General features: G+C 41.2%; 7 protein-coding genes and 1 long non-coding RNA gene across 17 annotated transcripts; 7 read left to right on the top strand and 1 right to left on the bottom strand.

Moving 5' to 3' along the window:
- Positions 1-2,100: 2,100 nt before the first annotated feature.
- On the top strand, positions 2,101-4,740 carry LOC105020185 (arg8-vasotocin receptor). Its single transcript, XM_010886971.4, has 2 exons — positions 2,101-3,288; positions 4,092-4,740. Exons 1-2 carry the CDS (start codon positions 2,286-2,288, stop codon positions 4,394-4,396), a joined length of 1,308 nt encoding a protein of 435 aa, XP_010885273.3. The 5' UTR covers positions 2,101-2,285; the 3' UTR covers positions 4,397-4,740.
- Positions 4,741-33,415: 28,675 nt separating this feature from the next.
- LOC105020184 (acyl-coenzyme A thioesterase 1-like) lies at positions 33,416-47,140 on the top strand. The gene is made up of 11 exons (XM_029116914.2): positions 33,416-33,683; positions 33,890-34,089; positions 41,706-41,805; positions 41,926-42,116; positions 42,802-42,965; positions 43,767-43,886; positions 43,975-44,057; positions 44,162-44,255; positions 45,969-46,043; positions 46,137-46,278; positions 46,612-47,140. The coding sequence occupies exons 1-11, from the start codon at positions 33,577-33,579 to the stop codon at positions 46,740-46,742; spliced, it is 1,407 nt and encodes a 468-aa protein (XP_028972747.2). The 5' UTR covers positions 33,416-33,576; the 3' UTR covers positions 46,743-47,140.
- Positions 47,141-50,794: 3,654 nt separating this feature from the next.
- LOC105010136 (peroxisomal succinyl-coenzyme A thioesterase-like) lies at positions 50,795-66,378 on the top strand. 5 transcript variants are annotated; one of them, XM_029117044.2, is made up of 11 exons: positions 50,798-51,098; positions 51,249-51,448; positions 54,292-54,391; positions 55,898-56,088; positions 56,299-56,459; positions 56,992-57,111; positions 57,201-57,283; positions 57,777-57,870; positions 58,822-58,902; positions 58,995-59,136; positions 65,857-66,378. In XM_029117044.2, the coding sequence occupies exons 1-11, from the start codon at positions 50,992-50,994 to the stop codon at positions 65,985-65,987; spliced, it is 1,410 nt and encodes a 469-aa protein (XP_028972877.2). In that variant the 5' UTR covers positions 50,798-50,991; the 3' UTR covers positions 65,988-66,378. The 5 variants fall into 5 exon arrangements, with proteins under 5 accessions (XP_034145925.1, XP_034145926.1, XP_028972877.2 ...); XM_034290034.1 differs by having other exon boundaries at positions 50,795-51,098; positions 55,898-56,459; XM_034290035.1 differs by lacking the exon at positions 56,992-57,111 and having other exon boundaries at positions 50,796-51,098; positions 55,898-56,459.
- Positions 66,379-71,741: 5,363 nt separating this feature from the next.
- On the top strand, positions 71,742-83,006 carry LOC105010081 (peroxisomal succinyl-coenzyme A thioesterase-like). 2 transcript variants are annotated; one of them, XM_029117042.2, is made up of 11 exons: positions 71,742-71,879; positions 72,240-72,439; positions 72,753-72,852; positions 72,974-73,164; positions 74,141-74,304; positions 75,033-75,152; positions 75,235-75,314; positions 75,517-75,610; positions 80,534-80,614; positions 80,705-80,846; positions 81,759-83,006. In XM_029117042.2, the coding sequence occupies exons 1-11, from the start codon at positions 71,854-71,856 to the stop codon at positions 81,887-81,889; spliced, it is 1,329 nt and encodes a 442-aa protein (XP_028972875.2). In that variant the 5' UTR covers positions 71,742-71,853; the 3' UTR covers positions 81,890-83,006. The 2 variants fall into 2 exon arrangements, with proteins under 2 accessions (XP_028972875.2, XP_010867766.4); XM_010869464.5 differs by having other exon boundaries at positions 71,771-71,916.
- An 8,034-nt stretch (positions 83,007-91,040) lies between these two features.
- LOC105010427 (acyl-coenzyme A thioesterase 1-like) lies at positions 91,041-96,398 on the top strand. Its single transcript, XM_029117046.2, has 9 exons — positions 91,041-91,371; positions 91,503-91,693; positions 92,379-92,542; positions 93,306-93,425; positions 93,514-93,596; positions 93,701-93,794; positions 95,193-95,267; positions 95,358-95,499; positions 95,833-96,398. Exons 1-9 carry the CDS (start codon positions 91,241-91,243, stop codon positions 95,925-95,927), a joined length of 1,095 nt encoding a protein of 364 aa, XP_028972879.2. The 5' UTR covers positions 91,041-91,240; the 3' UTR covers positions 95,928-96,398.
- Positions 96,309-97,001, bottom strand: LOC114830138. The gene is made up of 3 exons (XR_003777865.2): positions 96,865-97,001; positions 96,751-96,783; positions 96,309-96,389 (listed from the first exon to the last, which is right to left on the bottom strand). It is a non-coding gene; the product is annotated as an uncharacterized LOC114830138 (long non-coding RNA).
- A 3,488-nt stretch (positions 97,002-100,489) lies between these two features.
- On the top strand, positions 100,490-110,007 carry LOC114830145 (bile acid-CoA:amino acid N-acyltransferase-like). 2 transcript variants are annotated; one of them, XM_029117097.2, is made up of 11 exons: positions 100,490-100,753; positions 101,106-101,305; positions 104,005-104,104; positions 104,227-104,417; positions 104,627-104,787; positions 105,317-105,436; positions 105,526-105,608; positions 106,083-106,176; positions 107,346-107,426; positions 107,519-107,660; positions 109,496-110,007. In XM_029117097.2, the coding sequence occupies exons 1-11, from the start codon at positions 100,647-100,649 to the stop codon at positions 109,624-109,626; spliced, it is 1,410 nt and encodes a 469-aa protein (XP_028972930.2). In that variant the 5' UTR covers positions 100,490-100,646; the 3' UTR covers positions 109,627-110,007. The 2 variants fall into 2 exon arrangements, with proteins under 2 accessions (XP_028972930.2, XP_028972931.2); XM_029117098.2 differs by lacking the exon at positions 105,317-105,436.
- Positions 110,008-116,669: 6,662 nt separating this feature from the next.
- LOC105007959 (acyl-coenzyme A thioesterase 1-like) lies at positions 116,670-137,340 on the top strand. 4 transcript variants are annotated; one of them, XM_010867105.4, is made up of 11 exons: positions 122,761-123,196; positions 123,329-123,528; positions 126,810-126,909; positions 127,032-127,222; positions 129,606-129,769; positions 130,494-130,613; positions 130,696-130,778; positions 132,444-132,537; positions 134,765-134,845; positions 134,938-135,079; positions 136,954-137,340. In XM_010867105.4, exons 1-11 carry the CDS (start codon positions 123,177-123,179, stop codon positions 137,082-137,084), a joined length of 1,326 nt encoding a protein of 441 aa, XP_010865407.1. In that variant the 5' UTR covers positions 122,761-123,176; the 3' UTR covers positions 137,085-137,340. The 4 variants fall into 4 exon arrangements, with proteins under 4 accessions (XP_028972933.1, XP_028972932.1, XP_010865407.1 ...); XM_020042912.3 differs by having other exon boundaries at positions 127,032-127,231; XM_029117100.2 differs by lacking the exons at positions 122,761-123,196; positions 123,329-123,528 and adding an exon at positions 116,670-116,863.
- The last annotated feature ends 6,839 nt before the right edge of the window (positions 137,341-144,179 follow it).

The raw sequence follows: 144,179 nt of genomic DNA, 5'->3' as shown, positions 1-144,179 counted from the left end.
GACAAACTGACCAGGGATAATTTTCACTGAACAGAGGAAAGCAGGGGAGACAGGACACGTGTCCTGTATGTCTCTACTTGTTATCTGTCAACTTTTACTGACTTTTCCCATATTAATGACATTGAATTCCTGAATAAGACTCTCAGTGTACTCGGGACAGTTGATATGTCGAGACGTGTCTTCTGAAGCCTATCCGATGCTGATATGTTTCTGTTCACACTGCTCAATCAAATAGGATGTCTGGAACCAGAATCCTTGTGCACTGGAAGGAATGCCCTCTCCAGACTTCTACCATGATTGAGCTCACCCAAGTTGCTGGAGCTCGACTAGGCAGTCATATTCAAATTCTAAATCTCTAAACCCGGACGGGTACTGGCAAATTGCAATGTCCTCAACAGGACGTCACAAAGTTGTTCTATGGCTTCACACCAGTGTTGGCATTGTACATACAATAAATGTTTGGACACACCTACTAAATCAAAGGCATTTCTTTATTTTTAGTATTTTCCACACTGTAGAGTAATTGTAAAGACATGACATCAAAACTATGAAATAACATATGGAATCATCTAGAAGCTTAAAACGTGTGTTAAACAAATCAAAATACATTTATTTTTTAAATTCTTCAAAGTAGCCAAACATTTGCCTTGCTGACAGCTTTGCACACTCTTGACATTCTCTAGAAGAATATCTGTCTGTCATCACCCCCCCCACACACACACACACACACACACACACACACAGACACCTTGTGTCCTTGTGTACTGGATAAGATTGAATAATAAATCTGAGGTTTGGGTTAATCCTTATTTACCATACATTTAAAACATATTTGTCCTTGTGTACTGGATTGGAGCTACGTTTACAGTGTCTAAAACATTTATCTACACTCCATGGCATTTTATAGTCTACTTAATAGTAGGTGTGACATATAAGGCTTTCCTGCATTGTGTTGTGACCACCTATGTGCTATCTGCTGTGGTTTCTAATGCATTCCCCAGGGACCCTGGGTAGATGTGATTGGTGCCGTATTACAGAAACTCCAACAAGTCCATGTTGATTATCATGCAAGAAACATTATCCCGAAGGGGATCATGAGAGGTCCCTGCCCCCCGGTAAACCTGCATTATTTAAATCCTGGTTGAGGTATCCCACCATGTGCTTCAAATGTGGCAGTGCAAATTGTCTCAGCAACATTGGTTTGTGGGGTTGGTGTCAGACAAAGTGTACCTTGCCACTTTGCACTCTAGACACTCCCTGTGATAGGTCAGTATGCTTAATCCGGGTTGTATGCCAGTGATCGCATTGTCCTCCATGTGTGTAGGTGCTGGAAAGTACTTCTTGGTTGAATGAGCAGTGTGATTAGAAGCAGAACAGCTTGATTAGATGAAACTCATGTCCTGATCTCCAACTTTACCTGCTGGGAGTTAAAAGTTTATCAAAATGGCCAGGAAAAATATGGAAATAATGCCATTGCATTAATGCATGCAAACACCCTCCAAACACAGAGAAAAAGGGCAATAATTAAATTAAGTTTGCTCTTTTAATATTAGTATTGCACTTACAACATAAAAAGTGAGGTCATACTGTATGAAATAATATTATGTAATATAAATATTTTATGGTCCTCACAATGTGAAGAAGCCCCTCTGGCTGAGATGTGTATGATAAACATCTTAGAAAAGCATGAGAGCACCTTTATCATCAATCTCATCTAATAGACAAAATAGAGCAACCTTACATGGACAAAAAGCTGTTTCTACTTTCACTCCTCATTTCAAAAAGTATTCCTAGGCATAATAATGAAAAAAATATCATAACCAGCACAGTGTTAAATGCTCAAAGCCTGTTATTTGGGGTTGCAGTACATCGCATAGATATAAATGGTAAAACGTGATAACTGTGGAGATGACCCTATTTACTTGAGTCTTTCGAAAAAGTTACATATGCAAATGTTTTCATAATGTTCTTTTTCACTCTGGTTTGTTTTTGTGTCCAAACTGTTTAGGGGCGTTAGTGGAGGCGGTGTCGGGGTCACGCGAGGCTTTATGATAAATAGTTAGAGGCGACTGTGCGCAGATGCAGAATCTAATCGTGAAATGCTTCACACCAGCGCAAAGCCAACCCTACTATGTGTGTCCGTGTTCCACGAGACGGGTAATAGATGCTGGCAGACTTCAGAAATGGGTTGAATTCAAAACGCACTTACACTTTACCGATGCAGCGAGGTCAATGCAACTCGGATCATATTGGCTAACCGTCCAGGCACCAACTTGTATCTGTGCATGGACCAGTTTTGGGGAGCCATGCACTTATCTGGGGAAGCGCTTTTGGCTGCAGAAAGCTCAATCAGTCCCATGCCTTACAATTGGACGATAAGTTTAAAACCCACGAGCCAGTCCGGGATGATAAAGTCCCACGGGAACACGACCAGCGGTTTTGGAAACTTCAGCGACCCGTTTGGCCGGGACGAGGAGGTTGCTAAGATGGAGATTACCTTGCTTAGCGTGACCTTTGTTGTAGCTGTGGTGGGGAACCTGAGCGTCCTGCTGGCCATGTACACAAGCCGACGGAAGCCCTCGCGCATGCATCTGTTCATGAAGCACCTGAGCCTCGCGGACCTAGTGGTTGCTTTTTTCCAGGTGCTGCCGCAGCTCTGCTGGGAGATCACATTCCGCTTCTACGGACCAGACTTCCTGTGCCGCATTGTCAAGCATCTGCAAGTGCAAGGGATGTTCGCGTCCACTTACATGATGGTGATGATGACGTTGGACCGCTACATCGCCATCTGCCACCCGATGCAAACACTTCACCAGCCCACACAGCGGGCTTACATAATGATTGGGACCACTTGGTTGTGTAGTCTTGCTCTGAGCATGCCCCAGTATTTTATATTCTCCCTGAGCGAGGTCCATCCAGGCTCGGGCGTGTACGACTGTTGGGGACACTTCATCCAGCCGTGGGGTGTGCGCGCATATGTCACCTGGATCACCGTCGGCATTTTCCTGGTTCCTGTGGTGGTGCTCGTGCTCTGCTATGGCTTAATCTGCCTAACCATCTGGCGAAACATCAAGTATAAGACACGAAAGGGCAGTAGCGGTGTGGCACTTTCGTCCAAGAACCGGTTGCTGGAAAAAACTTCGGTCAGCAGCATCAGCACAATCTCACGCGCCAAGCTTCGTACAGTGAAAATGACATTCGTGATTGTGCTGGCATATGTGGTGTGCTGGACTCCGTTTTTTACGGTGCAGATGTGGTCAGTGTGGGACAAAAGTTTCTCCTGGGATGGTAAGTGTAATATTTGCGCTCTCAACTTTAAGTGCCAGCTCGAACTTGCCATTTTTTGCGCTGCTGTAAAAGGTGGACACAAGCTTTGTCTCACCCTTCGTATTAAGTATGTTAAGCACCACTTTATCCCAGATCAATTATTGCTTGCTATGACATATTTTTAACTGGCACTGCGAATAGTAGAGAGCTGGGTTAAATATAGTGTTCACACTGGTATTAACGCGCACTAAAATATTTGTTTCAACAATTTTTTTATCAGTTCTGGGAATCTTAGTTAAACTCGCAATAAATCGACTTAATGAGATATTTATAATGACTTTAGTGATCGGACAGTGCCCTCTATAGAAAACCCGCGTATACGACTAGAAAGGGTTATAAACGGGTTCTTCAGATGTCCCCATAAAATAAAAAGGTTATCCAGTTAATATTTTCTGGTTCCATAAAGAACTAATTCCAGAGAGGATTCTATATGAAACCCAAAATAGTACTACATGGAACCAAAACTGTTTCTTCCGCGGAGAGAGCCGAATAACCCTTTCTATTTTTCTATAAGTGTAGCTAATTCACCTAAATATATCCAAATAAAAGGGTTAAACTAGTGCCATATTAGTCAGCTGTTCGCACAGCGTGGTGGAAACAACTATATGATCTGCAAACGTTAAATAAACTGTATTTTCGCAGACCACGTAATAACGACTTGCCGAGGCTATTGAGAATACCTATAATAAGTTAATAAACCGAACAAGCTTGATGAACACGTCATTAAATGAACGACACTCCTGTCATTCCATCTCCCTCTCCAGACTCCGAGAACACTGCTGTCAACCTCTCGGCTCTGCTGGCGAGTCTGAATAGCTGCTGTAACCCGTGGATCTACATGATCTTCAGCGGGCACCTTCTCTCTGACACTGTCCTCTGTCTGCCGTGCTGCCGGACGCTGCGCCACAGGTTTGGACATCAGGATTCGGACAGCAGCATCCGCCACACCACACTACTTACCCGAGTAACACCCTCGGCCCAACCCCAGCGGAGCTTCGAGCAAAGCTCCTGCAGAGACTGCATGAATCACTCCGCTAGAAACTGTCAACCAATCCCCGTGGAGCTTTGACTGCGCGACGGTAATCAAGTTCCATGTGGTTCCGCTTATGCACTATAGGCTATTATAGTGACGGGATTGTGTTTATGGGGAGGCTTAATGGAAACAACATGAATTATACTGTTTTCCATCTCTGATGGATTTGTGTTTCCGCATCCGCATCAATCATTTAGGAGAGATGTGGTAGGCTACAACTGTGTAGGCGCATTGTCTGTATCTTGTCTACTTGTTGAACGTATAAACAGACACATTTAGGACATCGTTTAGCACAGAGAGATCTTTATGCTTAAGGTTCAGTGGCATGCAGTGATATCCGACCCCGTTTCCAAAAATGCTGGTACGCTGTGTAAAATGCAAATAAAAACCGAATGCAATGATGTACAAATTATTTATCCCAAACTGAAAATAGTACAAAGACAACATATCAAATGGTGAAACTGAGACATTCTAGGGTTTTTGGAAAAATACATGCCCATTTTTGAATTTGATGCCAGCAACATGTTTCAAAAAAGTTGGGATAGGGTCATCTTTACCACTGTGTTGCATCACCTTTTTTTTAACAGCACTCTTTGGGAAGTTTGGGAAGTGTGGAGACCAATTGCTGTAGTTTTGAAAGTAGAATGTTGTCTCATTCTTGCTTGAAATAGGATTGCAGCTGCTCAAAAGTTCAGCTGTATTTGTCACCTCATAAAGCGCCAAATGTTTTCAATAAGGGGGCAGTTCTGGACTGCAGACAGGCTAGTTTACCACCTGGGCTCTTACTACAGAGCCATGCTTTTGTGATGCGTGCAGATTGAGGTTTGGCATTGTCCTGCTGAAATAAGCAAGGCCTTCCCTCAAAGATATGTTTTTGTCGGAATGGCTGCATATGTTGCTCCAAAACCTGTATATATTGTTCTGCATTTATGGTGCCTTCACAAAAGTGCAAGTCACCCATGCCATGTGCGCTAATGCACCCCCATACCATCATGGATGCTGGCTTTTGCCCTGTGCGCTGATAAAAAGCCAGATGGTCCTTCTCTTTAGCCCGGAGGACGTAGTGTCCATGATTCCTAAAATAATCTCACATTTTGAATCGTCAGACCACAGAACAGTTTTCCACTTCACTCAGTCCAGCTAAAATGAGCTCAGGCCCAGAGAAGGCACTGGCATTTCTGGATGTTGTGTATGTATGGTTTCTTCTTTGCATGGTAGAGTTTTCACTTGTATTTGTGAATGCTACAACGTACTGTGTTCACAGACAATGATTTTTGGAAGTGTTCCTGAGCCCATGCAGTGATGTCCACTACAGAATCATGTCTGTTTTTATTGCAGTGAGGGCCCAACGATCACAGCCATCCAATATTGGTTTTTGCTCTTACACCTTGTGTACAGAGATTACTCCAGATTCTCTGAATCTTTTAATGATATTTTGTACCGTAGATGATGAGATCCCCAAACTCTTTGCAATTTAAGTTGTGATACGTTATTCTTGAATTGTGCCAATATTTGCAGTCTTTTGCAGAGTGGTTAACCCCTCCCCATCCTCACTTCTGACAGGCCCATCCTCCCTGGAATGATCTTTTAATACCCAATCATGTTACTGACCTGCTGCCAATTGACCTAATTAATTGTGTGATATTACATTAGGTTTAGTTTTTAGCTTTGCACATTTCCATTCTTTTGGTGCCTCTGTCCCAGCATTTTTTTAAACATGTTGCTGGTATCAAATTGAAAATGAGCATGTATTTTCCAAAAAACAATAACATTTCTCAGTTTCAACATTACATATGTTGTCTTGGTACTATTTTCTACTGCATATAGGGTTTAAATGATTTGCACATCATTGCTTTCTGTGTTTCTTTACATTCTACACAGCATCCCAACCCTTTCGGAAACGGGATTGCACCAATGGTAGCAAGAACAATGATGTCGTAATTGGAGGTTGACTGTGAGTTAATGATCGTCTTGGTAATGTTTACAGTAAATGTTGTCCATAGAATATTCATAGCAAAATGTTTTATTTAGGGGGGGGGGGGTTCTATATTGGCATCCACCTCCCCCTCCCTCATCACTCCCATGCTCTGCTGCTAAAGGAACCATCTGGCCCCAACTCCTACTCAAGCCAACTAGTCAATCTTTGTGAAGTAGGCATGGTGTTTTCTTCACTGAGTCTCCATCATCCCTTAAGGGTGTTCAGTTGGAGAGTTGATGAGCTTTCTTATTCTGTGGGGAATGTGGAGGCGGCAGACGAGCCATTGGGTTCCAGTCCATTCTAGATACATTTTTGTTAAAAGCTGCGCATTGACGTTTGATGTTGTTGTGAACATATAGGATATTTGAAGTGCACAGTATATTAAAATAATCTGTATTTCCTTTGCATTTCATGGTGCCACCAAAATGGCACCACTTTCATGTGTACATATTGCTTTTGAGTTTGCATGACATTACGCTGTAAAGATATGGAAATATAATGTAATCTGGCATGGGGCTGTGTGTTTTCATGCCCTAAACTTGGGCATATACCAGTTATTTTAAACACCACTGTACGCAATGACACAGTATATTATTTCAATAACAGTAATGTACAGATGGACGACAAAATGAAAGAAAATACCTGAATACATTAGAACATAAGAATGCCAATGCTTCCATACAGGTGTACTGCTTGATATGATTATGCAGTTAACATCCTCAAAATGCTGAGCAGGCCCAGTTGACCTCGATTTATGATCACAGTGGCAAAAGGGAAAGGATCTAAATGACTGTGAAAGAAGGTTCATTATTGGGGAACGGATTGAGCTTCAGTGACAAAATGCTCAACTGATTAGTAGTTCAAGTAAGAACAATGGCTAAAATGACATTTGTGTTTAGATCTTTGGGAAAGACATCGGTAAATAGGGTTGGAAATTGTGGTCAAACGTACACAGCGATGAGCGTGAATGTTTGTGTATTACTGCTATATGTGTGGGAAAATAGAAGAGCAATTAGTTCCCAGGTGACTGAGAATGTCAGTGATGGATGTGATCAGACTGTCAGCAGGAACAGTTTGTGGGGAACTACACAGAAAGGGATATTATAGTAGGGTTGCAAAAGCCCCTCATTAAAACAAAAACAAATGAACATTTGAGTGTTCACTGGTGCAAAAACCCCTAAGCATTGGTCTACAGAGATGTGGAAACAAGTGAAAAGGTCACATGAGTCATCCTTCATCATCCTGTCAACAAGTAGGCTCTATAATGCTGTGGGGGGTGTTTTCCTGGCATGGTTTGGTTCCATTTCTCCCCTTAGAGGGAAGTATCACTGCAAATCCTTACAAGGTGATTCTGAGTGATCACCTTTACCCTGTGGTAAAACATTTTCTATCCTGATGGGATTGGTCTCTTTCAAAATGACAATGCCACCATCCAAAGGGCATGAGGGGTCACTGAATGGTTTGATGAGAATGAAAACGATATGAATCTTATGCTTTGGCCTTCACAGTCAACAGATCTCAGCCCAATTGAACACTTATGAAAGATTAATCAAAACACCAAATGAGGTAATGTATTTTGCTAGAATGATGTCCCATCCCTCCCGTAGAGTCACAGAGACTCGTAGAATCAATGCCAAGGCACATTCAAGCTGTTCTGGTATTTCATGGCCCAACATCTTACTTAGAGACTTCATGCTGGTTTTTCCATTAATTTGTCACCCATATGTACATTACACTATTAGATCAATCTGTTATCCCCAACCAATTGGATAGATAAGGTACAAGATGTAGGAAAGGTGGGACTGAGGATGAAGCTCTAAAAGTCTAAAACAACTTTTCGGGCTTCCAATGGTTCCCAAAGTAAAGGCTGTCCTTGGTCTCTCTCACACACATGTACAGTAGGATACTCTATAGAGATACTTCTTGCTGGGGAGTTTTTTTGTTTTTCTTTCTTCCAAATGAAGGAGGAGGTCTGGATGGAAAAAGTATAAAACTGGACAATTCCATATCCTTTCACTGCAGTGGCCAAATTAATGTACTAAATCTAGAGCTATGTCAAAAGCACTGGCTGAAACCAAAGGAGCTCTGGCTAATGCAACCCAAGAGCAGAGGGACACATGTCTGGTCAGAAAGGGCAACGCTTGTAAAGGCTGTTGTTAAACATCAGAAAATGGGTCCTTTAACATAGAGACAGTTAGAGCAGGTTATGATATAAGAAAAAAAGAGACAGTCAGAAAGACGGGCAGGAGACAGAGTGAGAGGCACTGGCCCAGTTCCTGGAGACACGGGTGTACAGCATTGTCTGTCAGGGTGGATGTCTCCTGGGAATAGACGGTACGTTCTTCTAGGAGGCCAAAGAGAACAGGACAGGACAGGAAGAGGAAGTAAATTTTTCCGGAGAAAGGAAGGGCAGATATTAGAGATGGAATGGTCCCAAATGTTAAAATGGAAACACTTTAACAGTAAAGACCTTAAGGGTGGAGTTACATCCTGCATAGGACCAAAGTGGCCTATATCTGGCCGTGAGGCCATCTTTTTAATTGGTCTATACATCTCCTTCGCTTTCCAGGCCACTTCAGTTGTCTTCATGAGTCTACAGTCATTTTTTCCCATAAGACCTCCCCCTTCTCTCTATAGCTAGTCTTTCATTCTAACCATTCCACACAGTTTTTCGATCTTCCTGTGTTTTTGATTCATTGTTGTTTTGAGTAAGGAGACCTGTAAATCAGTGGTAACTTGTCCTTTCAGTGATTAAAGCCTAAAGACTAAAAGGCCTAAGGCCAAGATTAAAACTTTTCCCCACATCAAGATTAAGAAAAATGTTATTAACAGTAATTAGCTAAATCCGCGGATCTGGTTGTTTTATCTGGCCCAATGCCTAGGATATACAGACTTCATACCAGCCTGCCCCATGTTAGCTACGACATATGTACAAGCATTGCAACAGTATGTAGTGCGACACATCCTAAACTAGATCCTGAGGACGCCAAAAGATGTATATAGTGTACTGTTTCCCCTCCTGGGTACCCGAACTTGATGGTGAGTTCATTAATTAATCTGTGAAGTGCTGATGCAAAATATGCTCTTAAAACATGTTACAGAAACTTTGTATTTCAAAAATTGTTTGAATGGGGTGATGGCCTGCAACACCCGCTATATATTATTTAAGATAAGTTCTCACTCAGAGTTCCAGGTTCTGTTACATCCTCTAATGCTAGTGGTCTGGTTGCATCAATGATAATGTTTGTTTCCTTGCTAGTTTTCTCTATGTCTGACCCTCCTAGGGAGGCTTTCCTAGCCAGTATGTGTTAGCACTTGTTGCTTGCTCTTTGGGTTTTTAGGCTGGGTATCTGTAAAAGCACCTTGTGACAACTACTGATGTAAAAAGGGCTTTATAAAATACATTTTATTGATAGATTTTTCTTGATAAAAGCATATAGATGGGGCAACAATGTTGTTGGGTAGCATGCTTCATTTGTTATCTGTCCACCAAATAATTTTTTTAATTTGGATGCACTGTTGGTTTTGGACCAAGGAGAGCAAGCAAGGGATACATGACTTCAGGATCAGGTAGGACGCTACCCAATAAAAGAAGTATGGACAACAGTCTAAAAAGACAATCTTAACACCTAGCTTATAGCAAGTTAAGTTATCTATTTTCTTTTTTTGCTAGCATAAGCTAAGCATCAATGACAAAACATATTCTAATAGCCAAATCGACAATGAACTTCAATGCTGTGCATAATTCCCCTGATATATGGTTGTAGATAACATATCTATCCACCTTCTTTTTAAGTAAGTAATGCATCAGGTAATAATTTAATAAAGATGCGTGTTGAACAGTAGCCTAACATAGCAATTATTCTTAGTGCCTTGATCAAGAACACAAAGTCAAGAGATGAAAGATCTATTTCAGAGATCAGCAACCTTCTACCAGGCTTCAAATGGATGCTGGTGGTTAGTGTGGTCATTTGAGGTCTTAAATGTAAGGGCTGTGTTTAATGCACTCACTTTGAAAACCTTTTTTGTTCCAAGTCAAGCACTGATTCCACCCCTTATAAACACATAAGTTCCCCAGGACTGGCATAGAAGAGTCTAAGAGGTTTGGGAAATACTAATCAAACGGGACAGGACTGAAATGAAGCTCTTTCCAGAGAAGCATTCATCTTGTCTGGCTACCCAAATATCTGCTTTGGCCCGTGATGACATCGCTACCCATGGACGGCAGCTTCTCCGCAGCGAGTCAAGATCTGAGTACATTTCTTTACTATTCCCACCATTCTAATTGGTCCCAGAAACAAATTAGTTGAGTCGTCAAGCTTGCCTCTGTCCCCATTAAGGTGTTATTACAGGGGTTGTTCCTGTTATTCTAGTGCTTTGGATTATACATTGATATGAGTTTAAAGAGCCTTTCAGGGGTTATGAAGGGTAGTCTACTGCAGAGGGAAGATTTAGTGAACATTTTTAGAAAGCAGAAATGCTAACCTTTTCAGGAAAATATTTTCAGTCTTTTAAGTAAATTGAGTTTTTGGCCAGAGAGGTCAAGCAACGTACAGCTGATCGAGTCTCACATGTGGTAGACATATTGTTGAGTTCAGTGTTGCTGGTGAATATGTGTGCGTGGGTGTTTGTGTGTGCTAATGCTTTAGGATGGATGGCAGAAAAAGAAGGTTAATTAGATCCAGGGCTGCCTTTGGCGACTCAGGGCCTCGGGAGCTCTTCATCCTCCACTCAGAACAAACAGTGCATATCCTCAGTACATGTGTCTTATTTAGTAAAACACTTCCTTATATAGATGGAACATAAAACACCCCATCTTCAACAACAACTTGAAAAATGTTGCTAGTATAAATAGGAGTCTAATGCTTTCCTTCTTTTTCTTTTGTTCACAAATACCAGTTTCTTTCACCTCTCTTTTATCTATTCTGATAAAAAAAAATCAAAAGGCAAGTACCATATTCCTTGTAAAATCTCCTGTATTTATTACTTTACATGGGTTTAATAAAAAAATACTGAAATAAAGTATTTGAACATTTGGAACACCCAGGTACACCCAGGTATTTGAAAATACTTTTGACAACAATTTAGTAGAATACATGAATAAAAGTAATTGGTTTGTTATTGAAAAATGTTGGTAATTGAATGCTGGTATGGTATAATCTAATTACCGTAGACTGATTGCTTCCTGTGTGGGTGTCAATCACCAACAAATGAGGCTGCCAGAGAAGATTTCCTCTCAACTGGTCACTAATAAACTCAACGGGTCCTGGGTGGAAACTAGCCATCTCCGAACCATGTAATTCTAAGCATGACCTGTCGTAACCTGCCACTAGTACTGCATAGGGGTGACTTGAGTTTGATTTGGGTATCGGCCAGAAAATCTGACTGTGGTCACCTTTGGCATGCACTGTGAAGAAAAATCCCATCAATCTACGGTAAAAATCTGACAATAATAAACAATTATACAAAAAAAGAAAATAAATAGCACATTTGAAAAGTGCAATTTTTGAATGGAGACTGACACAATACCAGGTTACAGGCAGAGCACCCCTTTCACCCGCATATGTCTATAGTATATCATAGCAAATACAAGTCTTCACTCATGTGGCTGGCACGCACACAAAAAAATTAATTCCAAAAGGCACATTTTCAACTTTTACCAACACATAATGTACTGCATCCTTCTCTGAGTCTTAGGAAATAATAATCTACTTCCAGGTTTTTGATGTGTGTAAATTAGTCCTTTCCTTAAAATGTTCATAAAGGATCAAATGTTCACTAAACTAAGAAAAACATCTCAGGGCTTCCATAAGACTGAAACCCTCTGAACTGAATGCTTTGAAGAAGAGCGGGTCTTAGGACATGAAGCACATTGTTGGTAGATTTCTGTGTATGCATTTAAATATCAAACATCAACAGCTGCCACACAACCTGGCAGTATTAAGTATTATAATGTGCAATTTTTTCCAGATGTGAGCTTTCAGATAACTCCTTTACAGTGTGTTTGTGTGTGTAATGTAATATCAAATACTGATCATCAAGTTATGTGTGAGGGGTTCATTATGAAGGAGATGTCAGAAGTACAATTTATTTGACCATATAGGGTGGTCCAGTGATTTCAGCCAGTGTACATGTACTGCTGTAGACTGAGTTCAAATCTGGAATAATTCTATTTCAGTGAAATCTATCTTTCACTATTTTCCTGTACAATATATATCTTAAATTAACAATAATGATAAAATGAAACCTTTCTTATATTTTATTTCATTTATCTAGAAATATAATGCTTCTAATTTAAATAAAATTAAAATACTTCAACATGTTATGTAACTATAAATATGTGTGTTACTGAAGATAATGTTAGGGTCTTCATAACACATTCCCATGGTATTGAGAGCTGCAGTGTTTTGTACTGCTGTACCCCCACTGTCCTTTCAGCAATGGTATTACTGCACACTCTGCTGTTTTATTGAAGAGACTTAACAGATTTGGAATTTGATGTTTAAGTATGTTACCCCCCAGTGTAAGTAATCCTCTAATGAAAATGCTTGCCTGCTAATGTGTGCATAATATTTGTAACAGACGTTTCAAACAACAATAATATTCCCAGCTAAGAGCTATGAATTTCAAGGGCCAAATGAGAATCCAAGGTACATAAAAACACACTAATTCATTAGAAAAACTGTATTCATGTTGGGTTATAGTGGCTGTTAAATGAATTGAACCATGGATTATATTCATTTTTTTACTAATGCAGTGAATGAACTGAGAATTATGTCTATTCAATCCTTCATAGTTTTGTTACGACTGAGTTCTCTTCATTCAGGTTTGACCACCACCTCCCTCTGGTGGTGAAAGACAGGATTGCACTGTCTGGTCTGCTTTTGCTGTGTGTGTATAGTGAGTGTTTTTGATTAGGCTTATCAGTGTCAAAACTGTGTGTATTCCATCCAGGTGCTGTGTGTGTGCCAATGGGAGTCATGTCCACTGTACTGGGTGTTATTCGGCATTTGAGTGTGAATCCATCTGTCAGAAGTCAGCATGTTTTTGTTTCACATTGAATAGATACAGGTTTTTGCCATTTCCAGAAGAAGTCTTCCTCATGGATGGAATAACCGCAGAAAAAATTTTTTTTTGACTAAAGAATTATATTTTGTTGGTTGTAGCGATTATAAAACCCTATTTCAATAAGAGGTTGTTTGGTGTGTAGAGATAATTCAGCCTGTTCTAACCAAACCTGGAGAGAAAGTAGATACTGTACATGTCAACACACAGACAACCAAATACTGTGAAGAAATGTAAGCTATTGAGTTCTTTCATCAGCCAAACAGTTTCACTCATGACCCAATGTCACATTTCAGATTCTATATAACCAACATAAGGATCAAGTCTCATGAAAATACACAGAATGAGTAGTTTAAATCTGTGCATTTGAGACTGTGTTGCAATTTTCACAAAGTAGTGATGATTTGCTATGCACTGGTTCCTTTGTATCCCCCCTCAAAGGGTTGTGGCCTTGACCACACAGGTTTGGTGACGTTCTAACGGTCTTGTTATACTCTTTATAGTCACGCAGCATTACACACATGGCCCACAATCACTGAAGCTCCTTATACCTTCAGTGGTTACATTGTTCCCTGTTGGGACAGCATGTCTGGTCAGGACAGATGACAGGATAGTAGAGATGTGGGATCCCTGTCTCCATTAACAATGGCATGCTTGTTGCATTTATGGATCACTGCACTGTGTGTGCTGTTTATTTCCCCAGGTTTCTAAAACCAGGCACTGATCTCCTCTTGAGGGGAACTTCTTCCATTGGGCCCGGGAGTGAGATGTAGACCTAATGACCTAATGACCTAATCTGACCTCTTACAATCTGACCTAAAATGACCTCTTACAAACAGCACAACATTTATTTATTTTTATTTTTTCTATGTTTTTTGCATAATTCCATAATATAAATGTTAAAAGTGAGGCTTTTGTTTTGTAGAACAAGTTATAGATATGATTAAGTTGGACAAAATTTATTTTGTATGCTTATTTGTAAAATAATTCCTAAAAAGCACCCTGTTCAGCTTGTCTGAAGCTTGAGCAATATCTCACAAAAGAATGGATAGGCGTACCTAATTATATGACGTGCAGTTTATGTCTGATTTGGAGATTAGACACATACAAAAGCAACTCGTAAATGTAATGACAGATTTGTAAATTCTAATTTCAGGTGCATTTTATTAATTAAAAAAGGACTATGAACGGCAAGTCGCGTATGGCCCTAGTTGATGTGTTTATTGAACGCTGTATCCACTTGGTGGAACTCACCCTCTGGAACTCACTCATCCACCATGCAGGATACTCCCAGCAAGTAATTAGGCCATTAGCCCTGATCAACAGCAAGCTGTTCAGGATGCCATTGTAGGGATAACTGATTTGAAGCTAAAATATAAAATCTACTATAGGAAAATACAAGACCTGCTGAGTAGTATCTGAATGTTTACCTTTTGAAGTTTTACAAATGCTTGTTATTTAAAAAAGATACAATTTTGAACCTTTTATTATGAAATTCAAGATTTTTTTAAAAGTAAGAAAAATTATTACATCTGTGTAAAATGTAACTAATGTGTGTTAAATTTATGTAATGAAAGTAATCCTTAAAATAAATACAAGTGGATGTAGTCCTTGTGCATTTGTAACAGAAAGTCACGCTGAAGTTTACATATTATGCCAAACATTGAAATTACATACCTTTGTGTTTCGGGTAGAATAAAAATCTAACAATGACAGAGTACCATGTGTTTTGTAGAATATAAACAGTGGCCTTCGAAAGTATTCACCCCGCTTATATTTGTAGATGTTATTTTTCACTTTGATATTTAATGGACTGTGTTGATCAGTGGCTAAAACTCATTATTAAATACATTTGATTTGTAACACAATGTGATAAAGTCAAAGGGTGAATACATTTGAGAGCAACTTTACATGGATATTTGACAACTGAAATAATAAATAAATAGATCATACAGGGTAGGTATCTCAAATTATTTTGTGTGTGTGTTTTCCGATTTTCAATGTCATTGTCTAAAACTCGCTGTTCACACCTTATTGTGATATAAACTATTTGCATTCTTGATATCAACATTTCACATTCTTGATACCAACAATTGAATTCTTGATATCAGAAATGTAATTCTTGATATCAAGAATTATTTACAGGTGCAATTTCATTCTTGATATCAACCTCACACACTGTAGTGGGATGTGAAGGTTACAGCTCAGACTGTACTGACACATGAATATTCTAAAGAGGGTGTGGCAGAGTGTGTGTCTGTAAGGATTTTACCAAAAATAAAGGGGTACTCCACCAAGAGATGATTCTACCCCATTTCTACTCTCTTTTGGTACCAATAAACTCATCCAGACAGTTTTTACATTTTCTTCTGTCTAAATATACGTTCAATTTCAACATGCTAACAATTCGAAAAACTATCTAGATGAGTTTATTGGCTCCAAACTAAAATGAAAGAGGTAGAATCATGCTGCCACTAAACTGTTTTTTAAAAGGATATATAAAAACAGGAGGCACCAGGAGGGCATTTTCTACCATAGAGGCATCCCATGAAGGCACATTGTCTTGCATGTAGGAGTATGTAGAGGCCAACACATTTTCTAGCATGTTTGGTAGCCTACATGGTACTGCATCACATGATCTCCATTGGAAGGTCACCCATTAGGACACTTAATCACATTTCCTCACACATAGGCGCACCCATGAGTACACTGCATAACATTTTCTATACTGGAGGGGCACCCAGAGAGAACTTGACATTTTCTCCACTGGAAGGGCACCCAGAGGGCACTTCATCACATTATTTTGCATAGAAGGGCACCTTGGAGGACACTCTACCACATTACCTCACATACATGGGGCTCCATTAGTGCACTGCATCATGTTTTCTCCACTGGAAGGGCACCCAGAGGGCACTTATTCATGTTGGTTTTTAACATAAGAACACATTTGAGGGAACCACATTTCCTCACAAACACCCTAGAGGGCCCTGCATCACAATTTCTCTTATGGAAGGGTGCCCATTAAGGCACTACATCACGATTTCTGGCATGTTGAGGCACCCTAGAGGGCACTTTATCACATTTTCTTCCAAACTGGGTCACTGTAGAGAGCACTTGATCATGTTTTATCTACCATAGGGGCATCCAAGAGGGCACTTTGGCTGCATTTTGTTTCTAGCATGGGGCAGTTTTAGTTTAGGCTAACTATAACGTAGCTACAGAATGTTGTAGCCAGCAAAGTGTTTGTCTATCCTCACCCAAAAAGCATGCATGGATGCGTACTTCGAACATCAGCCAGAAACAAGTTGCAATATAACCATGAACAGTTTTATTTTAGGCTACCTATAACGTAGGTACTGAAGTTTATAGCCAGGGAAGTTTTTGTCTATCTGGAACAAATCCTAATGCGTAATTTGTTTTGACTGTGAGGATATTCGAATGCAGGATTTATAGTTTGCAGGTCCGCTTCTCTATCCACTACGTTATTTAACAAGGGTCAGTCAGTCAGACAGAGACATTCGCTCTTCTCTGCCAGCTCCGCTTACAAGTGTCTGGCAAAAACACAACACTATGTATACATTCTATGGAACTGTATACACACGAATTCCATGTGTTGCACTGGCAACATACGGCTCAAGAAGCTGACAAAATACATTATTCCCTCTGCTGAGAATCTGTAAAGATACTCATCAGAGAAAGTCAACAGGTTTTGTCGGCCTCTAAATATTCTTGCTTTTATAAGAGACCCTCTCACTATCCCTGCAAAGAGCTCCATAGGATATTGTGGGTGATTCTCTGAGACTGGTGCCTTCTGGGTCATATATTTTTTTTAATAACTCAAATAATTGTATTTCTGATCACTACATCTGATAGTGGACTAGTTAAACCTTTGAGAAAATATATTTTCCCACCTCAGGTATGAAATCCCTTTCATTAATAAGCATTTCTTTCTCACTAAAAGTCATTTTGAGTTCAACCCCATCACAACTTGGACCCTGAGTGAATATGATTTGAACAAATATTGAAGTCAATTCTTGTAGATCCTTAATAATAAGAGGTCCCTTGTTTAAAATCACTGACTCTAAGTATGATTTTTATTTTAAAATACTCACCATTTGAGTATGCCAAAGCAGGTCATGAGAACTTTATCTGACATCGGCCTTCATATTTTATCAGAAATATGCATTAACATAAGGATTTGATTAGACTTTCATATTTTTTTCTGATAATCCTGTAAATTGTACACACACTTCAACATACATGAACCTCATATTTCTTCTTATCATCAAAACAGACCAGCACTCAGCATGACAGGGTTGAAAATGATGACAGGGTTAAATGGACAATCCATTTTTCAATGTGGTATCATTAATTTACCTGTGAAATTAATGATATAACATGCAATAAAATGTTAACTGAATTTTGTTAACAGTTGACAGAGGGCAACAATCAGATTTTAAAACTGTCATATGAAAAAACATGAAACAATCAAAACGTATTCAACATTCAATTAAAAACATCAAGCATAAATTAATCACAGATATAAATGGAATGGATCTGTCCATATGGTCTGCAGTTAAATAATACCTTATAAAATTTAGAGCACAGGCTACTTTGAAGAAAACTAACTTGCTTGAATCTAATTTTAATTAAAACTAGTATTCAGCAGGGTACATAACATTGAACTTTAAAAACGTGACTGTAAAGTATTGATTCATACATGGAGATTCATTATAATTTGCTGATCGCTGGAACCTCTTTCTGAGTTCATGTTTGAGTTGGGTTATTTCTTTGTACATTTGTATCTTGCTCTTTCGGGATTGTTTCTTGCCCTCCAAATGTTGCCTAAAACAAAACAAGGCAATAAATAATCACCAAAACTGCAAACAACTTATAAGAATCTCACATGGACAAACACCTATACACCTACATATACAGTATAATGTATGTACACTTAATCACACCCTAATAAAATAGCTTATTATACTTTCCAAATTTATCCAAGTAACCTCTAACAACCGACTTTGAGGAGGCAGATCTGGGTTGCTCTGCATATTGATTATCTGGAATTATGGAGGGGAGTTTATATTCCTAAAAGCATCCCTTAACTTCTGTCTTTTTTTTTAGCATTTCTCCAACTCTTGCGCTTATGACCTTTAGCTCTATCACTTAGATCCCTGATGTTTTTCTTTTTCCCTGACTCAGTGTCCCTTTTCCACCTCTCACGCTCACTCCTGAGATATTTTTCCCTCCTCTCCGGGTCTGCATTCCTTCTTGCCCTGTACTCTCTTTGCCTCTCTGCTGCTGTTTTTGCCATTGTGATGTCTGAAAATTTTGAACATCAAATAGCATTAAGTATTATTTCAGACAGATAAAATCAAAGTCTACAATTAATTAATCTACTAAGAGGTGTCACATTCAACCCTTTTACAACTATTCAACAAAAAATTGACAGGGGTGAATGTGACAGGGTTGAAGTTTTTGGCTAAATGTAGCCATAGCTCCATATTTAGCAAGGACAGTAGCACCACATGGCATTTAGGACATCATAACATTTTAATATTTTGCAACACTGCTATTTAATTTTCCTGAACAATTGTTTACTATCAATTATTCATATAACATAGTTGAAATTTTAAGCCTGAAAATATAAATCTGACCATAAAAACAATGAAATATAGGTAAGAAAAGATACTGACACTTGCCTTTCTTTGCAGCATGTTCTTCAAAAGACTTGTGTGATGTCACATCATCAAAGTTGAAGTCACATGGACTGATTTTTCAATCATTTAAAATCGAGAATTGTTTGGTCAGTAGACAGTGCTTTTATGTGAGTTATATCTCGAATATAACCTGCCCCGGAGCAGGATAGGTGTGCAGTATAATCCCAGAAAACACGTTACGTAACCACGACCAACCGTGACGTGGTAGATTGGTCATGTCGTGACATTACCTTCTTACAACTTTGTGGCAATGTTGTCCGAATGTAATTGCATGACCACATCTTCCTCACCTGCTCAGGACATCGCAGAAACGTAATTAAATGACGTGACTGACAATATAAAAACGTACGTAGTTTGGTTACGATCTTACGTAACTACAACTGGAAAAGTTAAACGCCTATATTTTCGTTGCTACAGCGTACATTCCTTACGATGTCATTATTTGCCACGACATCGGAAACCATGTTCCAAATATTTCAGAGTTCAGCTGAAGAAACGTTAATACTTAAATACACGCAATCGCTCAATTCAAAGCCTAATCTCTCACAATACCAGATGGAAGGCATACACAAATTAACTGCACGCACGGAAGAGCCGCAGCTCGAGGGTCCCGCCATGTCTTTGCTGTAGTAAATGTACTCCTAAATAGTCATGAGAAGCAATTACATTATCGCGGTGGCTGTATACTTCTGATGTGTTAAACTATATTCATCTTTTTTACTCCAGTTTAAGATAATTCTGGTTTAGTCGTGTCTGTGGGTTTTCACAAGTACTCTTTTACTCTGGTTAGCCCAATAGATAGTGCTTAAGTTTCAGTCGCTATCATATAATGTATAGTTTTTTCTATTTAGAAATGATGTAATCATTTATGTTAACCTTTCAAACTACAGCAAAGTATTTTTCTAATCTAGCAGTTTTCTAATTTAGAAATGGCTACTGTTCGTACCATGGCTCAGCACCTGTGCCCACTTCCACCAGAGCCACCAATCCTCCTCATTTACAACATCGAAGTGGGTCTCCTGCAAAAACAGGACATCTAAATGTTTGTTTGACATACTCCCCCAACAGACCCCTCTTTTCCTGGTCTCTGGTGCCATTTATATTAAGAGAGCCAACCCGCAGAGCCTCCATGAAAAAAGAGAGAAAATGGAGCAAGAACCAACCCCAGTAGTGAGAACCAAAACACCAACATGTTGGAAGAAACCAAGCCATTTAAGCTGTATCAGAAGGCAAGCCCTTTCACACCGCAGTGAACCATTTCTTCAACCGGAAATGTTTCTTAGGTGAGAGGACACCCAGGCCCTCAGTCCTCATAGCCTTTTGCACTAACCTCACAAATCAGTCAGGAAAATGGGACTCCAGAACTACCTTCTTCTTACCCTTAGTATCAGACAAAAACTCAGACAGCCCCCTTACCCGTGTAAGTAGGGCCTTCAACCTGACTGGCTGGTAGCACTGAACTCAGAGAGCAGTCAGAGAAGGACATCTCACACTCCCCTTCACCCGAATCCCATACCTCCTCTTCTCCCTGACCCAACACCGTACTGACCAACACCCTTTTCTTACCCAGGCTCTGCTCCCCAATGTCAGGTGAAATACCCAGGGACTCCAACATCTCCTCCACCACACCTTTCTTCACACCCTTTTTCCTCCTTGGAGCGATCCGCTCCACAACACCACCAACTGGCTTGTGAAGGCCACCCTCACTCACACCCTCCACTAACACAGCATCCACACCACACCACTATATGATTTTAATATTTAAAAGTTGCCATAGCAATACAGATTTGGAGAAATTGTGGTTTATTGCCATAATATACCATGATTTGAAGTATCAAAATAGGAATGCAAACATAGGTGTGTTATAAACATTTCACCCTGGAAGATCATGATTCATCTTACTGAGGTCATCCTGTGAAGGTTTTTAAGTATAATATTAGCTGTCGTGTTATGTTATTGAAAAACAGTTATGTACTGAATGTTCTGCCAGAATATCCTGTCACAGCGTGTCCTGCCAGAGGAATGCAATACAAAGTAATAAATATTTCCAGGGCACCTCATGTACTTTTGGGATAACAGCGACCTGGATGACGTTGGGACTGGACCATTTGGCCAAGCTGAGTTTGACTCCTGATAAGGGTTTATCTGTGTATAGCCCAAAGTTATAAAGGGTTAATAAAGGGGGGTTCACACATCTAATGGATGAAACCACACCCTTTTTTAGTCACTTGACCCTTTTTGTGTACAGGTATGAAAGCCAAACAACAGCCCAAAACTATTGGAAGTCAAGTGAGGCAGCTGTGCATGGCTATTTTACAAACTGATTTGAAGAAAGTAATCCTTTCTACTGCTTGCAAGACCAGAACTAAAAGGACTAGGCCACAAAGCACTTTTCTTCACCAGTGTTATAATTGACAAAATCTAGGCCAAAAAATACAGTATAGGCTGTTTCTGAAGACCCAACAGATTCTCCAATCAAGTCTTATCAGAGCAGCTTTTTAGGCTGTTACCAAAATTCTGTGTCCATTCACAGGTACAAGACACACCACCCTTACGGTTCCAGGTACATGACACACCAACCTAACGTCTCACCGACAGACTGGAAAAAAAAATTACATTTGATGCCAATGCTAACTCATCTCTCTTTTGGCATTGAGATGTCAATGGTAATGTGAGCAATATTTTTAGAGTATTTCTCTAAGTCTGCGTTAACTGATCATCTCCAAATGACTCCTGTCTGTTGCATTTGTCTTGGATCCTTCTCCTGGCGCAGCCGCACCCCCGATAGCTACGCCAGTGGATGTTTTTAAGCAATTTAAAGCCATTTCAACACTGCCAATATTTAATGTGGTCTATTTGTAAGTAACACCTAAATGCATTTATTCAATTTGTGCTTACTGGACATGTTGAAATTGGACCTGCATTATAGCCATTAGAAAAAAGGCTGAGGGCTGAAAAACAGAATATGTAGAAATGCTCTCAGTCAAAACAGGTCGGGGTCCACTACCACCACCACCACAGTGAGGCTGTAGAGATGCCTTCAGTCAAAACAGTGGGGAACCTATTGCTGAAAGCATCTCTGGGAGAAGCTCATCAGACCCAACTACCCCCTGGACACAAGGGCCTTGCTAAGAGGTTAGTCATTCAAATGAATGTTATTTGTACATTCATTCTTTTGCCAGTGTTAGCTCAGTGATGCCCACTCATTCGGCTTAGACACAAATTGGCACACTGATTTTCTTGCAGTGTTACAATTCTTTGTTGGCCTACCTGCACAATTAATACTGGCTATGAGTTATATTTTAAGATAAAACGTATGGAGAAAACTCTATCTAATACTAATACAAAATATAAAAGTTATATATTTCATTCCCTCCAGCAGACACAGTAGGTGTAAAAATATATTCTTATAACTTTCTTTGAAAATACTTAGAACAGTGTCCTCTGGAATAATGAACAAACAAAATAACATTATGGATTTATGATCACCAAAATAATAATAATGAGTCTATATGTGGTCATTGTCTATAACATGTCTATAACATTTTAAGGAACTATTGTGGTCCTTGGGCTCCTAGTTTCACTAGGGTATTTAAATTAGGTAATAGGCATGTAAAATCAATTTGTTGTATTCTCTTTGGAAGGGTTGCCAGAAATAAAAAGCTTGTATTGAGAGGAAACCAGTGGCTGGTATTTGCTAAATGGCACTTGGAAATGGGTGTTATTGTTAGATGGGGAAACATTTTTGCTCTTTGGTCACGCACACCAGCAGTGGGTTTTGCTTTGGATGTGTATGCAGAAAAGAACCTCATACCGTGAGTAAAATATGTGGGTTTGAGGTTTGATGTTATGGTGCTGTTTTGCTTCCACTTGGAGGCCTAGTTACGGTCAACAGCATCATGAACTCTACTTGGAAGTACAAGGACATTTTGCCCCAAAACATGACTACAAGTGGATCTTCAAGTAACACCAATCACCCCAAATCCTCAAAGAAATTGGATATTGGTCAAATTCTTTGCAATGGTCAGCATCCAGCATTGAATAACATTTAAAACCTGATCCTAAGATCTAATAGATCTCAAAGGATTCTGAATGTAGGAATGATTTAAGGTGTTCTCCAATTTGCCATTATCCTTGCAAGAGGAGAAGAAAAGTACAAAAAAACAGGGTGCCAAGGGTGAGAAATAAATGGGTGATACATTAATAACAAATAATATATTTGAGCTGGAGGAAGTGTCTGGGGAGAGGGAAGTCTGGGCATCTCTGCTTAGACTGCTGCCCCCGCGACCCGGCCCCAGATGAAGCGGAAGAAGATGAATATTTTATTATTTATGTTATTAATGTATAATATATTATTATACATTAATAACATAAATCATGTTGAATATGTTATTAACATGAACATTTTACTAATATATTCAGCATGTTCCAAAATTACTGTCTGTGAACGATCTTTGAAAGGTCATGCACTCCTATAATCTTCAACAATTAATTGTATTTATCATTGAGGAAAATGCCATGGTCAGGTTTTGTTTGCACAGAAAGGTACAAGGGGCATGGGAGAAGAGATTTGAGATCTCACTGGTTTTCATATCGAAATCCAGAGCTGTGCAAACTATTTCTTATTGCAATAAATTACAATGATGTAGGAGAATCCTTGGAGCAATGATTATAACTTGCTAATAACTAGGCATTTGTCTTGCTAACTTGGACATGCACTTTCTGTTAAAGGTGCCCTATGCAAGTTGGAGACACAGGGTGGAGACACTTTCTGCTTGCAGGCTGCAGTCTGACAGCTGAGACGACAGGGTGGATTGAAGTGCAACATGCATTCAGTAATCTTTTATACTAGTAACCTCCAATTGTCAGTGCTGGTGCAGTGGGGTCGAAGGGGCACTTTTCATAACTACGGAATACAGAATTAACATAAACTGCTAAACTGATCACAGTGTCATCTGGACTACCCGTTGACATATTTCAAAGACTCGTTGGTAGCTCGTTGACAGGGGTAAAATTATATGCGTGTTTTGACCAGCTTGCACAAGGCTAAATTTAGCTAAAAAGGCTATCCCAGCTAACAAGGAATGTAACTGAAACATTTGTTTTACCTCTTTCAGAGGTACTGAATGTCGCAGCCTTTTCGGGACATTACAGGTACATTCATAACTTCCCCTTAAGGTCTTTCAGAGGTAAGGAATGTTACCAGCCTTTTCGGGACATTACAGGTACATTCATAACATTCCCTTAAGGTCTTTCAGAGGTACTGAATGTCACAGTCTTTTCAGGACGTTACATGTACATCCATAACATTCCCTTATGGTCTTTCAGATGGACTGAATGTACAGCCTTTTTGGGACGTTATAGGTACATTCATGACGTTCCCCTAAGGTCTTTCAGAGGTACTGAATGTCACAGCCTTTTCGGGACATTACAGGTACATTCATAACATTCCCTTAAGGTCTTTCAGAGGTACTGAATGTCACAGTCTTTTCAGGACGTTACATGTACATCCATAACATTCCCTTATGGTCTTTCAGATGGACTGAATGTACAGCCTTTTTGGGACGTTATAGGTACATTCATGACGTTCCCCTAAGGTCTTTCAGAGGTACTGAATGTCACTGCCTTTTTAGGATGAACATTTTGAACAACCTATTTTTACTGAGTGCACTCCCCTACAGATTTAGTTTTCTGAAGGGCAGTAGTTCCGCTATATTTGACACTATATTCCCATACATGACACCTAGCATCGAACCGTGTGTCAAACCAGGATGTCCCCAAACTGACCAATGGCGGACATCAGTGGACATAACCTAATCTTCAAGAATCTTCATTTTGTAAAATAGTGTTAGGGTTATTGTCTCCAAGATGACCTATTTTTGTTATGGGGGGAGCCGCAAGTGGGCCCAAGTGCATGACACCAGACACAATCAAAGAAACACAAAGGGTGTTTTAATGGTGGCTGGGATGGAAGGACCGTGGCCAGGCCGGAGGGGTTGGGCCTGGGCAGGCAGGTAGGTAGGTAGGGCGAGGCAGACAGGACAGCAGGTAGGCAGAGCAGGTGTCTGACAGGCAGGCAGGTGGAGGTGTTTGGAGGCAGGATAAGGTGGATCTTGGTAACGGGGATTAAACAGGGTTAGTAGGAAGGAACAACTAAACTGGGTGCTCAAACTATGGTTTGGAGCGGCCGTGAACGTTACTACCTAGTAGTGAATAACAACGATCTAGCTCCGGACGGACAGAAACCAGAGTGTATATATAGGCAGGCTGATGAGGGAATGAATAGCAGGTGTAGAGACTTGAGGGGCAGTGGGGGAAAGACCCACATACACAGACAGACAGGAGAGAGAGAAAGCATGGCCCGGAATGCAAACATAGGTGTGTTAGAAACATTTCACCCTGGAAGATCATGATTCCTCTTACTGAGGTCTTCCTGTGAAGACTAGAGTTTTTAAGTATAATATTAGCTGTCTTGTTATGTTATTGAAAAACAGTTATGTACTGAATGTCCTGCCAGAATATCCTGTCACAGCGTGTCCTGCCAGAGGAATGCAACACAAAGTAATAAATGTTTCCAGGGCACCTCATGTACTTTTGGGAAGATGGCATTAGCCATCTTCCATGTCCCAACCAGATCTTTCCTAAGCCAAGCTCAGAGAGAGTTTCAGGCAATGATATTTCTATCTTTGTGAACACAGCGGTGAGGCAGTGACAGACTGTGCCAAGTGCAACGCTGAAGGAGAGTTCAAGGCTGGCCCAAAGGACCTGAACTCAATGGATAACAGGGACCTGTTTGATGGATGATGTTGGGACTGGACCATTTTGACCATTTGGGACTGGACCATATCTGGGCATAGCCCAAAGTAATAAAGGGTTAATAAAGGGGGGTTCACACATCTAATGGATGAAACCAGACCCACTTTTTAGTCACTTGACCCCATTTATGTACAGGTATGAAAACCAAACAACAGCCCAAAACTATTGGAAGTCAAGTGAGGCGGCTGTGCATGGCTATCTTACCAACTGATTTGAAGAAAGAAATCCTTTCTACTGCTTGCAAGACCAGAACTAAAAGGACAAGGCCACAAAGCACTTTTTTTCACCCACGCTATAATTGACTAAATGTAGGCCAAAATATACCTGAAGTATAGGCTGTTTCTGAAGACCCAACAGATTCTCCAATCAAGTCTTATCAGAGCAGCTTTTTAGGCTGTTACCAAAATTCTGTGTCCATTCACAGGTACAAGACACACCACCCTTACGGTTCCAGGTACATGACACACCAACCTAACGTCTCACCGACAGACTGGAAAAAAAAATTACATTTGATGCCAATGCTAACTCATCTCTCTTTTGGCATTGAGATGTCAATGGTAATGTGAGCAATATTTTTAGAGTATTTCTTTTTAGTCTGCGTTAACTGATCATCTCCAAATGACTCCTGTCTGTTGCATTTGTCTTGGATCCTTCTCCTGGCGCAGCCGCACCCCCGATAGCTACACCAGTGGATGTTTTTAAGTAATTTAAAGCCATTTCAACACTGCCAGTATTTAATGTGGTGTATTTGTAAGTAACACCTAAATGCATTTATTCATTCAAGTCTCCAAATTTGTGCTTACTGGACATGTTGGAATTGGACTTGCATTATAGCCATTAGAAAAAAGGCTGAGGGCTGAAAAACAGAATATGTAGAAATGCTCTCAGTCAAAACAGGTCGGGGTCCACTACCACCACCACAGTGAGGCTGTAGAGATGCGACCTATTGCTGAAAGCATCTCTGGGAGAAGCTCATCAGACCCAACTACCCCCTGGACACAAGGGCCTTGCTAAGAGGTTAGTCATTCAAATGAATGTTATGTGTACATTCATTCTTTTGCCAGTGTTAGCTCAGTGATGCCCACTCATTCGGCTTAGACACAAATTGGCACACTGATTTTCTTGCAGCGTTACAATTCTTTGTTGGCCTACCTGCACAATTAATACTGGCTATGAGTTATATTTTAAGATAAAACGTATGGAGAAAACTCTATCTAATACTAATACAAAATATAAAAGTTATATATTTCATTCCCTCCAGCAGACACAGTAGGTGTAAAAATATATTCTTATAACTTTCTTTGAAAATACTTAGAACAGTGTCCTCTGGAATAATGAACAAACAAAATAACATTATGGATTTATGATCACCAAAATAATAATAATGAGTCTATATGTGGTCATTGTCTATAACATGTCTATAACATTTTACGGAACTATTGTGGTCATTGGGCTCCTAGTTTCACTAGGGTATTTAAATTAGGTAATAGGCATGTAAAATCAATTTGTTGTATTCTATTTGGAAGGGTTGCCAGAAATAAAAAGCTTGTATTGAGAGGAAACCAGTGGCTGGTATTTGCTAAATGGCACTTGGAAATGGGTGTTATTGTTAGATGGGGAAAATGTTTTGCCCACTACACGCACACGAGCAGTGGGTTTGGTGTTGAAAGGAAGGATGTGTATGCAGAAAAGAACCTCATACCGTGAGTAAAATATATGGGTTTGAGGTTTGATGTTATGGTGCTGTTTTGCTTCCACTTGGAAGCCTAGTTACAGCATCATGAACTCTACTTGGATTTACAAGGACATTTTGCTCCAAAACCTTACTACAAGTGGATCTTCCAGTAAGACAGTGACTCCAATCACCCAAAATCCTCAAAGAAATTGGAAATTGGTCACAGTTTTTGCAATGGTCAGTATATCCAGCCTAGAATAACATTTAAAACCTGATCCTAAGATCTAATTGATCTCAAAGGATTTAAAAGGTCATGCACTATGTGGGTTTGAGGTTTGATGTTATGGTGCTGTTTTGCTTCCACTTGGAGGCCTAGTTACGGTCAACAGCATCATGAACTCTACTTGGAAGTACAAGGACATTTTGCCCCAAAACATGACTACAAGTGGATCTTCAAGTAACACCAATCACCCCAAATCCTCAAAGAAATTGGATATTGGTCAAATTCTTTGCAATGGTCAGCATCCAGCATTGAATAACATTTAAAACCTGATCCTAAGATCTAATAGATCTCAAAGGATTCTGAATGTAGGAATGATTTAAGGTGTTCTCCAATTTGCCATTATCCTTGCAAGAGGAGAAGAAAAGTACAAAAAACCAGGGTGCCAAGGGTGAGAAATAAATGGGTGATACATTAATAACAAATAATATATTTGAGCTGGAGGAAGTGTCTGGGGAGAGGGAAGTCTGGGCATCTCTGCTTAGACTGCTGCCCCCGCGACCCGGCCCCGGATGAAGCGGAAGAAGATGAATATTTTATTATTTATGTTATTAATGTATAATATATTATTATACATTAATAACATAAATCATGTTGAATATGTTATTAACATGAACATTTTACTAATATATTCAGCATGTTCCAAAATTACTGTCTGTGAACGATCTTTGAAAGGTCATGCACTCCTATAATCTTCAACAATTAATTGTATTCATTGATGAGAATGCCACGGTCAGGTTTTGTTTGCACAGAAAAGTACAAGGCATGGGAGAGGAGATTTGGGGTTTCACTTCTTTTCATATCATAATCCAGAGCTATGCAAACTATTTCTTATTGCAATAAATTGCAATGATGTAGGAGAATCATTGGAGCAATGATTGGAGCAATAACTAGCTAATAACTAGGCATTTGTCTTGCTAACTTGGACATACACTTTATGTTAAAAGTGCCCAATGCAAGTTTGCGCCGCCTTTTGGCATTGACTTTCAGGGTCTATTACGCTGGTTTGCGCTACCTAATGTAGTTTGATTGACAGCTTTGCCTGCAGGTGGGTGGAAACACTTTCTGCTTGCAGGCTGCAGTCTGACAGCTGAGACCGCAGGTTGGATTGAAGTGCAACATGCATTCAGTAATCTTTTATACTAGTAATCTCCAATTGTCAGTGCTGGTGCAGTGAACACCTACAATCGTTTTGAGGGAGTCGAAGGGGCACTTTTCATAACTACGGAATACAGAATTAACATAAACCACTAAACTGATCACAGTGTCATCTGGACTACCCGTTGCCATATTTCAAAGACTCGTTGGTAGCTCGTTGACAGGGGTAAAATGATATGTGTGTTTTGACCAGCTTGCACAAGGCTAAATTTAGCTAAAAAGGCTATGTATTTGTTTCTTCCGCAATAGTTACTTATGCATTATGTTTGTGTAACAACTCACAATGCGAGTTATTTTTTGTTTGTCTTTTGAAGAGAACACCACAAATGTTAGCTAGGTTGTTACTGTATTCTCCAGCATGGAATCAAGGAACTTCAGAGAAACGTAAAACGTATCTCCACTAATCAAAATAAAAAAAACAAGAACATTGATTTCGGATTAGGATTTATGTGACAACTAAGATTATCTCATCTTACTCCATGGAATGGAGACGCTCTCTTTGCTTCATTTCTTATTAATTAGCGATCTCCTCTGGTGGTAAAGCCCACATCTGCCACTGCTTCTTCAAAAATATTGGCCATTTTTGTAACTTTCAGTGTACCAGCACTTAAAGCCTGTCATAGGCCCTCACCACACACACCTTCACGGATGTACCTGCCTATGAACGTCCCGGGCTTGTACATTTTACTTGCCACCAAGGTAGTGGGGATAATGTCAGTCATGACACTGCCAGATATTATTTTTTATTGTTTGCTGATGATATATAAGGGACATTATCGGATATTGTGATATGGAAAATGCTGCATAAGGCATCTTTTAATGTAGTTTCTAGTATGCCTGATTATACATATTTTTAGGCCTAATAAATTCCTTTGAATTGCCACTGTGTATGAAATGTGCTATACAAAAAAAACTTGCCTTGTCTCACACACTTGTTTGCTAATGTTAGGCATCTACCTTTTTGAGAGCTGGTCCCTAAGGTCTAGAACTTCTTTTCCAATTTATTTTTGGAAATTGTAAATGTCTCCAGCGCCTCAGGAGTTATGAGGGGGGTGAATCTGGATGATCAACCACACATCTTGGAGCAAGTTCAGCTTCAGGGTCTGGGTCATTCATGTTCTCCAACATTGGCAGCAGTAGTTCTCACTCGCTACAACAAAAGCATTCAGTTTCAGTTGGTATTAAATTGTTCCACAACTACACCACCAATCTCTGGATATTCTGGGCAAGGGTTGGGGATTAACTGGTTCACTATTGCTCCCCCTGCTGTCCGACCCCCTATCTGGTCAATTCTTCCTCTGTGTACTCAAACAAGTAAGGCTCTATCCCCAGAAAAAAGTATTCTTCTTGGTGATATTCAGAGTCAGACATGATACATGTATTTTCCTTTCTCTCTCAAGCAAATAACGTTTCACTGTCCTAGGTGAATATCAACGACGGAATAGGAAACTTGCATTCTAGCTAGTGAATGCTATCTTTTGCTTACTGTAACGTATACACTTCCTCTTCCCAGAAGAACCCACAGATTGATACAATTGTGAACAAAACTGACAAGTAAACACAGGAAGATTTGATTTATATTGGAACATTTTAAACTTTATTTTGAGGAATACAACATTGTCATGTTCTTTCCAAAACACAGCTAGTCATGTTTTGGAGCAGTTTTCCACTTGCAATGCAGCTTTAAGCGGGATGCACCGTTTCCATTCATGAATTTGGACTATGCTAATAATGCTAATTACAGACTGGGACAGAGCTGAATAATGGATTGTTTTGAGAAATGACCCTATGTGTCTTCAGGAACAAATCACTTATATCCAAATATGAATCTGGCTGAACTATACCTTAAAAAATCAAATATCTAACACACTATGATGGTTAGAGGACCTGGTAAGAGTTGAGTTGGAGCCGGGTGATCCTGGTCTTGTATGGGTTAAGGAGGAGCCGAGAGGCCCTGCTGTGGGTTGAGTTGGAGCCTTGGTAGTCAGGGGGCAGTTGATGGGCAGTAGATTATCCAAGGAGCCTCTGATGATTATTAGCCATCAGGGTGCCTTGTAAGCCAAGGCCCCATTTGCCCAGTCCATAATCCGGCCCTAGATGTAGCACATGCAATTTTCAGTGTATGTAAAACTATAGTATCTCGAGCTGGAAGTAAAGCAAAACATTTTAATACCACAAACTTAATAAAGCATTTGAAAGTATATCACCTTGAGGAGCATCGTCACTATGCAAAGCTGGCTCAAGTCTTGAGAGGCAAGACAGCAGCCCCAGCAGATGCCACCATGGCTCAGCCAACAGTACAGGAAACTATACAGAAAACCCATGGCTGTGACAGTCAAAAAGCCAAAGCCATCACAAAAGAGAAAGTGTTTATTGGACTTGATGACCAACCCTTTAGTGTGGTCGAGGACCTAGGTTTCTGCAAATGGAGCCTTTCTGCAGTCTCCCCAAGAATCTCACTGTCCTTTCAGCAATGGTCTTACAGCACATACAGATTTGGAATATTGTGTAAGTATGTAACACACACATTTTAGTAAACGCTAGCCTGCTGGTGTGAACTTGAAAACTTTCCTCCTGGTATGATTGAATAAGAGGTCTCACCGTCAGTGCAAGGCCATCACCTGAACTGCTGTAGCTTACAAAAACGTAAAATGCATGGGTTTTTAGTTGTAGAATCAGTTATTTTTGATTTTGCAACTACCACCTGTAGTTCAATACATGTATTAATGTGAGTGAAATCCAGTTCCTGGTTTTAGGAGAAACGGAAATTAATACACAAGTAGGCAGGAAAGCAGAATGTATGCTTAAACTACAGACCAAATGTCAGAACGTCTGGAACTCCTTTATTGTGAGCAATTACATTGAAGATCAACATTACACCAGCAGAGATTAAATGTATTAACAGTATACATTAATCATTACGTCAGTCTTAACTGTCACACTGCAAAAAAATCCCACATGAGTATGGGTAAAATCAACAAAAACGTATCCTCTTCTTGAGGCACAAAGCACTATATTCATTATATCGATTAATTAAGAACATCAGCAGAATGCTTCCAAATTTCTCCATAGACTGTCAGGGCCTGGCCACTGGCCTTCTGCTTCAGATTTTTGCATCTGGCTTCCTTCCTGTACACGCATGTTTAAACGTGTAAATATCTTTAATGTGTGCATAATATTTTGCAACAGTTGTTTCAAACAACAAAAAATCCAGTAATGTTGGATTATAATGTCTGTTCAAAGAATTTAACCATGAATTCCAGTTTTATTTTACTATTGGGGTCATTGAACTGAAAATTAAATTGACATTCAATTGTGTCCTTCATAGATTTGTTGCTACTGAGTTCTCTTCATTCATTTACTCCCTCTCCATTGTGATTTTATGTTGCTTACCCAAAGAGATGCTTGGTTGTGCCGTGAATATTATTGAAAATGGGCCGGGAATTAAGGCAGCAGCTCATGTTTTTTATGTAGCAGCCTAAACCCTGATGCTGACAATCAGGTCAAAACCCCTTTCCATAGTCACTTGGGGGTATGAATTACCACGTCACATTTGAAGACCATTAATGTTCTGCTAGCAGTAGGATAATATGCTGGCAGCCTGAAACGCAGTGGATGTTTAAATAAAATACTTAATTTCAATGTATTGCAAGGTGTATAATTAATTATAAAGATATTTAATTGTAGCTGCTAGTGTATCATCTAAAATGATTTAGATGAAACACTATGTGTCATAGAAGTCTATGCAAATGTCCACATACCGGAAAAACTGTGTGAAGTGGAACATTGTAGGCTATTTGAGAAATGATCAGGACGTTGTGTAGAATCTATCCACAGTGTCATTTCATGGGGCAATACAGATTATATATCTAGCAGCACATTTTAACCTGCCAACTCCATTAGCCCCAATGCAATACTATAAAAGCCACCTCTCTCAACATTGATTTGTACGATTCCAAACAGAAACTACATAATGAAGATGAAGGAACATTCAAAGCAAACCCAGAATAAGGTTTTAAAAGCACCAATTATGCCAATGAAGTGAGTGGTTTGAATGTGCTGCTAGATGTATCATTTGTACATTTGATATGACATACAGATTCTACGGACCTTACTGAATTTTTCCACCTCACATATGTTTCCCTCAATGAGCCAATTTTCCATTTTTCTGGACAACATTTATATATTTTTTTGATTAATTAATGTTTGCTGTAGCCTTAAAACACCTTTGGTTTGAGTTGAGTGTCTTCAGAATTAATCATACACTTTGCAATGCATTAACATGGGGGCTTTTATATTGAAGGTGTCGACATTCCCATACGATGGTGACGTCATCCATTCATCATCCATCGAGAAATATAGATAGACAGACTCAAGCAAGCAGCTGGTTTAGTGCGTACATTTTTGTCGACTAATTAAGGGACCGCTGTGTCGGTATTGATTTATTACATGTTTAGCAAAAAAAATATTTTTTCTTCATAGGTTAACATTTATTTTGTCTTCATAGCACATTTAAAAGTGATGCAGGGGGCCAGGTGTCTCTTTAGTTACACGAGAATTGCCGCACGCACTTCATTCTTTCCTTCAAGAGTAAACGTATCTTCTTTCACCTGTATCAACCCAAAACGGTAAACGAAGCAGTAGCAGTATGTTATTTACAAATAAATCTGTGTATTTAGTGTAATTTAGTGTAATCTTGTTTGATACGTGCAATGAGAGTAGCAGTTAAGTTGTTCTGTCGTCCGGAATTTTAAAAGGTCAAGGACAGTATATGTAACCGATACCACTACAGTCTTCTTTACCAAAGTTTTGTTGTTTCTGCTTCATTCGGCAGTTCTTCCACCACAGCACCTATGTTCCCGCTTTTGTCAGTAAAGCCCACGCGAGGACTTGTGGATGAGAAGATCCAGGTGTTTGTTAGTAATTTACCTCCCCGGTTCGCGGTGACGCTACATTCCCTCCATCACTCCGAGGACGATTACTACTGGGAGGCGTTTGGTCATTACAACACTGACGAACTAGGCAACGTAACAGGTAAGGTGACTGATTCTTTTGTTGAACCTTCGCACTTCTGCATGTAAAACTATGGAATCCGTTACATTTGAGGGCCTGAAGATCACAGCCATCCAATATTGGTTTTTGGCCTTGTCCCTTGAATACAAAGATTTCTCACTTTTAGTGACATTATGTATCTTAGATGATGAGATCCCCAAACTTTTTGCAACTTTATGTTGAGAAACATTATTCTTAAATTGTTGCACTATTTGCCTGTGCTGTCTTTCACAGAGTGGTGAACCCCTCCCCATCCTCACTTCTGACAGTCCCATCCTCTCTTTTAATACCCAATCATGTTAATAACCTTTTACCAATTGACCTAATTTGTTGTGTGATATTCCACCAGGTTTCGTTTTTTAGCATTACAGAACTTCTCCAGTCTTTTGTTTGCCTCTGTCCCAACTTTTCTGAATTTGGTGGCATCAAATTCAAAGTGGGCATATTTTTCAATAAACAATAAAATGTCAGAGTTTTATCATTTGATATGTTGTCTTTGTACTATTTACTATTGAACATGGGGTTTAAATGATTTGCACATCATTGAGTTCAGTTTTTCATTTACATTTTACACAGCGTCCCAACTTTTTTGGAAACAGTCCCATTCCTAAAAAACAAGATTATTTCAGCCAGTGTTGCCTTATGCGCATCAGGTGGTTTCATAGCTGGCTAAAATGAAAAATGATAAATATATGATATTGCAGTAATTTCAGAAGTTCAAATAATGACATTTTAGGTAGTATCAAGACTTTGTTGGAAACGAGAGGCTAACTTAATTGGCACATCCCCTACCCATGTATTTTTGCTTTTAGTTGAACTAGACTTCCAGTGTTACATTGTTTCTCTTTTTGTCTTAGTTTCTGTTTTGTTATATCTTAGTTCTTTAGAAGTCCTCTGTTCTTCCTGTGCCTGTGTCCTGCCTCCTGTTTCAGTGTTACATACTAAAGTACAACTGGTTTTAGAGGTATATGTCATCTGAATAGGAATAAATTCAAAACTTAATTAAGCGACAGAGCTGTAATAAGACAACTATTTTGGGATAAAAGTGAAGTAATTTAGAAGAAATAAGAAGTGTAGCCTCCTGAGAGGTAAAGGAACACACCACAAATGTTAATAGATCTCAAGCTTAAATTGTGACCTATTAAATTGCTGTATAGAAGGGTAAATGATTGTACAATCAGGGTTATTCAGAATGGCAAGTCATATGGATAGTGAACTATTCAAAAAACAGACATTTAGAATTATAAATTCATGTGAAATCAGTAAAATTAAAACCAACAGTCATAACGAGTGTACGTTGGACAAGGAAGTTCACTGACCAAATGCGAAATCCTTTGCTGCAACTGGAGCACTTAAGTATCCTTTTACATCCATCTTCCTTGTTGTGTCTTAACCAGAAAAGGAACCTGGCAAGCCTGGTTCAGCCGGTCCACAATTAAATGTGATGTTGCCCAGTTGCCCTCACTTGATTTGAACCTGGGTCTCCCAGAGGAGATGCTGTATCTTTAACCACAATGCCATGGAGCTACATGTTTGCAGGGTGTTGGTATAGCGTCTTGACATTAGATCATTTTGTCATGCATTAATGTCACACCAAGTTTGAATATTTCGCTTTCACCATTAAGCATTGTGTTAAACTGACTAACGTTTCTTATTAAGTTTACTTCCACAAATAGAATCTATGAACTGTATGGCTTTTTGCCACTGGCCGTTTTAACAGCTTATTAACCAGTAATAGGCTTACTAGTATCTAATTTACTACTTGGAATACTCATAAGAATTGAGCAATTGTTAGCGGGACTGAAGATGAACTTTACCCTGCCAAAGCTATTTATTTTCATGGCACAACAACAGCGCTTGACAATAGCAATTGGAATAGTCATAAGAATTGAGCAGGTGCTAGCGAGACTGAAGATGAACTTTACAAGGCCAGAGCTATTTCATGGCACAACAATGTTTGTTTTTCTTTCATTTGTGAATGACATTGATACAATAGCTATCAATATAGGTGACAGTAACTTACTTTTTCGTCAAGTGACAAGACGAGAGAATCGTGGAAACCCCTACTCTTTTACTGGCCAAGCGATTGTGGTGTAGCCTATATTTCCCAAAAAAGCATGCATTGATGGGGGGAACAAAGATCTTTTTTTCTTGACTTAATGCACATGATGTTACGCCTGTGTCCTGCCTCCTCCCTCAAATGTTACACTGTTCCATCTTTCTGGCATCTTGACGATTTAAGAGATTTTTACCCTATAATGTTTGTTTAGAAAACTAAGATGTGATATAAGCTTTTAATATTTAAACTTGGCCATAGCAATCCAGAGTGGAAATTGTATTATTACCATAATGTACCTTGATATTGAAGAATCAAACCAGGAATGCAAACATGTTGATGTATGTTATAAACATTTCACACTCAAGGGTCATGATTCACCTTACTGAGGTCAACCTGTGAGGGGGGATGTTTTAGTATTAGCTGTCTGGTTATGTTACAATAAACAAATGACATACTGAATGTCCTGCCTGAAATGTCCTATCATAGTGTGTCCTGCCAGCAGACACGGCTAAGTAAAAAGTAAACACCTTTCCAAAGGACCGCATGTTCTCCTGGAAAGATGGCCGATTGCCAACATCCATCTCAGCCAAAGGAGCTTAACTCCATGAACTGGCAGATGCCTGTTTGAAGAATGACATTTTGTTATAATTTGCTCTGACAATTTATCAGTGTAGCATTGACATATTGTTCTGGAACAACGAGCAAACCATAAAATAACATTCTCCTATTACTGGATTTACCATCTCCAAAAACATGACAGAGAACAGACTAGAGGATTCGAAGTATGCATCCGTGCATGCTTTCTGGGGTAATATACAGTTGTGCTCAAAAGTTTGCATACCCTTGGAAAATCTGTAATTTATGTACCATTTGTAAATAAAACATGAGTGAAACAAGATCAATTATCATGTTTTAATCCTTGAAGTTACATCTACTCCTCACATTTTGTTTAGATTCTGGAATTTGTTTAATTTCATGTATTCACATGACGACGACAAAGAGGCAACGGTATTGACAGTTAAGTAATGTTAAGGCTAGCTAGCAAAAAGGCTAACATTATCTCAGTTACACAAAAGTAAACCATGATGTATGCTTTAACATTACAATAACCTGTGCTAATAAGTACGACCTAAATAAACAAATGTAGTGACTTATTTATGTGCGGAGCAAGTAATATTTCTTTTTTAATCTTTTACCACAAAAGCTGTCGAGTGATGTCCAAAAAGTGTTCAGGTGTATTCTCCCACTCGGAGGTCAGAACTTTCCCACTTCCCAATTGCTCATGAAAGCACCTTCAAAAACTGAGAGGTTTGATTAAGTTTAGCACTAAGTCTGATATCTGTCGATACCTAGCTAGCTTGCCTACCTGCATGTAGTCCGTTCTCTGCGGTTGTTCTCAGTTGCGAACTACAAACAAACATACAAACAAAAAAAACGATGGCTGACCGGGAGATTTTGACAGTAGCAGGGACACAAAGGCCATGGGGCCATGGGGCATTCACGGCCAGAGCAAAGGGCTACGACGGCCAATTCCTATGCTGATGGAAATTCTTTAGTCATTTTGCATGAACCGCAGGTTTGAGATCTCCCCAGAGTGGCTCGATGATTTTATGGTCAGGAGCCTGTGATAGCCGCTCCAGAACCTTCACCCTTTTCTGCTGTAACCACAGGAGGGTCAACTTGGCCTTATGCTTAGTGTCACTGTCGTGTTGGAAAGTCAGAGTGCGTCCCATGCGCTGCTTTCATGCAGAAGAATGCAAATTGTCTGCCAGTTTTTTCTGATAACATGCTGCATTCATTTTGCCATAAATTTTCACAAGATTCCCGTGCCTTTAGAGCTCATACCTCCTAATCATCAGTGAGCCACCACCTTGCTTTACAGTGGGGATGGCCTTGTTGACCCCTCACCAAATAGCGCTTATGGTTGTGACCATAAAGCTCTATTTTGGTCTCGTCACTCCAAATTACAGTGTGCCAGAAGCTGTGAGGCATGTCAAGGTGTTTTCAGGCATATTGTAACCAGGCTTATTTGTGGCATTGGCACAGTAAAGGCTTCTTTCTGGCAACTCGACCAGGCAGCTCATTTTTGTTAAGGTATTGTGCTCCTTGAAACAACCACACCGTCTTTTTCCAGAGCAGCCTTTATTTCTCCTAAGGTTACCTGCAGGTTTTTCTTTGTATCCCGAACAATTCTTCTGGCAGTTCTGGCTGAAATCTTTCTTGGTCTACCTAACCTTGGCTAGATTAACTATATTGCTTATACATTTCAATTATGTCTTTTATTGTGATAAAGAAAATCTGAGCGCTGCCAGCATAATATCCTGCCGCTAAAATAATGCCAATGAAGCCTTGAATGGCCATTTTCGTCAAGTGAAAAGATGAGAATCGTGGAAACCACCAGTAGTAGTCGCAATACTGTATAACCGTGAACAGTTTGTTTTAGGCTTACTGTAATGTAGCTACTGAATTGTAGCCAGCTAGGTTTTTGTCTATCCTGAGCCAAAAAGCATGCCCGGATGCATACTTCGAAAATCCACAAGAAATAGTTGTACTATAACCGTAAACAGTTTTATTGTGGCCCGCAATTCAGATTAATAAATATCACCGTCCTCAACTTGGGTCTCCCACATGAGTGGCACTGTCTTTTCTATGCATTATGGCCTTTGCCAGTGGCAGGTTTAACATCTAAATAGCCAGTATATAGGCTTACTAGTATCTACTAACTTCCTAGGAATAGTCATAAGGATTTAGCAATTTATCCCTGCCAAAGCCATTTCATGGCACAAAAACATTAGTTTTTCTTTCATTCGTGAATGACATTGATACAATAACTATAGGTGACGATAACTGACTTTCTCGTGAAGTGAAAATATGAGAGAATCGTGGAAACACCAACCCTTTTACTGCTCAAGGGGTTTTGATAAAGCCTATTATTACCCCCAAAAGCATGCACAGATGCGTACTTTTGAAAACCCACCAGAAACAGACGCAATAACCATAAACAGTTTTACTATAACGTTGCTACTGAATGTTGTCTATCCTGACCCAAAAAGCATGCACGGATACGTACTTTGAAAATCCCCCAGAAATAGTCGCAATACTGTATAACCGTAAACAGTTTTTGTTTATTCTAGCTACTGAATGGTGTAGCCAGCTAAGTTTTTGTCTATCCTGACCAAAAACGCATGCACTGAAGCGTACTTCTAAAACCTAACAAAAACAGTCGCATATAATCGTAAACAGTTTTATTTAAGGCTTACTATAATGTAGATACCGAATGTTATAGAAATCGAAGTACTTGTCTATCTAGAACAAATCTAAGTGCATACTTTGCTTTGAACGTAAGGAGATACGATCGCGGAATGATATATCTTGCAGGACCACTTCTTTAACCACTACGCTATTTAACAAGTTCGGTCAGTCAGTGACATTCGCTCTAATTAAGTTGTTCTGCAGGGCTTGACATTGGCACCCGCCCACCTGCCAAATGCGGGTAGAAATTGGCTGTGGTTTGTAACGCAGTCACTAGCCACTTTGGCGGGTGGTATTCTATATATTTATACACAGGTGTTTTCCTGCATTCAAAGCTCAAAAGGCGACAGCCTTCCCAAAATCTCGCACCTAATAACCTCAAACTACATCAAATCCGCATAATTTTTTTTCCAAAACTATTCAGCTGAGTTCTTTGGTAAGCTTAGAAATACAGATTTGTTTTTAAAAAGAGATCGCGAAACAAACGAAAATTACTGGTGAATTACTGGTGAAAAGACATCAGATTAGGGTATGTACTATCCCCCCAAAATATTAGGCTGTATATGCAATATATAAAGTAAAAATATATAATCAACTTATATAAATATGTACATGAAAACGCTGGATCAGCGACAGCAGCAGAGCCAAGTACATCGAAGTCAAGGGAGATTAACGACAAGGATGGGGAAAACCCCAGTATGTATGTATATATACAGCTCTCGAAAAAATTAAGAGACCATTTTTCCTTTTTCTTTCCTTTCCAAAAAAGTTGGAAAGGAAGGTTTTGAGTGAGGAACAGAAGAGTACAATTTGCAGTAGTCTCTTAAAATTAACCCTTCTGTTACTCACTCAAAACCTTCCTTTTCAACCTTTTTGGAAAGGAAAGAAAAAGGTGCATTGGTCTCTTACACACACACACACACACACACACTTTTTTTAATAATTGTAATCCCCTTGCAATGACAGTGACACTACAAGCTACGCCCCCACAATTCCCATGAGCATTACCTGCATACAGTGTTTGATTCTGTTCCATTTGTGTTAGGCCTATTGCCTTGCACACCAGTGACTGAATGAGTGTACAAGACAGGCTAAGATGTAGCACACCATAGTCACATTTCCCAACAACAAAATGGTGGCTAGTGAAAATGCTGAGTGGCTAGTAACTTTGGAAAAACACTAGCCACAGTGGCTGGTGAGCAAAAAAGTTAATGTCAAGCACTGTTGTTGTGCCATGAAAAGAAATAGCTTGGGCAGTGTAAAGTTCATCTTCAGTCAATTGCTCAATTCTTATGACTATTCCAAGTAGTAAATTAGATACATGTAAGCCTATTGTAGTGGCCATTTGTCACAAACAGATGAAAGATTAAACTTAAATCAAATCTTAAACGACAACTTCAAGCACCCTGGGCAGGTAATGTACGCAAGCAAGAAATGACTGTATTCCAGACTGGATTCAGTGTTGTGGCTGGTTTATTTGTTCCAACTGAGCAAACATTACAGCATCTCTCACGTTGGTAGAAAATCATGTGCCCATCACCCAGGTGCATACATGGCATCTTCTTCTTCCTACCTATATTCACCTTTACCTGTGCCCACCACTGCCCTCTAGTGTCTAAATCAAACATTGTAATTATTAAACTAACCATAAATAAAAACTAAACGTATAAATAAGAAACAATTAACTAAACAAACAAACAAATATTACCAAAAATATATATTACTAATATGAACAAAATCCTAATAATAAACAAATTAATCTACAAAATTACCACTACTGAAACACACTAATGTAGCTCCCACACCTATTACTGGCTAATAAGTTGTTAAAAAGCACAATGTCAAAATTCATACAGTTCATAGATACTAGTTGTGGTGGAGGTAAACTTAATAAACGTTAGTCAGTTTAACACAATGCATAATGGTGTCTAGCGAAATATTCAAACATGGCGTGATGTTAATGCATGACAAAATTATTTAATGTTGAGACGCTATACTGACACTCTGCACACATATAGCTTAGTGGCGTAGTGGTTAAAGACACAGCCTATCACGTGGGAGACTCTGGTTTGAATCCAACAAGGGCAAGAACATGTATCTCTTTTAATTGCAGGCTGGCCAAACTAGGCTTGCTTGGTTCCATTTCCTATCAAGTTAGGCCAATTTGCAGGAAAATAACAAACATTACAACAGTGGGTGTCAGCTCTGGTAGTACTCTTCAAGGAATGAGGCTTATCAGTAGACCTTGTGTATTTGATGCCCAAACAAATGTTATTTCTTGTTGCAGTGACTGAGGATGCCAGTGTGGGAGGAACATATGAAGGCACAGAGCCCATGGGTCTACTGTGGAGCATGCAGCCTGTTCCAGGGAGTCGAACAGGCCTCCGGTAACACACCTACAGGATGGGATGTCTGGGGTCCATTTTACAAACAAATATTAGAGAGACATACCTTTCTGGATGGTCTAGTAAACTAGTGTCTTTCTCTTCCCCCAACCCCACCCCCAGGTTGAGAAAGATGAATGTCCTCACTCCCATGGTGGTACACATCTCTGTGTTCAGTGGTCATGTGACTGAGGGCTTCAGCAAGCAGTCTCCCCTAGCAACTGTTGTCATAGAGCGATGGTACCTGGCACCAGGTGTTCGCAGAATTGACATCAGGGAAGATGGGGTCAAAGGCACCCTGTTTATACCCCCAGGTACCAAAGCATTGTTCTTTTCTGATAGTTATACACAATCAAATACACTTTTGTCAACACCCTAAACAACACTGACACATCCAAGTTCATAGTCAATTCCTTGCCAGGATGGCACAAAGATTCATTTCAAAATGCTCCAAAACACCACTAATATTTTTACAATATTTCATGACCTTCTCAAGATCTATGCTTTGAAACACTTGTCTCTGAGGTCTACGGAGAGGTCCTTGGACATTATGGTCTGGTTTTTGCACTGTCAGGTGTGGGACCTTACTTAGACAAGTGGTCTTGTCTAATCAATTAAGTTTGCCACAGGTTTTAGTGGGCAACTTTAATAAAGTTTTAGAAACATCTCCAGGATTGGACACAGGATTAATCTTAGCTCAATTTGGCTTGTCATAGCAAAGTGTCTGAATACTTAGTTACATGAGATACTTGTTCAATAAACTGGCACACATTTCTGAAAACAATTTTTTTTACTTTTCCTTTATGTGGTATCATATGTAGTTTGCAAAAAGTTATAATTATAAATTAATTCTATAACGCAACAAAATGTGGAGAAAGTGAAGGGGTCTGAATACTTTTCAGATGATTTTTATTTTGGCACCGTAATGCACTACCTAATCACAATATCAAACTCACAACTGTCATCTATCTTGTATCTGACTCTCTCCATCTCTCTCAGGTCCTGGACCCTTCCCTGGTGTTTTGGATTTGTGGGGAGGAGGTGGTGGACTGGTGGAGTACCGATCTGGACTCTTGGCATCACATGGTTTTGTTTCCATGGCCCTAGAATACTTTATTGTTGACACAAACAGACCACCAACACTCCATTTTAAAATCTTTGAGGTATGTGTATGCAAATTTGCAGTATTTAATTTATCTAGAAGAAAAAAAACAGAACTGAGAACCTTGAATATTTTTTCTTCTTTTTTCTATTCCCCACTTGTTTCCCACTTATACATACATATACTTAATACTTGCAAATTTTCTGCCCTCTCCTTTTGCTTTCATTGCCCATTTAGAATTGCCATTTGTTCTTGTGTTTGCCTCATCGCACAACTTTTCCCCACTTGTTTCCCACTTGTACATACATATACTTAATACTTGCAAATTTTCTGCCCTCTCCTTTTGCGTTCATTGCCCATTTAGAATTGACATTTGCATTATATTTGCCTTAATTGTATATCTATACTTTCCACTTGTAACATACACTATACTTAATACTTGTAAATGTCCTGCCTTCTTCTATTTGCACTTATGGTTAACTGCATTTTGTTGTACTGTACTCGTACTGTTCAGTTACAATGAAGTTGAATCTAATCTAATGTGCTCCTTGTAGAAAAGGATTTAGACTCTCATCTGCCAATCAGGTGTGTTTGAAGGTCTGTGTAAATCAGACTGAGCATGAAAATCAGGAAAAAAATAAATAAAAAAATCCTAAAATAACACAGAATCGCAGTTTGAATAATTGAACCATGGATTTCAGTTTCTCTTGAGCAAGGGCACAATAACATGGCAAGAGTCCACCCATGACCGTTCACCCAGACTGGAACAAAATTAATGTTGTGTTACCTTCACTGAACTGCATCTTTCTTTGTTTTGTTGGCACTTATTAACTCCCTTTCCAACTGTTATTGTATTATCTAGGAAGCTTTCAGGATTGTTCAAGAGCACCCCCTGGTGATGAAGGACAAGGTTGCGCTGTATGGTCTTAGTTTTGGCACGTATGTCACACTCCGCTTAGCAGCCTATTCTAAATCAGTCAGCGTGAGTTTTGCTCCATTTCCTCTACACGGTTTGTGAATAGTGAGTGTTTGTAATTGGTGTTGTAACTTTAATACTGTGTGTATTCCAGCCCAGATGCTGTGTGTGTATCAATGGGAGTCATGACCCCCCGGTCCACAACCTACTCTACAAATTATTTGTACATGTTATGCAGTAAGTGAGACCCACCAGCATGTTTCTGTGTCAAGGCTTTAGTCATTTCCAGAAAACTCCCTTTTCATTAATGTCTTTTGTGACTAAAGTATATTTTATTACAGCACCCAGAATGAAACACGGTCTGATCAGGAGGGCCAAGTGGTCCGTAGAGACCTCATTCTGCCTATTCCAATTGAGTCTAAAGAAACAGTGGATGTAAGTCAAGACATACTGTTTGATCATAGACACATACTGTGAGATCATAGACACATACTGTGAGATCATAGACTCATACTGTTTGATCATAGACACATACTGTGAGATCATAGACACATACTGTGAGATCATAGACACATACTGTGAGATCATAGACACATACTGTGAGATCATAGACACATACTGTTTGATCATAGACACATACTGTTTGATCATAGACACATACTGTGAGATCATAGACACATACTGTGAGATCATAGACTCATACTGTGAGATCATAGACACATACTGTGAGATCATAGACTCATACTGTTTGATCATAGACTCATACTGTTTGATCATAGACACATACTGTGAGATCATAGACACATACTGTGAGATCATAGACACATACTGTGAGATCATAGACACATACTGTTTGATCATAGACTCATACTGTTTGATCATAGACACATACTGTGAGATCATAGACACATACTGTGAGATCATAGACACATACTGTGAGATCATAGACACATACTGTTTGATCATAGACTCATACTGTTTGATCATAGACTCATACTGTTTGATCATAGACACATACTGTGAGATCATAGACACATACTGTGAGATCATACTTGAAAAAAATACACTACACTAGAATATATTTTCCCAAAGTATTTGAAGTGTACTGAAGCGACTAGATTGTATTTGGGTCAAATTGTGTGACCTTTTAAGGTCAAATTGATCATAAGTATATTGGTGGGCTGTGGTCAGGGACACCTACGGGTCATCATGTAGGTTATCCTGAGGTGTGGTGATGGGTCTCAGTTGTCACAAGTCTTACTCCTATACAACTTTAAGCTGAAGCTAAATTAGACTGCAATATCCCAAGTGATAAAGTAGGATCTGTAGGCACTACAAATGTGTGTGAGGAGGGGGGCAGGAAACATGTTGTGTTGTCTGTATAGCAACGGTTGAACAGCCAATGTGACGATATGACCGAGCCAATTGACTTGGTATATAGAGAGACGAGGAATGGGCCTAGAACAGAGCTCTGAGGAAAGTGAAAGCAGATACAGATTCTCTCCAGGTTACCTGTCAGGATTTAATGCCAGAGTGTTCAGAGCTGGAAATGTCCAGCCCTGAGAGAGTGGAAAAGATGATAGGAAGGTTCACAGTGTCAAAGGCAGCAGATTGTGTGAAGAACTTCTGTGACAAAGGAGAGCAGTTTTGGTTGAGTTACCCGTGTTAAAGCCTGACTAGTCAGGGTCAAGGAATTTCGGAAAGGAAAATAAAATCAGGAGACAAGCGGAAGAAGGATTTAGCAGATTAGGGAGATAAGATAGAAGAGGTGAGAGTAGTAGTATTGAGAACATTGTAAGTGTCCACCCCTACCCATGATCAACAGGTTAGGGGTGGAGGAGAAAGAAGTTGACTAGGATGTTTCCTTAGAGAAAGAAATGCATCGTTCTAGTATTGAAATTGTTCTAATTAAGAAATCCCACTGGTTTGTGGAGATAACATTTAGGAATCTTGTTAGGCTGGATCAAGTTCTTGCAAGATATAATATATAAGTCCACCTGCAGACAATAGCATAGGGCTAAATGTGCAATCTTATATAATGGGAACAGCTGACATGTAGCGTTTGATCTCTTGTAAAGACATTAACAATTTCTATTGCTAGTTGCTTAAGCTTAGCTTTGAATTTAAACACATTTAATCTTTTAACAGATGGGGAGGATAGAGTGTCCGTTGATGATGGTCATTGGCGATGATGATCAGAACTGGTCCACATCTGCTGAGGACGTGAGAACATGAAACACACATTATTAAAAACTTCTTATGACATCAGTCATTTGTGATTGACCTTGGCAATGCCCTTTTACCAATGAACTGCAGATGACCCAGATGATGCGTGCAGCAGGAAATGAACACCTGCTGACAATTCTCCGATACCCTGGTGCTGGACACCTCATTGAACCACCCTACACCCCTCACACCAGAGCCAGCACCTTCGTAATGCCACCGAAAAGAGATAAAAGTACTGCACTGCCACACAGAGCTCAAACATAAACACAGTACTAGACAGACTGAAGTAGGAGCCAGTGCTGAAATTGTGTAACATTTTATTTAGGTGCATTTTCTCCACAATAATTTAAGCTTATATTCTATAGCTACGGGATAAGCAGTAAAAGATCTGAGGTCTGGTACTCTGCTTTAGTAACATCTGCCCAAGTCGAGGCAGAATGTAACCTGGTAGAATATCAGTTACAAAGAGAGTGAACATGAGGAATCAAGGAAATGTAAATTAAATTTTTCCTGTGTATAACCTATGCTTAATTTACAAAGTAATGGGTGTGTTTGTTTGTCGCAGTGATCATGTTGTGGGGAGGGTCCCCAAAGCCACATGCTGATGCTCAGGAAGATTCTTGGGAAAAGATCCTTGGGTTTTTCCTGCAACAACTCTACTTGAGCCACAACGATGACCCTAAAGCAAAACTGTGATTTCAAGCACAAGATCCCAGGACCTACTATGAACCTCAGGACCTACTATGAACAACAGATTAAGCTTTATATTGATTGTTTTAATATTTTATCAGACTAGTAGACACAGCTGTAAAAGTCACCTGCAAAATGATTGGCAGCCTCGATAAAAATGAGCAAAAAGAGCAAAAAGGGTCCGTCATCTCCCACTTTTCCCGGTTTCCATTGCTTCACAAACACTTCCCGGACTAGTTCATTGTCACGTCTTCAAATCATGCACACCAGGTCCCAATCATTCCATCAGTATGTTTAAATGTTTCTCCTCTGCTCCCCTCACTTGTCGGTTAGTGTTTCTTCTCGTTCTGTTTTCATGTATGCCTTTCGTTTGTTTTGCTTTAATAAACGCACGTTTGAACGTACTCTGCCAGCGCCTGGTTCCCTCCACTCAACCACCATATCGTGTGACGAACTTGAATATATTTATGTAAACAGACAAAATAACAAAACTTGTCAGTGTCCAATTATTCCCAGACCTAACTGTGTGTGTGTGGGGGGGGGGGGGGGGGGGGGGGCTTTCTCTTAATGTATATACATATATAGTGGGAGCCAATTTGGGTATAAAGATGTTTACTGTTTAAATTGTTTCCTTCAAGTTTTGTATAAATTACATACTGTCTCATTAAAAGATCATTCCGTGTGCTGATGTCTACTTTATGGCTGGTGATGGAGGTGAAGGCAGTTTTAACTGGCACTTCTAGTGAGTTAATATTTAGCTGTGGAGTCATACGGTTTTCTGACCGTGTCATGTCCTCAATTCGTTAAATAAAACATTAGTAATTCTTACCTGAAAATCTGTTAATTATCAGCCTGTGGAATGAAGGGTATTTGTTTCACTCCAAAGAAACCTTCCATCACCTGCCTAAATGACTACCACCCTGTATCACTGACCTCCATCAACATGAGGTGCTTCGAATGGCTGGTCAGAACCCACATCTGCTCCACCCTTCCTGAGACCTTGGACCCCTTTGCATACCATCCAAAGTAGATCTATGGATGATGCCATCGCCCTGACGACACACCATTCCCCCCCACCTGGAAAAATGCAACACATACAGGTGCTGGTCATATGAATAGAATATCATCAAAAAGTTTATTTATGTCAGTAATTACATTCAAAAAGTGAAACTTTAAAATATTATATTCTTTCATTACACAGAGACTGATATATTTCAAATGTTTATTTTAATTGTGATGATTATAACTGACAACTAATGAAAATCTCAAATTCACTATCTCCGAATATTTGAATATTACTTAAGACCAATACAAAGAAAGACATGATTTTTAGATGTTGGCCAACTGAAAAGTATGAACATGAAAAGTATGAGCATGTACAGCACTCAATACTTAGTTGGGGCTCCTGAATTACTGCAGCAATGCGGCATGGCATGGAGTTGATCAGTCTGTGGCACTGCTCAGGTGTTATGAGAGCCCAGGTTGCTCTGATAGTGGCCTTCAGCTCTTCTGCCTTGTTGGGTCTGGCGTATTGCATCTTCCTCTTCACAATACCCCATAGATTTTCTATAGGGTTAAGGTCAAGCGAGTTTGCTGGCCAATTAAGAACAGGGATACCATGGTCCTTAAACCAGGTACTGGTAGCTTTGGCACTGTGTGCAGGTGCCAAGTCCTGTTGGAAAATGAAATCTGGTCAGTTTATCTCCATAAAGTTGGTCAGCAGCAGGAAGCATGAAGTGCTCTAAAACTTCCTGGTAGACGGCTGCGTTGACCTTGGACCTCAGAAAACACAGAGGACCAACACCAGCAGATGACATGGCACCCCAAACCATCACTGACTGTGGAAACTTTACACTGGACTTCAAGCAACATGGATTCTGTGCCTCTCCTCTCTTCCTCCAGACTCTGGGACCTTGATTTCCAAAGGAAATGCAAAATGTACTTTAATAAGAGAACACAACTCAGCAGCAGTCCAGTCCTTTTTGTCTTTAGCCCAGGCGAGACACTTCTGACACTCTGTCCTGTTCAAGAGTGGCTTGACACAAGGAATGCGACAGCATACGTCTGTGCGTGGTGGTTCTTGAAGCACTGACTCCAGCTGCAGTCCACTCTGTGAATCTCCCCCACATTTTTGAATGGGTTTTGTTTCACAATCCTCTCCAGGGTACGGTTATCCCTATTGCTTGTACACTTTTTTCTACCACATCTTTTCCTTCCCTTCGCCTCTCTATTAATGTGCTTGGACACAGAGCTCTGTGAACACCAAGCCTTTTTAGCAATGACCTTTTGTGTCTTGCCCTCCTTGTGCAAGGTGTCAATGGTCGTCTTTTGGACAGCTGTCAAGTCAGCAGTCTTCCCCATGATTGTGTAGCCTACAGAACTAGACTGAGAGACCATTTAAAGGCCTTTGCCAGTGTTTTGAGTTAATTAGCTGATTAGAGTGTGGCACCAGGTGTCTTCAATATTGAACCTATTCAGAATATTCAAATTTTCTGAGATACTGAATTTGGGGTTTCCATTAGTTGTCAGTTATGATCATCGAAATTAAAAGAAATAAACACTCGAAATATATCAGTCTGTGTGGAATGAATACATTTTACAAGTTTCACTTTTTGAATGGAATTACTGAATCAACTTTTTGATGATATTCTAATTAAATGTCCAGCACCTGTATGTGAGGATGCTGTTCGTGGACTACAGCTCAGCATTCAACACTATTGTGCCTGGGCTTGTTCTTAAGCTCAGGACCCTGGGCTTGTTCTTAAGCTCAGGACCCTGGGACTTAACGCCTTCCTTTACAGTTGGATCCTTGACTTCCTGACGGGCAGACCCCAGCTGGTGAGAATGAGCAACCTCACCTCCTCTGCACTGACCCTGAGCACTGGATTCCCCCAGGGCTGCATACTCAGTCCGCTCCTGTACTCCCTATTCACACATGACTGCATGGCCACACAGCTCCAAAGTCATCCTTAGATTTGCGGACAACACAACCATCCTGGGTCTCATCTCCAACAATGGTGAGACCGCTTACAGAGAGGATGTAAAGAACCTGGCTACATGGTGTGAGGACAACAACCTCTCTCCCAACGTCTGCAAGACTAAGGAGATGATAGTGGACTTCAGGAAAGGTCAGCTCCACATCAATGGAGCTGAAGTGGAGAGAGTCTCTGACTTCAATTTCCTCAGTGTGTTCAGCAAAGATGACTCATCACTTGGTCTAGGCAAGCGAACTCGGCAGTGAAAACTGCCATAAAAACGACTACAATTCCTGAGGAGACTCAAAAAGTTTGGCATGTCTGAAAAAACTCAAAAACATCTGCAGTTGCACCATTGAGAACATCCTCTCAGGCTGCATTACTGCCTGGTATGGCAGCCTCCGCTGCGGATCGCAAGGCCCTCCAGAGGGTGGTGAAGTCTGCGGAGCACACCATTGGCTGCCATCTCCCCTCCATGCAAGGCATTTACCATACACAATGGCTTACGAAAGCACGGAACATCATCAAAGACTACAGCCACCCACATTATTGTCTGTTCACACTGCTTAACAGAGCATCAGGGCATCAGGGAGCATCAGGGCACGCACTTCCAGACTCAAAAACAGTTTTTTCCCCCTGGCCATAAGGCTCCTCAAACCAGCAACACTGATCTATGATTATATTGATCACACCATGACCATTCCAAATGCTATGATGTCTTACCATGTACATTTAATGTACATTAGAACACCTTTTGTATGTACCATTCATAGGCATATCACACTCATTTTGTAACATTCAATGCTTCTAACCATATTGTCCATATTTACCATTCTACACTCTTTAAGGTTGCTGCTGGTTTACATTATGTATATTGCAATATTTGTTTACTTTATACATTTCTTAATTCTTACTACGTACATGTTGTGTGCCATTCAGAATGACTGTGTTATTCGGTGCATTTGATAAATAAACTTTGAACCTCGGAGTCCGTGGTTGTTAACCGGAGTGAATGATACGCGTCTACCATACACTCTCAGGTTAATATTATTTCAAGAGCAACTCAAACAAATGCCAGAATTGCCAGATGGTCAATCCACCCATGAAGAGGCAGGGAAATGTCAGAGTGTTTTACGCTATTGAGCTGCTCTGTTCATATTGTATTTAGCCTAGCTGTAGAAGGCAGTGAAGAGTAACTACGTGGTATAGTAGGTCCCCTGGGCGTCTGAAATACAAATTCAGTTAAAACGGTCGGATTTCGTATTACCAATTCCAAAGCAATGCTGCGATTAAGTAGTTGCTGTCGCTTCGCGAGCACTGCCGCACGGACTTCGTACTTTCCTGCTCGAGTAAAAGTAACTGCTCGCGGACACATGTACAAGAAATGGTAAATAAAGCGATTTCGACATGCTTTCCGAATACGTAATGAAACTAACTCATTTATCTGTCTGACGGATTGATTTTATTTAGATTTTTTAAATGTCAAATAGGCTACAGGAAAATGTGAAGTGAATGCTATAATTCCTTTTCGTTACAGGTCTTCCACCATGGCTGCGATTTCCCCGATTTTGACAGTGCAACCCACCCGAGGACTCGTGGATGAGAAAATCATGGTGGTCGTTAAGAACCTACCCCAGTGTTTCGCGGTAACCCTACATTCTCTGCTTTACTCAGAGGGCAAGGATTACTGGGAGGCGTTCGGCAATTACACCAGTGACGACAAAGGAACGGTAACAGGTTGGCTGAAGTTGTTTAACAGACGGATTCTGGCATGTAGGGGAGACTGGGGTAGGATGAACCAGAATGTGAGTTTTCATAGCTAGAAAACTGATTTTTTTTTTTGCATTTGTGACCATATATTTAGGAAGAACCCATCAACTGGCAGTGATGGAAAAAGTGTTTTTTTTTGCCGTAATAATGTTTTTTGATTGTCATGGTACATTCTTTACTGCTCTGAGCAGGTTATCTTTGTGGTTAACTGGATGTTACCCTATATAAGCACCGCCACTCCATCCACAATCTTGTCGAAAAATGAAGGCACGTTTGGACATTATTGGACATTTTCTTTGAAATTATTTAAATACAGTTTGGTTGGGAAGTATTTGGACACTGACAATTTTGGATCTGATCATTTTGGCTCTGTATGCCACAACAATGGATGTGAAATTAAACAACCGAGATGCAATTGAAGTGCAGACTTTCAGGTTTAATTCAAGGGTTTGAACAAAAATATTGTAGGAATCGTTTAGGAAAAATCTTGTGATCGACTCGGCCATTGCAGAATATTCTACTTCTTTGCCTTAAACTCCTGGGTTGCTTTCGCAGTATGTTTTGTGTCATTGTCCATCTGTAAAGTGAAGCGCTGTCCAATCAACTTCACTGAATTTGGCTGAATCTGAGCAGACAATATATCCCTATACGTTTCAGAATTCATCCGACTGCTTCTGTCATATCATCAATGAACACTAGTGACCCAGTGCCATTGGAAGCCATACATGCCCATGCCATTACACTGCCTCCACCGTGTTTTACGGATGATGTGGTATGCTTCAGATCATGAAGCATACCACATCATCTTCTTCCATCATTCTGGTACAGGTTGATCTTAGTTTCATCTGTCCAGAGAATGCTGTTCCAGAACTGGGCTAACATTTTTAGATGTTTTTTGGCAAAGTTTAATCTGGCTTTATGAATGCTTATTCACTCTGTTCTTGAGGCTTATGAATGGTTTGCACCATGTGGTGAACCCTCTTTATTTCCTCTTGTGCAGTCTTCTCTTTAAGGTAGACTTGAATAATGATATGCCTACCTCCTGGAGAGTGTTCTTCCCTTGGCTGGATGTGAAGGGGTTTTTATTTACCATGGAAAGGATCCTATGATCATCCACCACTGTTGTCTTCGGTGGACTTCCAGGCCGTTTTAGGTTGCAGTGCTCTCCGGTGTATTATTTTCTTCTTAGAATGTACCAAACTGTTGATTTGGCCACTCCCAATGTTCCTGCTATCTCTCTAAGGATGGCCTGTTTCACTTGCATTGAGAGCTCCTTTGACCTCATGTTGTGTGTTCACAGCAAGAGCTTCCAAATGTGAATGCACACCTGGATTCAACTCCAGACCTTTTACCTGCTTAATTTATGAAGAAATAACTAAGCTTTTCACCTGTCAGCTTTTCATTGACAGGTGAAAAGCTGTTTTTTCCTGTCAATGAAACAGCTTTTGAGTCAGTTGTCCAATTACTTTTGGTCCCTTGAAAAAGTAGCAGTAAAAAAGCAATGGAGAAGATGTGGGACTAAGAGGTGTAGTTGGTGATTTCCTTTCCCCTGTCATCCCCTACTGTCAAAATGTAATTTGCTTTCCTTTTGCTGTTTACTCTAACAGACATGGAAACATTAATACAAATTACGTAGTGATGTATAATGCCCCCCATGTCCATAAGTACGAAAATGAAGTTTGATTTACTGTAATTCCCCGTTCATAAGCTGCACCATTAATTTTATTGCTATTTGTATGTATACAAACCTGAGTATTCACCACACCCAAATATAATCCGCTTTTGCCTGGAGAATCATTCTTTGGTTGAAATCTGTATGCTTGTTTCATTTATTGTGTCACCTTCCTTGTTTATCTTTATTGTGAACATATCCTCCCACTGCTTATTGCAATCCCTCGATTGCATATTGCAATGCCTCGATCTGGAGAATATCGCTTAGGTATTACTCCAAAAAGAATCACTGACCGGTATATGCTGCTTTTCCCCTCCGTGCTGGGCTGTTTACAGACTGCTGTGAGGTTAGTTTTAGATTGGCCATTCGACAGACTTTCGGCTCTTCAAATCTCAATAGCTCTTTAACAAAGTATTCATGTAATCCAATATTGGTCTCATTGTGATTACAAAAGTGTATACGATTTTGCACAGCCCTTATTTACCACGGAGAACAAACCCCTGTGTATCAGAGCCAAAACCAAAAAGGAAGCGATCTCCGGGACGGTGCTGGTTGTGGCAGCGTTCAAAATGTTATATAAAATGCATCTTCTTCAAACTTCTAGTTTCAATAGCTCTTACAAAAAGTATACAAAAAGTTTATCATGGCATTTCTACTGTTGGAGCTATTGAAATGAAGAAGTTCTGTAACATTTTGAAACTTCAGATATTGAAAATATAAAGGCTGTGCATTGTTCCTCACCCTCCCCTGATCAATAATATGTACTTTTCATAGTTATTGTACACTTTATGTAAGAGCTATTGAAACTAGGCTTGGGGTATGTTCTCCGTGGCTCGCTAACTTTATGCTCTGTTAAAATATCTGTCATAGGGAGCTACCAAAATGAATTTGTTGAAGAATAAAGGATGTTTCTGAAAACCCTGTAAAGCCAATTGTATCATGTATGCTAAATTCGTTTCTGGGACCTCTACATTGTCAAGCAGTCTTCTGTGAAAAAGTTTGCTGGTGGAAACGGTTTTAAAAATGGCAACTAATGTATTAGCTGCACCCATGTATTAACTGCTGTGGTTGGAAATGAAAAGAAAATCTTGTGTAAATTACGCCTAAACTAGCATGTCACTTAATATTGTTTAAATAGTGTCGCAGGATGCCAGTGTTGGAGGAACATATGAAGGCACAGAGCCCATGGGTCTACTGTGGAGCATGCAGCCTGTTCCAGGGAGTCGACCAGGCCTCCGGTAACACACCTACAGGATGGAATGTCTGGGGTCCATTTTACCAAAACAATGTTAGAGACATACAACACCGTTTCCCAAAAAGTTGGGACGCTGTGTAAAATGTAAATAAAAACAGAATGCAATGATGTGGAAAACCCTATATTCAATTTAAAATAGTACAAAGACAGCATATCAAATGTTGAAACAGACATTTTATTGTTTGTTGAAAAATATATGTCCACTTTGAATTTGATACCAGCAACACATTTCAAACAAGTTGGGAGGGAGGCAACAAAACACTGGATAAGTTGTGTAATGTTAAAAACAAAACCTGGTAGAATATCACACAACTAATTAGGTCAATTGGCAGCAGGTCAGTAACATGATTTGGTATTAAAAGATCATTCCACAGAGGATGGTCCTGTCAGAAGTGAGGATGGGAGGGGTTCAGACAGAACGGGCAAATAGTGCAACAATTAATCTACGGTACATAAAATCATTAAATGATTCAGAGAATCTGGAGAAGGTTCTGTATGCAAGGGACAAGGCCCGAAAACCAAATTGGATGGCCATGATTTTCAGGCCCTCAGGCAGCACTGCATTAGAAATGGAAATCACTGCATGGGTTCAGGAACACCTCCAAAAACCATTGTCTGTGAACACAGTACATCGCTGCATCCAAACCATGCAAAGATGAAACCATAAATATATAAGATCCAGAAATGCCGCATCGGATGGACAAACAAGGCCTTGCGTTTCAGCAAGATGATTCCAAACCACATTCTTGAGTATTACAACAACTTGGCTCTGTAGCAAAAGAGTCTGGGTGATAAACTCACCTGCCTGTTGTCCAGACTGGTCACCCATTGAAAACATTTGGTGCATTATGAATCAAAATATACGACAAAGGAGACCCTGAACTGTTGAGCAGCTGCAATGCTATATCAAGCAAGAATGGGAATACATATCTCACTTTCAAAACTACAGCAATTGGTCTCTTCATTTCCCAAACGCTTACAGAGTGTTGTTAACAGAAGAGGTGATGTAACACAGAAAATAAACATGCCCCCGTCCCAACTTTTTTGAAATCTTTGCTTGTTGTTTTTATTTGTATTTTACGCAGAGTCCCAACTTTTCTGGAAAGGGCTGTATAATGAGTATAACTCTGACATATAGGGAAAAAATTCACAAGTTAATAATAGATTGCACATCATTGATTGCACGTCTGTTTAATAAAACTAAATGATTGACTCCCTAGCAATTTATTTTGATTTCATTGATATTTATGAATTTCAGCCAAGTCAGCTGAAACTCTCACCAGAGCAGTGAACATATCACATGTCCTAAGCAGCTAGTTGACGTGTCACAAAACCTTGAAAATGACAGGGAGTCTACCAGGCCTCCGGTAACACACCTACAGGATGGAATGTTTGGGGTCCATTTTACAAACAAAACGTTACGCAGACATATTGTTAAGGATGGTCTAGTAAACTAAGCATCTTTCTCTTCCCCCAACCCCACCCCCAGGTTGAGAAAGATGAATGTCCTCACTCCCATGGTGGTACACATCTCTGTGTACAGTGGTCATGTGACTGAGGGCTTCAGCAAGCAGTCTCCCCTAGCAACTGTTGACATAGAGCGATGGTACCTGGCACCAGGTGTTCGCAGAATTGACATCAGGGAAAATGGGGTCAAAGGCACCCTGTTTATACCCCCAGGTACCAAAGCATTGTTCTGTCCTGACCGAAACACACAACTTTGCATCACAGCCCTAATTGTCATTGACACATTCAAGCTCTTGGACCGTTTCACACCAGGATCAACAAAACTATATATCGAGGTATATCGAATGCACTACTTACAAAGAAACAAACTACAAATTTACAGTGCCCTACTCACAAGTATTTTATTGCCTTTCTGTGTCTCAGGTCCTGGACCCTTCCCTGGTGTGTTGGATTTGTGGGGTGGGGGGGGTGGACTGGTGGAGTACCGATCTGGACTCCTGGCATCACATGGTTTTGTTTCCATGGCTCTAGAATACCTTTCCTCTGAGATCAGTGCCTCAAATGTTGATGACAAATATTTTGAGGTGTGTGCACACTTGTATACTCTCAGCTAGTTCTTATTGGACAAAACATTAGAATGTGGAAGATTTGTGGATTAAGCAATTTACATTTACAATGTCCAGAAATGATTTTGACACACTGCAGGCTAGAGTTTACAGAGGTGCAATAAGGAAAAAGCATCCAGTCACTGGTAGTTCTGCAGGTGAAAACAACTTTTTAATGAGAGCAGTGGTGGCGGTTACTCCAGTTTACTTAATTGTCCTTCTCAATCCCATAGAATAACTTTGGGATGAAGTGGAACAGGATGTTTGCACGTGAATGTGTGTCTAAAAAATCAGCAGGGTTTGGGATTTAATGTGGGTACAACTAGAAACATGTTGAACAAGATCAGAGCCCTGGCGGGTGGGCTCTGGACCATGCTCAGCCAATCTGGTTGGTGTACTAAAACATCATCACATTGTATTGAATTGGATCTTATATAGTTTTGTTTTTTCTTGAGCTCGAGCTCTGTTCTCTAATTTATTACCTCTCCATCTGTGGTGTTATATTGTGTAGAAAGCATTCAGGATTGTTCAAGAGCACCCATTGGTTATGAAGGACAGTGTTGCGTTGTTTGGGCTCTGCTTTGGTACATCAGTGACCCTCAAAATGGCAGCCTACTCAAAAGCCATCAGCGTGAGTCTCTACCTTTTGGTAAATGCATGAATAGTGTGTTTGTAATTGGCCGTATTAGTGTTAAACAGTCAGTACTGTGTGTATTCCAGCCTAGATGCTGTGTGTGTGTCAGTGGGAGTCACGTCCAACCAGTCAACAAGTCGCTCAGTGAGTTTTTTTCAAAGTTTACAGCGTGAGTGAAACCCCTTCATGTACTTCATGTATGAATAATACTTAACATGTAAAAGGAAGATGAAATGCATTTAACTTCCTCAAATATGAATACAAAACAATCAAGTCTCAATCTGTTCAAAGTGTATAAAGTATTATATACTGTAAGTCAGGGTCCCAACCAGGGTTACAGGGACCCACTGCTTGCTATTCATAGTCTCAGCACCTCCTGAGGAGATACCGATTAGCACTTTTACCATTTCACCACTTCTGATATGTATATGTATTTTGTTTGTCCATTGGCGAGACGCAAGCCACTACTGCCAGTGGGCACGTTGTCTGACCGTTGGTCAGTGTGAAGCGTGTCAGAGCTTTTTTTTTTTAAAGAGAATGGCTTAGTGTCAGCAGATGCTAGCAATGTCCAGATTACTTCCTTTTTATGGTTGGAGACACAACCTTTTCTGTTTTTGGAAGTCAATTTCTTTTGTGACTAAAACATTATATTGTATTGCCAGGGACATGAATTCATCCAGATGGGATGACGAGGGTCGTCTGATCGTTAGAGATATCACTGTGCCTATTCCAACTGAGCCAGGAGAGAAAGTGGATGTAAGTCAGCACATTCTCACAGACACAGGGTGGCCATACTTGTGAACATTAGAGAAAGATTAAGCTTACGGTACATTTTATCATTAGTCAACCAATGATCTGGAAGTCATTACAAATGCTAGTTATTTTAGAAAGGACAGGTTTTGGAGGTTTCTGGAAAATGATCCTGCAGGATCGAGTCAGCTTGGGTAGTATGAAGAGACACTAGTCACTGTCAAGAGTAACTGGTCTCCCATCCAAGGGCCCAACAGGACTTACCCCGCTGTGTGATTCAAGGTGATATGCTGGTGGCTGTCCGCAGAACAGAGAAAATGTGTTCCAAGGTGTTTATTATTCCAATTGGACTCTTAATATCTCACCCGGCACAGCCAGAAGAGGACTGGTCACCCCTCTGAGCCTGGGTCCTCTCTAGGTTTTCTTCCTAATATTCGACCTTCTTAGGGAGTTTTTCCTAGCCACTGAAATTCAACACTACTGTTGTTTGCTCCTTGGGGTTTAAGGCTGGGTGTCTCTGTAAAGCACTTTGTGACAACTGCTGTTGTAAAAAGGGCTTTATAAATAAATTTGATTGATTGATTGATGTGTTCATTTACGAAATCCTGTTGGATTAAGAAATCCTGTTGGTCTCTGGAGGTAAAATGTATTGATCTTGATAGGTTGGATTAAGTTATTAAAACAAATGATGAAGACCACTTTCTGATGTTATGGCTAAATGTGAAAACTTATGTAATCAAAAAAGCTAGCAGTCTTTGATAACTTACAACTTACAAATGCAACAGCCTTAATTGTCTAATGCTTAAACCTAACCTAGAGCTTAAAATGTTTCTTATATTGGAATGCATTCCTTGATGACTTTGTTTATTCATTGAGACTTTTAGCAGGGAGGAGGAAATGTCCATTAATGTTGGGTGTCGTTGTGAGTTTTTTTATTTGTTGTTGAATCTCTAACAGGTGGGGAGAATAAAGTGTCCTGTGATCTTGATTGTCGGCGAGGACGATCAGAGTTGGGCCACAGTGGAGTCTGCCGAGGATGTGAGTACATACCACACATAAAAAAGATTCACAAGCTTCTCAGGCCCCATTGTGGTTGACGTTGCCTGTGATCTTTAACCAATGAACTGCAGATAACCCAGATGATGCGTGCAGCAGGAAATGAACACCTGCTGACCACGTTCCGATACCCCGGTGCTGGACACCTCATTGAGCCACCCTACACTCCCCACGTCAGAGCCAGCAACTTCAAAAAGCAAAACACAAGAGATAAAGGTACTGCACTGTCACACAGATTTGGACTGAAATTGGAACCAGTGCTCAAATTTTGTGCTGGTACTGTTTACAGTTGTGCTCATAAGTTTGCATACCCTGGCAGAAATTTTGGCATTGATTTAGAAAATATGACTGATCATTCAAAAAAAAAAGTATTTTATTTAAGCATAGGGATCATATGAAGCCATTTATCATCACATTGTTGTTCGGCTCCTTTTTAAATCGTAATGATAACAGAAATCGCCCAAATGGCCCTAGTCAGAGGTTTACATACCCTTGAATGATTGGCTTTTTTACAGACAGGGTGACACACAGGTGAAAATGATAATCCATCCATCATCTTCAGCTTATCCGGGCCGGGTCGCGGGGGCAGCAGTCTAAGCAGGGATGCCCAGACTTCCCTCTCCCCAGACACTTCCTCCAGCTCTTCCGGGGGGACACCGAGGCATTCCCAGGCCAGCCGGGAGACATAGTCCCTCCAGCGTGTCCTAGGTCTTCCCCGGGGTCTCCTCCCGGTGGGACGGGACCGGAAACACCTTCCCAGGAAGGCGTTCCGGAGGCATCCGAAACAGATGCCCAAGCCACCTCAGCTGACCCCTCTCGATGTGGAGGAGTAGCGGCTCTACTCTGAGCTCCTCCTGGGTGACCGAGCTTCTCACCCTATCTCTAAGGGATTGTCCAGCCACCCTGTGGAGAAAGCTCATTTCGGCCGCCTGTACCCGGGATCTTGTCCTTTCGGTCATGACCCAAAGCTCATGACCATAGGTGAGAGTAGGAACGTAGATTGACCGGTAAATCGAGAGCTTCACCTTGCGGCTCAGCTCTTTCTTCACCACGGCAGACCGATACATCGACCGCATTACTGCAGAAGCTGCACCAATTCGTCTGTCAATCTCCCGTTCCATCCTTCCCTCACTCGTGAACAGGACCCCTAGATACTTAAACTCCTCCACTTGAGGCAGGCACTCTCCACCAACCTGAAGTGGGCAAGCCACCCTTTTCCGACTGATGACCATGGCCTCGGATTTGGAGGTACTGATTTTCATCCCCACCGCTTCACACTCGGCTGCAAACCGTCCAAGTGCATGCTGAAGGTCCTGGCTTGAAGGGGCCAACACGACAACATCATCCGCAAAGAGCAGAGACGAAATCGTGTGGTCCCCAAACCTGACACCCTCCGGCCCCTGGCTGCGCCTAGAAATTCTGTCCATAGAAATTACGAACAGAACCGGCGACAAAGGGCAGCCCTGCAACATGCACAGGGAACAAGTCTGACTTACTGCCGGCAATGCGGACCAAGCTCCTGCTTCGGTCGTACAGGGACCTGACAGCCCTTAGCAAAGGACCCAGGACCCCATATTCCCGAAGCACCCTCCACAGGATGCCGCGAGGGACACAGTCGAATGCCTTCTCCAAATCCACAAAACACATGTGGATTGGTTGGGCAAACTCCCATGAACCCTCAATCACCCTGTAGAGGGTATAGAGCTGGTCCAGTGTTCCACGGCCTGGACGAAAACCACACTGGAAAAACCAGGCCGTGGAAAATGACAATTAAAGGTGAATTTCCCACATCTGTGGCTTTTTAAATTGCAATTAGTGTCTGTGTATAAATAGTCAATGACTTTGTTAGCTCTCACGTGGATGCACTGAGCAGGCTAGATACACAGCCATGGGGAGCAGAAAAGACCTGTCAAAAGACCTGCATACCAAGGTAATGGAACTTTCTAAAGATGGAAAAGGATATAAAAACATATACAAAGCCATGCAAATGCCTGTCAGTACTGTTCAATCACTTATTCAATCACTGTTAGCCAGCCTGCTAGCATAGTGGAGTCTGTCAATAGCATAGCCAGAGTAGTTAGTACAGCTTTACCTATTGCCACTGTGACTCGTTACAGGCTGAGAAAAGTTAAACAAGGTAGTGCTAACAAAAACAACCTTATTAAGATAAAGCCTTCCTCCACCTCGGTCAAAAATAAAAATAATTGTATCACTTCGCATCTCAAAATGGGACTCCTAAATATTAGATCTCTTGCTCCAAAGGCAGTTGCAGTAAATGAATTAATCTCTGATCATAAACTAGATGCTATTGGTTTATGTGAAACGTGGCTAAAGCCTAATGAATTCACTGCCTTAAATGAGGCCTCTCCTCCTGGCTATACTAGTGATCATATCCCTCGTGCGTCCCGAAAAGGAGGGGGTGTCGCTAATATTTATGACAGTAAATATAAACTTACTCTCAAACATATCACAGAGTTTCATTCTTTCGAAGTTTTACTCATGAAAGTTAACCAGGCCGATAAATCATTTTACATAGCTACTATTTATAGGCCCCCCGGGCCATACACATTGTTCCTCAATGAGTTTCCAGAATTCCTGTCTAACCTTGTAGTCAAGGCAGATAGTATTCTAATTTTTGGCGATTTCAATATTTATATGGAAAACTCCAATGATCCTCTTCAAAAAGCCTTTGAAGCCATAATTGACTCAATGGGTTTCATCCAACATGTCTCATGTCCAACACATTGCCAAAATCATACCTTAGATTTAGTCCTGTCACGAGAAATAGATATTGTAGATCTAATAATTTACCCCCAAAATCCTGGATTATCGGATCACTGTCTTATTACATTTACCGTTAAAACAAGAAATCCACTTGCCCCCCAAACAATGAGTTTCAAAAGCCGTACTATAAATTCTCGGACTACAAATAAATTCCTTGATATTCTTACTAGTTCGCTCATTAACGACAGAGTAAATAAATCTGTAAACGATCAAATCGAGGATCTAAACTCAATACTGCGAAATACATTAGACATAGTTGCACCACTAAAAACTAAAGAAATACGCAACAAGAAACTTGCTCCCTGGTACACAGACAATACTAGAGCACTTAAGCAAGCCTCCAGAAAATTGGAGCGAAAGTGGCGCTCCACCAAGTTGGAAGTATTTAGACTAGCCTGGATAGACAGTACAGTACAATACCGAAAATCACTCACGTCTGCTCGATCAGCTTATTTCTCCAACCTGATTGAGGCGAACAAAAACAATCCAAAATTTCTCTTTGATACAGTTGCAAAGTTAACAAAAAAGCAAAGCTTAGCAAGTGAAGTGGGTCTTCACTTTAGTTGTAATGAATAAATGAACTACTTTGATGAAAAGATCGTCACCATTAGAAAACAAATAACTGACTCCTTAAATAGTTATGGTCCTCAAAATCTCAGTTGTCCAAAAAATGTCCTGAACCTCCCTGACCAGGTGTCAATGGGGACACTTGAATTTTTTGATACCGTATCGCTCGACACATTTACAAAATTTGTAATGAGTTCTAAACCCACAAACTCTCAGCTAGACCCGATTCCTACAAAATTATCATTTCCTGTGCTAGGTCAGCCAATGCTGAACATAATAAATTGCTCCCTTTCCTCCGGATGCGTACCAAACTCATTAAAAATTGCGGAAATTAAGCCTCTTCTAAAAAAATCTATTCTAGATCCCGACATATTAAACAATTATAGGCCAATATCGAACCTCCCGTTCCTCTCAAAAATCTTAGAAAAATGTGTTTCCCAACAACTGAATGCCTTCCTAAAGACAAAAAACATTTATGAAATATTCCAGTACGGTTTTAGATCCCATCATAGTACTGAGACTGCACTTGTGAAGGTAACAAATGACCTTCTAATGGCCTCAGACAAAGGTTCCGCATCCGTCCTGTTGCTTCTTGATCTTAGTGCTGCTTTTGACACTATTGATCACTCCCTTCTCTTAGAGAGACTGGAAACCAATATTGGGCTATGTGGACATGTTCTAGCCTGGTTTAAATCTTATTTATCTGAAAGATATCAGTTCGTTAGTGTGGATGGCATATCCTCTGACAAGTCAAAGGTATGCTTTGGAGTTCCTCAAGGCTCGGTTCTGGGCCCATTATTGTTCTCACTATACATGCTCCCTCTGGGCGATGTAATCCGAAATCATAATATTAACTTTCACTGTTAGGCTGATGACACACAGTTATATATTTCAATGAAGCATGGAGAAGCCCCTAAATTAGCTATTTTGGAAGCATGCGTTTCAGATATTAGGAAGTGGATGACAGAGAATTTCTTGCTCTTAAACTCAAATAAAACAGAAATGCTCCTTTTAGGACCCAAAAAACAAAGAGCGTTGCTAGCAGATCTCACTGTGAACCTCGACGGCTGCATGGTCGTATCCCAAAAAACTGTAAAAAACCTTGGCGTTACCCTTGACCCTGACCTCTCCTTTGAAGAACATATAAAATATGTCTCAAGAGTTGCTTATTTTCATCTTCGAAACATCGCAAAAATTAGAAACTTTCTATCAAAAACTGATGCAGAAAAATTAATCCATGCTTTCGTTACTTCTAAATTAGATTACTGCAATGCTCTTCTCTCTGGTTATCCAGACAAATTAATAAATAAACTTCAATTAGTGCTGCACACGCCTGCTAGAATCCTAACTAGAACACAAAATGTGAACACATTACTCCTGTCCTGGCGTCCTTACATTGGCTGCCTGTTAGGGTTAGGGCTGATTTTAAGGTTTTACTCTTAACCTATAAATCAATACATGGACTTGCTTCTACTTATCTGGCTGAAATGATCCAGCCGTACATACCTACACGTAACCTTAGATCGCAAGATGCAGGCCTTTTAATTGTACCTAGAATTTCTAAACAAACAGTTGGCGGCAGGGCCTTTTCTCATAGAGCTCCACTCCTGTGGAATGATCTGCCAATTAAGGTTAGAAATGCAAACTCAGTGCAAACTTTCAAGTGTCTACTAAAAACTCATCTCTACAGCACGGTTTATAATTAGGTGTAGCCTGGTTGATGCCTGGCAATGTGGTTGGATTGATTTCCTGCCTGTTGGGCCCTGTCCGGGGCCTCCCCCGGGTAGGGCCACAGTGTCACCGGACCCCCCCGTCTCAGTTCCAAGGTGTTACGCTGCTATATTATTGTGCTGGGGGATATGAGGGATGTACTACTAACTTTTCTCAGTTTCCTCCAGTTTTACATTTTAGAAGGAGATGAGGTCCTGGTCCACACCTGCGGATTACCTGGTTTGGGGGGCCCGTTGCTGTCCCTGTCCTTGTCCACCTGGTCATACTTCTGACCTAGTCTAAAATCAAATAGACTCTGGATTTAGCCCAGAGAAATGTATTTATTATTATTGGACTCTTTAATATCTCACCCGGCACAGCCAGAAGAGGACTGGTCACCCCTCTGAGTCTGGGTCCTCTCTAGGTTTCTTCCTAAAATTCGACCTTAGGGAGTTTTTCCTAGCCACTGAAATTCAACACTACTGTTGTTTGCTCCTTGGAGTTTAAGGCCGGGTGTCTCTGTAAAGCACTTTGTGACAACTGCTGTTGTAAAAAGGGCTTTATAAATACATTTGATTGATTGATTGATTGATTAAGAAGTGGAATATTCTGGGATTTCTTGATACCAAGCCAAGATACCAAGAAAGATTTTAGCCAAAACCGCCCGAAGAATTGTTTGGGATACAAAGGAAAACCCACAGGTAACTTCAGGAGAGTTACAAGCGGCTCTGAAAAAAGACGGTGTGGTTGTTTCAAGGAGCACAATACGACGATATCTGAACAAAAATAAGCTGCATGGTCGAGTTGCCAGAAAGAAGCCTTTACTGCAGCAATGCCACAAAAAAGCCTGGTTACAGTATGCCTGACAACACCTTGACACACCTCTGGCACACTGTAATTTGGAGTGACGAGACCAAAATAAAAGCTTTAAGCGCATAAAGATTAATAAAAATACTATAAGCATTATGTTTGAAGAGGGGTCAACAAGGCCCTTGCTGATGTTTTGGGGGTGTGTGAGCTCTAAAGGCACAGGGAATCTTGTGAAAATTGATGGCAAGATGAATGCAGCATGTTATCCCGAAAATACTGGTGCACAATATGCATTCTTCTGCACGAAAGCTGTGCATGGTACGCTCTTGGACTTTCCAGCACGACAATGACCCTAAGCACAAGTGGTTACAGCAAAAAATGGTTCTGGAGTGGCCAAGGTTCTGGATTGACCATCACAGTCTCCTGACCTTAATGTAATCGAGCCACTCTGGGGAGATCTCAAACTTGCGGTTAATGCAAGACAACCAAAGACTTTGCATGTCCTGGAGGCATTTTGCAAAGATGAATTGGCAGCTATACCACCTTCAAGAATTCGGGGCCACATAGACAACTATTACAAAAGACTGCACACTGTCATTGATGCTGAAGGGGGCAATACACAGTATTAAGAAGTAAGGGTATGCAAACTTTTGAACAGTCAGTTCATTCTTTTCTTTGTTTCCATGTTTTGTTTTATGATTGTGCTACTCTGTTATGACTTACAGTTGAATGTGAATCCCATAAGAAGTAAAAGACGTGTTTTGCATGCTCACTCCTGTTTTCTTTACAAATGGTACATTTAATACAAATTCTCAGAAGGGTATGCAGGAACTACAGTAGGTGCAGGAACTACAGTAAAACAATAGAATATAATTTGATTGCTTGAAGGTGTCGGTATCTCGCCCCTGTTCAAGTCAAGCACTACACATCTGTGCCAAAATGTAACCTGGAAGAATTTCTATTGAAAACAACGTGGATGCCTGGAATTAGGGCAATGTAATTAGGAATATCCTTGTGTATAACCAATCCTAGATTCACAAACTAACATGTGTATACCTTTTGTAGTGGTCATGTTATGGGGAGGGTTCCTCAAGCTACATGCAGATGCTCAAGAAGATTCCTGGGAAAAGATTCTCTGTTTTTTACAGCATCATCTCTACCCCAGGCAAGACTCAGTCTCTCAGGCCAAGCTGTGATGTCACACCCAAGGCCCTTCAGAACTAGTATGATCATGTATGGAAGCTAAATCTTAATAGCGTTAATAAGTTGAGCCTGGTGATAAAAAATATTTTTGGTTTGGCACAATGTTCAAATTAATTTTCAGTGTGATATAAAGGCTACAAAAAAGCTAAATGTTTTTATGAATGTGATAATAATCTTACATACAACAGTTCTTTGTAGTAGAGGAATCTGGTGGAAATCACACTATAGGTTACAAAATCAATGCTTGTTCTTAAAGGGGCAGTAGCATACATTGGGTGTACAGGATTCAAGTATAGAATTGTTTACTTGGCAATTATTCTTCTGCTCTTTCATGTGAATGTTATCTCTTAAATATTATTCTCTTCAATAAATGTTATTACAACACGATCGCTTTGATTCATAATATTTTTATCCAATTAATCGATTAATTGCAATGATAATTGATGGATTGATCTTTTATCAAAATATTTGTTAATTGCAGTCCTAGAACAAGTTGTATACCGACTCTGAAGGTGTGTTTATGTATAGGCTAATCCTGAGATTTTTGTGTTGCGAATTTCTTTTGTTTTTCTTTCGTAATTTTGGGGTTCATAAACTTTTTGTACTGGATATTTGGAATTCCACTTCCATCATTTTCCATTCACCAACATAATTTGTATCAGGTAGCAACTAACTATACTGACTTATTCTGCATTTTAGGATAATTTCAAAGAAATTAATGTTGAAGAAATGAATTTTACTATTTTATTCTGTACTGTATGAAGTGGCTCATGTTGTCTTTACACAGGGGCACAATTCTGATATTTATTTTACTTCTTTCTCTTTAACCCAATCAGATCATCTGCTCTGATAAATATCTGATGTTATTAGTTAAAAAACGAATTAGTGGGGAGAATTGTGTAATTTACCATATTTACAGTAACCCTAGTCAAAGAGTGTTTAATTTTCTATCGTGATTCGGAATCATCCTATAGGATTTGTGACACATCTAGTAGAAATCTGATAACATTGCAACTCCTATTACAATTAGAATTAGAAAAGGCCAAAATAATCAGATTTGATTAAAATAGGATGTTATATATTTCTTTATGTTGGCCCCGATGACTTTGTTTATTCATTGAGTCATATATCGCAACATGGCAATAGATGGGGAGGATTGAATTACATTAATGTTAGTTGTCGGAGAGGATGATCAGAACTGGGCCACAGTGGAGTCTGCGGAAGATATGAGTACATACCCCAGGCCAAGCAGTGATGTTACACACAAAGCCAGAATTAATATAATGGTGTATGGAAGCTAAATCTTAATAGTCTAAATACAAAAAAGTTGGGACGCTGTGTAAAATGTCTTGCTGAAATAAGCAAGGCCTTCCCTGAAAATGAAGTTGCCTGGATGGCAGCATATGTTGCTCTAAAACCTGTATATATTGTTCAGCATTAATGATGCCTTCATAGATGTGTAAGTCACCAAAGCCATGTGCACTAATGCACCCCTATATCACGGATGCTGGCTTTTGAACTGTGCGCTGATAAGAAGCCAGATGATCCCTCTCCTCTTTAATCTGGAGGACGCGGCGATATTTGGAATTCCATTTCCATCCTTTTCCATAAACCAACATAATTTGTATCAGGTAGCAACTAATTTTGCCATCTTATTCTGCATTTTAGGCTAATTGTAATGTAATTATTGTTGAATAAATGTATTGTACTGTATTAAGTGGCTCATGCTGAGCATAGTTGCAGACCATGTGCACCCTTTCATGGCAACGGTATTCCCTAATGGCATTGGCCTCTTTCAGCAGGATAATGAGCTCTGCCAAAAAGCAGAAATGGTTCAGGAATGATTTGAGGAACTGAACAACGAGTTCAAGGTGTTGATTTGGCCTCCAAATTCCCCAGATCTCAATCCAATCGAGCATCTGTGGGATGTGCTAGATAAACAAGTCCGATCCATGGAGACCCCACCTCGCAACTTACAGGACTTAAAAGATGTCTTCCTGCCAGATACCACAGCACACTTTCAGGGGTATTGTGGAGTCCATGCCTAGATGGGTCATGGCTGTTTTGGGAGGCAAAAGGGTATGGGGTGCCGAATATAGAAGTTTGGTTCCATTGTTTTAGCTGATACATTTTCTACATTTAGCTCACTTTCCTCACATTAAGCGCATTTTCCTCACATTTGAGACAGAAATTATATATTATATCTAAATGTTAAATCTAAAGGTTATATCTAAATCTAAATGTTAAATGTATATCTAAATGTAACATCTAAATCTAAATGTTAAATCTACATCTAAATCTTAAATATATATCTAAATATTTTGTCTAATTCTAAATCTAAAATATATATCTAAATGTTAAATGTTAAATCTAAATGTTATATCTAAATGTGTCTCCAAGTGTAAAGTTAGCTCGATTTGAAGCCACTGCAGTGGGCGTGGTTTCCTTGGGAATATTTTCTAAATATTTAGCTTTACAGTTGGCGACACATTTAGACATAACATTTAGATTTAACATTTAGATATATATTTAAGATTTAGATACAATATTTAGATATTAAGATTTAGATATAATAATTAGATTTAACAATTAGATATACATTTAGATGTACATTTAACATTTAAATTTAGATATAATACATTTATATAATTTTAACATTTAGATTTACATATAACATTTAGATATATTTAACATTTAGATTAAGCGTTTAGATTTAGATACAACATTTAGATTTCACATTTAGATATAATTATTTTAACATTTAGATATAATTATATTATTATAAGATTATTAGGAACACCTGTTCAATTTCTCATGAATGCAATTATCTAATCAACCAATCACATGGCAGTTGCTTCAATGCATTTAGGGGTGTGGTCCTGGTCAAGACAATTTCCTAAACTCCAAACTGAATGTCAGAATGGGAAAGAAAGGTTATTTAAGCAATTTTGAGCGTGGCATGGTTGTTGGTGCCAGATGGGCCGGTCTGAGTATTTCACAATCTGCTCAGTTACTGGGATTTTCACGCACAACCATTTCTAGGGTTTACAAAGAATGGTGTGAAAAGGGAAAAACATCCAGTATGCGGCAGTCCTGTGGGCGAAAAAAAGCCTTGTTGATGCTAGAGGTCAGAGGAGAATGGGCCGACTAATTCAAGCTGAAATAACCACTCGTTACTACCGAGGTATGCAGCAAAGCATTTGTGAAGCCACAACACGCACAACCTTGAGGCGGATGGGCTACAACAGCAGAAGACCCCACCGGGTAGCACTCATCTCCACTACAAATAGGAAAAAGAGGCTACAATTTGCACGAGCTCACCAAAATTGGGCAGTTGAAGACTGGAAGAATGTTGCCTGGTCTGATGAGTCTCGATTTCTGTTGAGGCATTCAGATGGTAGAGTCAGAATTTGGCGTAAGCAGAATGAGAACATGGATCCATCATGCCTAGTTACCACTGTGCAGGCTGCTGGTGGTGGTGTAATGGTGTGGGGGATGTTTTCTTGGCACACTTTAGGCCCCTTAGAGCCAATTGGGCATCGTTTAAATGCCACGGCCTACCTGAGCATTGTTTCTGACCATGTCCATCCCTTTATGACCACCATGTACCCATCCTCTGATGGCTACTTCCAGCAGGATAATGCACCATGTCAAAAAGCTCGAATCATTTCAAATTGGTTTCTTGAACATGACAATGAGTTCACTGTACTGAAATGGCCCCCACAGTCACCAGATCTCAACCCAATAGAGCAACTTTGGGATGTGGTGGAACGGGAGCTTTGTGCCCTGGATGTGCATCCCAAAAATCTCCATCAACTGCAAGATGCTATCCTATCAATATGGGCCAACATTTCTAAAGAATGCTTTCAGCACCTTGTTGAATCAATGCCATGTAGAATTAAGGCAATTCTGAAGGCGAAAGGGGGTCAAACACAGTATTAGTATGGTGTTCCTAATAATCCTTTAGGTAAGTATATATATATGTACACATACAGTACAGGCCAAAGGTTTGGACACACCTTCTCATTCAATGCGTTTCCTTTATTTTCATGACTATTTACATTGTAGATTCTCACTGAAGGTATCAAAACTATGAATGAACACATGTGGAATTATGTATTTAACAAAAAGTGTGAAATAACTGAAAACATGTCTTGTATTCTAGTTTCTTCAAAGTAGCCACCCTTTGCTCTGATTATTGCTTTGCACACTCTTGGCATTTTCTTGATGACCTTCAAGAGGTAGTCACCTGAAATGGTTTTCCTACAGTCTTGAATGAGTTCCCAGAGATGCTTAGCACTTGTTGGCCCTTTTTCCTTCACTCTGCAGTCCAGCTCACCCCAAATCATCTCGATTGGGTTCAGGTCCGGTGACTGTGGAGGCCAGGTCATCTGGCGCAGCACTCCATCACTCTCCTTCTTGGTCAAATAGCCCTTACACAGCCTGGAGGTGTGTTTGGGGTCATTGTCCTGTTGAAAAATAAATTATGGTCCAACTAAACGCAAACCGGATGGGATGGCATGTCGCTGCAGGATGCTGTGGTAGCCATGCTGGTTCAGTATGCCTTCAATTTTGAATAAATCCCCAACAGTGTCACCAGCAAAGCACCCCCACACCATCACACCTCCTCCTCCATGCTTCACGGTGGGAACCAGGCATGTAGAATCCATCCATTCACCTTTTCTGCGTCGCACAAAGACAGGGCGGTTGGATCCAAAGATCTCAAATTAGGACTCATCAGACCAAAGCACAGATTTCCACTGGTCTAATGTCCATTCCTTGTGTTTCTTGACCCAAACAAATATCTTCTGCTTGTTGCCTCTCCTTAGCAGTGGTTTCCTAGCAGCTACTTGACCATGAAGGCCTGATTTGCGCAGTCTCCTCTTAACAGTTGTTCTAGAGATGTGTCTGCTCCTAGAACTCTGTGTGGCATTCAGCTGGTCTCTAATCTGAGCTGCTGTTAACCAGTGATTTCTGAGGCTGGTGACTCAGATGAACTTATCCTCAGCAGCAGAGGTGACTCTTGGTCTTCCTTTTCTGGGGCGGCCCTCATGTGAGACAGTTTCGTTGTAGCGCTTGATGGTTTTTGCGACTGCACTTGGAGACACATTCAAAGTTCTCGCAATTTTCTGGACTGACTGACCATCATTTGTTAAATTAATGATGGCCACTCGTTTCTCTTTACTTAGCTGATTGGTTCTTGCCATAATATGTATTCTAACAGTTGTCCAATAGGGCTGTCGGCTGTGTATCAACCTGACTTCTGCACAACACAAGTGATGGTCACAACAAAAAAATCCACAAATTAACCCTTTGCAGTCCTATCAAAAAAGCAAAGGGCGGCTACTTTGAGGAATCTAAAATATAAGACATGTTTTCAGTTATTTCACACTTTTTTGTTAAGTACATAATTCCATGTGTTCATTCATAGTTTTGATGCCTTCAGTGAGAATCTACAATGTAAATAGTCATGAAAATAAAGAAAACGCATTGAATGAGGTGTGTCCAAACTTTTGGCCTGTACTGTGTATATATATGTCTCAAATGTGAGGAAAATGCGCTAAATGTGAGGAAAGTGAGCTAAATGTTGAAAATGTATCAGCTCTAAAAATTGTAACCGAACTTTTACATTCGGCACCCCATAAAAGTGGGACCTACACAATATTAGGCAGGTGGTCATGTTATGGATGTTCGGTGTATAGCCCCTTCAGTACAGTGGTAGGCAGTAATGCCCCTTCGAGTGCGAACCACTTAACTAAACACCATAGAAGAAGCCATGGTGCACTGTATATTTAGTTTCTGTAATTTCGCGAGTAAGTGCTGCAAGGATCTGTTTTTTCCTTGCAAGGTTAAAAGTAAATGCTTCCAGGTATCTATACGAAATGGTAAATTAAGCAGTAGCATGATCTTTCTGAATAAATTGTAAGTAAACTTGTAATCCTCGCTGACAGATGCGAATCTTTGATATCCTGTTTTGTAGCGAGTTTTTAAACAAAGTAGTATTGATTACAGTACTATTTTTACTGTTGATGATTTATTACATTATGTGTATTATTGCTATATTTCTGCTTTATTTCTCTCTTAATTCTTACTACGTAGATGTCGTGTGCCATGTAACAATACTTTTATTGTGTAGGATGACGCTGTGTTATTCGGAGCATTTGATCAACTTTGACTTGACATCTACAGGACAATGTTACGTGAATCCAAGTCTTCTTTTCCAAGTTTGTTTATCCGTCTTACAGGTCTTCTACAATGGCTGCAATATCTCCGGTTTTGTCAGTAAAGCCCACGCGAGGACTCGTGAATGAAAAGATCCAGATAATTGTAAGGAATTTACCTCCACGGTTCCCAGTGACACTACATTCCCTTTATCTCTCCGAGGATAAGGATTACTGGGAGGCGTTCGGGCATTACACCAGTGACAACAGAGGCACGGTGACAGGTAGGCTAAAGGTCCCTGATGGACATGGTTCTGGGATGTAACCTTGGGACTTTGGTATGGAATCCCCTACACCATTTTGCTGTTGAGCTTTTGTTTGGTAATTTTAAGAATTTAATTGTATGTAGTGTTGTAATTGGCAGTGACATGCTTATTGATTATGTAATTGAGATATCTTTCTCATATGGTACTGTGTGGAATTAAACTGCCTACTACAGGCAGCATGTCCAACTAGTGCCTCCAGTACTGTTGGTTATCGGTAGACCTTGTCTAAATGAGTCCAAAACTAGCATGTCATTAAATGTTGTTTAAATAGTGTCGGAGCATGCCAGTGTGGGAGGAACATATGAAGGCTCAGAGCCCATGGGTCTACTGTGGAGCATGCAGCCTGTTCCAAGGAGTCGAACAGGCCTCCGGTAACACACCTACAGGATGGGATGTCTGGGGTCCATTTTACAAGCAAATTGTTACACATACATACCGTTCTGGCTGGTCTAGTAAACTAGTGTCTTTCTCTTCCCCCAACCCCACCCCCAGGTTGAGAAAGATGAATGTCCTCACTCCCATGGTGGTACACATCTCTGTGTACAGTGGTCATGTGACTGAGGGCTTCAGCAAGCAGTCTCCCCTAGCAACTGTTGTCATAGAGCGATGGTACCTGGCACCAGGTGTTCGCAGAATTGATATCAGGGACGAGGAGGTCAAAGGCACCCTGTTTATACCCCCAGGTACCAAAGCATTGTTCTCTCTTACACACACACACTTTTGTCTCCAACTAAAATATCCAGACACATTCAAGCTTCTGTGCAATTGTATGCAAGAATGGCCCTAAAATGCCCCCAATACAGGAACAAAATGTATTTCGGCACATAAATGTGCTAGTTATAAAGAAATGTACATACATTTTTGTGGAACTTGGTGAACCCTTATAAATTGATTATCAGTGAAGTCATACAAGTGGAATAGCGCCAATGCTCCTCTCCCTAATAGTGCGTGTCACAGCAAGGGTATATTCTGTAAAGATCCGGGAAGTGACAAGGAACCCTAAGGTAACACCCAAGGATCTTTCCACAACAAGAAAGACAGAGAATTAACAATATTTCTGGGAGAATACCAAGAAGGAAACAAGTGCTCTCCAAAGAACATTGCTGCCCATCTCCGCTGTGCCAAAAAACACCTGGGACGATGTTCAATGAAAAGATTCAATAGAAATCTATGTTTTTGGCAGGAGGTCCTAATACTATGTTTTGAGAAGGAAAAACACTGAGTGCGAACAACCAATCCCAGTCATGTGGCATGGTGTTTGGGATTGCTTTGCTGCATTTCAAGTGTATCTACAGTATGAAACAATTCTGTAAGTAGGAAAGGGACAAAATTCCTCCCAACTGTAATGTGATTTGCAGGTCTAATCAGCAACTACAGAAAACATTTCATTGAGGTTATTGCTGCAAATATTTTCCATCAGTTACTCTAAATATCATGGTTCACCTACTTTTACCAGCCTGTTTAGTTTTGAATAATGTTTTTAATGGCAACATTTAAAGTTTTAACTTTGTTAAATCACCCTGTTATCTGTTGTTATGACTGTATCAGACTGTAGCAGTCACGGATGCAGGTAATTCAGAACGGGTTATAACCTTTCTCTTGCAACTGTACCCATCTACAATATCTCACTCACAAAGGTTTTTTAATTGTCTCTGTCAGGTCCTGGACCTTTCCCTGGTGTGTTGGATTTGTGGGGAGGAGGAGGTGGACTGGTGGAGTACCGCTCTGCACTCCTAGCGTCACATGTTTTTGTTTCCATGGCCCTAGAATACTTTTCCACTGAGAAGAATAGAGCCTCAAACCTTCATATCAAATACTTTGAGGTGTGCTGGCACGTGTATGTTTATCTTAAACCTGCTGGAATTTCAGCCTGTCTGGGTGGGATGGTACTTATTATTATAGACAAGGACTGCTGATCTGGATAAAGGCCAGTGCTCTATAGTGCGTTTAGATTAGTCGCAAATGTGCTTAAATCTTTCGCTGATCAACCTGAATTTTAGTTTCGCCGTGTCCCTAGAAGAATGGTCTTAATTTCTTGAATTTTTCATTGTGCACTTTGTCTGTTCCTACATTTGATATATAATTTGTTTCCCTGAATTTGTTCAGTCTGATTGTGGGGGGTTATGGTTAGTCTGATTGTGGGGGACTATAGTTCCATGCACAGATCTGATTGCCAAATGTAGGAACATTTGTCAACTTACAATACACAAAGAGTTGTAGGTGCACAATGAAAAATAGTATGGATTTTTTTTTTTGTTATATTCTGAAAATAAGCACAGACATTAAGCAACATTCTGCTTTAAAGTATTAGCTGCTTTAAAGTATTGTCTGTTTCATTATTATATTGTGTCTTGCCCAATAGGCTGAGTGAACCTTCTAACTTGTAATTGTTATATTCTTGCAAAATAGCCCTGGAACATGGCAGAGTCCAACAAATGACCTTTGACCTAGACTGGAACATTCACTCATATTAAATTATAACCACTGAAATGTATCTTTCACTGTTTTTTTCAGCCATTAACTTGCTTTCCATCTGTGTTATGTTGTGTAGAAAGCATTCAGGATAGTTCAAGAGCACCCCCTGGTGATGAAGGACAGTGTTGCACTGTTTGGTCTTTCCTTAGGAACATCAATCACCCTCCACATGGCAGCCTACTCCAAAGCAGTCAGTGTGAGTCTCTCCACCATTGCTGTGTGGCATTTGTGTGTTTGTAATTATTAGTGTTAAACAGTCTATGATGTCTGTATTCCAGCCAAGATGCTGTGTGTGTGTCAGCGGGAGTCACGTCCAACCAATCAACTCGCCACAAAATATTTTTATAAACCTTCAAGAGTGAGTGACCAACACTGAACTGAATATTAACTACATAATTTAAGGGAAGGGAAACTCTTGTTCACAAACATTTAATACTGTCTAATGAGTTTTCAGCAGGGGGGGGGGGGGGGGGGGTGGGGCTTTGACTGCAATAAGACTTTATAGATGGAACCACAGCTTTTTAGTCTTTTGTGACTATAACATTATATTTTCCTGGCAGGAACACACACAAATACCAATTTGATGAAGAGGGCTGTTTGGTCTGGAAAGACATCATTCTGCCTATTCCAAATGACCCTGGACTGAAAGTGGATGTAAGTCAACACACACAAACTACCAGTGGGGCCGTTATTGCAAACATTAGTTGAATCTCAAGGTTATGGTCATCTTCTTCCGCTTATCCGGGGCCGGGTCGCGGGGGCAGCAGTCTAAGCAGGGATGCCCAGACTTCCCTCTCCCCAGACACTTCCTCCAGCTCTTCCGGGGGGACACCGAGGCGTTCCCAGGCCAGCCGGGAGACATAGTCCCTCCAGCGTGTCCTAGGTCTTCCCCGGGGTCTCCTCCCGGTGGGACGGGACCGGAACACCTTCCCAGGAAGGCGTTCCGGAGGCATCCGAAAAAGATGCCCAAGCCACCTCAGCTGACCCCTCTCGATGTGGAGGAGCAGCGGCTCTACTCTGAGCTCCTCCCGGGTGACCGAGCTTCTCACCCTATCTCTAAGGGATCGCCCGGCCACCCTGCGGAGAAAGCTCATTTCGGCCGCCTGTATCCGGGATCTTGTCCTTTCGGTCATGACCCAAAGCTCATGACCATAGGTGAGAGTAGGAACGTAGATTGACTGGTAAATCGAGAGCTTCGCCTTGCGGCTCAGCTCTTTCTTCACCACGACAGACCGATACATCGACTGCATTACTGCAGAAGCTGCACCGATCCGTCTGTCAATCTCCCGTTCCATCCTTCCCTCACTCGTGAACAAGACCCCTAGATACTTAAACTCCTCCACTTGAGGCAGGCACTCTCCACCAACCTGAAGTGGGCAAGCCACCCTTTTCCGACTGAGGACCATGGCCTCGGATTTGGAGGTACTGATTTTCATCCCCACCGCTTCACACTCGGCTGCAAACCGTCCCAGCGCATGCTGAAGGTCCTGGTTAGAAGGGGCCAACACGACAACATCATCTGCAAAGAGCAGAGACGAAATTGTGTGGTCCCCAAACCTGACACCCTCCGGCCCCTGGCTGCGCCTAGAAATTCTGTCCATAAAAATTACGAACAGAACCGGTGACAAAGGGCAGCCCTGCCGGAGTCCAACATGCACTGGGAACAAGTCTGACTTACTGCCGGCAATGCGGACCAAGCTCCTGCTTCGGTTGTACAGGGACCTGACAGCCCTTAGCAAAGGACCCAGGACCCCATATTCCCCAAGCACCCTCCACAAGATGCCGCGAGGGACACAGTCGAATGCCTTCTCCAAATCCACAAAACACATGTGGATTGGTTGGGCAAACTCCCATGAACCCTCCAACACCCTGTAGAGGGTATAGAGCTGGTCCAGTGTTCCACGGCCCGGACGAAAACCACACTGTTCCTCCTGAATCCGAGGTTCTACTATCGGCCGTATTCTCCTCTCCAGAACCCTGGCATAGACTTTCCCGGGGAGGCTGAGAAGTGTGATCCCCCTATAGTTGGAACACACCCTCCGGTCCCCCTTCTTAAAAAGAGGGACCACCACCCCGGTCTGCCATCCCAGAGGCACTGTCCCCGACCGCCACGCGATGTTGCACAGGCGTGTCAACCAAGACAGCCCCACAACATCCAGAGACTTGAGGTACTCAGGGCGGATCTCATCCACCCCCGGTGCCTTGCCACCGAGGAGTTTCTTGACCACCTCAGTGACTTCAGCCCGGGTGATGGACGAGTCCACCTCTGATACCTCATCCTCTGCTTCCTCAATGGAAGAAGTGACAGCTGGATTGAGGAGATCCTCGAAGTACTCCTTCCACCGCCCGACGACATCCTCAGTTGAGGTCAACAGCTGCCCACCTCTACTGTAAACAGCGTTGGTAGGGCACTGTTTCCCTCTCCTGAGGCGCCGGATGGTTTGCCAGAATCTCTTCGAGGCCAGCCGATAGTCCTTCTCCATGGACTCACCGAACTCCTCCCAGGCCCGAGTTTTTGCCTCCACAACCACCCGGGCTGCAGCCCGCTTGGCCTGTCGGTACCCGTCAGCTGCGTCAGGAGTCCCACAAGCCAACCAGGCTTGATAGGATTCCTTCTTCAGCTTGACGGCATCCCTTACTTCCGGTGTCCACCACCGGGTTCGGGGATTGCCGCCTCGACAGGCACCGGAGACCTTACGGCCACAGCTCCGAGCGGCCGCTTCGACAATGGCGGTGGAGAACATGGTCCACTCGGACTCAATATCTCCAGCCTCCCTCGGGATCCAGTCGAAGCTCTGCCGGAGGTGGGAGTTGAAGATCTCTCTGACAGGAGACTCGGCCAGACGTTCCCAGCAGACCCTTACAGTACGCTTGGGCCTGCCGAGTCTGTCCAGCTTCCTCCCCCGCCATCGGATCCAACTCACCACCAGGTGGTGATCAGTTGACAGCTCCACCCCTCTCTTCACCCGAGTGTCCTAGACATACGACCGCAGGTCAGATGAGACGACAACAAAGTCGATCATCGACCTGCGGCCTAGGGTGTCCTGGTGCCACGTGCACTGATGGACACCCTTATGCTTGAACATGGTGTTCGTTATGGACAAACTGTGACTAGCACAGAAGTCCAATAACTGAACACCACTCGGGTTCAGATCAGGGGGGCCGTTCCTCCCAATCACGCCCCTCCAGGTGTCACTGTCGTTGCCCATGTGGGCGTTGAAGTCCCCCAGTAGAACGATAGAGTCCCCAGTCGGAGCACTTTCCAGCACCCCTCCCAGAGACTCCAAGAAGGTCGGGTACTCTGCACTGCCGTTCGGCCCGTAGGCACAAACAACAGTGAGAGACCTATCCCCGACCCGTAGGCGCAGGGAAACGACCCTCTCGTTCACCGGGGTAAACTCCAACACATGGCGGCAGAGCTGGGGAGCTATAAGCAAACCCACACCAGCCCGCTGCCTCTCACCATGGGCAACTCCAGAGTGGTGAAGAGTCCATCCTCTCTCAAGGAGTGTGGTTCCAGAGCCCAAGCTGTGCGTAGAGGTGATCCCGACTACCTCTAATCGGAACCTCTCAACCTCACGCACTAACTCAGGCTCCTTCCCCGCCAGCGAGGTGACATTCCACGTCCCTAGAGCTAGTTTCCGTGTCCAGAGATCGGGTTGTCTAGGCCCCTGCCTTCGACTGCCGCCCGATCCTCTTCGCACCGGCCCCTTATGGTCCCTCCTGTGGGTGGTGAGCCCACGGGAGGGCGGCCCCACGTCGTCCGTTCGGGCTGAGCCCGGCCGGGCCCCATGGGGGAAGGCCCGGCCACCAGGCGCTCGCATACGAGCCCCAACCCCGGGCCTGGCTCCAGGGTGGGGCCCCGGCTGCGCCATACCGGGCGACGTCACGGTACACATAATTTTAATCATCATTAAGGGGTTTTTGAACCGCTCTTAGTCTGACCCGTCGCCTAAGACCTGTTTGCCTTGGGAGACCCTACCAGGGGCATATAGCCCCAGACAACATAGCTCCTAGGGTCACTCGGGTACTCAAACCCCTCCACCACGTTAAGGTGGCAGTTCTAGGAGGGGTGAATCTCAAGGTTTTAGTTTAATTATCAGCCAATCAACGCTGCAGCAGCTATTGAATATGATGGAATACTACATTTTAAAAGCTCCAACCAGGCAACCCGGCATAATTATGTCCATGCTGCTGTTATAGTTTACACCCGGTACAGACATTTTAACAGCCACATTGCATATGTTAGTAAAAAATGTCTATGGAAAGTCTACACCACCTAGACCAGAGGTGTCGAACTGGTTCCACGGAGGGCCATGTGTCTTCAGGTTTTCACTGTCAGTTTGTACTTGAGTAATAAATTGGGTCACTATTTTGTTAGGTTCAACCCTCAAAGGTGCCATGTAAATGGTAGTAAAGGGCCAAGGCTTGTGATCACCATTGGAGTCTTCATTACAGTTCTTCTAGCACACAGGTGTCAAACCAGTTCCGTGGAGGGACCAATGTCTGCAGGTTTTCACCCTCGCCTTGTACTTGATTGATTAATTAGTTCACTAATTGGTTAGTTTCTACCCTCACCTGGTTGTTTTGGCCTGAACTGGGAACCAATTTATAGGAAAAACCAGAAGCCTGCAGACACTTGGCCCTTCGTGCAACCGGTTTGACACCTCTGACCTAGATTTTCTATTTGTTGTTTGTGTCCCAGTATGATAAATTGAATGTTTTTTTTTTATACACGCACACACCATGCAAGGGGTGTGCCGATCTCTTCACATTCGTAATCATATCCGTCTGTCACACACATCGGGATACTCATTATTGGGAAACCTGCATTTTAAATGATTGTTAAGCCTATTTCTCATCTGCACGTTATTGCTCCATCACTCCGCAATGCGGATGTTCCTGTGCTCACTCATAGCATGATAGTTGAAGTGACCAATGCATATCTTATTTTAACAAAACGCAATGATAAATACATGGATGTTTGTCCACAGTAGGCTAGCTGGTTATCTTTTGTTTTAAACTGTCACTTAGAAACGGGATCATTTCTTTGTCAGTGGGCAAACTCAGAAGGGGATGAAATATTTTTTTGAGTGAATGAAGGTGTAGTAAATTGGATTAGGAAAATGTTTTCTGACCGAACAGTGTTTATATGCTGACAATCACAGGTCTAGCTACCTTGAGATTAATAGAGGTGTTTCCCAGGGTTCGATTTTAGCTGCAGTGTTGTTCTGAATTACAATTAATGGTCTGAGAAATGGGATGCAATCATTAAAGTTTTGTCTATATTCAGTTTATACAGCAATGTGTTACTCTGCTCCTGAAGTTCATGCTATTGAGCTCCACAATTATTTTGAGTCACTGCAGGCTTTGCCCTTTAGGTTTTGAATCCTCTAACTAAATTCAGGAACTTTACCAGAGCCCATACTCAGCCAGAGAAAGTTATTATTGTTAGATCTGTTGGTGTGCCTACTGAATGTATCATCCTACTAATACCTAGGTATATGGTTGGATTACAAACTAATCTTTTTTGTATGGCGTTGTGAGTATGTTTATTCATCGTTGAGTCTCTTACAGATGGGGAGAATAAAGTGTCCTGTGATCTTGATTGTCAGGGAGGATGATCAGAACTTAGCCACAGTGGAGTCTGCCGAGGATGTGAGTACATACCACAGATAAAAAAATTCACAAGCTTCTTGTCTCCATTGTGATTGACCTTGCCTGTGACCTTTAACCAATGAACTGCAGATGACCCAGATGATGCGTGCTGCAGGAAATAAACACCTGCTGACCACGTTCCGATACCCCGGTGCTGGACACCTCATTGAGCCACCCTACACTCCCCACGTTAGAGCCAGCAACTTCATAGTGCAACAAACAGGAGAGAAAGGTACTGTACTATGGGTGTGCAGTGTACTCTGGGAAAAACAACTATTGCAATATTTGAAAAAAAATTCATTTATTTTGCGTCTGTCGTTGGGATGGCTAGTTGGGATGCCTGTAAAGGAATGGATGGAATGTTGGCCTGATGTTGGCCTGATTGAGTTAGAACAAGCTCCAGTCCGCTCCCACATCTCTAGTCTGCACACTTAGACAAAACTATCTCCATTTCTCTCTAGAAAAACCTACTGTGAATCAGGCTTCCTAGTTTCCCTGTTATTGTCTTATTTAGATTAATAATTATACAGGTGCATCTCAAAAAATTTGAATATTGTAGAGAAGTTCATTTTCTCCTGTAATCATATCAAAAAGTGACATTTGTAACATGTGGTCAAAATGGTTTAATGTTCATTTTAGTGTTTCAATAATGTGATAAAAGAACTGAACATTCTTTGTGGAAATCACTGCACTGGGTACAAAGTCAAAATAAAATAATTGATCATCAATTATAGAATAGTTTCATTTGCAGGAATACTTCTGGTATTCACCCTGTTATATATTTATATTATAGTCTTAAGTTAATGTAGAATTCAGTGCAAATATAGTATATTGTTAGATATATGATAACGGGTTACATTTTACACATGACTAGCTATGAGAATGCAGAAATCAGAGTTGAATAGTCCTGTCCCAGGGCCTAGACAGGGTTGCATTCAACCAATTGCCAAGGCCCTAGGAAAACAAGGTCATTTAAAATAAACTATCCAGTGATACCAACTCAGTAAAAACATTAAATAGAGGTAACACGTCACCTATGAGCTTGTGCCAATAGCTTTTATAAAGTAGACAGGACTAATTGACTCAAGACGCTTGACTCAAAGTGTGTGTGTGTGTGTGTGTGTGTGTGTGTGTGTGTTTGCAGTGATCATGTTGTGGGGAGGATCCCGTAAACCACACGCCTCTGCTCAGGAAGGTTCCTGGGAAATGATTCTCAAGTTTTTACAGCAACATCTCTACCCCAGCCAAGATTCGTTCACCCAGGCAAAGCTTTGATGTTACACCCGAGGCCTTTCCAGACCTCTAATTAGTAATGTTTTGACTTGACAGTGTTAGGGCTGGTTTCACAGACACAGATAAAGCCTAGTCTAGGACAACAACAAAAACAAGCTCAATGGAGTTTTCTATTAAACTGCATTTTTTTAAATCTAGACTATGCTTAATCCGTTTCTGCAAAACCTGCCTTTAATGTATTACAAGACTTGAATAATTATCAAAGGACTAGTGGAAACTGCTGTATGTCTTGAGGACTGGTGACTATTATTTTGTGTGGTGAGTTTTGGGATAATCTTGGGATTTTTTCACATTTGAAAATGGTTAGATTTGTAGTATTTATGCTATTTATGCCATTTTATACACTGATGAGCCAACACATTATGACCACCTGCCAAATATGCTGTTGGTCCACTGCCATGAAGGGGTGCAACGATGTTTAGGCAGGTGGCACATGTTAAATTCATGTCCACATGAATGCCCGGACCCAGGGTTTCCCAGAAGAACATTGCCCAGAGCAACACTACCTCCGCCGGCTTTTCTTCCCACAGTGCATGCTGGTGCCACCACTTGCCCAGGTAAACAGCACACACATACCTGGCCATCCACGGTGATGTAAAGGAGAACAGGACCCATTGGAGCAGGTGACCTTCCACTGCTCCAAGGTTGAGTTCCGACACTCGCGTGCCCATTATCGGCAGTTGACAGGGTTTTTATGGGCTCTCTGACAGGTCTGCTGCTATGCAGCAGGGTGCGATGCATTGTGTGTTGTGACATTCCTCCTGTAACCATCATGAACGTTTTTTGTGACTTATGTCAAACCCTGTAATTATCCACAACACATTCAGTGAAAGTTTTCTTGGGAAATATTTTTGAACTAGATTAATATCTTAATATATCTAGCAAACTGGATTATTAATCACTTTAAACTGTAGGACAATGTGTGAAAACCAACAGATGCTCTGTAATGTGCTTTATATACAACTAATCTATAGTGTTAATACCAGGCTGTGCCTAAATCATCTGACTGCCATTGCAGACAACTGATTCTGTTTTTTGATTCTGGATGAAATGCATGTAATGTCTGTGAAAATATTAATGTATAAAATATCCAAACCCAGCATCCTCTATTTACTTCAGAAAAATATAAGGCATGGCCATATACACAGTGAATGAATAGTGAATTTATTTACATTTTCATTCAGCACAGACTCTCGGCAAACTGAATTGCGTATCCACTGCCAGAAGCACACCTTGGGGGCCCCTAGCGGCTGTAGCCCCCTAGTGGTTGGTGCTCTAAGAAGCGACCGTTTACATTGCTTATGCCTAGAACCGGCCCTGTCTGTCAGATTTGACCTATTTTGTTAGACCCTATGTCTTTCCTCAGCTAAGATGTTCTAGATGCCAGAGGTATGAGAATGCAGTGGAGGTATGTAGGGGGAGGAAAGGGGTGGATGCAGTGGGAGTCATTGCTAAAAGAGGGTGTCCAGAGAAAAGAAGTAAACCTGCATTAGATGTTGTGCTCCAGTGTTATGTGGTGGTTTGGAAAGAGGCTCGGGCATAATCTAGCAAAACAATGGAGCCTATTTTGAGTCCATTTGGAGCAGGTTGTGGGGCTGGTGACATCATCACCTATAATTAAATGTCTAAGATTTAAAACACTGAAGCAGCACAAAATAAACTTTTAAAAGCACAAACAGTCACAAACAAAGCACAAACAAACAAGACTAATTTGGTGAATTTGGAGCATGTTGGGGGCTGAGTGGCCTCAGAATGACCTGTAAAATGTTGAAAGCAGTGAAAATGTTAAAGGCATAAATGATTAAGCCTATTTTGCCTAAGTTTTGCATTGGGTGGGGGGGGGGGGGGCATCTTCACGCAGGTATTGAATGAAGGGGTTCAAATATTTTTGCAAACATGAATAAGCCACTTCTGTTAAATGAATATATAATTTAGTTTGTTGTTCATTCAGATTGTCTTGATTACAGAGATTTGGAGAAGGATTTTATGAGTTAATATATGTTAATATTGTATACAAAAATAATGACAATCCATTTAGGGTTCACAAACGTTCAAGAAGTACTGTGTATTTCCATAATTCGCTTAGTACTGGATTTTGGCACTGTGTCTTCCTCATTACAGAATAATATATGGTGTAGGCTTCATACAGCCCCCTTTAGCATCAATGACAGCGTGCAGTCTTTTGTAATAGTTGTCTATGAGGCCCCAAATTCTTGCAGGTGGTATAGCTGCCCATTCATCTTGGCGAAATGCTTCCAGGTCATGCAAAGTCTTTGGTCGTCTTGCATGAACCGCATATTAGCTTGACTTACAGTAGCTTGATTGATTGATTGGTTGTTTTTTCCCCAGCCAGTAATGTGCATTTATATTTTATTTTTTAACATACAAAACTCTCGTTGTGGAAAATAATGTGTATTTACAAATGTTGTCCATGTACAAGAAATAATCACCTGACCAAAAAAACTAAGTCAAAATCAAAAGGCTAGAAAAAAAATAAACATTTAGAGCAACACACAAGGGGAGATATCCTCATGGTCATGGATTTAGAGAACTGCATAGATGTATTTTAGGCAAAGAACGTTTACGTTTTACGTTATGGGCGGGAAAAGCCAGTGTGGGCTTTCCACATGCAGGATTCATTTTCAGTCTGGACACAGAGGAGTTAACATCTCCTGCTCTGACTGCAGCTCGGAGGGGCCCACAACGACACCCGCTGCTCGTTGAGAAGAGTAAGAACAAGTCTCTAATAACACCACAAAAAGTCGCTAGATTTGTCGCTAGTCGCTATTTTGAAAAAAAGTCGCTAAGGGGGTCTGAAAAGTCGCTAAATCTAGCGACAAAGTCGCTAAGTTGGCAACACTGAGCCTCACAATAATGTAAGTGCTGCAGTGTAATTCGCTCTACCACAAATCCCCCCGTGGATCTTTCCCGCCCCCACCTCCCTCCAATTGGCGAAAAATCTAGTTAGAATTCCAAGCGATGTTACAAGTTTCAATGTTTATTTTTCAAATGCAACACAACCTCATCCTGAACAATTACATTCTTTTGACATATGGCACCCGAGAAATATTTAGTGAGAGTTAAGAATATATAAGCAAAAATATAGCCAGACAAAAAAATTAATAAAGCAACACTATACATAACACTGCACACTAGCAGCAGTTTAAAAGAGTGTACTGAAAACTAGCAGCAATCTGGGTATTAGCCTATTATTTATTATATGGCAAGTAAGGCAGTAATTTACATAACAATGTAAGCTAGCAGCAATTTGGTAGAATTATTGAATATTATAGATACATATGAGTGTAATAAGCTAATGAATATGACAGAACACTACAACTATGTAGTGAGAATTAAGAAGAAAAATATATACACAGCAAAAATATATCAAGAAGAGAAAGCAATAATATACATAACACTGTAAACTAGCAGCAGTTTAAAAAAAGAGTACTGTAAACTAGCAGCAATATTGGGGGTGGTATTGAAATTATACATAGGCCTATGGCAATAATATACATTTAGATGGCGTGGCACTACATACATTTCCACAAACGATGCCGCCAACAAAGTTGTCCAAGTATGGCAAAAAGTGCAACATACTGTGTACATCAGGTGGTCCATGATGTCAGTAAAGCTTTGTGCAGATACTGCAAAGCTGGAATCTGTTACAGTTTTATAGCAAAAAACAAGCATAACATAATCTATTTGTATGTATGCATGTATGTATGTATATACACCAGTGGTGGGGGACTCGAGTCACATGACTTGACTCGAGTCTGACTCGAGTCACAATTTTCAGGACTTGTGACTTGCTTGATTAAAGTATGAAAATGACTTGACTTGACTTTGACTTGAGAACAAGTTACTTGAGACTTGACTTGAAGTGGAAGACTTGACAATGACTTGAACTTATAATAAACAAACAGCAATAAAATTATTTTATATGTTGTGACATCAGCACCACTAATCAGCGTATGTGCCTTTAACGCTGCACAATTAAAACCGCGCCAAACATGGCAGACAGTAACGTTAGTCGAGCTCCACATATAGTATCGTTTGGATACAAGGACTTTGAACTGGACCGTGTGAATAAAAAAAGATTTGCCAGATGCAAAATATGCAACAACGTCAAATTGCATTCGTTATTTTAAGAACCACAAGGAAAGGTAAGAAAGTAATCTCTTTATATTCAGTTTCACTAAGATCTATAACGATTAAGTTACTAATGTAATGAAGTCATCTTTTGTTTGTCATAATTTGGCCTTGGTTGCATATTATGTTTGTTTTTTTCTTGTTAGAAATGTGACCATTATCATTACTGAATATGTCTGGTAAATAGATGTAAGGGAATTTGACTATAACAGTGGCATAGCCTAAATTTTAATGTTGATAGGCATCTTAAAATGAGCGGGCATGTATATTATTACACGTAGGCTATAATGTCTGTATTAAATGTGGGCATTTTCAAGTGTTTGTGGACTGCGTGTGGAAACTAAAAAGCATTGTGCTTACACCATAACAGTTAACTTTACTGCATGAAAGGCTAACATGGAGGCGCCTATGTGATTACTAGCACCTAAACATTTCGAAGAGGTTTTTTTTTTTACTCATACAGTTAAGAATAATTACAGCGTAATTACATATTAGGCAGTTTTTCAGTCACAATAATTTGTTTATAAGGTTGTTATTATTAGCCCTTATTACATGGATTGGCTGAATTCCACTGCAGAATGCGTGTTATTTCTTGATAACAGACCGTTGCCATGAAAAACAGCGCGTTGCAATGGACGCAGCAGGATTCTAACCATAGACTGTAAAAAAAATGGACGACGCCCTTTCGCTCTTTTCCATTGGTGAAAACTGAAGCCGCCAGTGTCCCGATACGGCGCTGATATCTTGGACTTGCGTCTGCGCAGATAGCGATCTTGGGACCAGTTATGCGCAGTAGTTATGCGCAGTAGCGAGCAGGAATTAAAGTCGTAAAGCCGCGAAATCAACGGCCCCACCCCTGTGCCCCGCCCTCACTCTTCCTCGCAGAATGCGCATACCGTAAACAATCGCAAGTCCAAGTACAGTACAACCGTTGCTTGTTAAACCTAGACGATATGTTATAGCCTAACTTACATCATGTTTAACCTTAATTTAGAATAGGCCTAATACAAAAATAATTGGTAACTTCTAGCTAACGATCACCTGCTAGCTATTAACATGGCTATTAACGAGGCTTGTTGTCTTTTAGCTAACGTTAGCTAGCCCATTACATTTATTTACTAATTAAATAGCTTATAAATTTAACTTACCGAAAAAAATTCAAAGATCGATTGGAAATGCCAGATCGGTTAGCACAATGTACTGCAGAACAACCCATTATGTCCGTGTGAAATTATATAAATTTAGAGATTAAATGTAAAGCTCCAATCTCCTCAGTCCTCCGAAGATCGCGAAAAAAGCCTGATGTCGCTTCAGTGGCTCCTCGGCTCAGATAGCTGTCAATCACAGCTGTGAATCACGACGTCACACCACCGTTTTTAGAGCATTAAATAACTAACTAAAAACCAACTTATTTTAAAAACAAACTCTTGAATTTACATTAGCATGATACAAACTACAGTAAATGACAGAAACCAGCTTCGGAAAAAATATATTTGAAGGGTAATTTAATTGTTTAGTTGGTCTCGCGTCCCATTGAATAACATGGGGAGGGCGGGGTTTATGACCTATACTGGGACCACTCACCAGGGGGCGATCGAGACATTTTGGCTTCACTTTTCAGGGCTTGTGCGGCACGCTTGATTCTAACCAGAGACGGAACGGACTATTTTCTTTAGAGGAAGCAATACAATAGTTTTTAAATTAATAAATTCCTTTTGAAATCAATATTTTGTGTCAAATTATAGATTTATTTGGTAGGTAGCCATGTCATAAGCGGGATAAGGTATAGCGAGGCGGTTGTTATAGCAAATACAACCCCTTCATGCTGATTCAAGATCCCTCCGCTTCGTCCCCCCAAAAAATTGTACCGCGGAGGAGAACAATGTTTGATTTTGAAATCGAGCTTCGCACCGAACGCACGTCAGAAACAGAGGACAGTGTGTGTGTGTTCATCTCTTTAGTACTGTGACTTGACTTGCTTAGGGTGAACCCTTGACTTGACTTGACTTGCTTGATTTATTTGAACTGTGACTTGAGACTTGACTCGAGACTTGATGGTTAAGACTTGAGACTTGCTTGGACTTGACCATGTGTGACTTGTCCCCATCTCTGATATACACTCACCTAAAGGATTATTAGGAACACCATACTAATACTGTGTTTGACGCCCTTTCGCCTTCAGAACTGCCTTAATTCTACGTGGCATTGATTCAACAAGGTGCTGAAAGCATTCTTTAGAAATGTTGGCCCATATTGATAGGATAGCATCTTGCAGTTGATGGAGATTTTTGGGATGCACATCCAGGGCACAAAGCTCCCGTTCCACCAAATCCCAAAGATGCTCTATTGGGTTGAGATCTGGTGACTGTGGGGGCCATTTCAGTACAGTGAACTCATTGTCATGTTCCATCCATCCATCATCTTCCGCTTATCCGGGGCCGGGATGCGGGGGCAGCAGTCTAAGCAGGGATGCCCAGACTTCCCTCTCCCCAGACACTTCCTCCAGCTCTTCCGGGGGGACACCGAGACGTTCCCAGGCCAGCCGGGAGACATAGTCCCTCCAGCGTGTCCTAGGTCTTCCCCGGGGTCTCCTCCGGGTGGGACGGGACCGGAACACCTTCCCAGCCCTACAATATCCAGAGACTTGAGGTACTCAGGGCGGATCTCATCCACCCCCGGTGCCTTGCCACCAAGGAGTTTCTTGACCACCTCTGTGACTTCAGCCCGGGTGATGGACGAGTCCACCTCTGAGCCCTCATCCTCTGCTTCCTCAATGGAAGACGTGACAGCGGGATTGAGGAGATCCTCGAAGTACTCCTTCCACCGCCCGACGACATCCTCAGTTGAGGTCAACAGCTGCCCACCTCTACTGTAAACAGCGTTGGTAGGGCACTGTTTCCCTCTCCTGAGGCGCCGGATGGTTTGCCAGAATCTCTTCGAGGCCAGCCGATAGTCCTTCTCCATGGACTCACCGAACTCCTCCCAGGCCCGAGTTTTTGCCTCCACAACCACCCGGGCTGCAGCCCGCTTGGCCTGTCGATACCCCTCAGCTGCCTCAGGAGTCCCACAAGCCAACCAGGCCTGATTGGACTCCTTCTTCAGCTTGACGGCATCCCTTACTTCCGGTGTCCACCACCGGGTTCGGGGATTGCCGCCTCGACAGGCACCGGAGACCTTACGGCCACAGCTCCGAGCGGCCGCTTCGACAATGGCGGTGGAGAACATGGTCCACTCGGACTCAATATCTCCAGCCTCCCTCGGGATACAGTCGAAGCTCTGCTGGAGGTGGGAGTTAAAGATCTCTCTGACAGGAGACTCGGCCGGACGTTCCCAGCAGACCCTTACAGTACGCTTGGGCCTGCCGAGTCTGTCCAGCTTCCTCCCCCGCCATCAGATCCAACTCACCACCAGGTGGTGATCAGTTGACAGCTCCGCCACTCTCTTCACCCGAGTGTCCAAGACATACGGCCGCAGGTCAGATGAGACGACAACAAAGTCGATCATCGACCTGCGGCCTAGGGTGTCCTGGTGCCACGTGCACTGATGGACACCCTTATGCATGAACATGGTGTTCGTTATGGACAAACTGTGACTAGCACAGAATTCCAATAACTGAACACCGCTCTGGTTCAGTTTAGGGGGGCCGTTCCTCCCAATCACGCCCCTCCAGGTGTCACTGTCGTTGCCCACGTGGGCGTTGAAGTCCCCCAGTAGAACGATAGAGTCCCCAGTCGGAGCACTTTCCAGCACCCCTCCCAGAGACTCCAAGAAGGTCGGGTACTCTGCACTGCCGTTCGGCCCGTAGGCACAAACAACAGTGAGAGACCTATCCCCGACCCGTAGGCGCAGGGAAACGACCCTCTCGTTCACCTGGGTAAACTCCAACACATGGCGGCAGAGCTGGGGAGCTATAAGCAAACCCACACCAGCCCGCCGCCTCTCACCATGGGCAACTCCAGAGTGGTGAAGAGTCCATCCTCTCTCAAGGAGTGTGGTTCCAGAGCCCAAGCCGTGCATAGAGGTGATCCCGACTACCTCTAATCGGAACCTCTCAACCTCACGCACGATCTCAGGCTCCTTCCCCGCCAGCGAGGTGACATTCCACGTCCCTAGAGCCAGTTTCCGTGTCCAGAGATCGGGTTGTCTAGGCCCCTGCCTTCGACTGCCGCCCGATCCTCTTCGCACCGGCCCCTTCATCTTCAGTCAATTGCTCAATTCTTATGACTATTCCAAATAGTAAATTAGATACATGTAAGCCTATTGTAGTGGCCATTTGTCACAAACAGACGAAAGATTAAACTTAAATCAAATCTTAAACAACTTCAAGCACCCTGGGCAGGTAATGTACGCAAGCAAGAAATGACTGTATTCCAGAATGGATTCGGTGTTGTGGCTGGTTTATTTGTTCCAACTGAGCAAACATTACAGCATCTCTCACGTTGGTAAAAAATCATGTGCCCATCACCCAGGTGCGTACATGGCATCTTCTTCTTCCTACCTATATTCACCTTTACCTGTGCCCACCACTGCCCTCTAGTGTCTAAATCAAACATTGTAATTATTAAACTAACCATAAATAAAAACTAAACGTATAAATAAGAAACAATTAACTAAACAAACAAACGAATATTACCAAAAATATATATTACTAATATGAACAAAATCATAATAATAAACAAATTTATCTACAAAATTACCACTACTGAAACACACTAATGTAGCTCCCACACCTATTACTGGCTAATAAGTTGTTAAAAAGCACAATGTCAAAATCCATACAGTTCATAGATACTAGTTGTGGTGGAGGTAAACTTAATAAACGTTAGTCAGTTTAACACAATGCATAATGGTGTCTAGCGAAATAGTCAAACATGGCGTGATGTTAATGCATGACAAAATGATTTAATGTCGAGACGCTATACTGACACTCTGCACACATATAGCTTAGTGGCGTAGTGGTTAAAGACACAGCCTATCACGTGGGAGACCCTGGTTTGAATCCAACAAGGGCAAGAACATGTATCTCTTTTAATTGCGGGCTGGCCAAACTAGGCTTGCTTGGTTCCATTTCCTATCAAGTTAGGCCAATTTGCAGGAAAATAACAAACATTACAACAGTGGGTGTCAGCTCTGGTAGTACTCTTCAAGGAATGAGGCTTATCAGTAGACCTTGTGTATTTGATGCCAAAACAAATGTTATTTCTTGTTGCAGTGACTGAGGATGCCAGTGTGGGAGGAACATATGAAGGCACAGAGCCCATGGGTCTACTGTGGAGCATGCAGCCTGTTCCAGGGAGTCGAACAGGCCTCCGGTAACACACCTACAGGATGGGATGTCTGGGGTCCATTTTACAAACAAATATTAGAGAGACATACCTTTCTGGCTGGTCTAGGAAACATAACTCCTGTCTTTGTCTCTCTCTCTACCCTGGTTTCTCCTCAGGTTGAGAAAGATGAATGTCCTCACTCCCATGGTGGTACACATCTCTGTGTTCAGTGGTCATGTGACTGAGGGCTTCAGCAAGCAGTCTCCCCTAGCAACTGTTGTCATAGAGAGATGGTACCTGGCACCAGGTGTTCGCAGAATTGACATCAGGGAAGATGGGGTCAAAGGCACCCTGTTTATACCACCAGGTACCAAAGCATTGTTTTTTTCTGATAGTTACACACAATCAAATACACTTTTGTCAACACCCTAAATAACATTGACACATTCAAGTTCATAGTCAATTCCTTGCCAGGATGGCACAAAGATTCATTTCAAAATGCTCCAAAACAACACTAATATTTTTACAATATTTCATGACCTTCTCAAGATCTATGCTTTGAAACACTTGTCTCTGAGGTCTACGGAGAGGTCCTTGGACATTATGGTCTGGTTTTTGCACTGTCAGGTGTGGGACCTTACTTAGACAAGTGGTCTTGTCTAATCAATTAAGTTTGCCACAGGTTTTAGTGGGCAACTTTAATAAAGTTTTAGAAACATCTCCAGGATTGGACACAGGATTAATCTTAGCTCAATTTGGCTTGTCATAGCAAAGTGTCTGAATACTTAGTTACATGAGATACTTGTTCAATAAACTGGCACACATTTCTGAAAACAATTTTTTTTACTTTTCCTTTATGTGGTATCATATGTAGTTTGCAAAAAGTTATAATTATAAATTAATTCTATAACGCAACAAAATGTGGAGAAAGTGAAGGGGTCTGAATACTTTTCAGATGATTTTTATTTTGGCACCGTAATGCACTACCTAATCACAATATCAAACTCACAACTGTCATCTATCTTGTATCTGACTCTCTCCATCTCTCTCAGGTCCTGGACCCTTCCCTGGTGTTTTGGATTTGTGGGGAGGAGGTGGTGGACTGGTGGAGTACCGATCTGGACTCTTGGCATCACATGGTTTTGTTTCCATGGCCCTAGAATACTTTATTGTTGACACAAACAGACCACCAACACTCCATTTTAAAATCTTTGAGGTATGTGTATGCAAATTTGCAGTATTTAATTTATCTAGAAGAAAAGAAACAGAACTGAGAACCTTGAATATTTTTTCTTCTTTTTTCTATTCCCCACTTGTTTTCTGCCCTCTCCTTTTGCTTTCATTGCCCATTTAGAATTGCCATTTGTTCTTGTGTTTGCCTCATCGCACAACTTTTCCCCACTTGTTTCCCACTTGTACATACATATACTTAATACTTGCAAATTTTCTGCCCTCTCCTTTTGCGTTCATTGCCCATTTAGAATTGACATTTGCATTATATTTGCCTTAATTGTATATCTATACATTCCACTTGTAACATACACTATACTTAATACTTGTAAATGTCCTGCCTTCTTCTATTTGCACTTATGGTTAACTGCATTTTGTTGTACTGTACTCGTACTGTTCAGTTACAATGAAGTTGAATCTAATCTAATGTGCTCCTTGTAGAAAAGGATTTAGACTCTCATCTGCCAATCAGGTGTGTTTGAAGGTCTGTGTAAATCAGACTGAGCATGAAAATCAGGAAAAAAATAAATAAAAAAATCCTAAAATAACACAGAATCGCAGTTTGAATAATTGAACCATGGATTTCAGTTTCTCTTGAGCAAGGGCACAATAACATGGCAAGAGTCCACCCATGACCGTTCACCCAGACTGGAACAAAATTAATGTTGTGTTACCTTCACTGAACTGCATCTTTCTTTGTTTTGTTGGCACTTATTAACTCCCTTTCCAACTGTTATTGTATTATCTAGGAAGCTTTCAGGATTGTTCAAGAGCACCCCCTGGTGATGAAGGACAAGGTTGCGCTGTATGGTCTTAGTTTTGGCACGTATGTCACACTCCGCTTAGCAGCCTATTCTAAATCAGTCAGCGTGAGTTTTGCTCCATTTCCTCTACACGGTTTGTGAATAGTGAGTGTTTGTAATTGGTGTTGTAACTTTAATACTGTGTGTATTCCAGCCCAGATGCTGTGTGTGTATCAATGGGAGTCATGACCCCCCGGTCCACAACCTACTCTACAAATTATTTGTACATGTTATGCAGTAAGTGAGACCCACCAGCATGTTTCTGTGTCAAGGCTTTAGTCATTTCCAGAAAACTCCCTTTTCATTAATGTCTTTTGTGACTAAAGTATATTTTATTACAGCACCCAGAATGAAACACGGTCTGATCAGGAGGGCCAAGTGGTCCGTAGAGACCTCATTCTGCCTATTCCAATTGAGTCTAAAGAAACAGTGGATGTAAGTCAAGACATACTGTTTGATCATAGACACATACTGTGAGATCATAGACTCATACTGTTTGATCATAGACACATACTGTGAGATCATAGACACATACTGTGAGATCATAGACACATACTGTTTGATCATAGACTCATACTGTTTGATCATAGACACATACTGTGAGATCATAGACACATACTGTTTGATCATAGACACATACTGTTTGATCATAGACTCATACTGTTTGATCATAAACTCATACTGTTTGATCATAGACACATACTGTGAGATCATAGACACATACTGTGAGATCATACTTGAAAAAAATACACTACACTAGAATATATTTTCCCAAAGTATTTGAAGTGTACTGAAGCGACTAGATTGTATTTGGGTCAAATTGTGTGACCTTTTAAGGTCAAATTGATCATAAGTATATTGGTGGGCTGTGGTCAGGGACACCTACGGGTCATCATGTAGGTTATCCTGAGGTGTGGTGATGGGTCTCAGTTGTCACAAGTCTTACTCCTATACAACTTTAAGCTGAAGCTAAATTAGACTGCAATATCCCAAGTGATAAAGTAGGATCTGTAGGCACTACAAATGTGTGTGAGGAGGGGGGCAGGAAACATGTTGTGTTGTCTGTATAGCAACGGTTGAACAGCCAATGTGACGATATGACCGAGCCAATTGACTTGGTATATAGAGAGACGAGGAATGGGCCTAGAACAGAGCTCTGAGGAAAGTGAAAGAAGATACAGATTCTCTCCAGGTTACCTGTCAGGATTTAATGCCAGAGTGTTCAGAGCTGGAAATGTCCAGCCCTGAGAGAGTGGAAAAGATGATAGGAAGGTTCACAGTGTCAAAGGCAGCAGATTGTGTGAAGAACTTCTGTGACAAAGGTGAGCAGTTTTGGTTGAGTTACCCGTGTTAAAGCCTGACTAGTCAGGGTCAAGGAATTTCGGAAAGGAAAATAAAATCAGGAGACAAGCGGAAGAAGGATTTAGCAGATTAGGGAGATAAGATAGAAGAGGTGAGAGTAGTAGTATTGAGAACATTGTAAGTGTCCACCCCTACCCATGATCAACAGGTTAGGGGTGGAGGAGAAAGAAGTTGACTAGGATGTTTCCTTAGAGAAAGAAATGCATCGTTCTAGTATTGAAATTGTTCTAATTAAGAAATCCCACTGGTTTGTGGAGATAACATTTAGGAATCTTGTTAGGCTGGATCAAGTTCTTGCAAGATATAATATATAAGTCCACCTGCAGACAATAGCATAGGGCTAAATGTGCAATCTTATATAATGGGAACAGCTGACATGTAGCGTTTGATCTCTTGTAAAGACATTAACAATTTCTATTGCTAGTTGCTTAAGCTTAGCTTTGAATTTAAACACATTTAATCTTTTAACAGATGGGGAGGATAGAGTGTCCGTTGATGATGGTCATTGGGGATGATGATCAGAACTGGTCCACATCTGCTGAGGATGTGAGAACATGAAACACACATTATTAAAAACTTATGACATCAGTCATTTGTGATTGACCTTGGCAATGCCCTTTTACCAATGAACTGCAGATGACCCAGATGATGCGTGCAGCAGGAAGTGAACACTTGCTGACAATTCTCCGATACCCTGGTGCTGGACACCTCATTGAACCACCCTACACCCCTCACACCAGAGCCAGCATCTTCGTAATGCCACCGAAAAGAGATAAAAGTACTGCACTGCCACACAGAGCTCAAACATAAACACAGTACTAGACAGACTGAAGTAGGAGCCAGTGCTGAAATTGTGTAACATTTTATTTAGGTGCATTTTCTCCACAATAATTTAAGCTTATATTCTATAGCTACGGGATAAGCAGTAAAAGATCTGAGGTCTGGTACTCTGCTTTAGTAACATCTGCCCAAGTCGAGGCAGAATATAACCTGGTAGAATATCAGTTACAAAGAGAGTGAACATGAGAAATCAAGGAAATGTAATTTCTATTTTTCCTGTGTATAACCTATGCTTAATTTACAAAGTAATGGGTGTGTTTGTTTGTCGCAGTGATCATGTTGTGGGGAGGGTCCCCAAAGCCACATGCTGATGCTCAGGAAGATCCTTGGGTTTTTCCTGCAACAACTCTACTTGAGCCACAATGACGACCCTAAAGCAAAACTGTGATGTCACACACAAGATCCCAGGATCTACTATTAACCTCAGGACCTATTATTAACAACAGATGAAGCTTTATATTGATTGTTTTAATATTTTATCAGACTAGTAGACACAGCTTTAAAAGTCACCTGCAAAATGATTGGCAGCCTCGATAAAATTGAGCAAAAAGACCATCAAACAGTCTGTGACAGTGGGGTGATGGAAGGGTCCGTCATCTCCCTCTTTTCCCGGTTTCCATTGCTTCACAAACACTTCCCGGACTAGTTCATTGTCACGTCTTCAAATCATGCACACCAGGTCTCAGTCATTCCATCAGTATGTGTTTAAATGTTTCTCCTCTGCTCCCCTCACTTGTCGGTTATTGTTGCTTGTCATTTTGTGTCGGTTAGTGTTTCTTCTCGTTCTGTTTTCATGTATGCCTTTCGATCACCGTATCGTGTGACAAACTTGAATATATTTTGGTAAACAGACAAAATAACAAAACTTGTCAGTGTCCAATTATTCCCAGACCTAACAGTGTCTATGTGGAGGGATGGTCTCTTAATGTGTATCTATATATAAGGTGGGAGCCAATTTGGGTATAAAGATGTTTACTGTTTAAATTGTTTCCTTCAAGTTTTGTATAAATTACATACTGTCTCATTAAAAGATCATTCCGCGTGCTGATGTCTACTTAATGGCTGGTGATGGAGGTGAAGGCAGTTTTAACTGGCACTTCTAGTGAGTTGATATTTAGCTGTGGAGTCATACGGTTTTCTGACCGTGTCATGTCCTCAATTCGTTAAATAAAACATTAGTAATGCTTACCTGATATCACCTGAAAATCTGTTAATTATCAGCCTGTGGAATGAAGGGTATTTGTTTCACTCCAAAGAAACCTTCCATCACCTGCCTAAATGACTACTGCCCTGTATCACTGACCTCCATCAACATGAGGTGCTTCGAACGGCTGGTCAGAACCCACATCTGCTCCACCCTTCCTGAGACCTTGGACCCCTTTGCATACCATCCAAATAGATCTATGGATGATGCCATCGCCCTGACGACACACCATTCTCTCCCACCTGGAAAAATGCAACACATACAGGTGCTGGTCATATAATTAGAATATCATCAAAAAGTTTATTTATGTCAGTAATTCCATTCAAAAAGTGAAACTTTAAAATATTATATTCATTCATTACACAGAGACTGATATATTTCAAATGTTTATTTTAATTGTGATGATTATAACTGACAACTAATGAAAATCTCAAATTCACTATCTCCGAAAATTTTAATATTACTTAAACCAATACAAAAAAATGATTTTTAGAAATGTTGGCCGACTGAAAAGTATGAACATGAAAAGTATGAGCATGTACAGCACTCAATACTTAGTTGGGGCTCCTGAATTACTGCAGCAATGCGGCATGGCATGGAGTTGATCAGTCTGTGGCACTGCTCAGGTGTTATGAGAGCCCAGGTTGCTCTGATAGTGGCCTTCAGCTCTTCTGCATTGTCGGGTCTGGCATATTGCATCTTCCTCTTCACAATACCCCATAGAGTTTCTATAGGGTTAAGGTCAGGCGAGTTTGCTGGCCAATTATGAACAGGGATACCATGGTCCTTAAACCAGGTACTGGTAGCTTTGGCACTGTGTGCAGGTGCCAAGTCCTGTTGAAAAATAAAATCTGCATTTCCATAAAGTTGGTCAGCAGCAGGAAGCATGAAGTGCTCTAAAACTTCCTGGTAGACGGCTGCGTTGACCTTGGACCTCAGAAAACACAGTGGACCAACACCAGCAGATGACATGGCACCCCAAACCATCACTGACTGTGGAAACTTTACACTGGACTTCAAGCAACGTGGATTATGTGCCTCTCCTCTCTGCCTCCAGACTCTGGGACCTTGATTTCCAAAGGAAATGCAAAATGTTCTTTAATCAGAGAACACAACTCGGCAGCAGTCCAGTCCTTTTTGTCTTTAGCCCAGGCGAGACGCTTCTGACACTCTGTCTTGTCTGTCTTCAAGAGTGGCTTGACACAAGGAATGCGACAGCTGAAACACATGTCTTGCATACGTCTGTGCGTGGTGGTTCTTGAAGCACTGACTCCAGCTGCAGTCCACTCTTTGAAAATCTCCCCCACATTTTTGAATGGGTTTTGTTTCACAATCCTCTCCAGGGTACGGTTATCCCTATTGCTTGAACACTTTTTTCTACCACATATTTCCTTCCCTTTGCCTCTCTATTAATGTGGTTGGACACAGAGCTCTGTGAACAGCAAGCCTCTTTAGGAATGACCTTTTGTGTCTTGCCCTCCTTGTGCAAGGTGTCAATGGTCGTCTTTTGGACAGCTGTCAAGTCAGCAGTCTTCCCCATGATTGTGTAGCCTACAGAACTAGACTGAGAGACCATTTAAAGGCCTTTGTCAGTGTTTTGAGTTAATTAGCGGATTAGAATGTGGCACCAGGTGTCTTCAATATTGAACCTATTCAGAATATTCACATTTTCTGAGATACTGAATTTGGGGTTTTCATTAGTTGTCAGTTATGATCATCGAAATTAAAAGAAATAAACACTCGAAATATATCAGTCTGTGTGGAATGAATGTATACATTTTACAAGTTTCACTTTTTGAATGGAATTACTGAATCAACTTTTTGATGATATTCTAATTAAATGTCCAGCACCTGTATGTGAGGATGCTGTTTGTGGACTACAGCTCAGCATTCAACACTATTGTGCCTGGGCTTGTTCTTAAGCTCAGGACCCTGGGCTTGTTCTTTAGCTCAGGACCCTGGGACTTAACGCCTTCCTTTACAGTTGGATCCTTGACTTCCTGACAGGCAGACCCCAGCTGGTGAGAATGAGCAACCTCACCTCCTCTGCACTGACCCTGAGCACTGGATTCCCCCAGGGCTGCATACTCAGTCTGCTCCTGTACTCCCTATTCACACATGACTGCATGGCCACACAGCTCCAACGTCATCCTTAGATTTGCGGACGACACAACCATCCTGGGTCTCATCACCAACAATGGTGAGACCGCTTACAGAGAGGATGTAAAGAACCTGGATACATGGTGTGAGGACAACAACCTCTCTCCCAACGTCTGCAAGACTAAGGAGATGATGGTGGACTTCAGGAAAGGTCAGCTCCACATCAATGGAGCTGAAGTGGAGAGAGTCTCTGACTTCAATTTCCTCAGTGTGTTCAGCAAAGATGACTCATCACTTGGTCTAGGCAAGCGAACTTGGCAGTGAAAACTGCCATAAAAACGACTACAATTCCTGAGGAGACTCAAGAAGTTTGGCATGTCTGAAAAAACAAAAAAACATCTGCAGTTGCACCATTGAGAGCATCCTCTCAGGCTGCATTACTGCCTGGTACGGCAGCCTCCGCTGCGGATCGCAAGGCCCACCAGAGGGTGGTGAAGTTTGCGGAGCACACCATCGGCTGCCATCTCCCCTCCATGCAAGGCATTTACCATACACAATGGCTTACGAAAGCACAGAACATCATCAAAGACTACAGCCACCCACATTATTGTCTGTTCACACTGCTGAACAGAGCATCAGGGCATCAGGGAGCATCAGGGCACGCACTTCCAGACTCACAGTTTTTTCCCCCTGGCCATAAGGCTCCTCAAACCAGCAACACTGATCTATGATTATATTGATCACACCATGACCATTCCAAATGCTATGATGTCTTACCATGTACATTTAATGTAGATTAGAACACCTTTGGTCATGAGCTTTGGGTCATGACCGAAAGGACAAGATCCCGGATACAGGCGGCCGAAATGAGTTTTCTCCGCAGGGTGGCTGGGCGATCCCTTAGAGATAGGGTGAGAAGCTCGGTCACCCGGGAGGAGCTCAGAGTAGAGCCACTGCTCCTCCACATCGAGAGGGGTCAGCTGAGGTGGCTTGGGCATCTTTTTCGGATGCCTCCGGAACGCCTTCCTGGGAAGGTGTTCCGGTCCCGTCCCACCGGGAGGAGACCCCGGGGAAGACCTAGGACACGCTGGAGGGACTATGTCTCCCGGCTGGCCTGGGAACGCCTCGGTGTCCCCCCGGAAGAGCTAGAGGAAGTGTCTGGGGAGAGGGAAGTCTGGGCATCCCTGCTTAGACTGCTGCCCCCGCGACCCGGCCCCGGATAAGCGGAAGAAGATGGATGGATGGATAGAACACCTTTTGTATGTACCATTCATAGGCATATCACACTCATTTTGTAACATTCAATGCTTCTAACCATATTGTCCATATTCACCATTCTACACTCTTTAAGGTTTCTGCTGGTTTACATTATGTATACTGCAATATTCTTTTACTTTATACATTTCTTAATTCTTACTACGTACATTTTGTGTCCCATTCAGAATGACTGTGTTATTCGGTGCATTTGATAAATAAACTTTGAACCTCGGAGTCCGTGGTTGTTAACCGGAGTGAATGATACGCGTCTACCATATACCTTCAGGTTAATATTATTTAAACAGCAACTCAAACAAATGCCAGAATTGCTAGATGGTCAATCCACCCATGAAGAGGCAGAGAAATGTCAGAGAGTGTTATACGCTGTTGAGCTGCTCTGTTCATACTGTATATAGCCTAGCTGTAGAAGGCAGTGTAGAGTAACTACGTGGTATAGTAGGTCCTCTGGGCGAAATACAAATTCAGTTAAAACGGTCGGATTTCGTACTACCAATTCCAAAGCAATGCTGCGATTAAGTAGTTGCTGTCGCTTAGCGAGCACTGCCGCACGGACTTCGTACTTTCCTGCTCGAGTAAAAGTAACTGCTCGCGGACACATGTACAAGAAATGGTAAATAAAGCGATTTCGACATGCTTTCCGAATACGTAATGAAACTAACTCATCTATCTGTCTGACGGATTGATTTTATTTAGATTTTTTAAATGTCAAATAGGCTACAGGAAAATGTGAAGTGAATGCTATACTTCAGGGGTGTCAAACCGGTTCCACAGAGGGCCGAGTGTCTGCAGGTTTTTCCTATAAATTGGTTCCCAGTTCAGACCTACACAACCAGGTGAGGGTAGAAACTAAACAATTAGTGACCTAATTAATCAATCAAGTACAAGGAGAGAGCAAAAACCTGCAGACACGGCCCTCCGTGGAACCGGTTTGACACCTCTGCTATACTTCCTTTTCGTTACAGGTCTTCCACCATGGCTGCGATTTCCCCGATTTTGACAGTGCAACCCACCCGAGGACTCGTGGATGAGAAAATCATGGTGGTCGTTAAGAACCTACCCCAGTGTTTCGCCGTGACCCTACATTCTCTGCTTTACTCAGAGGGCGAGGACTACTGGGAGGCGTTCGGCAATTACACCAGTGACGACAAAGGAACGGTAACAGGTAGGCTGAAGTTGTTTAACAGACGGGTTCTGGCATGAAGGGGAGACTGGGGTAGGATGGACCAGAATGTGAGTTTTCATAGCTGGATTTTTTTTTTGCATTTGTGACCATATATTTAGGAAGAACCCATCAACTGGCAGTGATGGAAAAAGTGTTTTTTTTAGCCGTAATAATGTTTTTTGATTGTCGTGGTACATTCTTTACTGCTCTGAGCAGGTTATCTTTGTGGTTAACTGGATGTTACCCTATATAAGCACCGCCACTCCATCCACAATCTTGTCGAAAAATGAAGGCACGTTTTGACATTATTGGACATTTTCTTTGAAATTATTTAAATACAGTTTGGTTGGGAAGTATTTGGACACTGACAATTTTGGATCTGATCATTTTGGCTCTGTATGCCACAACAATGGATGTGAAATTAAACAACCGAGATGCAATTGAAGTGCAGACTTTCAGGTTTAATTCAAGGGTTTGAACAAAAATATTGTATGAATCGTTTAGGAAAAATCTTGTGATCGACTCGGCCATTGCAGAACATTCCACTTCTTTGCCTTAAACTCCTGGGTTGCTTTCGCAGTATGTTTTGTGTCATTGTCCATCTGTAAAGTGAAGCGCTGTCCAATCAACTTCACTGAATTTGGCTGAATCTGAGCAGACAATATATCCCTATACGTTTCAGAATTCATCCGACTGCTTCTGTCATATCTTCAATGAACACTAGTGACCCAGTGCAATTGGAAGCCATGCATTCCCAAGCCATTACACTGCCTCCACCATGTTTTACGGATGATGTGGTATGCTTCAGATCATGAGCCGTTCTAAGCCCTCTCCATACTTTTTTCTTCCCATCATTCTGGTACAGGTTGATCTTAGTTTCATCTGTGCAGAGAATGCTGTTCCAGAACTGGCTAATTTTTTTTTGGCTAATCTGGCTTTATGAATGCTTATTCACTCTGTTCTTGAGGCTTATGAATGGTTTGCACCATGTGGTGAACCCTCTTTATTTCCTCTTGTGCAGTCTTCTCTTTAAGGTAGACTTGAATAATGATATGCCTACCTCCTGGAGAGTGTTCTTCCCTTGGCTGGATGTTGTGAAGGGGTTTTTATTTACCATGGAAAGGATCCTATGATCATCCACCACTGTTGTCTTCGGTGGACTTCCAGGCCGTTTTAGGTTGCAGTGCTCTCCGGTGTATTATTTTCTTCTTAGAATGTACCAAACAGTTGATTTGGCCACTCCCAATGTTCCTGCTATCTCTCTAAGGATGGCCTGTTTCACTTGCATTGAGAGCTCCTTTGACCACATGTTGTGGGTTCACAGCAAGAGCTTCCAAATGTGAATGCACACCTGGATTCAACTCCAGACCTTTTACCTGCTTAAATTATGAAGAAATAACTAAGCTTTTCACCTGTCAGCTTTTCATTGACAGGTGAAAAGCTGTTTTCTCCTGTCAATGAAACAGCTTTTGAGTCAGTTGTCCAATTACTTTTGGTCCCTTGAAAAAGTAGCAGTAAAAAAGCAATGGAGAAGATGTTTGTGGGACTAAGAGGTGTAGTTGGTGATTTTCTTTCCCCCGTCATCCCCTACTGTCAAAATGTAATTTGCTTTCCTTTTGCTGTTTACTCTAACGGACATGGAAACATAAATACAAATTACGTAGTGATGTATAAAGCCCCCCATGTCCATAAGTACGAATATGAAGTTTGATTTACTGTAATTCCCCGTTCATAAGCTGCACCATTAATTTTATTGCTTAAATTTGTATGTATACAAACCTGAGTATTCACCACACCCATATATGAGCCGCTTTTGCCTGGAGAATCATTCTTTGGTGGAAATCTGTATGCTTGTTTCATTTATTGTGTCACCTTCCTTGTTTATCTGAATATTGTGAACATATCCTCCCACTGCTTATTGCAATCCCTCGATTGCATATTGCAATGCCTCGATCTGGAGAATATCGCTTAGGTGTTACATTCAAAAAGAATCACTGACCGGTATATGCTGCTTTTCCCCTCCGTGCTGGGCTGTTTACAGACTGCCGTGAGGTTAGTTTTAGATTGGCCATTCGATAGACATTTGGCTCTTCAAATCTCAATAGCTCTTTAACGAAGTATTCATGTAATCCAATATTGGTCTCATTGTGATTACAAAAGTGTATACGATTTTGCACAGCCCTTATTTACCACGGAGAACAAAACCAAAAAGGAAGCGATCTCCGGGACAGTGCTGGTTGTGGGAGCGTTCAAAATGTTATATAAAATGCATCTTCTTCAAACATCTAGTTTCAATAGCTCTTACAAAAAGTATACAAAAAGTTTATCATGGCATTTCTACTGTTGGAGCTATTGAAATGAAGAAGTTCTGTCAAATTTTGTCCCATCGTATAGACTTTTGTAATCACAAAGAGACCAATACTGGATTACATGAATACTTCGTTAAAGAGCTATTGAGATTTGTCTGTTGAATGTCCAATCTAAACTAACTTCACCACAGTTGTTTACAGTTGTGGCAGCTTACAAAGAAGCGCAGCTTGACAGGTGTATCAACAGTAACTAAGGTAGGCGTGGCGTTTTAAAAATGTCAACTCATGTATTGGCTGCACCCATGTATTAACTGCTGTGGTTGGAAATGAAAAGAAAATCTTGTGTAAATTACGCCTAAACTTGCATGTCACTTAATATTGTTTAAATAGTGTCGCAGGATCCCAGTGTTGGAGGAACATATGAAGGCACAGAACCCATGGGTCTACTGTGGAGCATGCAGCCTGTTCCAGGGAGTCGAACAGGCCTCCGGTAACACACCTACAGGATGGAATGTCTGGGGTCCATTTTACAAACAAAACGTTACACAGACATATTGTTAAGGATGGTCTAGTAAACTAAGCATCTTTCTCTTCCCCCAACCCCACCCCCAGGTTGAGAAAGATGAATGTCCTCACTCCCATGGTGGTACACATCTCTGTGTACAGTGGTCATGTGACTGAGGGCTTCAGCAAGCAGTCTCCCCTAGCAACTGTTGACATAGAGAGATGGTACCTGGCACCAGGTGTTCGCAGAATTGACATCAGGGAAAATGGGGTCAAAGGCACCCTGTTTATACCCCCAGGTACCAAAGCATTGTTCTGTCCTGACCGAAACACACAACTTTGCATCACAGCCCTAATTGTCATTGACACATTCAAGCTCTTGGACCGTTTCACACCAGGATCAACAAAACTATATATCGAGATGCAGGAATGCACTACTTACAAAGAAACAAACTACAAATTTACAGTGCCCTACTCACAAGTATTTTATTGCCTTTCTGTGTCTCAGGTCCTGGACCCTTCCCTGGTGTGTTGGATTTGTGGGGTGGGGGGGGTGGACTGGTGGAGTACCGATCTGGACTCCTGGCATCACATGGTTTTGTTTCCATGGCTCTAGAATACCTTTCCTCTGAGATCAGTGCCTCAAAGGTTGATGACAAATATTTTGAGGTGTGTGCACACTTGTATACTCTCAGCTAGTTCTTATTGGACAAAACATTAGAATGTGGAAGATTTGTGGATTAAGCAATTTACATTTACAATGTCCAGAAATGATTTTGACACTCTGCAGGCTAAAGTGTACATAGGTGCAATAAGAAAAAAGCATCCAGTCACTGGTAGTTCTGCAGGTGAAAACATTTTAATGAGAGCAGTTGTGGCGGTTACTCCAGTTTACTTAATTGTCCTTCTCAATCCCATAGAATAACTTTGGGATGAAGTGGAACAGGATGTTTGCACGTGAATGTGTGTCTAAAAAATCAGCAGGGTTTGGGATTTAATGTGGGTACAACTACAAACATGTTGAACAAGATGAGAGCCCTGGCGGGTGGGCTCTGGACCATGCTCAGCCAATCTGGTTGCTGTACTAAAACATCATCACATTGTATTGAATTGCATCTTATATAGTTTTGTTCTCTCTTGAGCTCGACCTCTGTTCTCTAATTTATTACCTCTCCATCTGTGGTGTTATATTGTGTAGAAAGCATTCAGGATTGTTCAAGAGCACCCATTGGTTATGAAGGACAGTGTTTCGTTGTTTGGGCTCAGCTTTGGTACATCAGTGACCCTCAAAATGGCAGCCTACTCCAAAGCCATCAGCGTGAGTCTCTACCTTTTGGTAAATGCATGAATAGTGTGTTTGTAATTGGCCGTATTAGTGTTAAACAGTCAGTACTGTGTGTATTCCAGCCTAGATGCTGTGTGTGTGTCAGTGGGAGTCACGTCCAACCAGTCAACAAGTCGCTCAGTGAGTTTTTTTCAAAGGTTATAACGTGAGTGAAACCCCTTCATGTACTTCATGTATGAATAATACTTAACATGTAAAAGGAAGATGAAATGCATTATAACTTCCTCAAATATGAATACAAAACAATCAAGTCTCAATCTGTTCAAAGTGTATAAAGTGTTATATAGTGTAAGTCAGTGGTTCCCAACCAGGGTTACAGGGACCCACTGCTTGCTATTCATAGTCTCAGCACCTCCTGAGGAGATACCGATTAGCACTTTTACCATTTCACCACTTCTGATATGTATATGTATTTTGTTTGTCCATTGGCGAGACACAAGCCACTACTGCCAGTGGGCACGTTGTCTGACCGTTGGTCAGTGTGAAGCGTGTCAGTGCTTTTTTTTTTAAAGAGAATGGCTTAGTGTCAGCAGATGGTTCATTATGGTTGGAGACACAACCTTTTCTGTTTTTGGAAGTCAATTTCTTTTGTGACTAAAACATTATATTGTATTGCCAGGGACATGAATTCATCCAGATGGGATGACGGGGGTCATCTAAACGTTAGTGATCTCTCTGTGTCTATTCCAACTGAGCCAGGAGAGAAAGTGGATGTAAGTCAGCACATTCTCACAGACACAGGGTGGCCATACTTGTGAACATCAGAGAAAGATTAAGCTTAAGGTACATTTTATCATTAGTCAACCAATGATCTGGAAGTCATTACAAATGCTAGTTATTTTAGAAAGGTCAGGTTTTGGAGGTTTCTGGAAAATGATCCTGCAGGATCGAGTCAGCTTGGGTAGTATGAAGAGACACTAGTCACTGTCAAGAGTAACTGGTCTCCCATCCAAGGGCCAGGACTGACCCCGCTGTGTGATTCAAGGTGATATGCTGGTGGCTGTCCGCAGAACAGAGAAAATGTGTTCCAAGGTGTTACACTGCTATATTATTGTGCTGGGGGATATGAGGAATGCACTACTAACTTTTTTTTCAGTCTTTTCCAGTTTTACATTTTAGGAGGAGATGAGGTCCTGGTCCACACCTGCAGATTACCTGGTTTGGGGGGCCAGTTGCTGTCCCTGTCCCTGTCCACCTGGTCATACTTCTGACCTAGTCTAAAATCAAATAGACTCTGGATTTAGCCCAGAGAAATGTATTTATTATTCCAATTGGACTCTTAATATCTCACCCGGCACAGCCAGAAGAGGACTGGTCACCCCTCTGAGCCTGGGTCCTCTCTAGGTTTCTTCCTAATATTCGACCTTCTTAGGGAGTTTTTCCTAGCCACTGAAATTCAACACTACTGTTGTTTGCTCCTTGGGGTTTAAGGCTGGGTGTCTCTGTAAAGCACTTTGTGACAACTGCTGTTGTAAAAAGGGCTTTATAAATAAATTTGATTGATTGATGTGTTCATTTACGAAGGGAGTTGGACTCATTTAAGAAATCCTGTTGGTCTCTGGAGGTAAAATGTATTGATCTTGATAGGTTGGATTAAGTTATTACAACAAATGATGAAGACCACTTTCTGATGTTATGGCTAAATGTGAAAACTTATGTAATCAAAAAAGCTAGCAGCCTTTGATAACTTACAACTTACAAATGCAACAGCCTTAATTGTCTGATGCTTAAACTTAACCTAGAGCTTAAAATGTTTCTTATATTGGAATGCATGCCTTGATGACTTTGTTTATTCATTGAGACTTTTAGCAGGGAGGAGGAAATGTCCATTAATGTTGGGTGTCATTGTGAGTTTTTTTATTTGTTGTTGAATCTCTAACAGGTGGGGAGAATAAAGTGTCCTGTGATCTTGATTGTCGGCGAGGACGATCAGAGTTGGGCCACAGTGGAGTCTGCCGAAGATGTGAGTACATACCACACATAAAAAAGATTTACATGCTTCTCAGGCCCCATTGTGGTTGACCTTGCCTGTGATCTTTAACCAATAAACTGCAGATGACCCAGATGATGCGTGCAGCAGGAAATGAACACCTGCTGACCACGTTCCGATACCCTGGTGCTGGACACCTCATTGAGCCACCCTACACTCCCCACGTTAGAGCCAGCAACTTCACATTGCAACAAACAGGAGAGAAAGGTACTACACTGTCACACAGATTTGGACTGAAATTGGAACCAGTGCTCATATTGTGTTGGTACTGTTTACAGTTGTGCTCATAAGTTTGCATACCCTGGCAGAAATTTAGAAATGTTGGCATTGATTTTGAAAATATGACTGATCATGCAAAAAAAAGTATGAAGCCATTTATCATCACATTGTTGTTTGGCTCCTTTTTAAATCGTAATGATAACAGAAATCGCCCAAATGGCCCTGGTCAGAAGTTTACATACCCTTGAATGATTGGCCTTTTTACAGACAGGGTGACACACAGGTGAAAATGACAATTAAAGGTGAATTTCCCACATCTGTGGCTTTTTAAATTGCAATTAGTGTCTGTGTATAAATAGTCAATGACTTTGTTAGCTCTCATGTGGATGCACTGAGCAGGCTAGATACACAGCCATGGGGAGCAGAAAAGACCTGTCAAAAGACCTGCGTACCAAGGTAATGGAACTTTCTAAAGATGGAAAAGGATATAAAAACATATACAAAGCCATGCAAATGCCTGTCAGTACTGTTCAATCACTTATTAAAAAGTGGAATATTCTGGGATATCTTGATACCAAGCCAAGATACCAAGAAAGATTTTAGCCAAAACCGCCCGAAGTATTGTTTGGGATACAAAGGAAAACCCACATGTAACTTCAGGAGAGTTACAAGTGGCTCTGAAAAAAGACGGTGTGGTTGTTTCAAGGAGCACATACGACGATATCTGAACAAAAATAAGCTGCATGGTCGAGTTGCCAGAAAGAAGCCTTTACTGCAGCAATGCCACAAAAAAGCCTGGTTACAGTATGCCTGACAACACCTTGACACACCTCTGGCACACTGTAATTTGGAGTGACGAGACCAAAAAAAAAGCTTTAAGCGCATTAAGATTAATAAAAATACTATAAGCATTATGTTTGAAGAGGGATCAACAAGACCCTTGCGGATTTTTTGGGGGTGTGTGAGCTCTAAAGTCACGGGGAATCTTGTGAAAATTGATGGCAAGATGAATGCAGCATGTTATCCCGAAAATACTGGCGGACAATATGCATTCTTCTGCACGAAAGCTGTGCATGGTACTCTCTTGGACTTTCCAGCACGACAATGACCCTAAGCACAAGTGGTTACAGCAAAAAATGGTTCTGGAGTGGCCAAGGTTCTGGATTGACCATCACAGTCTCCTGACCTTAATGTAATCGAGCCACTCTGGGGAGATCTCAAACTTGTGGTTAATGCAAGACAACCAAAGACTTTGCATGACCTGGAGGCATTTTGCAAAGATGAATTGGCAGCTATACCACCTGCAAGAATTCGGGGCCACATAGACAACTATTACAAAAGACTGCACACTGTCATTGATGCTGAAGGGGGCAATACACAGTATTAAGAAGTAAGGGTATGCAAACTTTTGAACAGTCAGTTCATTCTTTTCTTTGTTGCCATGTTTTGTTTTATGATTGTGCTACTCTGTTATGACTTACAGTTGAATGTGAATCCCATAAGAAGTAAAAGACGTGTTTTGCCTGCTCACTCCTGTTTTCTTTACAAATGGTACATTTAATACAAATTCTCAGAAGGGTGTGCAGGAACTACAGTAGGTGCAGGAACTACAGTAAAACAATAGAATATAATTTAAATGCTTGAAGGTGTCGGTATCTCACCCCTGTTCAAGTCAAGCACTACACATCTGTGCCAAAATGTAACCTGGAAGAATTTCTATTGAAAACAATGTGGATTCCAGGAATTAGGGCAATGTAATTAGGAATATCCTTGTGTATAACCAATCCTAGACTCACAAACTAACATGTGTATACCTTTTGTAGTGGTCATGTTATGGGGAGGGTTCCTCAAGCTACATGCAGATGCTCAAGAAGATTCCTGGGAAAAGAGTATCTGTTTTTTACAGCATCATCTCTACCCCAGGCAAGACTCAGTCTCTCAGGGCAAGCTGTGATGTCACACCCAAGGCCCTTCAGAACTAGTATGATCATGTATGGAAGCTAAATCTTAATAGCGTTAATAAGTTGAGCCTGGTGATAAAAAATATTTTGGGTTTGGCACAATGTTCAAATTAATTTGCAGTGTGATATAAAGGCTACAAAAAAGCTTAATGTTTATTTGAATGTGGGTTTGAATGTGATAATAATTTTACATACTACAGTTCTTTGTAGTAGAGGTTTCTGGTGGAAATCACAGCATAGGATACAAAATCAATGCTTGTTCTTAAAGGGGCAGTAGCATAGAAGTATAGAATTGTTTACTTGGCAGTTATTCTTCTGCTCTTTCATGTGAATGTTATCTCTTAAATATTATTCTCTTCAATAAATGTTATTACAACACGATCGTTTTTATTCATAATATTTTTATCCAATGAATCGATTAATTGCAATGATAATTGACAGATTGATCTTTTATCAAAATATTTGTTAATTGCAGTCCTAGAACAAGTTGTATACCGACTCTGAATGTGTGTTTATGTATAGGCTAATCCTGAGATATTTCGTGTAGCGAATTTCATTTGTTTTTCATAAACTAGAAAATTAAATTTTGGGGTTCATAAACTTTTTGTACTGGATATTTGGAATTCCACTTCCATAATTTTCCATTCACCAACATAATTTGTATCAGGTAGCAACTAACTATACCGACTTATTCTGCATTTTAGGATAATTGCAAAGAAATTAATGTTTTTAGAAATGAATTTTACTATTTTATTCTGTACTGTATGAAGTGGCTCATGTTGTCTTTACACAGGGGCACAATTCTGATATTTATTTTACTTCTTTCTCTTTACCCCAATCAGATCATCTGCTCTGAAAAATATCTGATGTTATTAGTTAAACTAATTAGTGGGGAGAATTTTGTAATTTACCGTATTTACAGTAACCCTAGTCAAAGAGTGTTTAATTTTCTATCGTGATTTGGAATCATCCTATAGGATTTGTGACACATCTAGTAGAAATCTGATAACATTGCAACTCCTATTACAATTAGAATTAGAAAAGGCCAAAATAATCAGATTTGATTAAAATAGGATGTTATATATTTCTTTATGTTGGCCCCGATGACTTTGTTTATTCATTGAGTCATATATCGCAACATGGCAATAGATGGGGAGGATTGAATTACATTAATGTTAGTTGTCGGAGAGGATGATCAGAACTGGGCCACAGTGGAGTCTGCGGAAGATATGAGTACATACCCCAGGCCAAGCAGTGATGTTACACACAAAGCCAGAATTAATATAATGGTGTATGGAAGCTAAATCTTAATAGTCTAAATACAAAAAAGTTGGGACGCTGTGTAAAATGCAAAGAAAAACAGAATGCAATGATGTGCAAATCATTTATCCCTGTATTTAATTGAAAATAGTTAATAGACAACATATCAAATGTTGAAACTGAGAATTGTTATTGTTTTTGGAAAAATATATTCCCATTTTTAATTTGATACCAGCAACACGTTTCAACAAGTTGTGACAGGTGCATGTTTACCACTGTGTTGCATTGCCTCATCTTTTAACATTGCTCTGTAAGCGTTTAGGAATTGAGGAGGCCAATTGCTATAGTTTTGAAAGTGAAATGTTTTGCCATTCTTGTTTGTTATTGGTTTGCAGCTCATATTTTTCATTTCATAATGCACCAAATGTTTTCAATAGGGGACAGGTCTGCACTGCAGGCAGGTCAGTTTAGCACCTGGACTCTTTTAATACAGAGCCATGCTGTTGTACGTGCCGAATGTGGTTTGGCATTGTCTTGCTGAAATAAGCAAGGCCTTCCCTGAAAATGAAGTTGCCTGGATGGCAGCATATGTTGCTCTAAAACCTGTATATATTGTTCAGCATTAATGATGCCTTCATAGATGTGTAAGTCACCAAAGCCATGTGCACTAATGCACCCCTATATCACGGATGCTGGCTTTTGAACTGTGCGCTGATAAGAAGCCAGATGATCCCTCTCCTCTTTAATCTGGAGGACGCGGCGATATTTGGAATTCCATTTCCATCCTTTTCCATAAACCAACATAATTTGTATCAGGTAGCAACTAATTTTGCCATCTTATTCTGCATTTTAGGCTAATTGTAATGTAATTATTGTTGAATAAATGTATTGTACTGTATTAAGTGGCTCATGCTGAGCATAGTTGCAGACCATGTGCACCCTTTCATGGCAACGGTATTCCCTAATGGCATTGGCCTCTTTCAGCAGGATAATGAGCTCTGCCAAAAAGCAGAAATGGTTCAGGAATGATTTGAGGAACTGAACAACGAGTTCAAGGTGTTGATTTGGCCTCCAAATTCCCCAGATCTCAATCCAATCGGGCATCTGTGGGATGTGCTAGATAAACAAGTCCGATCCATGGAGACCCCACCTCGCAACTTACAGGACTTAAAAGATGTCTTCCTGCCAGATACCACAGCACACTTTCAGGGGTATTGTGGAGTCCATGCCTAGATGGGTCATGGCTGTTTTGGGAGGCAAAAGGGTATGGGGTTCCGAATATAGAAGTTTGGTTCCATTGTTTTAGCTGATACATTTTCTACATTTAGCTCACTTTCCTCACATTAAGCGCATTTTCCTCACATTTGAGACAGAAATTATATATTATATCTAAATGTTAAATCTAAAGGTTATATCTAAATCTAAATGTTAAATGTATATCTAAATGTAACATCTAAATCTAAATGTTAAATCTACATCTAAATCTTATAATATATATCTAAATATTTTGTCTAATTCTAAATCTAAAATATATATCTAAATGTTAAATGTTAAATCTAAATGTTATATCTAAATGTGTCTCCAAGTGTAAAGTTAGCGCGATTTGAAGCCACTGCAGTGGGCGTGGTTTCCTTGGGAATATTTTCTAAATATTTAGCTTTACACTTGGCGACACATTTAGATATAACATTTAGATATATATTTAAGATTTAGATACAATAATTAGATTTAACAATTAGATATATATTTAGATGTACATTTAACATTTAAATTTAGATATAATACATTTATATAATTTTAACATTTAGATTTACATATAACATTTAGATATATTTAACATTTTGATTAAGCGTTTAGATTTAGATATAACATTTAGATTTAACATTTAGATATAATTATTTTAACATTTAGATATAATTATATATATATACACTCACCTAAAGGATTATTAGGAACACCTGTTCAATTTCTCATGAATGCAATTATCTAATCAACCAATCACATGGCAGTTGCTTCAATGCATTTAGGGGTGTGGTCCTGGTCAAGACAATTTCCTAAACTCCAAACTGAATGTCAGAATGGGAAAGAAAGGTTATTTAAGCAATTTTGAGCGTGGCATGGTTGTTGGTGCCAGATGGGCCGGTCTGAGTATTTCACAATCTGCTCAGTTACTGGGATTTTCACGCACAACCATTTCTAGGGTTTACAAAGAATGGTGTGAAAAGGGAAAAACATCCAGTATGCGGCAGTCCTGTGGGCGAAAATGCCTTGTTGATGCTAGAGGTCAGAGGAGAATGGGCCGACTAATTCAAGCTGATAGAAGAGCAACTTTGACTGAAATAACCACTCGTTACTACCGAGGTATGCAGCAAAGCATTTGTGAAGCCACAACACGCACAACCTTGAGGCGGATGGGCTACAACAGCAGAAGACCCCACCGGGTACCACTCATCTCCACTACAAATAAGAAAAAGAGGCTACAATTTGCACGAGCTCACCAAAATTGGACAGTTGAAGACTGGAAGAATGTTGCCTGGTCTGATGAGTCTCGATTTCTGTTGAGGCATTCAGATGGTAGAGTCAGAATTTGGCGTAAACAGAATGAGAACATGGATCCATCATGCCTTGTTACCACTGTGCAGGCTGCTGGTGGTGGTGTAATGGTGTGGGGGATGTTTTCTTGGCACACTTTAGGCCCCTTAGAGCCAATTGGGCATCGTTTAAATGCCACGGCCTACCTGAGCATTGTTTCTGACCATGTCCATCCCTTTATGAGCACCATGTACCCATCCTCTGATGGCTACTTCCAGCAGGATAATGCACCATGTCAAAAAGCTTGAATCATTTCAAATTGGTTTCTTGAACATGACAATGAGTTCACTGTACTGAAATGGCCCCCACAGTCACCAGATCTGAACCCAATAGAGCAACTTTGGGATGTGGTGGAACGGGAGCTTTGTGCCCTGGATGTGCATCCCAAAAATCTCCATCAACTGCAAGATGCTATCCTATCAATATGGGCCAACATTTCTAAAGAATGCTTTCAGCACCTTGTTGAATCAATGCCATGTAGAATTAAGGCAGTTCTGAAGGCGAAAGGGGGTCAAACACAGTATTAGTATGGTGTTCCTAATAATCCTTTAGGTAAGTATATATATATATATATATATATATGTACACATACAGTACAGGCCAAAGGTTTGGACACACCTTCTCATTCAATGCGTTTTCTTTATTTTCATGACTATTTACATTGTAGATTCTCACTGAAGGCATCAAAACTATGAATGAACACGTGGAATTATGTACTTAACAAAAAGTGTGAAATAACTGAAAACGTCTTGTATTCTAGTTTCTTCAAATTAGCCACCCTTTGCTCTGATTTCCAACAGTCTTGAAGGAGTTCCCAGAGATGCTTAGCACTTGTTGGCCCTTTTGCTTTCACTCTGCGGTCCAGCTCACCCCAAACCATCTCGATTGGGTTCAGGTCCGGTGACTGTGGAGGCCAGGTCATCTGGCGCAGCATTCCATCACTCTCCTTCTTGGTCAAATAGCCCTTACACAGCCTGGAGGAGTGTTTGGGTCATTGTCCTGTTGAAAAATAAATGATGGCCCAACTAAACGCAAACCGGATGGGATGGCATGTCGCTGCAGGATGCTGTGGTAGCCATGCTGGTTCAGTATGCCTTCAATTTGGAATAAATCCCCAACAGTGTCGCTAGCAAAGCACCCTCACACCATCACACCTCCTCCTCCATGCTTCACGGTGGGAACCAGGCATGTAGAATGCATCCATTCACCTTTTTTTGCATCACACAAAGACACGGCGGTTGGAACCAAAGATCTCAAATTAGGACTCATCAGACCGAAGCACAGATTTCCACTGGTCTAATGTCCATTCCTTGTGTTTCTTGGCCCAAACAAATCTCTTCTGATTGTTGCCTCTCCTTAGCAGTGGTTTCCTAGCAGCTACTTGACCATGAAGGCCTGATTCACACAGTCTCCTCTTAACAGTTGTTCTAGAGATGTGTCTGCTGCTAGAACTCTGTGTGGCATTCAGCTGGTCTCTAATCTGAGCTGCTGTTAACCAGTGATTTCTGAGGCTAGTGACTCGGATGAACTTATCCTCAGCAGCAGAGGTGACTCTTGGTCTTCCTTTCCTGGGGCGGTCCTCATGTGAGACAGTTTCGTTGTAGCGCTTGATGGTTTTTGCGACTGCACTTGGGGACACATTCAAAGTTTGTTAAATTAATGATGGCCACTCGTTTCTCTTTACTTAGCTGATTGGTTCTTGCCATAATATTAATTCTAACAGTTGTCCAATAGGGCTGTCGGCTGTGTATCAACCTGACAACACAACTGATGGTCCCAACCCCATTAATAAGGGAAAACATTCCACCAATTAACCCTGACAAGGCACACCTGTGAAGTGAAAACCATTTCAGGTGACTACCTCATGAAGCTCATTGAGAGAACACCAAGGGTTTGCAGTGCAAAGGGTGGCTACTTTGAGGAATGTAAAATGTCACAATAGGTGGTGTAGTGATGTGTTGCGAGAGCAAGGAACCAGGTGCAGGCAGGGGTAGTCGGTGTGGATTCTTTAATGGACAAGAAATAAACAAACACCGAGCACAAAACACACAAAAGCAAAGGGCTGACTAAAGCAGCAAAAACAACTATATGCAATGGAACAAGTACTTACAAACAACGGCAACACACACACGACATCCAAACATGACAAGCACAATGAGCCACAATGTGGGGAGCAGAGGGGAAACATATATACACATACAAACGATTCAAACTGGGACCTGGTGTGAAGGATTGAAAACATGTGACAGTCCGGGATGTGTTCGTGAGAATATGGGAACTTGTGAAAATATGGCACGGTGGCGCTGCTGCTCACCGCACCATGACAATATAAGACATGTTTTCAGTTATTTCACACTTTTTTGTTAAGTACATAATTCCATGTGTTCATTCATAGTTTTGATGCCTTCAGTGAGAATCTACAATGTAAATAGTCATGAAAATAAAGAAAACGCATTGAATGTTGGGCCATTGAAAGGTATGTCCAAACTTTTGGCCTGTGTCTCAATTGTGAGGAAAATGCACTAAATGTGAGGAAAGTGAGCTAAATGTTGAAAATGTATCAGCTAAAAAATTGTAACCGAACTTTTACATTCGGCACCCCATAAAAGTGGGACCTACACAATATTAGGCAGGTGGTCATAATGTTATGGATGATCGGTGTATTGTCCCTTCGAGTGCGAACCACTTAACTAAACACCATAGAAGAAGCCATGGTGCACTGTATATTTAGTTTCTGTAATTTCGCAAGTAAGTGCTGCAAGGATCTGTTTTTTCCTTGCAAGGTTAAAAGTAAATGCTTACAGATATCTATACGAAATGGTAAATTAAGCAGTAGTAGCATGATGTTTCTGAATAAATTGTAAGTAAACTTGTAATCCTCGCTGACAGACGCGAATCCTTGATATCCTATTTTGTAGCAAGTTTTTAAACAAAGTAGTATTGATTACAGTACTATTTTTACTATTGATTATTTATTATGTGTATTATTGCTATATTTTTGCTTTATTTATCTCTTAAGTCTTACTACGTAGATGTCGTGTGCCATGTAACAATACTTTTATTGTGTAGGATGACGCTGTGTTATTCGGAGCATTTGATCAACTTTGACTTGACATCTACAAGACAATGTTACGTGAATCCAAGTCTTCTTTTCCAAGTTTGTTTATCCGTCTTACAGGTCTTCTACTATGGCTGCAATTTCTCCGCTTTTGTCAGTAAAGCCCACGCGAGGACTCGTGGATGAGAAGATTCAGGTAATTGTAAGGAATTTACCTCCACGGTTCCCAGTGACACTACATTCCCTTTATCTCTCCGAGGATAAGGATTACTGGGAGGCGTTCGGGCATTACACCAGTGACAACAGAGGCACGGTGACAGGTAGGCTAAAGGTCCCTGATGGACATGGTACGGGATGTAACCTTGGGACTTCGGTATGGAATCCCCTACACCATTTTGCTGTTGAGCTTTTGTTTGGTAATGTTGAAGTCAACACTTCCCCGAGTTGGTTTGTTGGAAAGGAGAATAAAACACCAGGAGTCAGGTCAATTACCGTACCGCATATTCCGTTTATTACAAAAGCTTTTGGAGACAAGTGTCGCCGCACAATGTCTAAGGATCAACAGTCAAAACAGCATTTTATACTTCAACTACGCCCAAAAGATAGAGGCGTTAAGTTAGCAAAGCAAGTGTGTCATTGGTCCACTTCCAATTCTATACCTTATAAGGATAACTGCAAGTATCCTATTGCCAGAGATGGGGACAAGTCACACATGGTCAAGTCCAAGCAAGTCTCAAGTCTTAACCATCAAGTCTCGAGTCAAGTCTCAAGTCACAGTTCAGATAAATCAAGCAAGTCAAGTCAAGTCAAGGGTTCACCCTAAGCAAGTCAAGTCGAGTCCTTATAAGTGTCAAGTCAAGTCAAGTCACAGTACTAAAGAGATGAACACACACACACACTGTCCTCGGTTTCTGACGTGCGCTCGGTGAGAAGCTCGATTTCAAAATCAAATACCGTTCCGTTTCTGGTTAGAATCCTGCTGCGTCCATAGCAACGCGCTGTTTTTCATGGCAACGGTCTGTTATCAAGAAATAACACGCATTCTGCACTGGAATTCAGCCAATCCATGTAATAAGGGCTAATAATAACAACCTTATAAACTAATTATTGTGACTGAAAAACTGCCTAATATGTAATTACGCTGTAATTATTCTTGTCTGTATGAGTAAAAAAATTAAACTCTAGGTGCTAGTAATCACATCGGCGCCTCCATGTTAGCCTTTCATGCAGTAAAGTTAACTGTTATGGTGTAAGCACAATGCTTTTTAGTTTCCACGCGCAGTCCACAATTACTTGAAAATGCCCACATTTAATACAGACATTATAACCTACGTGTAATAATATACATGCCCGCTCATTTTAAGATGCCCATCAACATTAAAATTCAGGTTATGCCAATGTTATAGTCAAATTCCCTTACATCTATTTACCAGACGTATTCAGTAATGATAATGGTCACATTTCTAACAAGAAAAAAACAAACATAATATGCAACCAAGGCCAAATTATGACAAACAAAAGATTAATTCATTACATTGGTAACTTAATCGTTACAGATCTTAGTGAAACTGAATATAAAGAGATTACTTTCTTACCTTTCCTTGTGGTTCTTAAAATGACGAATTAAATTTGACGTTGTTGCATATTTTGCATCTGGCAAATCTTTTTTTATTCACACGGTCCAGTTCAAAGTCCTTGTATCCAAACAATACTATTTGTGGAGCTCGACTAACGTTACTGTCCGCCATGTTTGGCGCGGTTTGAATTGTGCAGCATTAAAGGCACATACGCTGATTAGTGGTGCTGATGTCACAACATATAAAATAATTGTATTGCTGTTTGTTTGTTATAAGTTCAAGTCATTGTCGAGTCTTCCACTTCAAGTCAAGTCTCAAGTAACATGTTCTCAAGTCAAAGTCAAGTCAAGTCATTTTCATACTTTAATCAAGCAAGTCACAAGTCCTGAAAATTGTGTTGCCGGGGAGAGACAGATTTAGTATGTCTGTCTTTTGAGAAACAGGAAGCAGGTTAGAGACACACACACATAGTCGAACAGACAAAACAGAAACCACAAGGGGGCAATAGGCAGAGGTGGGGGACTCGAGTCACATGAAATCTTTCTTGGTCTACCTGACCTTGGCTTGGTATCAAGAGATCCCTGAATTTTCCACTTCTTAAAGAGTGATTGAACAGTACTGATTGGCATTTACAAGGCTTTTTCCATCTTTATAAAGTTCCATTACCTTGTTAACCAGGTCTTTTGACAGTTCTTTTCTGCTCCCCATGGCTCAGTATCTAGCCTGCTCAGTGCATCCACATGAGAGCTAACAAACTCATTGACTATTTATACAAATATTCAAAACACCCCTTAATGATGAATACTTTTTTGAGTTCCGTGACGTCGCCCGGTATGGCGCAGCCGGGGCCCCACCCTGGAGCCAGGCCCGGGGTTGGGGCTCATACGCGAGTGCCTGGTGGCCGGGCCCGGGCTTAGCCCCAACGAGCGACGTGGGGCCGCCTTCCCGTGGGCTCACCACCCACAGGAGGGACCATAAGGGGTCGGTGCAGAGAGGATCAGGCGGCAGTCGAAGGCGGGGGCCTAGGCAACCCCGCTAGGAAACTAGCTCTAGGGACGTGGAACGTCACCTCGCTGGCGGGGAAGGAGCCTGAGATTGTGCGTGAGGTTGAGAGGTTCCGACTAGAGGTAGTCGGGATCACCTCTACGCACGGCTTGGGCTCTGGAACCACACTCCTTGAGAGAGGATGGACTCTTCACCACTCTGGAGTTGCCCATGGTGAGAGGCGGCGGGCTGGTGTGGGTTTGCTTATAGCTCCCCAGCTCTGCCGCCATGTGTTGGAGTTTACCCCGGTGAAGGAGAGGGTCGTTTCCCTGCGCCTACAGGTCGGGGATAGGTCTCTCACTGTTGTTTGTGCCTACGGGCCGAACGGCAGTGCAGAGTACCCGACCTTCTTGGAGTCTCTGGGAGGGGTGCTGGAAAGTGCTCCGACTGGGGACTCCATCGTTCTACTGGGGGACTTCAATGCCCACATGGGCAACGACAGTGACACCTGGAGGGGCGTGATTGGGAGGAACGGCCCCCCTGATCTGAACCCGAGCGGTGTTCAGTTATTGGACTTCTGTGCATGTGGCACCAGGACACCCTAGGCCGCAGGTCGATGATCGACTTTGTTGTTGTTTCATCTGACCTGCGGCCGTATGTCTTTGACACTCGGGTGAAGAGAGGGGATCCGATGGCGGGGGAGGAAGCTGGACAGACTCGGCAGTCTCCTGTCAGAGAGATCTTTAACTCCCACTTCCGGCAGAGTTTCGACTGGATCCCGAGGGAGGCTGGAGATATTGGCCCTCATTTATCATTATTGCGTAGAAACGGGCATATATGTTAGCGTAAGATTTTGCTTACACTCCTCTCACCGCCTGATTTATGAAGCTGTGCGTACCTTTAAAATCCAGGTGTATGCAATACCTGCCCTTGATAAATGCCGCGGCTGAAAACGATCGTCATTAGAATAACACGCCCCTATATATTCAAGTCTCCGCTTCCCCCACGCCCTCATTTTACGCCATGGACACACGGAAGACGGCAAAAAAGAGAAACTTTGGAGATTGAGACGATCACCAGGGAGGTAGAAAGAAATACAATTGTTTTATTTGGCAGTTTAAAAAGCGGAATAAAAGATGATGTGATGTGGAGTACCATTCATTCACATTAATAATTGGATGACAATTTGTAATATTCGTCTTATTATTTTATGATATTTATTATTAATGACATTTATTGTTATTTAGAAGAAGAATGTCATTATTATTATTTCTATTATTATTATTATTTAAAAGAAGAAGAATGTCATTATTATTTTGTCAGTCTGAATTATATTTTGGTCATTAAAAGCCTTTTATTACTGAATCCAGTCCGTGCGCAACTGCCGGGCCTAACCCTGAAACGTCATGTAAAGCGCACAGGCTCGCATCTGAAGGAATACATATAAATGAAATGCTTTGGCAAAGTCACACAAATTAAACATTGAAGTCCATGTTGCACAAAAATAAACACTGAAGTTTGTAATTATTATGTTGTCGTTTTTTTTTTACAGTGGGTCATAATATATCATATCTTTTAGTTTGTCAGTGCGTTAGGATTTTTTTTTCTGCGCATTTCCGCACTAACTCAAAACGTGCGTACACCACCTCCTGAGCTGGCGTAGGATTTGAGAGTGCTGTACGCCAACGTCCATATTGATAAATCTCAAAGTCACCGTGGTTTTGGGTGTACGCCAGGTGTACGCTCGCAATTTGGTGTACGCACTTTTGATATACGAGGGCCATTGAGTCCGAGTGGACCATGTTCTCCACCGCCATTGTCGAAGCGGCCGCTTTGAGCTGTGGCCGTAAGGTCTCCGGTGCCTGTCGAGGTGGACACCGGAAGTAAGGGATGCCGTCAAGCTGAAGAAGGAGTCCTATCAGGCCTGGTTGGCTTGTGGGACTCCTGAGGCGGCTGACTGGTACCGACAGGCCAAGCGGACTGCAGCGCGGGTGGTTGTGGAGGCAAAAACTCGGGCCAGGGAGGAGTTCGGTGAGGCCATGGAGAAGGACTATCGGCTGGCCTCGAAGAGATTCTGGCAAACCATCCGGCGCCTCAGGAGAGGGAAACAGTGCCCTACCAACGCTGTTTACAGTAGAGGTGGGCAGCTGTTGACCTCAACTGAGGATGTCGTCGGGCGGTGGAAGGAGTACTTCGAGGATCTCCTCAATCCCGCCGTCACGTCTTCCATTGAGGAAGCAGAGGATGAGGGCTCAGAGGTGGACTCGTCCATCACCCGGGCTGAAGTCACTGAGGTGGTCAAGAAACTCCTCGGTGGCAAGGCACCGGGGGTGGATGAGATCCACCCTGAGTACCTCAAGTCTCTGGATGTTGTGGGGCTGTCTTGATTGACACGCCTGTGCAACATCGCGTGGCGGTCGGGGACAGTGCCTTTGGGATGGCAGACCGGGGTGGTGGTCCATCTTTTTAAGAAGGGGGACCGGAGGGTGTGTTCCAACTATAGGGGGATCACACTTCTCAGCCTCCCCGGGAAAGTCTATGCCAGGGTTCTGGAGAGGAGAATACGGCCTATAGTAGAACCTCGGATTCAGGAGGAACAATGTGGTTTTGGACCAACTCTATACACTCTACGGGGTGTTGGAGGGTTCATGGGAGTTTGCCAAACCAATCCACGTGTTTTGTGGATTTGGAGAAGGCATTCGACTGTGTCCCTTTGCTAAGGGCTGTCAGGTCCCTGTACGACCGAAGCAGGAGCTTGGTCCGCATTGCCGGCAGTAAGTCAGACTTGTTCCCAGTGCATGTTGGACTCCGGCAGGGCTGCCCTTTGTCGCCTTCAGCATGCGCTGGGACGGTTTGCAGCCGAGTGTGAAGCGGTGGGGATGAGAATCAGTACCTCCAAATCCGAGGCCATGGTCCTCAGTCGGAAAAGGGTAGCTTGCCCACTTCAGGTTGGTTGAGAGTGCCTGCCTCAAGTGGAGGAGTTTAAGTATCTAGGGGTCTTGTTCACGAGTGAGGGAAGGATGGAACGGGAGATTGACAGACACATCGGTGCAGCTTCTGCAGTAATGCGGTTGATGTACCGGTCTATCGTGGTGACGAAAGAGCTGAGCCGCAAGGCGAAGCTCTCGATTTACCGGTCAATCTACGTTCCTACTCTCCGCTATGGTCATGAGCTTTGGGTCATGACCGAAAGGACAAGATCCCGGATACAGGCGGCCGAAATGAGCTTTCTCCGCAGGGTGGCTGGGAGATCCCTTAGAGATAGGGTGAGGAGCTCAGAGTAGAGCTGCTGCTCCTCCACATCGAGAGGGGTCAGCTGAGTTGGCTTGGGCATCTGTTTCGGATGCCTCCGGAACACCTTCCTGGGAAAGCGTTCCGATCCCATCCCACCGGGAGGAGACCCCGGGGAAGACCTAGGACACGCTGGAGGGACTATGTCTCCCGGCTGGCCTGGGAACGCCTCGGTGTCCCCCCGGAAGAGCTGGAGGAAGTGTCTGGGGAGAGGGAAGTCTGGGCATCTCTGCTTAGACTGCTGCCCCCGCGACCCGGCCCCGTATGAAGAAGATGGATGGATGGATGGACTATTTATACACAGACACTAATTGCAACTTAAAAAGCCACAAGTGTGGGCAATTTTTTGCATGATCTGTCATATTTTGAAAATCAATGTCACAATTTCTGCCATGGTATGCAAACTTATGAGCACAACTGTACATATGTTGTGGGGCGTTAAGGACATAAGAGTATTAAATTCAAGTTCCACTTTGCATGTGGGATTAAACGATTTATAAGGCAGGGTGTAGTATGAATAAAAGGATTGTGTGTGTGTGTGTTTATTTTGGTATGGTTAGGTTATAGCTCAGACCCTCGGAACTAGTCAAATGGTCCACACTCCAGCACAGTTGGTGGCAGTAATGCACTATTAACATCGAATGCCTACCTTTTAACAAAATCCAGTAGAAGAAGCAATGTTGCGATTTAGTTTTTTTCATCAAAAACTAGTTTCTGTAATTTCACAAGCAATCGTTCAAGATTGTTTATTTCCTGCAAGACTACAAGTAAATGCTCCCAGATGTTTCCGAACAAATTACTGTAAGCAAACTCGTAATCTTTACTGACACGCGAATATGACGATAGACAATTTTGTAGCGAGTTTTTAAAGGTCAACTACAGGACGTGAATCCAAGTTTAAAAAAAAAAAAGAATAATTTTTGTGTCTTACAGGTCTTCTACTATGGCTACAATTTCTCCGCTTTTGTCAGTAAAACCCACGCGAGGACTCGTGGATGAGAAGATCCAGATAATCGTAAGGAATGTACCTCCACGGTTCCCAGTGACACTACATTCCCTGTTTCACTCCGAGGATAAGGATTACTGGGAGGCGTTCGGGCATTACACCAGTGACAACAGAGGCACGGTGACAGGTACTGCGGTGAAGTTAGTTTGTCCATTCGACCGACATTCGGCTCTTCAAAATACTTAAAAGTATTCATGTAATCCAGTATTGGTCTCATTGTGATTACAAAACTGTATACGATGTGGCACAGCCCTTATTTACCCTTATTTTAACCGACCATAAAGTTAGCGAGCCACGGAGAACAAACCCCTGTGTTTCGGAACCGAAACCAAAAAGGAAGCGATCTCCGGGACGGTGCTGGTTGTGGGAGCGTTCAAATTGTATAAAAAATGCCTCTTATTCGAACTTCTAGTTTCAATAGCTCTTACAAAGAGTATACAAAAAGAAAAAGTTCTGTAAAATTGTGAAACTTAGATATTGAAAAAATAAAGGGTGTGCATGGTTCCTCACTCTCCCCTGATCAAGAATATGTCCTTTTTATAATCATGGCATATCTATTGTTGGAGCTATTGCAATTAAGTTCTATCAAATTTTGAAACTTCAGATATTGAAAAAATAAAGGGTGTGCATTGTTCCTCACCCTCCCCTGATCAAGAATAAGTACTTTTTATAATCATGGCATAGAAGCGGTCAGTTGTAGCCTACTCACGCACTTCACATCTTTCTCCAAAATGCTCTTATTTTCCGCTATTGTGCGCTTTAATTTATTTTTTAACCACTGTACAGAGGTAAAGTTTGTTTGATACATATAAGTATACAAGTATACTTTGCTTGTGATATTATTTTCTGTAGACTGAATAATTTGGTTATTCTTGAAAAGAATAAGATGAATTCGGTAACATTACTATTTTTGTGAATCACTAAATAGGGTGCTATTATAGTAAACAACAAGGTCCCACCGTGATATAGCGATGTAATTAAGAGCTTAGACAAAAGATTAATTAAATGAATCAGTGATTTAAATGATCCGAATCTTTTCAAAGGACTGTACTAATTTATTTAGTTCACTGTAGTGATTAAAAATGCCCATCAATGGGATCCCCAACACCATGGACGTCACTAGAGATTAACGAATTGGGGGTATAAGCTTCTACTAGGGGGATATGTTTTAATGGCTCCAAATCGTCTTGGCGTCATGCATTTTTAGAGTAAAATATGGCTGTTTGGTTAAGTTGGCATGGTTAGTGTCAAGCACAGATATAATGTCTTAAACCCTACCCATTCGCTAACAATAGGCACAGATCAAGCAATGATGCTACTGTAACTCCTCTCAGATGAGTTGCAGGTCCTAAGTATGTTACTGAAGTACATAGATTTCAGTGCAACAATGGCAGTCTATGAATAATTTAATAATAAAGACTTTACTGAGAGAGCGTGAGAGGAGACATGCACAGCAGATAACACCATATGGATTTTATAAAAATTTCTGCCCACTGTCAATTATGTCTCAAAACGAACATTTAAATTTAAACAGATAAAACATGTTAAGATTAATGTATCCACACTGGCAAAATCAAACAAATAAATTTATGAAGTTTTCAAAAATGATTTATTAATTTAGTAATCCTATTATTGAATTAACTACAACATACTAATGACATCCACAAACATTGCCTGCAGAGACTCTGTCATTTGCAAACTTAAAGCACTCTGAATTGCTCCCCATATACTCTTGCACCTTTACAAAACTTTCATTTAACCCATATTTTTGCCAATTTGGTGGGTGGGAGAATCATAGTGTACCTTATTTTGGATGGCAAATCGGTCAGTGACCCTATTGTGGCTTAGAAGCCCAAGTATTTCACCCTCAATGGACATTGCTGCTTTCAAGCCTTTTCTGCCACATTCTCTTTTGCATGACCCTTCAAGATAAGTCCAAACATTTGATAAAATTAACATTTTGTGATTGAAACCCTACAGCCTACTTCCGTGTGGCTAAAACACTCATTTAGTTGATTCCTATGGTGGGAAGAATAATGATGAAAACAACTGTTTTATATGTAAACACTAGGACCGCCAAGCCTTTCAAACGAACGTTAAAAGCCAGAGCCCAACGCCATTTTCGTCATTAGCATATCAATCTGCCCTATTAGCATACACATTCTCCTCTGCAGCATCACCGTCCAGTCAGTGCATCAGATCATCTACTGCAGGGGTGTCCAAACTGTTCCATGGAGGACAGAGTGGGTTTTCCTATAAATTTGGTTCCCAGTTCACACCTAAACACCAGGTGAGGGTAGAAAATAACCAATTAGTTACCTAATTAGTCAATCAAGTGGTATAAACAAAAATTACTAAAATTAGAATACTTAAAACAATTATTTCTAAGAACACAGGCTATAGTATTTTCATTTGATTATTATGCCCTAAACATGTAAAAAAACTAATATATAATTATACAACACTTAAATTATTCAAAAATATATCTGTAAGAATTTATTCATTTTGATCTCATTTTGGTTATGTACAAAGTAAAAAAACAGACATTATCAACCGGTTTGTGACTATCAGAGGATATCTGCATGAATAGCCGTACATAGGCCTAAAGCACGGTAGCAATTGTTCAACGCCAATGTATAGCTCTAGTCTCCTAGATTACTGGCATATAAGATTTGTCTATAGGTGACATGAATAATTTATTGAAAAACCAAGAGGAGTTAGAAGAAAGAGACAAGGTCCAAAATGAATAAGCTATGTGAACAGCACGTCTTTGCAGGTCTCTCCTGGTGGTTGTAGTGGGGCTATCCAGTTGAATTTAACGCCAATGCATAGCTTTGGTAAAGAATATCATTGGTATTTCATTTTGTGAATAATTATTTAGCCTAATACATTTGTAATATATGCCTTTTTAGAGTCATGGAAGGATTAGGGAGTAGCTTTCAAAATGGCAGTTTTATTTTAATTACAAACTAAAATGCCAGTTAATGTAGTCTTGGCGGTGCTAGTATTAAACTGCAAATCTCATGAAAATCATTAGGATTATGCATGAGCATGATAGGGCTGTTGTCAGAAACAGACACATTTTAACTGAGCTTAAACAACTTTGAGTTGCTTTGTTGTTGCTCGCTAACCTCCATCAGACCAGCTCCTTCAGCCCTGCTAAAGCCCCCCTAAAATAGGCCTAGCGATATCCCTGGCATACACCTTGTTGCTGTTGTTGAGCTTTTGGACGTAATTATAAAAGTGTTCATTTTATGTAGTTTTGTAATTGGTAGTTACATATGCTTATTGATTATGTAATTGTTTTTCACGTATCTTCCTCACATGGAACACCTTTAAATACTGTGTGGAATAAAACTATGTTGGTTATCAGTAGACCTAGCATTTCACTTAATGTTGTTCAAATAGTGTCGGAGCATGCCAGTGTGGGAGGAACATATGAAGGCACAGAGCCCATGGGTCTACTGTGGAGTATGCATCCGGCTCCAGGGAGTCGAACAGGCCTCCGGTAACACACCTACAGGATGGGATGTCTGGGTTCCATTTTACAAACAAAATGTTACACAGACATACTGTTCTGGCTGGTCTAGTAAACTAAGCATCTTTCTCTTCCCCCAACCCCACCCCCAGGTTGAGAAAGATGAATGTCCTCACTCCCATGGTGGTACACATCTCTGTGTACAGTGGTCATGTGACTGAGGGCTTCAGCAAGCAGTCTCCCCTAGCAACTGTTGACATAGAGAGATGGTACCTGGCACCAGGTGTTCGCAGAATTGACATCAGGGACGAGGAGGTCAAAGGCACCCTGTTTATACCACCAGGTACCAAAGGAATGTTTTGCTCTCTCTCACATTCACATACTTTTTTGTATCCCACTAAAACATCCAGACAGCTCCTTGGTAATTGGATGCAAGGAAGACCCAAATATGGATTTGATTGTATTTGGAAAACATCAACAAAATGCATATACGGTGGGGAGAACTGCCGATTTTGCAGGTTTTCCTACTTACAAAGCATGTAGAGGTCTGTAATTTTTATCATAGGTACACTTCATCTGTGAAAGACGGACAAAAATCCAGAAAATCCCATTGTATGATTTTTAAATAATTAATTTGCATTTTATTGGATGACATAAGTATTTGATCACCTACCAACCAGTAAGAATTCTGGCTCTCACAGACATGTTAGTTTTTCTTCAAGAAGCCCTCCTTTTCTCCACTCATTACCTGTATTAACTGCACCTGTTTGAACTCGTAACCTGTATAAAAGACATCTGTCCACACACTCAATCAAAAAGACTCCAATCTCTCCACAATGGTCAGGACCAGAGAGCTGTGTAAGGACATCAGGGATAAAATTGTAGCACAAGCCTGGGATGGGCTACAGGACAATAGGCAAGCAGCTTGGTGAGAAGGCAACAACTGTTGGCGCAATTATTAGAAAATGCCAATCCGGGATCTTGTCCTTTCGGTCATGACCCAAAGCTCATGACCATAGGTGAGAGTAGGAACGTAGATTGACCAGTAAATCGAGAGCTTCGCCTTGAGGCTCAGCTCTTTCTTCACCACGACAGACCGATACATCGACCGCATTACTGCAGAAGCTGCACCGATCCGTCTGTCAATCTCCCGTTCCATCTTTCCCTCACTCGTGAACAAGATCTCTAGATACTTAAACTCCTCCACTTGAGGCAAGCACTCTCCACCAACCTGAAGTGGGCAAGTCACCCTTTTCCAACTGAGGACCATGGCCTCGGATTTGGAGGTACTGATTCTCATCCCCACCGCTTCACACTCGGCTGCAAACCGTCCCAGCGCATGCTGAAGGTCCTGGTTTGAAGGGGCCAACACGACAACATCATCCGCAAAGAGCAAAGACGAAATCGTGTGGTCCCCAAACCTGACACCCTCCGGCCCCTGGCTGCGCCTAGAAATTCTGTCCATAAAAATTATGAACAGAACCGGTGACAAAGGGCAGCCCTGCCGGAGTCCAACATGCACTGGAAACAAGTCATGTCATGCAATAAAATGCTAATTAATTACTTAAAAATCATACAATGTGATTTTCTGGATTTTTGTTTTCGATTCCGTCACTCACAGTTGAAGAGTACCTATGATAAAAATTACATCTACAAATGGGAAAACCTGCAACATCGGATATGTATCAAATACTTGTTCTCCCCACTGTATTCGGGCCCAGAAAAGTTATAAAGAAATGTACCTACAGTGGTATGAAAGTTTGTGAACCCTTATGAATTGATTATCATTGAAGTCATACAAAATGAAGTGTTATTTAACAAAAACACCCACGTTTTCTTTTACATGTCACCTTTGAACACATTGGTAAAATACAAACAGCATAGGAGAAAGAACGTTTGTGAACCTCTGGGATAATAACTTCGGATGTGGTCAATTGAATCGAGGTGGTCCATTCAAAGACATGACCTTCTGGTGTAGGTTGGATTGGTCCTATTATATAAAAACCACACAGAAGAACCTTTGTTTCCAACAAAGTCTGCCACTAAAATTAGCACTGTTCAAGTGGAATAGTGCCACTGCTCCTCTCACTAACAGTGTGTGTGCAGCAAACATCGCAGCAAAGGCATATTGTGTAACGATCAGGGATGTAACAGGGATCCCTAAGGTGTACAAAGGAGGAAACAGCTGCTCTCCAAAGGACATTGTTGCCCATCTCCACATTGCTGAAAAACACCTGAGACGATGTTCTATTAAAATATTCTATAAAAATACAAATATTTGGCAGGATGTCCTAATACTATGTTCTGAGGAGGAAAACACTGCGTGCGAATACAAATCCAATTCCAATAGTGAGGAATGGTGGAGGGAGTGTGATGGTTTGGGACTGCTTTGCTGCGTCTCGAGTATTTACAGTATGAACTGAAACAATTCTGTAAGTAGGAAAGGGACAAAATCCCTCATAACTGTAATGTGCAGCTCTGATCAACAGCTACTACTTTTTCCAACATATTCTATTTAGTTTTGACCAATGTTTTTGATGGCAATGTGTAAGAGTACACAATGTTACACAGTGTTCTTTGTTATTTTCAGTTTTTATGACTTTCAGACTGTAGCAGCCATCGATGCAGGTAATTCATAAGGGTCTACAAACTTTCTCTTGCAACTGTACCTGTCTACAATATTGGACTCACAATGTTTTAATATTTTATTTAATTGTCTCTGTCAGGTCCTGGACCTTTCCCTGGTGTGTTGGATTTGTGGGGAGGAGGAGGTGGACTGGTGGAGTACCGCTCTGCACTCCTAGCGTCACATGGTTTTGTTTCCATGGCTCTAGAATACATTTCCACTGAGAAGAATAGAGCCTCAAACCTTCATATCAAATACTTTGAGGTGTGCTGGCACGTGTATGTTTATCTTAAACCTGCTGGAATTTCAGCCTGTCTGGGTGGGATGGTACTTATTATTATAGACAAGGACTGCTGATCTGGATAAAGGCCAGTGCTCTGTAGTGCGTTTAGATTAGTCACAAATGGGCCTAAATCTTTAGCTGATCTACCTGAAACGTTGTTTCGCTGTGTCCCTAGAAGAATGGTCTTAATGTCTTGAATATCTCGTTGTGCACCTACAGTGCTTTGTGTGTTCCTCCATTCAATAAATAATTTGTTTCCTTGAGTCTCAGTTTGCCCTTAATGTTCAGTCTGATTGTCTGGGTATAAGAACTGCTGAGACTATAGTTCCATGCACAGATCTGATTGCCAAATGTAGGAACTTTTGTCAACTTACAATACACAAAGTGTTTTAGGTGCACAATGAAACGTTTTATGATTATTTTTTTTTTTTATATTTCAAGAATAAACACACGAGTTCAGAGTATAAGCTGTTTGTAATGTCTGTTTAATTATTACATTTTCTCTTGACCAACAGGTTGAGTTAACCTTCTAAAATTTAATTTTTATATTGTGATATTCTTGCAAAATAGCCCTGGAACATGGCAGAGTCCAACAAATGACCTTTGACTTAGACTGGAACATTCTCTCATTAAATTATAACCACTGAAATGTATCCTTCACTGTTTTTTTCAGCCATTAACTTTGCTTTCCATCTGTATGTGTAGAAAGCATTCAGGATAGTTCAAGAGCACCCCCTGGTGATGAAGGACAGTGTTGCACTGTTTGGTCTTTCCTTAGGAACGTCAATCACCCTCCACATGGCAGCCTACTCCAAAGCAGTCAGTGTGAGTCTCTCCACCATTGCTGTGTGGCATTTGTGTGTTTGTAATTATTAGTGTTAAACAGTCTATGATGTCTGTATTCCAGCCCAGATGCTGTGTGTGTGTCAGCGGGAGTCACGTCCAACCAATCAACTCGCCATTCAAGGATGTTTCAGAAAAGTTTCAAGAGTGAGTGACCGACACTGAACTGAATACTAACTACATTTTTAAAGGAGGGAGAATTCTTGTTCACAAACATTTAATACTGTCTAATGAGTATTCAGCAGTGGTGGCTTTGACTGTAATAAGACTTTATACAGGTGCTGGTCATATAATTAGAATATCATCAAAAAGTTTATTTATTTCTGTAATTCCATTCAAAAAGTGAAACTTGTATAATGTATACATTAATTCCACACAGACTGATATATTTCAAGTGTTTATTTCTTTTAATTTTGATGATTATACCTGACAACTAATGGAAACCCCAAATTCAGTATCTCAGAAAATTAGAATATTGGGAAAAGGTTCAATATTGAAGACACCTGGTGCCACACTCTAATCAGCTAATTAACCCAAAACACCTGCAAAGAACTTTAAATGGTCTCTCAGTCTAGTTCTGTAGGCTACACAATCATGGGGAAGACTGCTGACTTGACAGCTGTCCAAAAGACGACCATTGACACCTTGCACAAGGAGGGCAAGACACAAAAGGTCATTGCTAAAAAGGCTTGCTGTTCACAGAGCTCTGTGTCCAAGCACATTAATAGAGAGGCGAAGGGAAGGAAAAGATGTGGTAGAAAAAAGTGTACAAGCAATAGGGATAACCGCACCCTGGAGAGGATTGTGAAACAAACCCATTCAAAAATGTGGGGGAGATTTTCAAAGAGTGGACTGCAGCTGGAGTCAGTACTTCAAGAACCACCATGCACAGACGTATGCACAGACGGCGTCAGAAGCGTCTCGCCTGGGCTAAAGACAAAAAGGAATGGACTGCTGCTGAGTGGTCCAAAGTTATGTTCTCTGGTGAAAGTACATTCTGCATTTCCTTTGGAAATCAAGGTCCCAGAGTCTGGAGGAAGAGAGGAGAGGCACAGAATCCACGTTGCTTGAAGTCCAGTGTAAAGTTTCCACAGTCAGTGATGGTTTGGGGTGCCATGTTATCTGCTGGTGTTGGTCCACTGTGTTTTCTGAGGTCCAAGGTCAACGCAGCCATCTACCAGGAAGTTTTAGAGCACTTCATGCTTCCTGCTGCTGACCAACTTTATTTTCCAACAGGACTTGGCACCTGCACACAGTGCCAAAGCTACCAGTACCTGGTTAAAGGACCATGGTATCCCTGTTCTTAACTGGCCAGCAAACTCGCCTGACCTTAACCCTATAGAAAATCTATGGGGTATTGTGAAGAGGAAGATGCGATACGCCAGACCCAACAATGCAGAAGAGCTGAAGGCCACTATCAGAGCAACCTGGGCTCTCATAACACCTGAGCAGTGCCACAGACTGATTGACTCCATGCCACGCCGCATTGCTGCAGTAATTCAGGAGCCCCAACTAAGTATTGAGTGCTGTACATGCTCATACTTTTCATGTTCATACTTTTCAGTTGGCCACCATTCAAATTTTCTGAGATACTGAATTTGGGGTTTTCATTAGTTGTCAGTTATAATACATCAGTCTGTTTGTAATGAATGTATCCTGTACATAATAAAGTTTCACTTTTTGAATGGAATTACTGAAATAAATCAACTTTTCGATGATATTCTAAATATATGACCAACACCTGTAGATGGAACCACAGATGCTTAGTCTTTTGTGCATCTAATTCGTTTTTTTGTGATATTTTACTGCCAGGAACAGACATAAAATCCGATTTGATGAGGAGGGTGGTGTGATCTGGAAGGACATCATGCTGCCTATTCCAACTGACCCTGGTCTGAAAGTGGATGTAAGTCCACACACACAAACTATAATTGCAAACATTAGACAAACTAAAATTGGGGCCATTATGGCAAATATTAGACAAAGTTGAAGCTCAAGGGTTGAGTTCAATTATCAGCCAGTCAATGTTGCAGAAGCTATTGCACATCATTCAATCAGGGTCCTCACAATTACAGTGACAAAAGGAAAATCTAATGAGGCCAGGCCTCTTAAAAGATTAGAGTTAAGTCTACCTTTAGAATGTAGAGTTTGGGTTAGAGGCATATTTTCCCCTCTCACAAGTACATTAAACCTGGCATGTCTGTGTCCTGTTCCCTAGCCTGTACCTTTGATGTTGTGTCTGGAGGGCCTGTTGGAGGGAGTTCATTTCTGTTTTGGTTCAGCTGTTGTCATTGATTAGACTGGACAGGATTCCCTCAGTCTCTGTAATCACCTACAGAGATTCTCAGAACTGACTAATCTCTGACAGTTTCTGATAGGAATGGCCTCAATAGCAGGGGTCAGCTAAAGGGAGAGCATGTTTGGCTCCTCTGTCTGTCTCATCCGTTTCCCCGGTTGGCCGTCTCTGGTCATGTAATTGAAGTCTCTCTCTCCCTGCTTCTTTCTACCTCTGTCTTGCATTCTCTCTCTCTCTCTCAGCTCCAGAGTTTCTAGCCCAGAAGGCCTACAGCACAGGTGTCTCTCACCTTGTACCTGATTGATTAATTAGTTCACTAATTGGTTAATTTCTACCCCCACCTGGTTGTTCAGGTCTGACCTGGGAACCAATTTAAAGGAAAACCCAAAGACCTGCAGACACTCGGCCCTCCGTGGAACCGGTTTGACACCCCTGGCCTACAGTAAGGCTGTGGACAGCGGGTCCATTGGAGTCATTGCATGGCACTAGCCAGCCGGGCTAGTAGGCCAAAATTTCCATGTTTACTTTACATTCAATGAACGTTAACGGCACCTGGTAGGCTAATGAACGTGATATTACTACTGGTCGTTCTAAGATCGGCACACACCATACAAGGGGTGTCAATCTGTTCAATTGTATCCGTTTGTCACCCTTGATATTCATTATCAGATAAACTCATGATCGGAAAATCAGGGAGTGCGTTTTAAACAATGGTGAAGCCTCTAACTCATCTGTGTGTTATTGCTCCATCACTCAGAGCACTTATCTGTGCGATGTGGAAGTTCCTATACTCACTCAAAACTTGTTGGTAGTTAAAAAGCTAGTTAGTTAGCTAACATCTCTTAACACCACCTTTGGCTGTAACGATTGAGTCTGTTGGGATAGTGTTGGCAATTTCATCGATCGAACATTTAAAGGAGTAAGTACAGAGACAATATTCTCTTGGCACAATTTAATAGTTTATTTGCAAATAGAGAGACGCGTCAAACGCTTACTTAATAATCATCCGAGGAGTCTCTAACTTAATACATGAACAGTCAACAGTACTTATAGGGTAAAAAGGGGTGTGGTAAGTTGCTGCCCACCTGGCTTATGTCATATAGGTTTTACCCAAAGGGTGGGCTGTCCTGACACTTTATCCTTCCTGCCATAATGTTTACTGTGGCGTTTACCTAAAGAAGCCAATTGCCCATACATCCCCCCCAAAGGCCACATTCCAAAGGAACAAAGGACTGATACACTTCTTGGCCTAGTGATGCTGATATTTTTACAGATGTGTGTCACAATCAAAGAAAATGGTTACATACCAGGCAATAGAAAAGCAGACATTTCTCAAATGCATCTCAAAATGTCCATAACAGGTCTCTATCAACAAACTCATATTTGACCATATTTTTTTTTACAAAACGGTTTAACAATCTAGTCGGTGCATTTTATGTCAATGTCCGTTCCAAAGTTGTTCTTGTCTGTTGTTTTTTACAGAATAGATTAACTATATTGCCTTGTAAATTTCAATGATGGCTTTTTGATTTTGAAAAAGAAAATCTGAGTGCTGCCAGCCTAATATCCTGCTGCTAAAATAATGCAAATGTCCTAATTTGGCCATCACTAGTTATTCCCCTTCATGATAGGCTGGATGAACTTATTACAATAATTAATCAATGCCAACTGCTGATTGGCATTGAGGTAAATATGCTCAAGGACATGAAATATAAACCACTTTATTATGGTCTTAAATCACTTTCAAATACATCAACAATTTTAATTGGCATAAACATTGAATTTATACTTTGTGGAAAGTATGGTGTCTGAGTGTTTATTGTTGAGTCTCTTACAGATGGGGAGAATAAAGTGTCCTGTGATCTTGATTGTCGGGGAGGATGATCAAAACTTAGCCGCAGTGGAGTCTGCCGAGGATGTGAGTACATACCACACATAAAAAAGATTCACAAGCTTCTCAGGACCCATTGTGGTTGACCTTGCCTGTGACCTTTAACCAATGAACTGCAGCTGACCCAGATGATGCGTGCTGCAGGAAATGAACACCTGCTGACCACGTTCCGATACCCTGGTGCTGGACACCTCATTGAGCCACCCTACACTCCCCACGTTAGAGCCAGCAAATTCATGGTGCATCAAACAGGAGAGAAAGGTACTGTACTATGGGTGTGCAGTGTACTCAGGGAAAGACAAATATTGCAGCATTTGAACCATTTTCCATATGTTACGTGTCTATCGTTAAACTTAAATGGTTAGTTGGGTTGCCTGTAAAGAAATGGGTGGAATGTTGTCCTGTTGCCATGGGTTAGAACAAGCTCTGTTCCCCCTCCCACATCTCTGGTCTGCACACTTAGTAAAAAAGATCTCCCTTTCTCTCTAGAGAAAGATTGTGTGAATCAGACTACCTAGTTGGCTAGTTATAGTCTTTTGTTTTATATAGTTGTATATTTATATTTTCATTCAGGTTTGTTGAGGATAAACAATTATTTTTACTTTTGTATTTAGTAGCCTTCTGTATTTGTAATTTGAAAATAATTTGAGTAATGTAAATAGTTCATTTTAATTGGACATAATGTTGTGACATAAGTGTCTGGAGAGAAAGGTTTGCCCTTCTCAAAAAAGTGAAATATGGGCAGATGTTAAACTTAAGGTACCAGTAGCCTTTTATGTATTATTTAAGATATTCTGTTTTATTAATAATAAAATATCTGGTTCAAGTGCATAAAAGAACAGCATTTCTAAGTAACAGGACAGTAATGTGCACTTCCAGGTTCTCAGAGGTAATACGATCAAACAGATATGATTATGAAGAATGATGAGATGGACTCAAACACAAAGCTCACAGACAAAGGCAATAGTAGACTTGGACTGAAATAAGAGCCAGTGTTCAAATGTTGTGCTGGGACTGTTGATGTTTAGATACAGGAACTATATTGAGATAATATTCTGTAGTTAGAAGGTGCAGGAACTGAAGCTGTAAAAAATGTATGTGGCATTACTTAATCAACCACTACTCATTCCAGCCAAGATGTAACACAGGAGAATCTCATTTGCGAAGAGCATGTGAGGAACTAAAGAAATTGAGATTGTCTGTGTATAACCAATCCTTGACTTGCAAAACAATGTGTTTGAGGTCATAGTTTTACTAAACATAGTACAACCTGACAATTTAGTCCTCACAAGGTTTTCTTGCTCCACAAGACAAAGATATATTTCTGGTTCAGGGTAAAACTTACAATTGGGGTACCTTTCTGATTTAGGCGACAGGTTATTTATATTACATTAACAAGGGCCTAGGCTGCTGCAACACTTCCCTACCATGACCATACAGATTGGTGTCACAAAGAATGGTGAGCACGTTCGCTCAGTGAAATACTGTATATTGTGATGTTTCTGGACACTGATTTGCAATTTTCAATGATGCCCAGACAGTCCAAAATATTGGTTTGTATTTTTATTGGTGTTGTTTTATTATTCATTGACAACATGTGATTAAAACAGTGTAATGTTCAGTAGATTATTATTTTTTTTCTTCAATAATATGATTGTTGAGTTGAATAGCCCTGACCTATAGAGCCTAGACTGGATTGAATTGTTTAATGAAAATGACTTTGTCTTAAATCAGGGGTATTCAAATCTGGCCCTCAAAGCCAGTTCCACTTTTTCATTGCAACCCTCTAATCAGGGATTTATTCAAACTTAAGACACCAGGTGGGTCCAATTAATGATGAGGTATAACAGAAAACCAGCAGGCTCCGGTCCTCGTAGGGTAAGAGTTGAATACCCCTGTCTTAAATGCAACCAATAGCTAATGCCCTAGGCCAAAGGGGACATTTTAAAATGGTAAAATGAACTTTCCAGTGATACCAACTTGGTCAGTGAAAATATGAAATGGATGTTACGCATCATGCATGAGCTTGTGCCAAAAGCTTTAATAAGTTGTCAGGATTTTTTTTTGCCCCTGTGTAAAACGAATGCTTGACTCGCAAGGTGATGTGTGTGTGTGTGTGTGTGTGTGTTTTGCAGTGACCATGCTGTGGGGAGGGTACCCTAAACCACACGCCTCTGCTCAGGAAGATTCCTGGGAGAAGATTCTCAGGTTTTTACAGCAACATCTCTACCCCAGCCAAGATTCAGTCCCCAAGGCCAAGCTGTAATGTTACACCCAAGGCCTTTCCAGACCTAGAATTAATAAAGGTTTGACTTGACAGTGTTATTGTATTAAATGTATGTGCGACAAGACTGAAATAATTATGGGTCTGTTTTCATCCTTGATTCCCTTAAGAAAAGTATTTGATTTTCAGTTTTTATGCTATTCACACAATTATATAATTGTATTGTATAATAATGTAAAGTTATAGGAAAAGCTATGAAAATGGAAATGAAAACAGAATCCAATGATGTGGAAATCATTCAAACCCTATATTCAATAGAAAATAGTACAAAGACAACATATATCAAATGTTGAAACAATCATTTTATTGTTTTTGGAAAATGATTTGCCCACTTTGAATTTGATGCCAGCTACTTTTTTGAAATGAGTTGCTGGCATCAAATTCAAAATGTGTTTTTCCAAAATAGTGTTAACACCAGGCTGTGTCTAAACCCTGAGTGCCATTGCAGACAGCTGTTTTATTTTTTGATTCTGAAAGAAATGTAATATCTGTGAAAATGTTAGTGTGAATATGGATTATATATTTTACAGATGATGAATATCTGCTATGACCCTAAGAGCAATAAAGCTGTTTGTTATTTCTCCTGTAGTTTGTTCCACCAGAGGTTGATGTCTACACAGTGTATTTCAGGTGGTGGGGGAGGGTCATTGGGCTGTTTGAGTCAGTGGGCTGTTTTTACTGCGATTAGCGGCTTAGGCTGCATTTACCAAAGGGCCCATTTCAGATCTTTCCTTCACAGGTTCATCTTTTGACCAATCAGATCAATGCTGGCAATCCTTGTTGTTTCAAGTTGTTTCAAGGTCTATTTGTCAAATGCACCGAACAACACAGCGTCATCCTGCACAATGAAATTCCTGTGACATGGCACCCAACATCTACATAGTGAGAGTTAAGCTACTAAAATAATTTAAAAAAATATATATATACATAACACTGTACACTAACAGCAGAGTACTGTAAACTAGCAGCAATCTGGTAGTATTAATGATATAAAAGCAATCTGGTTAGCATTATTGAACATTGGATATGGCAAGCATGGTGTGAACTAGCAGCAATTGGTAGAGTTATTTAATTTTATAGATACATATGTGTCCAATAAGATAATGAATGGTGGCATAGCACACTACAACTACATAGTGAGAATTAAGAAGAAAAACATTTACTCACAGTAAAACAATAAAGCAAGGACAGTTAGAATCCTGACTGGCAACAGCTTGTGGAAAATTAATTTATTCCCATATCCTTATTTATCCATTATTCTGCAAATCATCTGTAATAATTGGACTGTTTTAGACTAGGCCTGAATTTGAAGATGCAATATACCTTTCAATTTCTCCAAAATTCTACAGTAAAATTGCTTTTTATGTCGTGTACACAGAGGGGTCCTACCTTAACACAAATCAAGTGTAATCGTTATCTAATTATGGGAATTGAGGTTGTATCAGATGTATAACTAAACCAATTCTTACTACATTGTATCTTCGGAAATGTTTATTGCATTAATGTATCTAGAAATAAAAAAAATGTAACCGATAAAGACACGCATATTATGTCTAGCGACCCAGATTGCTTTTCAGTGCTTTCACGAATACTATGGTAGAGCCGCGCACACAATTTTTTTTTTTGAGCGGTTAGTTTGACCCAGTATTTTAAAGAGTCGGCTAGGTTGGCCGCAGTAACCTTCGCTCTGGCCGTAATGCCCCGAAAATCATTGTATGCCCTACGGCAGTGGCTCCCAACCTTTTTAGTTACTGTACCCCCAAAAAGATTTTGCAATGCTTGGAGTACCCCCTCATGTTCATTTCACCAGTAAGTCTATGGTGTCATGAGTGTTTTCAAGTACCCCCTGTGGAGAGGCTAAGTACCCCCAGGGGTCCTAGTACCCCTGGTTGGCAACCACTGCCCTACGGCCACCATGGCCCACTAGTGTCAAAATCTCGCGGTCAGCATTTTTTCATAAATTCGTTTGTAATTCGCAACTGAGAAGACCCACAAGAACGGATTACATGCAAGTAAGCAAGCTAGCTAGTGATCGATAGATAGCAGACTTATTCAGTGCTTACCTGAATCAAACCTATTTGTAAAGAGGTCAATCGTAGTGAGATAAAATTTTGACAATCCTAGTGGATTGATGATGGGGGGAGTCCTCCAGTGAATATTGTTCATTTAACATTATTCAGCTACCCACAAACAAGATAAATATATAAGCCTGTTTCCAAAAAACACTGGGAGGCTGTATAAAATGCAAATATAAAAGAAATGCAATGATGTGTAAATCCTTTATCCCTATATTTAATGGAAAATAGTACAAATACAAGATATCAAATGTTAAAACTGAGAAATGTTACTGTTTTTGGAAATATACATGCCCATTTTTAATTTGATGCCAGCAACATGTTTCAAATATTTTGGGACAGGGGCATGTTAACCACTTACATCACCTCTTCTTTTAACTCTGTAAGCGTTTGGAACTGAGGACACCAATGCTGTAGCTTTGAAGATGATATGTTTTACCATTCTTGCTTGATGTAGGATTTCAGCTGCTCAAAACTTCGGGGTCTCCTTTGTCGTATTTTTCATTTCATAAAGCGCCAAATGTTTTCAATTGGTGACAGGTGTGGACTGCAGTCAGGACAGTTTAGCACCTGGACTCTTTTACTACAGAGCCATGCTGTTGTAATATGTGCAGAGTGTGGTTTGGCATTGTCTTGATGAAATAAGCAAGGCCTTCCCTGAAAAAGACTTGATCTGGATGGCAACATGTGCGTCTCCAAAACCTGGATATATTGGTCGGCATTAATGGTGCCTTCACAGATGTGCAAGTCACCCGAGCCTTGTTCCTCTCTAGGTTTCTTCCTAAATGTTGGCCTTTAGGGAGTTTTTCCTATCCATTGAAATTCTACACTGTTGTTGTTTGCTCCTTGGGGTTTCAGGCTGGGTGTTTTTGTAAATGCACTTTGTGACAACTGCTGATGTAAAAGGGCTTTATAAATAAATTTGTCAACAGAAAGAACTGCAACACAATTGTTATTTTAATTTCTCGATGATTACTTCCTATAATTTATTATCTATGAATATAGCATCTTTCTAAATTGCATATCATTTGTGTTAGGATTTTATTTCATGTTCATTGCTTCCTGCCTTGCTGCTTCAGACTGCGTTCTGACGATTCGAGTTCGCAGTAGTAGGCCATAGGCTAAGCGTGAATGTGGGTGCCCATCAGCCACAGGATATTGTCATCACTTAAACTGCTGGTAATAGTAACTGCGGGTTTAACGTGGAGTGGTTTTTGAAGTAAAAATGGCTAACGGTTAGCACTCTTCTGTTTTCCGTGTCTGCTATTTGGTGGAGACCAGGAGATGGTACTTGGTTGAGGACGGGTTACAAAGATTTGAAACATCTTTCTGAGAGGATTGCAAAACATGAGACCAGCGGGAGTCATCTGGACAATGCTGTGAAATTGGGCTTACTTGGAAGGGTAAATGTCGCAGCCCAAGTTGACAGTGCATACAGGCACTCCATTGAGCAGCATAACAAACAGGTGGAAGAAAACGTATTAAACTGTGTGGAACATGTAAAACCGCACTGCGGGGGCACGATGAGTTGGTGGACTCCCCGAATCCTGTAATATTCAGATGCATTTCGAGACTTCAGAGGTGCTGACTCTCACCCCATCTTCAAAGGGACATCTAGCACTGTACATAACGAACTGTAGACTGTGTATGAAGTGTACAGGGAGGAGATAGCCAAGCAAGTGGACGAGACATCATTTGTTACCATACAAGCAGATGAAACTGATGTCTCCTGTAAATTAAAAGGTGGTTGTGTTGCGATATATGTTGACTGACAATACAGAGACATACACTCACCTAAAGGATTATTAGGAACACCATACTGTGTTTGACCCCCTTTCACCTTCAGAACTGCCTTCATTCTACATGGCATTGATTCAACAAGGTGCTGAAAGCATTCTTTAGAAATGTTGGCCCATATTGATAGGATAGCATCTTGCAGTTGATGGAGATTTGTGGGATGCACATCCAGGGCACGAAGCTCCCGTTCCACCACATCCCAAAGATGCTCTATTGAGTTGAGATCTGGTGACTGTGGGGGCCATTTCAGTACAGTGAACTCATTGTCATGTTCAAGAAACCAATTTGAAATGATTCGAGCTTTGTGACATGGTGCATTATCCTGCTGGAAGTAGCCATCAGAGGATGGGTACATGGTGGTCATAAAGGGATGGACATGGTCAGAAACAAGGCTCAGGTAGGCCGTGACATTTAAACGATGCCCAATTGGCACTAAGGGGCCTAAAGTGTGCCAAGAAAACCGCCCCCACACCATTACACCACCACCACCAGCCTGCACAGTGGTAACAAGGCATGATGGATCCATGTTCTCATTCTGTTTACGCCAAATTCTGACTCTACCATCTGAATGTCTCAACAGAAATCGAGACTCATCAGACCAGGCAACATTCTTCCAGTCTTCAACTGTCCAATTTTGGTGAGCTCGTGCAAATTGTAGCCTCTTTTTCCTATTTGTAGTGGAGATGAGTGGTACCCGGTGGGGTCTTCTGCTGTTGTAGTCCATCTGCCTCAAGGTTGTGCGTGTTGTGGCTTCACAAATGCTTTGCTGTATACCTCGGTAGTAATGAGTGGTTATTTCAGTCAAAGTTGCTCTTCTATCAGCTTGAATCAGTCAGCCCATTCTCCTCTGACTGCTAGCATCAACAAGGCATTTTTGCCCACAGGACTGCCGCATACTGGATGTTTTTCCCTTTTCACACCATTCTTTGTAAACCCTAGAAATGGTTGTGCATGAAAATCCCAGTAATGGAGCAGATTGTGAAATACTCAGACCGGCCCGTCTGGCACCAAAAAACATGCCATGCTCAGATTTGCTTAAATCACCTTTCTTTCCCATTCTGACATTCAGTTTGGAGTTCAGGAGATTGTCTTGACCAGGACCACACCCCTAAATGCATTGAAGCAACTGCCATGTGATTGGTTGATTAGATAATTGCATTAATGAAAAATTGAACAGGTGTTCCTAATAATCCTTTAGGTGAGTGTAGAAGTTTTTGGAGTTTGTGGAAGTCAAAGATAAAACTGGACTCAGCCTCTCTAATAGCACCAAGGGTGTGCTGGAACCACTGAAGCTGGGAGAAAAACTGATCGCTGGGACTTCATGGTGGTGCGGCTGTAATGAGTGGAAACGTCCGAGGGGTACAGACGTTAATGAAAGAGACATACCCACATGCCCAGTTCACTGTTATGCTCACCAGCTGAACCTGATCTTACAGCAAGTTTGTTCAGCAAGGACGAGCATCCTGAAGGTGTTTTTTTCAGATTTAACTGCTAAGACGTTGATGTTTTATACAAAAACAGAACATCGATGCATCTGGGATTAGCAGTGCGCTCACCCGTTTCAAGGAGAATATCCTGAATATGCGGAAGCAAACTGATGAATGGGCTGCAACGGTTCACGATGGAACAGACGAGCCATGCCGACGAGTAACCAACACAGCGCTGGCGATGGAGGCATGCGACACAGCAGGGGCAATTCTAGGGTCAGAGCTTTAGGGGTGCTGAGCACCCAATGAGCCCCACTGCCACCACCCACCCTCTTTTCACACAGAAACAAAAAAATATGTCTATTGAAAAATAACTTTATTGAGACAGCTTTAACTGTTTAGGACCAGTGTCCTTATCCCCTAAGTCTGAACAGCTCTCTTCTGTCTCTGCTGCTTTGGCTTGGTGGTCTCTATGTTGCACTCCCTCTGTCTCTTCATTTCTTTCACTTGTCAATTCCCTCTCATCCCTTATGGACTCTCCCTGTTGTTTTCCTCCTCCTTTATTATGAGAAAATGTGGTGTAAAATAATGTTACAAAAAGTAAATGTAATATAGGCTACTCAATGCCAATAAGTTAGTGTAGGAGTATGAGTAGTTACTGTTTTGCTTGCCACAATTCTCTATTTGTCAATTTATTGTTGTTGTTTCCTCACCTGGTTCTTCCTGCATGCTCTCTCTTTCCCTTTCTCCTTCTCCCTCTCTTTCCCTTGGCACTGACAATCATACACAAATATATTGTAAGCAGGAGAGTTGACGTCTGTTTGTCATGTCACAAAAATGTTATGGAGACCATTTACAGATTCTAAGGATATGATCAAAAGGCACAGAGAGGAGTGTCATTTTAAATGTCTATTATTATTATTATTGGGCTTAGAAACTTTTTTAAATCACAAATTCCTTTCACAAGAGAAGCTGTATTCTCCATTGTAGGTTTGAAATAAAAAAAAATATTTAAAAAAAGCAGGGGACCATTGCCTAGATAAGTAATTTGATACAACAACAGATAGCGGGTTTGCATTATCTGTTACTTTAGCTTAACACTTTTCAGAAGAACAAAAAAAAAAAAAAAACAAGATAGAGGTCATTATGGACTGTCCCCAATCTCTCACCTGAATCCAAGTGAACATCTGTGGGGTGATCAGAAGAGGGCTGTGCACAGGAGATGTCCTAGCAATCTGAAAGATTTGGAGGGCTTTTGCAAAGAACAGTGGGCAAATATTGCCATGTCAAAATGTGCCATGCTAATAGACTCCTACCCAAAAAGACTTGAGTGCTGTAATAAAATCAAAAGGTGCTTCAACAAAGTATTAGTTTAACAGTGTGCACACTTATGCAACCAGGTTATTGTGAGTTTTTTATTTTTTATTTTTCCCCCTCAAAGATTTCAGTTTGTTTTTCAATTGAATTGTTCACGTTAATAACAAACTAATTGATTACAATGCACTTCCAACTAACCTGTTTGGTTGTCTGTAATGCTGGGTGGAGGAGAGTTGTATTTTGGGGGAAAACTATATGACTTCATTCCCAAAGTAATCGAAAATGTTGCCCAGAGGAAGAACCGCCGTGCCACCTTGCTCTTCTAGTGAGCCCTCAGCCTTGGTGAGTGTAAGCATATTTTGTCATCCTGCCTTTGTGGTGCTGGTCCGTGCATTGGTCATATTTTTGTGCTGGATCGATTGAACCAAAAACCTGCAGACACTCGGCCCTCCGTGGAACCG

This window comes from Esox lucius, chromosome 23 (genome assembly GCF_011004845.1).
Source record: "Esox lucius isolate fEsoLuc1 chromosome 23, fEsoLuc1.pri, whole genome shotgun sequence".
NCBI classification, from domain to species: Eukaryota; Metazoa; Chordata; class Actinopteri; order Esociformes; family Esocidae; genus Esox; species Esox lucius.
The sequence above is the reverse complement of the archived record's forward strand: the minus strand, read 5'-3'. Positions and strand labels throughout refer to the sequence as shown.

Excerpts from the sequence above, each read along its gene's own strand:
- LOC105010136 (XM_034290034.1), top strand. The coding sequence starts at position 50,992 with ATGCTGCGATTAAGTAGTTGCTGTCGCTTCGCGAGCACTGCCGCACGG. Across the intron at positions 51,449-54,291 it reads CGACAAAGGAACGGTAACAG|TGTCGCAGGATGCCAGTGTT; the intron begins GTTGGCTGAAGT and ends TTGTTTAAATAG. Across the intron at positions 58,903-58,994 it reads CAGTGGAGTCTGCCGAGGAT|ATAACCCAGATGATGCGTGC; the intron begins GTGAGTACATAC and ends AATGAACTGCAG.
- LOC105007959 (XM_020042912.3), top strand. The coding sequence starts at position 123,177 with ATGTTTCCGAACAAATTACT. Across the intron at positions 130,779-132,443 it reads GTTTCAGAAAAGTTTCAAGA|GAACAGACATAAAATCCGAT; the intron begins GTGAGTGACCGA and ends TTTTACTGCCAG. Across the intron at positions 132,538-134,764 it reads ACCCTGGTCTGAAAGTGGAT|ATGGGGAGAATAAAGTGTCC; the intron begins GTAAGTCCACAC and ends AGTCTCTTACAG.
- LOC105010081 (XM_010869464.5), top strand. The coding sequence starts at position 71,771 with ATGGTGCACTGTATATTTAGTTTCTGTAATTTCGCGAGTAAGTGCTGC. Across the intron at positions 72,853-72,973 it reads AGGAGTCGAACAGGCCTCCG|GTTGAGAAAGATGAATGTCC; the intron begins GTAACACACCTA and ends CCCCACCCCCAG. Across the intron at positions 75,315-75,516 it reads ATTTTTATAAACCTTCAAGA|GAACACACACAAATACCAAT; the intron begins GTGAGTGACCAA and ends TTTTCCTGGCAG.
- LOC114830145 (XM_029117097.2), top strand. The coding sequence starts at position 100,647 with ATGCTGCGATTAAGTAGTTGCTGTCGCTTAGCGAGCACTGCCGCACGG. Across the intron at positions 100,754-101,105 it reads GGACACATGTACAAGAAATG|GTCTTCCACCATGGCTGCGA; the intron begins GTAAATAAAGCG and ends TTTTCGTTACAG. Across the intron at positions 106,177-107,345 it reads AGCCAGGAGAGAAAGTGGAT|GTGGGGAGAATAAAGTGTCC; the intron begins GTAAGTCAGCAC and ends AATCTCTAACAG.
- LOC105020184 (XM_029116914.2), top strand. The coding sequence starts at position 33,577 with ATGCAGGGGGCCAGGTGTCTCTTTAGTTACACGAGAATTGCCGCACGC. Across the intron at positions 33,684-33,889 it reads ACCTGTATCAACCCAAAACG|TTCTTCCACCACAGCACCTA; the intron begins GTAAACGAAGCA and ends TTCATTCGGCAG. Across the intron at positions 43,887-43,974 it reads CCTATTCTAAATCAGTCAGC|CCCAGATGCTGTGTGTGTAT; the intron begins GTGAGTTTTGCT and ends TGTGTATTCCAG.
- LOC105020185 (XM_010886971.4), top strand. The coding sequence starts at position 2,286 with ATGGACCAGTTTTGGGGAGCCATGCACTTATCTGGGGAAGCGCTTTTG. Across the intron at positions 3,289-4,091 it reads CAAAAGTTTCTCCTGGGATG|ACTCCGAGAACACTGCTGTC; the intron begins GTAAGTGTAATA and ends CTCCCTCTCCAG.
- LOC105010427 (XM_029117046.2), top strand. The coding sequence starts at position 91,241 with ATGCCAAAACAAATGTTATTTCTTGTTGCAGTGACTGAGGATGCCAGT. Across the intron at positions 93,795-95,192 it reads AGTCTAAAGAAACAGTGGAT|ATGGGGAGGATAGAGTGTCC; the intron begins GTAAGTCAAGAC and ends ATCTTTTAACAG. Across the intron at positions 95,268-95,357 it reads GGTCCACATCTGCTGAGGAT|ATGACCCAGATGATGCGTGC; the intron begins GTGAGAACATGA and ends AATGAACTGCAG.